This window comes from Balaenoptera borealis, assembly GCF_965194805.1.
Source record: "Balaenoptera borealis genome assembly, chromosome: 6".
Taxonomy (NCBI): domain Eukaryota; kingdom Metazoa; phylum Chordata; class Mammalia; order Artiodactyla; family Balaenopteridae; genus Balaenoptera; species Balaenoptera borealis.
In genome coordinates, this window is record NC_138863.1 from 94,084,457 (window position 1) to 94,228,635 (window position 144,179).

The window sequence follows — 144,179 nt, forward strand, 5'->3', positions numbered from 1 at the left end:
TTCCACCTTTCATTTTGGTTAACCTTTAGTTTGTTTTATAAGTCTGTGAGTGTCTTTTTCTGTGGAAGTATGTTCATTGGTAGCAATCTTAGGATAACTTGTGTAAATGATATCATAGGATATTTGTCATTCTCTTTTGACTTACTTTACTTAATATGATTATTTCTAGGCTCATTTGTAGTCCTGAAAACGGCACTCTTCATTTTTTTACCGAGGCTACTATTCCATTCTGTACATATACCACTTCTTCTTTGTCAATTCATCTGTTTATGGACCTTTTTTTTGCTTCCATGTCTTGGCTATTTCAATATTGCTGCAGTGCACATTTGCCTGCCTCTGTCTTTCTGATTCCGGTGGTCTTAGATTATAGGCCCAAAAGGTGCCCTGCTACATCATCTGGTAGCTCAATTTTTACCTTTTAAAGCAGCTCCATTCAGTTTTTGTTAGTGCTGTTACCACTTTACATCCCACCAGCTGCTAGAAGGTACAAAGTTCTCTAAAACCCCTTCAGCATTTATAGTTTGTAGACGTTTTGCTGATGGTCCTTTGACTGGTGTGAGCTGAAACCTTTTTGGAGTTTGGATTTGCATGTGGCTAATAATTCCTTATACTAAGCTTTAGGCATGTCCTTTTTTTCTTTTCCTCTTTTTTTTAAAGAGTGAGTACAAATCCTCTCTTCATATTGACTTCTTGAAAAATTTGTCATGTGTTGAATTTTCTTGCCTATTCCCTACCCCAGGGCATTTTTTGAGGGGAGGTGTCATTCACAGCCCTACAGTCCTTGCGACTGTTAAGCAACCATTAGCACTGGGTTGAAAGCTGCTGTTGTGAGAAACAGCCACAAGGCGGCAGCATTATTACGTTCTCAACCCTTGTTACTAGGGCAACAGAGTCTTCCTGGAGGTAGTGTTCCGAGGTTGTATATTAGAGAGGAATGTGCGGAGACAAGCCCCCAGATTTCAGGGGGTAGATACGAATCGCCTTTAGAGCACATGAAAAGTGGCAAAACGTCGACAATGATGCACTTGGCCAAAAAGGGCGTATGCGTTTTTTCCTGAATATATTCAGGAAAAACCGCATACGCCCTTTTTGGCCAACCAAGCAAGACGGAAAGGCAAATCAGCACTACAAATAAGTCTCACTTCCCATCCGTCCAAAGACCATGCAAAAAAGTGTAAAAACCAGAAGTGCAGGACAGGTCAGGTAGAAAAGGGAGCCTTGTTAGGCTGATGGGCGGGATGTAAATTGCCAATGGCCACTCTGGAGAAGTGCATGGTGTTTCCTAAAACATCTAAAAAACACAGCTAGAGAGCATAGGGCACTTCCACTCATGGGCATATAAATTGGGAAAACTAAAAATCAGCAAGACACAGGCACCCCAAAGTTTAGGCCTGCTCTGTTTACAAGAACCTCCACTTCATTACAACTTAAATATGCCAGGATAGAGAAAAATGGATAAAGAAGTGTGGTACTTATGTACAATGGAATATCACTCAGCCATGAAATCAACGTCATACGGCTACTAGCAGCATGATGAGTGGATTTAGGTACGATGTTTCTAAGTGAAATAAGTCACACAGAAAAAGACACTTATCATAAGATATCACTTATAGAGGGAAAGTAAAAATCGCTACACATGACCTGATTACAAAACAGAACAGAGTCACACATTTAGAAAACACTGGATGGCTGCTTAACTGGAAAGGTGAGGTGCGGTGAGGCATAAAACAAGGGTTTGAAATTAGCACACATACCGTTCCATAAACCAAATATGTAACAGACAACACCTACCCCTTGCTCAGTGAACTGGACTCAACGCCCCCTATTCACCGCACAAGAGTATATCTGACTACTAAGAATCTTAAAACCTATGTATTGATATCTCTCTGTAAATGAATCAAGTGGGTGTAAAGCGGCATAAACACAGCAGTGAAAATCAGCTAAACCCCATTATAAAAATAGACTACAAAAAACAACCCCAACAAAGACAGTGAAAGAGAGAGAAATTCGTACAAAGTTCGATCAGGGGCAGTGAAGCAACCTGGATCGACCATATCTAGACCCACAGCTGGATTAGATATAAGGCTGGACACTCTTGGGGCTGAGAGGATTGGTGAGGTTGGGTGAGCAAATGCCTACCCTTTAAAGTAATAGTGCGTGATACCCATTCTATGGGTCCCAAATCTCCAGGTTAAAGGGAATCTTCTTACAGAGAAAAAATGCATGGGAAACCCAGTGGATGGTATACAGTGTGATCGGGAAAGGTTTCTGAAACGCACCTCATTCCTCATCTCCTGGTGCTCGGGTTCGCCACTCCAGCCGCATTACTAACAATCTCCCCACTTGGAGAATCAGCACCTTTAACCTCCTGTTTCGTACAGGTTGCAATTTGTCCTGAGGATGAATGGGAAGAGGGGGAACCAATGAGAGGGTAGTTCTAGGTGTTGGGATAGGCACAGGTCACTCTATTTTCCCATCAGGAAGAAGAATTAACCACAGACTCAGCCTGCCCCCGGGAACCAGAATAGGGCCTGAAGCAATCCTGCGCTTTGGCGGCCAGCTCCCAAAACAGCGAGTTGAAAAATGGAGCTCAGGGGCACTGCAATTCACAGATTTGCAGAGTTATAAATGATAACTCTCGTCCACAAATATATTGAGGGAAGGCAACGAAGAGGATTTGAAAGCAAGGCAGAATTGCAGGGAACAGATTTCAGGAGGTAGATTCGAATCGCCTTTAAAGCACAGGAAAAGCGGCAAAACCTCGACAATGATGCCCTTGGCCAAAATGGGCGTATGCGTTTTTTCCGGAATATATTGAGGAAAAAACGCATACGCCCTTTTTGGCCAACCAAGCAACCTGGAAAGGCAAATCAGCGCTACAAAGAAGTCTCGCTTCCCATCGGTCAAAAGGGCCATGCTGAATAAAGTGTCAAAACCAGAAATGCAGGACAGGCCATGGAGAAACGGGAGCCTTGCTACGCTGATGGGCGGGATGTACATTGCCAACAGCCACTCTGGAGAAGTGTACACTGTGTCCTGAAACATCTAAAAAACTCAGCTTAGAGAGCATAGGGCACTTCCACTCATGGGCGTATAAACTGGGAAAATGAAAAATCAGCAAGACACAGGCACCCCAAAGTTTAGGGCTACTCTGTTGGCAAGAACCTCCACTTCGTTGCACCTTAAATATCCCAGGAAAGAGAAAAATGGATAAAGAAGTTGTGGTCCTTCTGTACAACGGATTATCACTCAGCCATGAAATCAACGTCATAAGGCTAGTAGCAGCATGATGAGTGGATTTAGATACGACGATTCTAAGTGAAATAAGTCACACAGAAGAAGACACTTATCATAAGATATCACTTATAGAGGGAATGTAAAAACCGCTACACTTGAACTGAATTACAAAACAGAACAGAGTCACACGTTTAGAAAACACACTATGGCTGCTTAACGGGAAAGGTGATGTGGGGTGATGCATAAAACAAGGGTTTCAAATTATCTCAGATCCCGTTCCATAAACCCAATATGTAATAGACAAGACCTACTCCTTGCTCAGTGAACTGGACTAAACACCCCCTATTCACCGCCCAAGAATATATCTGACTAGTAAGAATCTTAAAACCTATGTATTGATATCTCTCTGTAAGTGAGTCAAGTGGGTGTAAAGCGGCATAAACACAGCAGTGAAAAGCAGCTAAACCCCATTATAAAAATCAATTACTTTTAAAAACCCGTGAAACAAAGACAGTGAAAGAGAGAGCAATTCTTACAAAATTCGTTCAGGGGCTGTGATGCCACCTGGATTGACCATATCTAGACCCAGAGCTATTTGAGACATGAGGGTGGACACTCTAGGGGCTGAGAGGTTTGGTGAGGTTGGGTGAGCAAACGCAGACCCTTTAAAGTAATACTGCGTGGTACCCATCCCATGGGTCCCAAATCTCCAGGTTCAAGGGCATCTTCCTACATCGAAAACATGCATGAGAAACCCAGAAGATGGTACACCGTGTGATCGGGAAAGGTTTCTAAAACGCACCTCATTTCTCATCTCCTTGTGCTCGGGTTCGCCATTCCAGCCGCTTTACCAGCAATCTCCCTCCTTGGAGAATCAGCACCTTTAACCTCCGGTTCCGTACAGGTTGCAATTTGTCCTGAGGATGAACGGGAAGAGGGGGAACCAGTGAGAGACTAGCTGTAGGTGTTGGGACAAGCACAGGTCACTCTATTTTCCCATCAGGAAGAAGAATTAACCACAGGCTCAGCCTGCCGCCCGAAAGCAGAACAGGGCCTGAAGCAATCCTGCGCTTTTGCGGCCAGCTCCCAAAAAAGCGAGTTGAAAAATGGAGGTCAGGGGCACTGCAATTCACAAACCTGCAGAGTTATAAATGATAACTCTCGTCCACAAACATATTGAGGGAAGGCAACGAAGAGGATTTGAAAGCAAGGCAGAATTGCAGGAAACAGATTTCAGGAGGTAGATTCGAATCGCCTTTAAAGCACAGGAAAAGCGGCAAAACCTCGACAATGATGCCCTTGGCCAAAAAGGGCGTATGCGTTTTTTCCTGAATATATTCAGGAAAAAACGCATACGCCCTTTTTGGCCAACCAAGCAACCTGGAAAGGCAAATCAGCGCTACAAAGAAGTCTCGCTTCCCATCGGTCAAAACGGCCGTGCTGAATAAAGTGTCAAAACCAGAAATGCAGGACAGGCCATGGAGAAACGGGAGCCTTGCTACGCTGATGGGCGGGATGTAAATTGCCAACAGCCACTCTGGAGAAGTGTACGGTGTGAACTGAAACATCTAAAAAACTCAGCTTCGAGAGCATAGGGCACTTCCACTCATGGGCGCATGAATTGGAAAAATTAAAAATCAGAAAGACACAAACACCCCAAAGTTTAGGGCTGCCCTGTTGACAAGAACCTCCACTTCGTTACACCTTAAATATCCAAGGAAAGAGAAAAATGGATAAAGAAGTTGTGGTCCTTATGTACAATGGAATATCACGCAGCCATGAAATCAACGTCATAAGGCTAGTAGCAGCATGATGAGTGGAGTTAGGTATGACGATTCTAAGTGAAATAAGTCTCACAGAAAAAGACACTTATTATAAGATATCACTTATAGAGGGAATGTAAAAACCGCTACAGTTGAACTGAATTACAAAACAGAACAGAGTCACACGTTTAGAAAACACACTATGGCTGCTTAACAGGAAAGGTGAGGTGGGGTGATGCATAAAACAAGGGTTTCAAATTAGCTCAGATACCGTTCCATAAACCCAATATGTAATAGACAAGACCTACTCCTTGCTCAGTGAACTGGACTCAACACCCCCTATTCACCGCCCAAGAATATATCTGACTAGTAAGAATGTTAAAACCTATGTATTGATATCTCTCTGTAAGTGAGTCAAGTGGGTGTAAAGCGGCATAAACACAGCAGTGAAAAGCAGCTAAACCCCATTATAAAAATCAATTACTTTTAAAAACCCGTGAAACAAAAACAGTGAAAGAGAGAGCAATTCTTACAAAATTCGTTCAGGGGCTGTGATGCCACCTGGATTGACCATATCTAGACCTACAGCTGATTGAGACATAAGGGTGGACACTCTTGGGGCTGAGAGGATTGGTGTGTTTGGGTGAGCAAACGCAGACCCTTTAAAGTAATACTGCATGGTACCCATTCTATGGATCCCAAATCTCCAGGTTCAATGGAATCTTCCTACAGAGAAAAAAATGCTTGGGAAACCCGGTAGATAGTATACAGTGTGATCGAGAAAGGTTTCTGAAACGCACCTCATTCCTCATCTCCTGGTGCTCGGGTTCGCCATTCCAGCCGCTTTACTAACAATCTCCCCACTTGGAGAATCAGCACCTTTAACCTCCTGTTTCGTACAGGTTGCAAATTGTCCTGAGGATGAATGGGAAGAGGGGGAACCCATGAGAGGCTAGCTCTAGGTGTTGGGACGGGTATAGGTCACTCTAATTTCCCATCAGGAAGAAGAATTAACCACAGGCTCAGCCTGCCCCACGGAACCAGAATAGGGCCTTAAGCAATTCTGCGGTTTTGTGGCCAGCTTCCAAAAAAGCGAGTTGAAAAATGTAGCTCAGGAGCACTGCAATTCACAATCCTGTAGAGTTATAAATGCTAACTCAAGTCCAAAAATATATTGAAGGAAGGCAACGAATAGGATTTGAAATCAAGGCAGAATTGCAGGAAATTTATATAGTTTATATGTTAAGTGTTTATATACATTTAACATACATTAGCCTATTTAGGTTAGCCCCATAATCCTAATTTTTCCATCCTTCCACCTTTCATTTTGGTTAACCTTTAGTTTGTTTTATAAGTCTGTGAGTGTCTTTTTCTGTGGAAGTATGTTCATTGGTAGCAATCTTAGGATAACTTGTGTAAATGATATCATAGGATATTTGTCATTCTCTTTTGACTTACTTTACTTAATATGATTATTTCTAGGCTCATTTGTAGTCCTGAAAACGGCACTCTTCATTTTTTTACCGAGGCTACTATTCCATTCTGTACATATACCACTTCTTCTTTGTCAATTCATCTGTTTATGGACCTTTTTTTTGCTTCCATGTCTTGGCTATTTCAATATTGCTGCAGTGCACATTTGCCTGCCTCTGTCTTTCTGATTCCGGTGGTCTTAGATTATAGGCCCAAAAGGTGCCCTGCTACATCATCTGGTAGCTCAATTTTTACCTTTTAAAGCAGCTCCATTCAGTTTTTGTTAGTGCTGTTACCACTTTACATCCCACCAGCTGCTAGAAGGTACAAAGTTCTCTAAAACCCCTTCAGCATTTATAGTTTGTAGACGTTTTGCTGATGGTCCTTTGACTGGTGTGAGCTGAAACCTTTTTGGAGTTTGGATTTGCATGTGGCTAATAATTCCTTATACTAAGCTTTAGGCATGTCCTTTTTTTCTTTTCCTCTTTTTTTTAAAGAGTGAGTACAAATCCTCTCTTCATATTGACTTCTTGAAAAATTTGTCATGTGTTGAATTTTCTTGCCTATTCCCTACCCCAGGGCATTTTTTGAGGGGAGGTGTCATTCACAGCCCTACAGTCCTTGCGACTGTTAAGCAACCATTAGCACTGGGTTGAAAGCTGCTGTTGTGAGAAACAGCCACAAGGCGGCAGCATTATTACGTTCTCAACCCTTGTTACTAGGGCAACAGAGTCTTCCTGGAGGTAGTGTTCCGAGGTTGTATATTAGAGAGGAATGTGCGGAGACAAGCCCCCAGATTTCAGGGGGTAGATACGAATCGCCTTTAGAGCACATGAAAAGTGGCAAAACGTCGACAATGATGCACTTGGCCAAAAAGGGCGTATGCGTTTTTTCCTGAATATATTCAGGAAAAACCGCATACGCCCTTTTTGGCCAACCAAGCAAGACGGAAAGGCAAATCAGCACTACAAATAAGTCTCACTTCCCATCCGTCCAAAGACCATGCAAAAAAGTGTAAAAACCAGAAGTGCAGGACAGGTCAGGTAGAAAAGGGAGCCTTGTTAGGCTGATGGGCGGGATGTAAATTGCCAATGGCCACTCTGGAGAAGTGCATGGTGTTTCCTAAAACATCTAAAAAACACAGCTAGAGAGCATAGGGCACTTCCACTCATGGGCATATAAATTGGGAAAACTAAAAATCAGCAAGACACAGGCACCCCAAAGTTTAGGCCTGCTCTGTTTACAAGAACCTCCACTTCATTACAACTTAAATATGCCAGGATAGAGAAAAATGGATAAAGAAGTGTGGTACTTATGTACAATGGAATATCACTCAGCCATGAAATCAACGTCATACGGCTACTAGCAGCATGATGAGTGGATTTAGGTACGATGTTTCTAAGTGAAATAAGTCACACAGAAAAAGACACTTATCATAAGATATCACTTATAGAGGGAAAGTAAAAATCGCTACACATGACCTGATTACAAAACAGAACAGAGTCACACATTTAGAAAACACTGGATGGCTGCTTAACTGGAAAGGTGAGGTGCGGTGAGGCATAAAACAAGGGTTTGAAATTAGCACACATACCGTTCCATAAACCAAATATGTAACAGACAACACCTACCCCTTGCTCAGTGAACTGGACTCAACGCCCCCTATTCACCGCACAAGAGTATATCTGACTACTAAGAATCTTAAAACCTATGTATTGATATCTCTCTGTAAATGAATCAAGTGGGTGTAAAGCGGCATAAACACAGCAGTGAAAATCAGCTAAACCCCATTATAAAAATAGACTACAAAAAACAACCCCAACAAAGACAGTGAAAGAGAGAGAAATTCGTACAAAGTTCGATCAGGGGCAGTGAAGCAACCTGGATCGACCATATCTAGACCCACAGCTGGATTAGATATAAGGCTGGACACTCTTGGGGCTGAGAGGATTGGTGAGGTTGGGTGAGCAAATGCCTACCCTTTAAAGTAATAGTGCGTGATACCCATTCTATGGGTCCCAAATCTCCAGGTTAAAGGGAATCTTCTTGCAGAGAAAAAATGCATGGGAAACCCAGTGGATGGTATACAGTGTGATCGGGAAAGGTTTCTGAAACGCACCTCATTCCTCATCTCCTGGTGCTCGGGTTCACCATTCCAGCCGCATTACTAACAATCTCCCCACTTGGAGAATCAGCAACTTTAACCTCCTGTTTCGTACAGGTTGCAATTTGTCCTGAGGATGAATGGGAAGAGGGGGAACCAATGAGAGGGTAGCTCTAGGTGTTGGGATAGGCACAGGTCACTCTATTTTCCCATCAGGAAGAAGAATTAACCACAGACTCAGCCTGCCCCCGGGAACCAGAATAGGGCCTGAAGCAATCCTGCGCTTTGGCGGCCAGCTCCCAAAACAGCGAGTTGAAAAATGGAGCTCAGGGGCACTGCAATTCACAGATTTGCAGAGCTATAAATGATAACTCTCGTCCACAAATATATTGAGGGAAGGCAACGAAGAGGATTTGAAAGCAAGGCAGAATTGCAGGAAACAGATTTCAGGAGGTAGATTCGAATCGCCTTTAAAGCACAGGAAAAGCGGCAAAACCTCGACAATGATGCCCTTGGCCAAAATGGGCGTATGCGTTTTTTCCTGAATATATTCAGGAAAAAACGCATACGCCCTTTTTGGCCAACCAAGCAACCTGGAAAGGCAAATCAGCGCTACAAAGAAGTCTCGCTTCCCATCGGTCAAAACGGCCATGCTGAATAAAGTGTCAAAACCAGAAATGCAGGACAGGCCATGGAGAAACGGGAGCCTTGCTACGCTGATGGGCGGGATGTAAATTGCCAACAGCCACTCTGGAGAAGTGTACACTGTGTCCTGAAACATCTAAAAAACTCAGCTTAGAGAGCATAGGGCACTTCCACTCATGGGCGTATAAACTGGGAAAATGAAAAATCAGCAAGACACAGGCACCCCAAAGTTTAGGGCTGCTCTGTTGGCAAGAACCTCCACTTCGTTGCACCTTAAATATCCCAGGAAAGAGAAAAATGGATAAAGAAGTTGTGGTCCTTCTGTACAATGGATTAACACACAGCCATGAAATCAACGTCATAAGGCTAGTAGCAGCATGATGAGTGGATTTAGATACGACGATTCTAAGTGAAATAAGTCACACAGAAGAAGACACTTATCATAAGATATCACTTATAGAGGGAATGTAAAAACCGCTACACTTGAACTGAATTACAAAACAGAACAGAGTCACACGTTTAGAAAACACACTATGGCTGCTTAACGGGAAAGGTGATGTGGGGTGATGCATAAAACAAGGGTTTCAAATTAGCTCAGATACCGTTCCATAAACCCAATATGTAATAGACAAGACCTACTCCTTGCTCAGTGAACTGGACTCAACACCCCCTGTTCACCGCCCAAGAATATATCTGACTAGTAAGAATCTTAAAACCAATGTATTGATATCCCTCTGTAAGTGAGTCAAGTGGGTGTAAAGCGGCATAAACACAGCAGTGAAAAGCAGCTAAACCCCATTATAAAAATCAATTACTTTTAAAAACCCGTGAAACAAAGACAGTGAAAGAGAGAGAAATTCTTACAAAATTCGTTCAGGGGCTGTGATGCCACCTGGATTGACCATATCTAGACCCACAGCTATTTGAGACATGGGGGTGGACACTCTTGGGGCTGAGAGGTTTGGTGAGGTTGGGTGAGCAAACGCAGACCCTTTAAAGTAATACTGCGTGGTATCCATCCCATGGGTCCAAAATCTCCAGGTTAAAGGGCATCTTCCTACATCGAAAACATGCATGAGAAACCCAGAAGATGGTACACCGTGTGATCGGGAAAGGTTTCTAAAACGCACCTCATTTCTCATCTCCTTGTGCTCGGGTTGGCCATTACAGCCGCTTTACTAGCAATCTTCCTCCTTCGAGAATCAGCACCTTCAACCTCCTGTTCCGTACAGGTTGCAATTTGTCCTGAGGATGAACGGGAAGAGGGGGAACCAGTGAGAGACTAGCTCTAGGTGTTGGGACAGGCACAGGTCACTCTATTTTCCCATCAGGAAGAAGAATTAACCACAGGCTCAGCCTGCCGCCCGGAAGCAGATCAGGGCCTGAAGCAATCCTGCGCTTTTACGGCCAGCTCCCAAAAAAGCGAGTTGAAAAATCGAGCTCAGGGGCACTGCAATTCACAAACCTGCAGAGTTATAAATGATAAATCTCGTCCACAAATATATTGAGGGAAGGCAACGAGGAGGATTTGAAAGCAAGGCAGAATTGCAGGAAAGAGATTTCAGGAGGTAGAGTCGAATCGCCTTTAAAGCACAGGAAAAGCGGCAAAACCTCGACCATGATGCCCTTGACCAAAAAGGGCGTATGCGTTTTTTCCTGAATATATTCAGGAAAAAACGCATACGCCCTTTTTGGCCAACCAAGCAACCTGGAAAGGCAAATCAGCGCTACAAAGAAGTCTCGCTTCCCATCGGTCAAAAGGGCCATGCTGAATAAAGCGTCAAAACCAGAAATGCAGGACAGGCCATGGAGAAACGGGAGCCTTACTACGCTGATGGGCGGGATGTAAATTGCCAACAGCCACTCTGGAGAAGTGTACGGTGTTTCCTGAAACCTCTAAAAAACTCAGCATAGAGAGCATAAGGCACTTCCACTCATGGGCGTATAAATTGGGAAAACTAAAAATCAGCAAGACACAGGCACCCCAAAGTTTAGGGCTGCTCTGTTGACAAGAACCTCCACTTCGTTACACCTTAAATATCCCAGGAAAGAGAAAAATGGATAAGGAAGTTGTGGTCCTTATGTACAATGGCATATCACTCAGCCATGAAATTAACGTCCTAAGGCTAGTAGCAGCATGATGAGAGGATTTAGGTACGACGATTCTAAGTGAAATAAGTCACACAGAAAAAGACACTTATCATAAGATATCACTTAGAGAGGGAATGCAAAAACCGCTACACTTGAACTGAATTACAAAACAGAACAGCGTCACACGTTTAGAAGACACACTATGGCTGCTTAACGGGAAAGGTGAGGTGGGTGATGCATAAAACAAGGGTTTCAAATTAGTTCAGATAGCTTTCCATAAACCCAATATGTAATAGACAAGACCTACTCCTTGCTCAGTGAACTGGACTCAACACCCCCTGTTCACCGCCCAAGAATATATCTGACTAGTAAGAATCTTAAAACCAATGTATTGATATCCCTCTGTAAGTGAGTCAAGTGGGTGTAAAGCGGCATAAACACAGCAGTGAAAAGCAGCTAAACCCCATTATAAAAATCAATTACTTTTAAAAACCCGTGAAACAAAGACAGTGAAAGAGAGAGAAATTCTTACAAAATTCGTTCAGGGGCTGTGATGCCACCTGGATTGACCATCTCTAGACCCACAGCTGATTGAGACATAAGGGTGGACACTCTTGGGGCTGAGAGGTTTGGTGAGGTTGGGTGAGCAAACGCAGACCCTTTAAAGTAATACTGCGTGGTATCCATCCCATGGGTCCAAAATCTCCAGGTTCAAGGGCATCTTCCTACATCGAAAACATGCATGAGAAACCCAGAAGATGGTACACCGTGTGATCGGGAAAGGTTTCTAAAACGCACCTCATTTCTCATCTCCTTGTGCTCGGGTTGGCCATTACAGCCGCTTTACTAGCAATCTCCCTCCTTCGAGAATCAGCACCTTTAACCTCCTGTTCTGTACAGGTTGCAATTTGTCCTGAGGATGAACGGGAAGAGTGGGAACCAATGAGAGACTAGGTCTAGGTGTGGAGACAGGCACAGGTCACTCTATTTTCCCATCAGAAAGAAGAATTAACCACAGGCTCAGCCTGCCGCCCGGAAGCAGAACAGGGCCTGAAGCAATCCTGTGCTTTTGCGGCCAGCTCCCAAAAAAGCAAGTTGAAAAATCGAGCTCAGGGGCACTGCAATTCACAAACCTGCAGAGTTATAAATGATAACTCTCGTCCACAAATATATTGAGGGAAGGCAACGAGGAGGATTTGAAAGCAAGGCAGAATTGCAGGAAACAGATTTCAGGAGGTAGAGTCGAATCACCTTTAAAGCACAGGAAAAGCGGCAAAACCTCGACCATGATGCCCTTGGCCAAAAAGGGCGTATGCGTTTTTTCCTGAATATATTCAGGAAAAAACGCATACGCCCTTTTTGGCCAACCAAGCAACCTGGAAAGGCAAATCAGCGCTACAAAGAAGTCTCGCTTCCCATCGGTCAAAAGGGCCATGCTGAATAAAGTGTCAAAACCAGAAATGCAGGACAGGCCAAGGAGAAACGGGAGCCTTGCTACGGTGACGGGCGGGATGTAAATTGCGAACAGCCACTATGGAGAAGTGTACGGTGTGTCCTGAAACATCTAAAAAACTCAGCTTAGAGAGCATAGGGCACTTCCACTCATGGGCGTATAAATTGGGAGAACTAAAAATCAGCAAGACACAGGCACCCCAAAGTTTAGGGCTGCTCTGTTGACAAGAACCTCCACTTCGTTACACCTTAAATATCCCAGGAAAGAGAAAAATGGATAAAGAAGCTGTGGTCCTTATGTACAATGGAATATCACTCAGCCATGAAATCAACGTACTAAGGCTAGTAGCAGCATGATGAGTGGATTTAGGTACGACGATTCTAAGTGAAATAAGTCACACAGAAAAAGACACTTATCATAAGATATCACTTATAGAGGGAATGTAAAAACCGCTACACTTGAACTGAATTACAAAACAGAACAGCGTCACACGTTTAGAAAACACACTATGGCTGCTTAACGGGAAAGGTGAGGTGGGGTGATGCATAAAACAAGGGTTTCAAATTAGCTCAGATACCGTTCCATAAACCCAATATGTAATAGACAAGACCTACTCCTTGCTCAGTGAACTGGACTCAACACCCCCTATTCACCGCCCAAGAAAATATCTGACTAGTAAGAATCTTCAACGCTATGTATTGATATCTCTCTGTAAGTGAGTCAAGTGGGTGTAAAGCGGCATAAACACAGCAGTGAAAAGCAGCTAAACCCCATTATAAAAATCAATTACTTTTAAAAACCCATGAAACAAAGACAGTGAAAGAGAGAGAAATTCTTACAAAATTCGTTCAGCGGCTGTGATGCCACCTGGACTGACCATCTCTAGACCCACAGCTGATTGAGACATAAGGGTGGACACTCTTGGGGCTGAGAGGTTTGGTGAGGTTGGGTGAGCAAACGCAGACCCTTTAAAGTAATACTGCGTGGTATCCATCCCATGGGTCCAAAATCTCCAGGTTCAAGGGCATCTTCCTACATCGAAAACATGCATGAGAAACCCAGAAGATGGTACACCGTGTGATCGGGAAAGGTTTCTAAAACGCACCTCATTTCTCATCTCCTTGTGCTCGGGTTGGCCATTACAGCCGCTTTACTAGCAATCTCCCTCCTTCGAGAATCAGCACCTTTAACCTCCTGTTCTGTACAGGTTGCAATTTGTCCTGAGGATGAACGGGAAGAGTGGGAACCAATGAGAGACTAGGTCTAGGTGTGGAGACAGGCACAGGTCACTCTATTTTCCCATCAGAAAGAAGAATTAACCACAGGCTCAGCCTGCCGCCCGGAAGCAGAACAGGGCCTGAAGCAATCCTGTGCTTTTGCGGCCAGCTCCCAAAAAAGCAAGTTGAAAAATCGAGCTCAGGGGCCCTGCAATTCACAAACCTGCAGAGTTATAAATGATAACTCTCGTCCACAAATATATTGAGGGAAGGCAACGAGGAGGATTTGAAAGCAAGGCAGAATTGCAGGAAACAGATTTCAGGAGGTAGAGTCGAATCACCTTTAAAGCACAGGAAAAGCGGCAAAACCTCGACCATGATGCCCTTGGCCAAAAAGGGCGTATGCGTTTTTTCCTGAATATATTCAGGAAAAAACGCATACGCCCTTTTTGGCCAACCAAGCAACCTGGAAAGGCAAATCAGCGCTACAAAGAAGTCTCGCTTCCCATCGGTCAAAAGGGCCATGCTGAATAAAGTGTCAAAACCAGAAATGCAGGACAGGCCAAGGAGAAACGGGAGCCTTGCTACGGTGACGGGCGGGATGTAAATTGCGAACAGCCACTATGGAGAAGTGTACGGTGTGTCCTGAAACATCTAAAAAACTCAGGTTAGAGAGCATAGGGCACTTCCACTCATGGGCGTATAAATTGGGAGAACTAAAAATCAGCAAGACACAGGCACCCCAAAGTTTAGGGCTGCTCTGTTGACAAGAACCTCCACTTCGTTACACCTTAAATATCCCAGGAAAGAGAAAAATGGATAAAGAAGCTGTGGTCCTTATGTACAATGGAATATCACTCAGCCATGAAATCAACGTACTAAGGCTAGTAGCAGCATGATGAGTGGATTTAGGTACGACGATTCTAAGTGAAATAAGTCACACAGAAAAAGACACTTATCATAAGATATCACTTATAGAGGGAATGTAAAAACCGCTACACTTGAACTGAATTACAAAACAGAACAGCGTCACACGTTTAGAAAACACACTATGGCTGCTTAACGGGAAAGGTGAGGTGGGGTGATGCATAAAACAAGGGTTTCAAATTAGCTCAGATACCGTTCCATAAACCCAATATGTAATAGACAAGACCTACTCCTTGCTCAGTGAACTGGACTCAACACCCCCTATTCACCGCCGAAGAAAATATCTGACTAGTAAGAATCTTCAACGCTATGTATTGATATCTCTCTGTAAGTGAGTCAAGTGGGTGTAAAGCGGCATAAACACAGCAGTGAAAAGCAGCTAAACCCCATTATAAAAATCAATTACTTTTAAAAACCCATGAAACAAAGACAGTGAAAGAGAGAGAAATTCTTACAAAATTCGTTCAGCGGCTGTGATGCCACCTGGACTGACCATCTCTAGACCCACAGCTGATTGAGACATAAGGGTGGACACTCTTGGGGCTGAGAGGTTTGGTGAGGTTGGGTGAGCAAACGCAGACCCTTTAAAGTAATACTGCGTTGTACCCATCCCATGTGTCTCAAATCTCTAGGTTCAAGGGCATCTTCCTACATCAAAAACATGCATGAGAAAGCCAGAAGTTGGTACACCGTGTGATCGGGAAAGGTTTCTAAAACGCACCTCATTTCTCATCTCCTTGTGCTCGGGTTGGCCATTACAGCCGCTTTACTAGCAATCTTCCTCCTTCGAGAATCAGCACCTTCAACCTCCTGTTCCGTACAGGTTGCAATTTGTCCTGAGGATGAACGGGAAGAGGGGGAACCAGTGAGAGACTAGCTCTAGGTGTTGGGACAGGCACAGGTCACTCTATTTTCCCATCAGGAAGAAGAATTAACCACAGGCTCAGCCTGCCGCCCGGAAGCAGAACAGGGCCTGAAGCAATCCTGCGCTTTTGCGGCCAGCTCCCAAAAAAGCGAGTTGAAAAATCGAGCTCAGGGGCCCTGCAATTCACAAACCTGCAGAGTTATAAATGATAACTCTCGTCCACAAATATATTGAGGGAAGGCAACGAGGAGGATTTGAAAGCAAGGCAGAATTGCAGGAAAGAGATTTCAGGAGGTAGAGTCGAATCGCCTTTAAAGCACAGGAAAAGCGGCAAAACCTCGACCATGATGCCCTTGACCAAAAAGGGCGTATGCGTTTTTCCCTGAATATATTCAGGAAAAAACGCATACGCCCTTTTTGGCCAACCAAGCAACCTGGAAAGGCAAATCAGCGCTACAAAGAAGTCTCGCTTCCCATCGGTCAAAAGGACCATGCTGAATAAAGCGTCAAAACCAGAAATGCAGGACAGGCCATGGAGAAACGGGAGCCTTACTACGCTGATGGGCGGGATGTAAATTGCCAACAGCCACTCTGGAGAAGTGTACGGTGTTTCCTGAAACATCTAAAAAACTCAGCATAGAGAGCATAAGGCACTTCCACTCATGGGCGTATAAATTGGGAAAACTAAAAATCAGCAAGACACAGGCACCCCAAAGTTTAGGGCTGCTCTGTTGACAAGAACCTCCACTTCGTTACACCTTAAATATCCCAGGAAAGAGAAAAATGGATAAGGAAGTTGTGGTCCTTATGTACAATGGCATATCACTCAGCCATGAAATTAACGTCCTAAGGCTAGTAGCAGCATGATGAGAGGATTTAGGTACGACGATTCTAAGTGAAATAAGTCACACAGAAAAAGACACTTATCATAAGATATCACTTAGAGAGGGAATGCAAAAACCGCTACACTTGAACGGAATTACAAAACAGAACAGCGTCACACGTTTACAAGACACACTATGGCTGCTTAACGGGAAAGGTGAGGTGGGTGATGCATAAAACAAGGGTTTCAAATTAGCTCAGATACCGTTCCATAAACCCAATATGTAATAGACAAGACCTACTCCTTGCTCAGTGAACTGGACTCAACACCCCCTGTTCACCGCCCAAGAATATATCTGACTAGTAAGAATCTTAAAACCAATGTATTGATATCCCTCTGTAAGTGAGTCAAGTGGGTGTAAAGCGGCATAAACACAGCAGTGAAAAGCAGCTAAACCCCATTATAAAAATCAATTACTTTTAAAAACCCGTGAAACAAAGACAGTGAAAGAGAGAGCAATTCTTACAAAATTCGTTCAGGGGCTGTGATGCCACCTGGATTGACCATCTCTAGACCCACAGCTGATTGAGACATAAGGGTGGACACTCTTGGGGCTGAGAGGTTTGGTGAGGTTGGGTGAGCAAACGCAGACCCTTTAAAGTAATACTGCGTGGTATCCATCCCATGGGTCCAAAATCTCCAGGTTCAAGGGCATCTTCCTACATCGAAAACATGCATGAGAAACCCAGAAGATGGTACACCGTGTGATCGGGAAAGGTTTCTAAAACGCACCTCATTTCTCATCTCCTTGTGCTCGGGTTGGCCATTACAGCCGCTTTACTAGCAATCTCCCTCCTTCGAGAATCAGCACCTTTAACCTCCTGTTCTGTACAGGTTGCAATTTGTCCTGAGGATGAACGGGAAGAGTGGGAACCAATGAGAGACTAGGTCTAGGTGTGGAGACAGGCACAGGTCACTCTATTTTCCCATCAGAAAGAAGAATTAACCACAGGCTCAGCCTGCCGCCCGGAAGCAGAACAGGGCCTGAAGCAATCCTGTGCTTTTGCGGCCAGCTCCCAAAAAAGCAAGTTGAAAAATCGAGCTCAGGGGCACTGCAATTCACAAACCTGCAGAGTTATAAATGATAACTCTCGTCCACAAATATATTGAGGGAAGGCAACGAGGAGGATTTGAAAGCAAGGCAGAATTGCAGGAAACAGATTTCAGGAGGTAGAGTCGAATCGCCTTTAAAGCACAGGAAAAGCGGCAAAACCTCGACCATGATGCCCTTGGCCAAAAAGGGCGTATGCGTTTTTTCCTGAATATATTCAGGAAAAAACGCATACGCCCTTTTTGGCCAACCAAGCAACCTGGAAAGGCAAATCAGCGCTACAAAGAAGTCTCGCTTCCCATCGGTCAAAAGGGCCATGCTGAATAAAGTGTCAAAACCAGAAATGCAGGACAGGCCAAGGAGAAACGGGAGCCTTGCTACGGTGACGGGCGGGATGTAAATTGCGAACAGCCACTATGGAGAAGTGTACGGTGTGTCCTGAAACATCTAAAAAACTCAGGTTAGAGAGCATAGGGCACTTCCACTCATGGGCGTATAAATTGGGAGAACTAAAAATCAGCAAGACACAGGCACCCCAAAGTTTAGGGCTGCTCTGTTGACAAGAACCTCCACTTCGTTACACCTTAAATATCCCAGGAAAGAGAAAAATGGATAAAGAAGCTGTGGTCCTTATGTACAATGGAATATCACTCAGCCATGAAATCAACGTACTAAGGCTAGTAGCAGCATGATGAGTGGATTTAGGTACGACGATTCTAAGTGAAATAAGTCACACAGAAAAAGACACTTATCATAAGATATCACTTATAGAGGGAATGTAAAAACCGCTACACTTGAACTGAATTACAAAACAGAACAGCGTCACACGTTTACAAGACACACTATGGCTGTTTAACGGGAAAGGTGAGGTGGGGTGATGCATAAAACAAGGGTTTCAAATTAGCTCAGATACCGTTCCATAAACCCAATATGTAATAGACAAGACCTACTCCTTGCTCAGTGAACTGGACTCAACACCCCCTATTCACCGCCCAAGAAAATATCTGACTAGTAAGAATCTTCAACGCTATGTATTGATATCTCTCTGTAAGTGAGTCAAGTGGGTGTAAAGCGGCATAAACACAGCAGTGAAAAGCAGCTAAACCCCATTATAAAAATCAATTACTTTTAAAAACCCATGAAACAAAGACAGTGAAAGAGAGAGACATTCTTACAAAATTCGTTCAGCGGCTGTGATGCCACCTGGATTGACCATCTCTAGACCCAAAGCTGATTGAGACATAAGGTTGGACACTCTTGGGGCTGAGAGGTTTGGTGAGGTTGGGTGAGCAAACGCAGACCCTTTAAAGTAATACTGCGTGGTATCCATCCCATGGGTCCAAAATCTCCAGGTTCAAGGGCATCTTCCTACATCGAAAATATGCATGAGAAACCCAGAAGATGGTACACCGTGTGATCGGGAAAGGTTTCTAAAACGCACCTCATTTCTCATCTCCTTGTGCTCGGGTTTGCCATTACAGCCGTTTTACTAGCAATCTCCCTCCTTGGAGAATCAACACCTTTAACCTCCTGTTCCGTACAGGTTGCAATTTGTCCTGAGGATGAACGGGAAGAGGGGGAACCAGTGAGAGACTAGCTCTAGGTGTTGGGACAGGCACAGGTCACTCTATTTTCCCATCAGGAAGAAGAATTAACCACAGGCTCAGGCTGCCGCCCGGAAGCAGAACAGGGCCTGAAACAATCCTGCGCTTTTGCGGCCAGCTCCCAAAAAAGCGAGTTGAAAAATCGAGCTCAGGGGCAGTGCAATTCACAAACCTGCAGAGTTATAAATGATAATTCTCGTCCACAAATATATTGAGGTAAGGCAACGAGGAGGATTTGAAAGCAAGGCAGAATTGCAGGAAACAGATTTCAGGAGGTAGATTCGAATCGCCTTTAAAGCACAGGAAAAGCGGCAAAACCTCGAAAATGATGCCCTTGGCCAAAAAGGGCGTATGCGTTTTTTCCTGAATATATTCAGGAAAAAACGCATACGCCCTTTTTGGCCAAGCAAGCAACCTGGAAAGGCAAATCAGCGCTACAAAGAAGTCTCGCTTCCCATCGGTCAAAAGGGCCATGCTGAATAAAGTGTCAAAACCAGAAATGCAGGACAGGCCATGGAGAAACGGGAGCCTTGCTACGCTGATGGGCGGGATGTAAATTGCCAACAGCCACTCTGGAGAAGTGTACGGTGTGTCCTGAAACATCTAAAAAACTCAGCTTAGAGAGCATAGGGCACTTCCACTCATGGGCGTATAAATTGGGAAAACTAAAAATCAGCAAGACACAGGCACCCCAAAGTTTAGGGCTGCTCTGTTGACAAGAACCTCCACTTCGTTACACCTTAAATATCCCAGGAAAGAGAAAAATGGATAAGGAAGTTGTGGTCCTTATGTACAATGGCATATCATTCAGCCATGAAATTAACGTCATAAGGCTAGTAGCAGCATGATGAGAGGATTTAGGTACGACGATTCTAAGTGAAATAAGTCACACAGAAAAAGACACTTATCATAAGATATCACTTAGAGAGGGAATGTAAAAACCGCTACACTTGAACTGAATTACAAAACAGAACAGCGTCACACGTTTAGAAGACGCACTATGGCTGCTTAAAGGGAAAGGTGAGGTGGGGTGATGCATAAAACAAGGGTTTCAAATTAGCTCAGATACCATTCCATAAACCCAATACGTAATAGACAAGACCTACTCCTTCTTCAGTGAACTGGACTCAACACCCCCTGTTCACCGCCCAAGAATATATCTGACTAGTAAGAATCTTTAAACCAATGTATTGATGTCCCTCTGTAAGTGAGTCAAGTGGGTGTAAAGCGGCATAAACACAGCAGTTAAAAGCAGCTAAACCCCATTATAAAAATCAATTACTTTTAAAAACCCGTGAACAAAGACAGTGAAAGAGAGAGAAATACTTACAAAATTCGTTCAGGGGCTGGGATGCCACCTGGATTGACCATCTCTAGACCCAAAGCTGATTGAGACATAAGGTTGGACACTCTTGGGGCTGAGAGGTTTGATGAGGTTGGGTGAGCAAACGCAGACCCTTTAAAGTAATACTGCGTGGTATCCATCCCATGGGTCGAAAATCTCCAGGTTCAAGGGCATCTTCCTACATTGAAAATATGCATGAGAAACCCAGAAGATGGTACACCGTGTGATCGGGAAAGGTTTCTAAAACGCACCTCATTTCTCATCTCCTTGTGCTCGGGTTTGCCATTACAGCCGTTTTACTAGCAATCTCCCTCCTTGGAGAATCATCACCTTTAACCTCTTGTTCCGTACAGGTTGCAATTTGTCCTGAGGATGAACGGGAAGAGGGGGAACCAGTGAGAGACTAGCTCTAGGTGTTGGGACAGGCACAGGTCACTCTATTTTCCCATCAGGAAGAAGAATTAACCACAGGCTCAGCCTGCCGCACGGAAGCAGAACAGGGCCTGAAGCAATCCTGCGCTTTTGCGGCCAGCTCCCAAAAAAGCGAGTTGAAAAATCGAGCTCAGGGGCAGTGCAATTCACAAACCTGCAGAGTTATAAATGATAATTCTCGTCTACAAATATATTGAGGTAAGGCAACGAGGAGGATTTGAAAGCAAGGCAGAATTGCAGGAAACAGATTTCAGGAGGTAGATTCGAATCGCCTTTAAAGCACAGGAAAAGCGGCAAAACCTCGACAATGATGCCCTTGGCCAAAACGGGCGTATGCGTTTTTTCCTGAATATATTCAGGAAAAAACGCATACGCCCTTTTTGGCCAAGCAAGCAACCTGGAAAAGCAAATCAGCGCTACAAAGAAGTCTCGCTTCCCATCGGTCAAAAGGGCCATGCTGAATAAAGTGTCAAAACCAGAAATGCAGGACAGGCCATGGAGAAACGGGAGCCTTGCTACGCTGATGGGCGGGATGTAAATTGCCAACAGCCACTCTGGAGAAGTGTGCGGTGTGTCCTGAAACATCTAAAAAACTCAGCTTAGAGAGCATAGGGCACTTCCACTCATGGGCGTATAAATTGGGAAAACTAAAAATCAGCAAGACACAGGCACCCCAAAGTTTAGGGCTGCTCTGTTGACAAGAACCTCCACTTCGTTACACCTTAAATATCCCAGGAAAGAGAAAAATGGATAAGGAAGTTGTGGTCCTTATGTACAATGGCATATTATTCAGCCATGAAATTAACGTCATAAGGCTAGTAGCAGCATGATGAGAGGATTTAGGTACGACGATTCTAAGTGAAATAAGTCACACAGAAAAAGACACTTATCATACGATATCACTTATAGAGGGAATGTAAAAACCGCTACACTTGAACTGAATTACAAAACAGAACAGCGTCACACGTTTACAAGACACACTATGGCTGCTTAACGGGAAAGGTGAGGTGGGATGATGCATAAAACAAGGGTTTCAAATTAGCTCAGATACCGTTCCATAAACCCAATATGTAATAGACAAGACCTACTCCTTGCTCAGTGAAGTGGACTCAACACCCCCTGTTCACCGCCCAAGAATATATCAGACTAGTAAGAATCTTTAAACCAATGAATTGATGTCCCTCTGCAAGTGAGTCAAGTGGGTGTAAAGCGGCATAAACACAGCAGTTAAAAGCAGGTAAACCCCATTATAAAAATCAATTACTTTTTAAAACCCGTGAACAAAGACAGTGAAAGAGAGAGACATTCTTACAAAATTCGTTCAGGGGCTGTGATGCCACCTGGATTGACCATCTCTAGACCCAAAGCTGATTGAGACATAAGGTTGGACACTCTTGGGGCTGAGAGGTTTGGTGAGGTTGGGTGAGCAAACGCAGACCCTTTAAAGTAATACTGCGTGGTATCCATCCCATGGGTCCAAAATCTCCAGGTTCAAGGGCATCTTCCTACATCGAAAATATGCATGACAAACCCAGAAGATGGTACACCGTGTGATCGGGAAAGGTTTCTAAAACGCACCTCATTTCTCATCTCCTTGTGCTCGGGTTTGCCATTACAGCCGTTTTACTAGCAATCTCCCTCCTTGGAGAATCAACACCTTTAACCTCCTGTTCCGTACAGGTTGCAATTTGTCCTGAGGATGAACGGGAAGAGGGGGAACCAGTGAGAGACTAGCTCTAGGTGTTGGGACAGGCACAGGTCACTCTATTTTCCCATCAGGAAGAAGAATTAACCACAGGCTCAGCCTGCCGCCCGGAAGCAGAACAGGGCCTGAAGCAATCCTGCGCTTTTGCGGCCAGCTCCCAAAAAAGCGAGTTGAAAAATCGAGCTCAGGGGCAGTGCAATTCACAAACCTGCAGACTTATAAATGATAATTCTCGTCTACAAATATATTGAGGTAAGGCAACGAGGAGGATTTGAAAGCAAGGCAGAATTGCAGGAAACAGATTTCAGGAGGTAGATTCGAATCGCCTTTAAAGCACAGGAAAAGCGGCAAAACCTCGACAATGATGCCCTTGGCCAAAAAGGGCGTATGCGTTTTTTCCTGAATATATTCAGGAAAAAACGCATACGCCCTTTTTGGCCAAGCAAGCAACCTGGAAAGGCAAATCAGCGCTACAAAGAAGTCTCGCTTCCCATCGGTCAAAAGGGCCATGCTGAATAAAGTGTCAAAACCAGAAATGCAGGACAGGCCATGGAGAAACGGGAGCCTTGCTACGCTGATGGGCGGGATGTAAATTGCCAACAGCCACTCTGGAGAAGTGTGCGGTGTGTCCTGAAACATCTAAAAAACTCAGCTTAGAGAGCATAGGGCACTTCCACTCATGGGCGTATAAATTGGGAAAACTAAAAATCAGCAAGACACAGGCACCCCAAAGTTTAGGGCTGCTCTGTTGACAAGAACCTCCACTTCGTTACACCTTAAATATCCCAGGAAAGAGAAAAATGGATAAGGAAGTTGTGGTCCTTATGTACAATGGCATATCATTCAGCCATGAAATTAACGTCATAAGGCTAGTAGCAGCATGATGAGAGGATTTAGGTACGACGATTCTAAGTGAAATAAGTCACACAGAAAAAGACACTTATCATAAGATATCACTTAGAGAGGGAATGTAAAAACCGCTACACTTGAACTGAATTACAAAACAGAACAGCGTCACACGTTTACAAGACACACTATGGCTGCTTAAAGGGAAAGGTGAGGTGGGGTGATGCATAAAACAAGGGTTTCAAATTAGCTCAGATACCGTTCCATAAACCCAATACGTAATAGACAAGACCTACTCCTTCTTCAGTGAACTGGACTCAACACCCCCTGTTCACCGCCCAAGAATATATCTGACTAGTAAGAATCTTTAAACCAATGTATTGATGTCCCTCTGTAAGTGAGTCAAGTGGGTGTAAAGCGGCATAAACACAGCAGTTAAAAGCAGCTAAACCCCATTATAAAAATCAATTACTTTTTAAAACCCGTGAACAAAGACAGTGAAAGAGAGAGAAATTCTTACAAAATTCGTTCAGGGGCTGTGATGCCACCTGGATTGACCATCTCTAGACCCAAAGCTGATTGAGACATAAGGTTGGACACTCTTGGGGCTGAGAGGTTTGATGAGGTTGGGTGAGCAAACGCAGACCCTTTAAAGTAATACTGCGTGGTATCCATCCCATGGGTCGAAAATCTCCAGGTTCAAGGGCATCTTCCTACATTGAAAATATGCATGAGAAACCCAGAAGATGGTACACCGTGTGATCGGGAAAGGTTTCTAAAACGCACCTCATTTCTCATCTCCTTGTGCTCGGGTTTGCCATTACAGCCGTTTTACTAGCAATCTCCCTCCTTGGAGAATCAACACCTTTAACCTCCTGTTCCGTACAGGTTGCAATTTGTCCTGAGGATGAACGGGAAGAGGGGGAACCAGTGAGAGACTAGCTCTAGGTGTTGGGACAGGCACAGGTCACTCTACTTTCCCATCAGGAAGAAGAATTAACCACAGGCTCAGGCTGCCGCCCGGAAGCAGAACAGGGCCTGAAGCAATCCTGCGCTTTTGCGGCCAGCTCCCAAAAAAGCGAGTTGAAAAATCGAGCTCAGGGGCAGTGCAATTCACAAACCTGCAGAGTTATAAATGATAATTCTCGTCTACAAATATATTGAGGTAAGGCAACGAGGAGGATTTGAAAGCAAGGCAGAATTGCAGGAAACAGATTTCAGGAGGTAGATTCGAATCGCCTTTAAAGCACAGGAAAAGCGGCAAAACCTCGACAATGATGCCCTTGGCCAAAAAGGGCGTATGCGTTTTTTCCTGAATATATTCAGGAAAAAACGCATACGCCCTTTTTGGCCAAGCAAGCAACCTGGAAAGGCAAATCAGCGCTACAAAGAAGTCTCGCTTCCCATCGGTCAAAAGGGCCATGCTGAATAAAGTGTCAAAACCAGAAATGCAGGACAGGCCATGGAGAAACGGGAGCCTTGCTACGCTGATGGGCGGGATGTAAATTGCCAACAGCCACTCTGGAGAAGTGTACGGTGTGTCCTGAAACATCTAAAAAACTCAGCTTAGAGAGCATAGGGCACTTCCACTCATGGGCGTATAAATTGGGAAAACTAAAAATCAGCAAGACACAGGCACCCCAAAGTTTAGGGCTGCTCTGTTGACAAGAACCTCCACTTCGTTACACCTTAAATATCCCAGGAAAGAGAAAAATGGATAAGGAAGTTGTGGTCCTTATGTACAATGGCATATCATTCAGCCATGAAATTAACGTCATAAGGCTAGTAGCAGCATGATGAGAGGATTTAGGTACGACGATTCTAAGTGAAATAAGTCACACAGAAAAAGACACTTATCATAAGATATCACTTAGAGAGGGAATGTAAAAACCGCTACACTTGAACTGAATTACAAAACAGAACAGCGTCACACGTTTACAAGACACACTATGGCTGCTTAAAGGGAAAGGTGAGGTGGGGTGATGCATAAAACAAGGGTTTCAAATTAGCTCAGATACCGTTCCATAAACCCAATACGTAATAGACAAGACCTACTCCTTCTTCAGTGAACTGGACTCAACACCCCCTGTTCACCGCCCAAGAATATATCTGACTAGTAAGAATCTTTAAACCAATGTATTGATGTCCCTCTGTAAGTGAGTCAAGTGGGTGTAAAGCGGCATAAACACAGCAGTTAAAAGCAGCTAAACCCCATTATAAAAATCAATTACTTTTTAAAACCCGTGAACAAAGACAGTGAAAGAGAGAGAAATTCTTACAAAATTCGTTCAGGGGCTGTGATGCCACCTGGATTGACCATCTCTAGACCCAAAGCTGATTGAGACATAAGGTTGGACACTCTTGGGGCTGAGAGGTTTGGTGAGGTTGGGTGAGCAAACGCAGACCCTTTAAAGTAATACTGCGTGGTATCCATCCCATGGGTCGAAAATCTCCAGGTTCAAGGGCATCTTCCTACATTGAAAATATGCATGAGAAACCCAGAAGATGGTACACCGTGTGATCGGGAAAGGTTTCTAAAACGCACCTCATTTCTCATCTCCTTGTGCTCGGGTTTGCCATTACAGCCGTTTTACTAGCAATCTCCCTCCTTGGAGAATCAACACCTTTAACCTCCTGTTCCGTACAGGTTGCAATTTGTCCTGAGGATGAACGGGAAGAGGGGGAACCAGTGAGAGACTAGCTCTAGGTGTTGGGACAGGCACAGGTCACTCTACTTTCCCATCAGGAAGAAGAATTAACCACAGGCTCAGGCTGCCGCCCGGAAGCAGAACAGGGCCTGAAGCAATCCTGCGCTTTTGCGGCCAGCTCCCAAAAAAGCGAGTTGAAAAATCGAGCTCAGGGGCAGTGCAATTCACAAACCTGCAGAGTTATAAATGATAATTCTCGTCTACAAATATATTGAGGTAAGGCAACGAGGAGGATTTGAAAGCAAGGCAGAATTGCAGGAAACAGATTTCAGGAGGTAGATTCGAATCGCCTTTAAAGCACAGGAAAAGCGGCAAAACCTCGACAATGATGCCCTTGGCCAAAAAGGGCGTATGCGTTTTTTCCTGAATATATTCAGGAAAAAACGCATACGCCCTTTTTGGCCAAGCAAGCAACCTGGAAAGGCAAATCAGCGCTACAAAGAAGTCTCGCTTCCCATCGGTCAAAAGGGCCATGCTGAATAAAGTGTCAAAACCAGAAATGCAGGACAGGCCATGGAGAAACGGGAGCCTTGCTACGCTGATGGGCGGGATGTAAATTGCCAACAGCCACTCTGGAGAAGTGTGCGGTGTGTCCTGAAACATCTAAAAAACTCAGCTTAGAGAGCATAGGGCACTTCCACTCATGGGCGTATAAATTGGGAAAACTAAAAATCAGCAAGACACAGGCACCCCAAAGTTTAGGGCTGCTCTGTTGACAAGAACCTCCACTTCGTTACACCTTAAATATCCCAGGAAAGAGAAAAATGGATAAGGAAGTTGTGGTCCTTATGTACAATGGCATATTATTCAGCCATGAAATTCACGTCATAAGGCTAGTAGCAGCATGATGAGAGGATTTAGGTACGACGATTCTAAGTGAAATAAGTCACACAGAAAAAGACACTTATCATAAGATATCACTTAGAGAGGGAATGTAAAAACCGCTACACTTGAACTGAATTACAAAACAGAACAGCGTCACACGTTTAGAAGACACACTATGGCTGCTTAACGGGAAAGGTGAGGTGGGGTGATGCATAAAACAAGGGTTTCAAATTAGCTCAGATACCGTTCCATAAACCCAATACGTAATAGACAAGACCTACTCCTTCTTCAGTGAACTGGACTCAACACCCCCTGTTCACCGCCCAAGAATATATCTGACTAGTAAGAATCTTTAAACCAATGTATTGATGTCCCTCTGTAAGTGAGTCAAGTGGGTGTAAAGCGGCATAACCACAGCAGTTAAAAGCAGCTAAACCCCATTATAAAAATCAATTACTTTTTAAAACCCGTGAACAAAGACAGTGAAAGAGAGAGACATTCTTACAAAATTCGTTCAGGGGCTGTGATGCCACATGGATTAACCATCTCTAGACCCAAAGCTGATTGAGACATAAGGTTGGACACTCTTGGGGCTGAGAGGTTTGGTGAGGTTGGGTGAGCAAACGCAGACCCTTTAAAGTAATACTGCGTGGTATCCATCCCATGGGTCCAAAATCTCCAGGTTCAAGGGCATCTTCCTACATCGAAAATATGCATGAGAAACCCAGAAGATGGTACACCGTGTGATCGGGAAAGGTTTCTAAAACGCACCTCATTTCTCATCTCCTTGTGCTCGGGTTTGCCATTACAGCCGTTTTACTAGCAATCTCCCTCCTTGGAGAATCAACACCTTTAACCTCCTGTTCCGTACAGGTTGCAATTTGTCCTGAGGATGAACGGGAAGAGGGGGAACCAGTGAGAGACTAGCTCTAGGTGTTGGGACAGGCACAGGTCACTCTATTTTCCCATCAGGAAGAAGAATTAACCACAGGCTCAGGCTGCCGCCCGGAAGCAGAACAGGGCCTGAAGCAATCCTGCGCTTTTGCGGCCAGCTCCCAAAAAAGCGAGTTGAAAAATCGAGCTCAGGGGCAGTGCAATTCACAAACCTGCAGACTTATAAATGATAATTCTCGTCTACAAATATATTGAGGTAAGGCAACGAGGAGGATTTGAAAGCAAGGCAGAATTGCAGGAAACAGATTTCAGGAGGTAGATTCGAATCGCCTTTAAAGCACAGGAAAAGCGGCAAAACCTCGACAATGATGCCCTTGGCCAAAAAGGGCGTATGCGTTTTTTCCTGAATATATTCAGGAAAAAACGCATACGCCCTTTTTGGCCAAGCAAGCAACCTGGAAAGGCAAATCAGCGCTACAAAGAAGTCTCGCTTCCCATCGGTCAAAAGGGCCATGCTGAATAAAGTGTCAAAACCAGAAATGCAGGACAGGCCATGGAGAAACGGGAGCCTTGCTACGCTGATGGGCGGGATGTAAATTGCCAACAGCCACTCTGGAGAAGTGTGCGGTGTGTCCTGAAACATCTAAAAAACTCAGCTTAGAGAGCATAGGGCACTTCCACTCATGGGCGTATAAATTGGGAAAACTAAAAATCAGCAAGACACAGGCACCCCAAAGTTTAGGGCTGCTCTGTTGACAAGAACCTCCACTTCGTTACACCTTAAATATCCCAGGAAAGAGAAAAATGGATAAGGAAGTTGTGGTCCTTATGTACAATGGCATATCATTCAGCCATGAAATTAACGTCATAAGGCTAGTAGCAGCATGATGAGAGGATTTAGGTACGACGATTCTAAGTGAAATAAGTCACACAGAAAAAGACACTTATCATAAGATATCACTTAGAGAGGGAATGTAAAAACCGCTACACTTGAACTGAATTACAAAACAGAACAGCGTCACACGTTTACAAGACACACTATGGCTGCTTAACGGGAAAAGTGAGGTGGGATGATGCATAAAACAAGGGTTTCAAATTAGCTCAGATACCGTTCCATAAACCCAATATGTAATAGACAAGACCTACTCCTTGCTCAGTGAAGTGGACTCAACACCCCCTGTTCACCGCCCAAGAATATATCAGACTAGTAAGAATCTTTAAACCAATGTATTGATGTCCCTCTGCAAGTGAGTCAAGTGGGTGTAAAGCGGCATAAACACAGCAGTTAAAAGCAGGTAAACCCCATTATAAAAATCAATTACTTTTTAAAACCCGTGAACAAAGACAGTGAAAGAGAGAGACATTCTTACAAAATTCGTTCAGGGGCTGTGATGCCACCTGGATTGACCATCTCTAGACCCAAAGCTGATTGAGACATAAGGTTGGACACTCTTGGGGCTGAGAGGTTTGGTGAGGTTGGGTGAGCAAACGCAGACCCTTTAAAGTAATACTGCGTGGTATCCATCCCATGGGTCCAAAATCTCCAGGTTCAAGGGCATCTTCCTACATCGAAAATATGCATGAGAAACCCAGAAGATGGTACACCGTGTGATCGGGAAAGGTTTCTAAAACGCACCTCATTTCTCATCTCCTTGTGCTCGGGTTTGCCATTACAGCCGTTTTACTAGCAATCTCCCTCCTTGGAGAATCAACACCTTTAACCTCCTGTTCCGTACAGGTTGCAATTTGTCCTGAGGATGAACGGGAAGAGGGGGAACCAGTGAGAGACTAGCTCTAGGTGTTGGGACAGGCACAGGTCACTCTATTTTCCCATCAGGAAGAAGAATTAACCACAGGCTCAGCCTGCCGCCCGGAAGCAGAACAGGGCCTGAAACAATCCTGCGCTTTTGCGGCCAGCTCCCAAAAAAGCGAGTTGAAAAATCGAGCTCAGGGGCAGTGCAATTCACAAACCTGCAGAGTTATAAATGATAATTCTCGTCCACAAATATATTGAGGTAAGGCAACGAGGAGGATTTGAAAGCAAGGCAGAATTGCAGGAAACAGATTTCAGGAGGTAGATTCGAATCGCCTTTAAAGCACAGGAAAAGCGGCAAAACCTCGACAATGATGCCCTTGGCCAAAAAGGGCGTATGCGTTTTTTCCTGAATATATTCAGGAAAAAATGCATACGCCCTTTTTGGCCAAGCAAGCAACCTGGAAAGGCAAATCAGCGCTACAAAGAAGTCTCGCTTCCCATCGGTCAAAAGGGCCATGCTGAATAAAGTGTCAAAACCAGAAATGCAGGACAGGCCATGGAGAAACGGGAGCCTTGCTACGCTGATGGGCGGGATGTAAATTGCCAACAGCCACTCGGGAGAAGTGTACGGTGTGTCCTGAAACATCTAAAAAACTCAGCTTAGAGAGCATAGGGCACTTCCACTCATGGGCGTATAAATTGGGAAAACTAAAAATCAGCAAGACACAGGCACCCCAAAGTTTAGGGCTGCTCTGTTGACAAGAACCTCCACTTCGTTACACCTTAAATATCCCAGGAAAGAGAAAAATGGATAAGGAAGTTGTGGTCCTTATGTACAATGGCATATCATTCAGCCATGAAATTAACGTCATAAGGCTAGTAGCAGCATGATGAGAGGATTTAGGTACGACGATTCTAAGTGAAATAAGTCACACAGAAAAAGACACTTATCATAAGATATCACTTAGAGAGGGAATGTAAAAACCGCTACACTTGAACTGAATTACAAAACAGAACAGCGTCACACGTTTACAAGACACACTATGGCTGCTTAAAGGGAAAGGTGAGGTGGGGTGATGCATAAAACAAGGGTTTCAAATTAGCTCAGATACCGTTCCATAAACCCAATACGTAATAGACAAGACCTACTCCTTCTTCAGTGAACTGGACTCAACACCCCCTGTTCACCGCCCAAGAATATATCTGACTAGTAAGAATCTTTAAACCAATGTATTGATGTCCCTCTGTAAGTGAGTCAAGTGGGTGTAAAGCGGCATAAACACAGCAGTTAAAAGCAGCTAAACCCCATTATAAAAATCAATTACTTTTTAAAACCCGTGAACAAAGACAGTGAAAGAGAGAGAAATTCTTACAAAATTCGTTCAGGGGCTGTGATGCCACCTGGATTGACCATCTCTAGACCCAAAGCTGATTGAGACATAAGGTTGGACACTCTTGGGGCTGAGAGGTTTGATGAGGTTGGGTGAGCAAACGCAGACCCTTTAAAGTAATACTGCGTGGTATCCATCCCATGGGTCGAAAATCTCCAGGTTCAAGGGCATCTTCCTACATTGAAAATATGCATGAGAAACCCAGAAGATGGTACACCGTGTGATCGGGAAAGGTTTCTAAAACGCACCTCATTTCTCATCTCCTTGTGCTCGGGTTTGCCATTACAGCCGTTTTACTAGCAATCTCCCTCCTTGGAGAATCAACACCTTTAACCTCCTGTTCCGTACAGGTTGCAATTTGTCCTGAGGATGAACGGGAAGAGGGGGAACCAGTGAGAGACTAGCTCTAGGTGTTGGGACAGGCACAGGTCACTCTACTTTCCCATCAGGAAGAAGAATTAACCACAGGCTCAGGCTGCCGCCCGGAAGCAGAACAGGGCCTGAAGCAATCCTGCGCTTTTGCGGCCAGCTCCCAAAAAAGCGAGTTGAAAAATCGAGCTCAGGGGCAGTGCAATTCACAAACCTGCAGAGTTATAAATGATAATTCTCGTCTACAAATATATTGAGGTAAGGCAACGAGGAGGATTTGAAAGCAAGGCAGAATTGCAGGAAACAGATTTCAGGAGGTAGATTCGAATCGCCTTTAAAGCACAGGAAAAGCGGCAAAACCTCGACAATGATGCCCTTGGCCAAAAAGGGCGTATGCGTTTTTTCCTGAATATATTCAGGAAAAAACGCATACGCCCTTTTTGGCCAAGCAAGCAACCTGGAAAGGCAAATCAGCGCTACAAAGAAGTCTCGCTTCCCATCGGTCAAAAGGGCCATGCTGAATAAAGTGTCAAAACCAGAAATGCAGGACAGGCCATGGAGAAACGGGAGCCTTGCTACGCTGATGGGCGGGATGTAAATTGCCAACAGCCACTCGGGAGAAGTGTACGGTGTGTCCTGAAACATCTAAAAAACTCAGCTTAGAGAGCATAGGGCACTTCCACTCATGGGCGTATAAATTGGGAAAACTAAAAATCAGCAAGACACAGGCACCCCAAAGTTTAGGGCTGCTCTGTTGACAAGAACCTCCACTTCGTTACACCTTAAATATCCCAGGAAAGAGAAAAATGGATAAGGAAGTTGTGGTCCTTATGTACAATGGCATATCATTCAGCCATGAAATTAACGTCATAAGGCTAGTAGCAGCATGATGAGAGGATTTAGGTACGACGATTCTAAGTGAAATAAGTCACACAGAAAAAGACACTTATCATAAGATATCACTTAGAGAGGGAATGTAAAAACCGCTACACTTGAACTGAATTACAAAACAGAACAGCGTCACACGTTTACAAGACACACTATGGCTGCTTAAAGGGAAAGGTGAGGTGGGGTGATGCATAAAACAAGGGTTTCAAATTAGCTCAGATACCGTTCCATAAACCCAATCCGTAATAGACAAGACCTACTCCTTCTTCAGTGAACTGGACTCAACACCCCCTGTTCACCGCCCAAGAATATATCTGACTAGTAAGAATCTTTAAACCAATGTATTGATGTCCCTCTGTAAGTGAGTCAAGTGGGTGTAAAGCGGCATAAACACAGCAGTTAAAAGCAGCTAAACCCCATTATAAAAATCAATTACTTTTTAAAACCCGTGAACAAAGACAGTGAAAGAGAGAGAAATTCTTACAAAATTCGTTCAGGGGCTGTGATGCCACCTGGATTGACCATCTCTAGACCCAAAGCTGATTGAGACATAAGGTTGGACACTCTTGGGGCTGAGAGGTTTGGTGAGGTTGGGTGAGCAAACGCAGACCCTTTAAAGTAATACTGCGTGGTATCCATCCCATGGGTCGAAAATCTCCAGGTTCAAGGGCATCTTCCTACATTGAAAATATGCATGAGAAACCCAGAAGATGGTACACCGTGTGATCGGGAAAGGTTTCTAAAACGCACCTCATTTCTCATCTCCTTGTGCTTGGGTTTGCCATTACAGCCGTTTTACTAGCAATCTCCCTCCTTGGAGAATCAACACCTTTAACCTCCTGTTCCGTACAGGTTGCAATTTGTCCTGAGGATGAACGGGAAGAGGGGGAACCAGTGAGAGACTAGCTCTAGGTGTTGGGACAGGCACAGGTCACTCTACTTTCCCATCAGGAAGAAGAATTAACCACAGGCTCAGGCTGCCGCCCGGAAGCAGAACAGGGCCTGAAGCAATCCTGCGCTTTTGCGGCCAGCTCCCAAAAAAGCGAGTTGAAAAATCGAGCTCAGGGGCAGTGCAATTCACAAACCTGCAGAGTTATAAATGATAATTCTCGTCTACAAATATATTGAGGTAAGGCAACGAGGAGGATTTGAAAGCAAGGCAGAATTGCAGGAAACAGATTTCAGGAGGTAGATTCGAATCGCCTTTAAAGCACAGGAAAAGCGGCAAAACCTCGACAATGATGCCCTTGGCCAAAAAGGGCGTATGCGTTTTTTCCTGAATATATTCAGGAAAAAACGCATACGCCCTTTTTGGCCAAGCAAGCAACCTGGAAAGGCAAATCAGCGCTACAAAGAAGTCTCGCTTCCCATCGGTCAAAAGGGCCATGCTGAATAAAGTGTCAAACCCAGAAATGCAGGACAGGCCATGGAGAAACGGGAGCCTTGCTACGCTGATGGGCGGGATGTAAATTGCCAACAGCCACTCTGGAGAAGTGTGCGGTGTGTCCTGAAACATCTAAAAAACTCAGCTTAGAGAGCATAGGGCACTTCCACTCATGGGCGTATAAATTGGGAAAACTAAAAATCAGCAAGACACAGGCACCCCAAAGTTTAGGGCTGCTCTGTTGACAAGAACCTCCACTTCGTTACACCTTAAATATCCCAGGAAAGAGAAAAATGGATAAGGAAGTTGTGGTCCTTATGTACAATGGCATATTATTCAGCCATGAAATTCACGTCATAAGGCTAGTAGCAGCATGATGAGAGGATTTAGGTACGACGATTCTAAGTGAAATAAGTCACACAGAAAAAGACACTTATCATAAGATATCACTTAGAGAGGGAATGTAAAAACCGCTACACTTGAACTGAATTACAAAACAGAACAGCGTCACACGTTTAGAAGACACACTATGGCTGCTTAACGGGAAAGGTGAGGTGGGGTGACGCATAAAACAAGGGTTTCAAATTAGCTCAGATAGCGCTCAATAAACCCAATATGTAATACACAAGACCTACTCCTTGCTCAGTGAACTGGACGCAAAAACCCCCTATTCACCGCCCAAGAATATATCTGACTAGGAAGAATCTTCAAAGCTATGTATTGATATCTCTCTGTAAGTGAGTCAAGTGGGTGTAAAGCAGCATAACCACAGCAGTGAAAAGCACCTAAACCCCATTATAAAAATCAATTACTTTTAAAAACCCGTGAAACAAACACAGTGAAAGAGAGAGAAATTCTTACAAAATTCGTTCAGGGGCTGTGATGCCACCTGGATTGACCATATCTAGACCCACAGCTGATTGAGACATAAGGGTGGACACTCTTGGGGCTGAGAGGTTTGGTGAGGTTGGCTGAGCAAACACAGACCCTTTAAAGTAATACTGCGTGGTACCCATCCCATAGGTCCCAAATCTCCAGCTTCAAGGGCATCTTCCTACATCGAAAACATGCATGAGAAACCCAGAAGATGGTACACCATGTGATCGGGAAAGGTTTCTAAAACGCAACTCATTTCTCATCTCCTTGTGCTCGAGTTCGCCATTCCAGCCGCTTTACTAGCAATCTCCCTCCTTGGAGAATGAGCACCTTTAACCTCCTGTTCCGTACACGTTGCAATTTGTCCTGAGGATGAATGGGAAGAGGGGGAACCAATGAGAGACTAGGTCTAGGTGTGGGGACAGGCACAGGTCACTCTATTTTCCCATCAGGAAGAAGAATTAACCACAGGCTCAGCCTGCCGCCCGGAACCAGAATAGGGCCTGAAGCAATCCTGAGCTTTTGGGGCCAGCTCCCAAGAAAGCGAGCTGAAAAATGGAGCTCAGGAGCACTGCAATACACAAAGCTGCAGAGTTATAAATGATAACTCTCGTCCACAAATATATTGAGGGAAGGCAACGAAGAGGATTTGAAAGCAAGGCAGAATTGCAGGAAACAGATTTCAGGAGGTAGATTCGAATCGCCTTTAAAGCACAGGAAAAGCGGCAAAACCTCGACCATGATGCCCTTGGCCAAAAAGGGCGTATGGGTTTTTTCCTGAATATATTCAGGAAAAAACGCATACGCCCTTTTTGGCCAAGCAAGCAACCTGGAAAGGCAAATCAGCGCTACAAAGAAGTCTCGCTTCCCATCGGTCAAAAGGGCCATGCTGAATAAAGTGTCAAAACCAGAAATGCAGGACAGGCCATGGAGAAACGGGAGCCTTGCTACGCTGATGGGCGGGATGTAAATTGCCAACAGCCACTCTGGAGAAGTGTACGGTGTGTCCTGAAACATCTAAAAAACTCAGCTTAGAGAGCATAGGGCACTTCCACTCATGGGCGTATAAATTGGGAAAACTAAAAATCAGCAAGACACAGGCACCCCAAAGTTTAGGGCTGCTCTGTTGACAAGAACCTCCACTTCGTTACACCTTAAATATCCCAGGAAATAGAAAAATGGATAAAGAAGATGTGGTCCATATGTATAATGGCATATCACTCAGCAATGAAATCAACATCATAAGGCTAGTAGCAGCATGATGAGAAGACTTAGGTACGACGATTCTAAGTGAAATAAGTCACACAGAAAAAGGCACTTATCATAAGATATCACTTATAGAGGGAATGTAAAAACCGCTACACTTGAACTGAATTACAAAACAGAACAGCGTCACACGTTTAGAAGACACACTATGGCTGCTTAACGGGAAAGGTGAGGTGGGGTGATGCATAAAACAAGGGTTTCAAATTAGCTCAGATACCGTTCCATAAACCCAATATGTAATAGACAAGACCTACTCCTTGCTCAGTGAAGTGGACTCAACACCCCCTGTTCACCGCCCAAGAATATATCTGACTAGTAAGAATCTTAAAACCAATATATTGATATCCCTCTGTAAGTGAGTCAAGTGGGTGTAAAGCGGCATAAACACAGCAGTGAAAAGCAGCTAAACCCCATTATAAAAGTCAATTACTTTTAAAAACCCGTGAAACAAAGACAGTGAAAGAGAGAGAAATTCTTACAAAATTCGTTCAGGGGCTGTGATGCCACCTGGATTGACCATCTCTAGACCCACAGCTGATTGAGTCATAAGGTTGGACACTCTTGGGGCTGAGAGGTTTGCTGAGGTTGGGTGAGCAAACGCAGACCCTTTAAAGTAATACTGCGTGGTACCCATCCCATGGGTCCAAAATCTCCAGGTTCAAGGGCATCTTCCTACATCGAAAACATGCATGAGAAACCCAGAAGATGGTACACCGTGTGATCGGGAAAGGTTTCTAAAACGCACCTTATTTCTCATCTTCTTGTGCTCGGGTTGGCCATTACAGTCACTTTACTAGCAATCTCCCTCCTTGGAGAATCAGCAACTTTAACCTTCTGTTCCGTACAGGTTGCAATTTGTCCTGAGGATGAACGGGAAGAGGGGAAACCAATGAGAGACTAGCTCTAGGTGTTGGGACAGCCACAGGTCACTCTATTTTCCCATCAGGAAGAAGAATTAACCAGAGGTTCAGCCTGCCGCCCGGAAGCAGAACAGGGCCTGAAGCAATCCTGTGCTTTTGCGGCCGGCTGCCCAAAAAGCGAGTTGAAAAATGGAGCTCAGGGGCACTGCAATTCACAAACCTGCAGAGTTATAAATGATAACTCTCGTCCACAAATATATTGAGGGAAGGCAACGAAGAGGATTTGAAAGCAAGGCAGAATTGCAGGAAACAGATTTCAAGAGGTAGAGTCGAATCGCCTTTAAAGCACAGGAAAAGCGGCAAAACCTCGACAATGATGCCCTTGGCCAAAAAGGGCGTATGCGTTTTTTCCTGAATATATTCAGGAAAAAACGCATACGCCCTTTTTGGCCAACCAAGCAACCTGGAAAGGCAAATCAGCGCTACAAAGAAGTCTCGCTTCCCATCGGTCAAAAGGGCCATGCTGAATAAAGTGTCAAAACCAGAAATGCAGGACAGGCCATGGAGAAACGGGAGCCTTGCTACGCTGATGGGCGGGATGTAAATTGCCAACAGCCTCTCTGGAGAGGTGTACGGTGTGTCCTGAAACATCTAAAAAACTCAGCTTAGAGAGCATAGGGCACTTCCACTCATGGGCGTATAAATTGGGAAAACTAAAAATCAGCAAGACACAGGCACCCCAAAGTTTAGGGCTGCTCTGTTGACAAGAACCTCCACTTCGTTACACCTTAAATATCCCAGGAAAGAGAAAAATGGATAAGGAAGTTGTGGTCCTTATGTACAATGGCATATCACTCAGGCATGAAATCAACGTCATAAGGCTAGTAGCAGCATGATGAGTGGATTTAGGTCCGACGATTCTAAGTGAAATAAGTCACACAGAAAGACACTTATCGTAAGATATCACGTATAGAGGGAATGTAAAAACCGCTACACTTGAAGTGAATTACAAAACAGAACAGAGTCCCACGTTTAGAAAACACAGTATGGCTGCTTAACGGGAACGGTGAGGTGGGGTGACGCATAAAACAAGGGTTTCAAATTAGCTCAGATAGCGCTCAATAAACCCAATATGTAATAGACAAGACCTACTCCTTGCTCAGTGAACTGGACGCAAAAACCCCCTATTCACCGCCCAAGAATATATCTGACTAGGAAGAATCTTCAAAGCTATGTATTGATATCTCTCTGTAAGTGAGTCAAGTGGGTGTAAAGCGGCATAAACACAGCAGTGAAAAGCAGCTAAACCCCATTATAAAAGTCAATTACTTTTAAAAACCCGTGAAACAAAGACAGTGAAAGAGGTAGAAATTCATACAGAATTCGTTCAGGGGCTGGGATGCCACCTTTATTGACCATCTCTAGACCCACAGCTGATTGAGACATAAGGGTGGACACTCTTGGGGCTGAGAGGTTTGGTGAGGTTGGGTGAGCAAACGCAGACCCTTTAAAGTAATACTGCGTGGTACCCATCCCATGGGTCCAAAATCTCTAGGTTCAAGGGCATCTTCCTACATCGAAAACATGCATGAGAAACCCAGAAGATGGTACACCGTGTGATCGGGAAAGGTTTCTAAAACGCACCTCATTTCTCATCTCCTTGTGCTCGGGTTGGCCATTAAAGCTGCTTTACTAGCAATCTCCCTCCTTCGAGAATCAGCACCTTTAACCTCCTGTTCCGTACAGGTTGCAATTTCTCCTGAGGATGAACGGGAAGAGGGGGAACCAATGAGAGACTAGGTCTAGGTGTGGGGACAGGCACAGGTCACTCTATTTTCCCATCAGGAAGAAGAATTAACCACAGGCTCAGCCTGCCGCCCGGAAGCAGAACAGGGCCTGAAGCAATCCTGTGCTTTTGCGGCCAGCTCCCAAAAAAGCGAGTTGAAAAATCGAGCTCAGGGGCACTGCAATTCACAAACCTGCAGAGTTAGAAATGATAACTCTCGTCCACAAATATATTGAGGGAAGGCAACGAGGAGGATTTGAAAGCAAGGCAGAATTGCAGGAAACAGATTTCAGGAGGTAGAGTCGAATCGCTTTTAAAGCACAGGAAAAGCGGCAAAACCTCGACAACGATGCCCTTGGCCAAAAAGGGCGTATGCGTTTTTTCCTGAATATATTCAGGAAAAAACGCATACGCCGTTTTTGGCCAACCAAGCAACCTGGAAAGGCAAATCAGCGCTACAAAGAAGTCTCGCTTCCCATCGGTCAAAAGGGCCATGCTGAATAAAGTGTCAAAACCAGAAATGCAGGACAGGCCAAGGAGAAACGGGAGCCTTGCTACGGTGACGGGCGTGATATAAATTGCGAACAGCCACTCTGGAGAAGTGTGCGGTGTATCCTGAAACATCTAAAAAACTCAGCTTAGAGAGCATAGGGCACTTCCACTCATGGGCGTATAAATTGGGAGAACTAAAAATCAGCAAGACACAGGCACCCCAAAGTTTAGGGCTGCTCTGTTGACAAGAACCTCCACTTCGTTACACCTTAAATATACCAGGAAAGAGAAAAATGGATAAAGAAGCTGTGGTCCTTATGTACAATGGAATATCACTCAGCCATGAAATCAACGTACTAAGGCTAGTAGCAGCATGGTGAGTGGATCTAGGTACGATGTTTCTAAGTGAAATAAGTCACACAGAAAAAGACACTTATCATAAGATATCACTTATAGAGGGTAAGTAAAAATCGCTACAGATTACCTCATTACAGAACAGAACAGAGTCACACATTTAGAAAACACTGGATGGCTGCTTAACTGGAAAGGTGAGGTGGGGTGTGGCATAAAACAAGGGTTTGAAATTAGCACACATACCGTTCCATAAACCAAATATGTAACAGACAAGACCTACCCCTTGCTCAGTGAACTGGACTCAACACCCCCTATTCACCGCCCAAGAATATATCTGACTAGTAAGAATCTTAAAACCTATGTATTGATATCTCTCTGTAACTGAATCAAGTGGGTGTAAAGCGGCATAAACACAGCAGTGAAAATCAGCTAAACCCCATTATAAAAATAAATTACCAAAAGAACTCCAACAGAGACAGTGAAAGAGAGAGAAATTCGTACAAAGTTCGTTCAGGGGCAGTGAAGCAACCTGAATCGACCATATCTAGACCCACAGCTGGATTAGACATAAGGCTGGACACTCTTGGGGCTGAGAGGATTGGTGAGGTTGGGTGAGCAAACGCAGACCCTTTAAAGTAATACTGCATGGTACCCATTCTATGGGTCCCAAATCTCCAGGTTCAAGGGAATCTTCCTACAGCGGAAACATGCATGGGAAACCCAGTGGATGTTATACAGTGTGATCGAGAAAGGTTTCTGAAACGAACCTCATTTCTCATCTCCTTGTGCTCGGCTTCGCCATTCCAGCCGCTTTACTAACAATCTCCCCACTTGGAGAGTCAGCACGTTTAACCTCCTGTTTCGTACAGGTTGCAGTTTGTCCTGAGGATGAATGGGAAGGGGGGAACCCATGAGAGGCTAGCTCTAGGTGTTGGGACAGGCACAGGTCACTCTAATTTCCATCAGGAAGAAGAATTAACCACAGGCTCAGCCTGCCCCACGGAACCAGAATAGGGCCTTAAGCAATCGTGCGCTTTTGCGGCCAGCTTCCAAAAAAGCGAGTTGAAAAATGGAGCTCAGGGGCACTGCAATTCACAATCCTGTAGAGTTATAAATGGTAACTCTCGTCCAAAAATATACTGAAGGAAGGCAACGAAGAGGATTTGAAAGCAAGGCAGAATTGCAGGAAACTTATATAGTTTATATGTTAAGTGTTTATATACATTTAACATACATTAGCCTATTTAGGTTAGCCCCGTAATCCTAATGTTTCCATCCTTCCACCTTTCATTTTGGTTAACCATTAGTTTGTTTTATAAGTCTGTGAGTGTCTTTTTCTGTGGAAGTATGTTCATTGGTAGCAATCTTAGGATAACTTGTATAAATGATATCATAGGATATTTGTCATTCCCTTTTGACTTACTTTACCTAATATGATTATTTCTAGGCTCATTTTTAATCCTGAAAACGGCACTCTTCGTTTTCTTCCCGAGGCTACTATTCCATTCTGTACATATACCTCTTCTTCTTTGCCAATTCATCTGTTTATGGACCTTTTTTTTGCTTCCATGTCTTGGCTATTTCAATATTGCTGCAGTGCACATTTGCCTGCCTCTGTCTTTCCGATTCTGGTGGTCTTAGATTATAGGCCCAAAACGTGCCCTCCCACGTCATCTGGTAGCTCAATTTTTACCTTTTACAGCAGCTCCATTCAGTTTTTGTGAGTGCTGTTACCACTTTACATCCCACCAGCTGCTAGAAGGTACAAAGTTCTCTAAAACCCCTTCAGCATTTATAGTTTGTAGACGTTTTGCTGATGGTCCTTTGACTGGTGTGAGCTGAAACCTTTTTGGAGGCTGGATTTGAATGTGGCTAACAATTCCTTATACTGAGCTTTAGGCATGTCCTTTTTTTCTTTTCCTCTTTTTTTTTAGAGTGAGTACAACTTCTCTCTTCATATTGACTTCTTGAAAAATTTGTCATGTGTTGAATTTTCTTGCCTATTCCCTACCCCAGGGCATTTTTTGAGGGGAGGTGTCATTTACAGCCCTGCAGTCCTTGTGACTCTTAAGCAACCATTAGCACTGCGTTTAAAGCTGCTGTTGTGAGAAACAGCCACAAGGCGGCAGCATTATTACGTTCTCAACCCTTGTTACTAGGGCAACAGAGTCTTCCTGGAGGTAGTGTTCCGAGGTTGTATATTAGAGAGGAATGTGCGGGGACAAGCCCCCAGATTTCAGGAGGTAGATACGAATCGCCTTTAGAGCACATGAAAAGCGGCAAAACGTCGACAATGATGCACTTGGCCAAAAAGGGCGTATGCGTTTTTTCCTGAATATATTCAGGACAAAACGCATACGCCCTTTTTGGCCAACCAAGCAAGCCGGAAAGGCAAATCAGCACTACAAAAAAGTCTCACTTCCCATCCGTCCAAAGGCCATCCAAAACAGTGTAAAAACCAGAAGTGCAGGACAGGCCAGGGAGAAAAGCGAGCCTTGTTAGGCTGATGGGAGGGATGTAAATTGCCAACGGCCACTCTGGAGAAGTGCATGGTGTTTCCTAAAATATCTAAAAAACACAGCTAGAGAGCATAGGGCCCTTCCACTCGTGGGCGTATAAAATGGGAAAACTAAAAATCAACAAGACACAGGCACCCCAAACTTTAGGCCTACTCTGTTTACAAGAACCTCCAGTTCAGTACACCTTAAATATGCCAGGATAGAGAAAAATGGATAAAGAAGTGTGGTACTTAGGTACAATGGAATATCACTCAGCCATGAAATCAATGTCATATGGCTACCAGCAGCATGATGAGTGGATTTAGGTACGACAATTCTAAGTGAAATAAGTCACACAGAAAAAGACACTTATCATAAGATATCACTTATAGAGGGAAAGTACAAATCGCTACACATGACCTGATTACAAAACAGAACAGAGTCACACATTTAGAAAACACTGGATGGCTGCTTAACTGGAAAGGTGAGTTGGGGTGAGGCATAAAACAAGGGTTTGAAATTAGCACACATACCGTTCCATAAACCAAATATGTAACAGACAACACCTACCCCTTGCTCAGTGAACTGGACTCAACGCCCCCTATTCACCACACAAGAGTATATCGGACTAGTAAGAATCTTCAAACCTATGTATTGATATCTCTCTGTAAGTGAGTCAAGTGGGTGTAAAGCGGCATAAACACAGCAGTGAAAATCAGCTAAACCCCATTATAAAAATAGATTACAAAAAAAACCCCAACAAAGACAGTGAAAGAGAGAGAAATTCGTACAAAGTTCGTTCAGGGGCAGTGAAGCCTCCTGGATCGACCATATCTAGACCCACAGCTGGATTAGACATAAGGCTGGACACTCTTGGGGCTGAGAGGATTGGTGAGGTTGGGTGAGCAAACGCCTACCCTTTAAAGTAACAGTGCGTGGTACCCATTCTATGGGTCCCAAATCTCCAGGTTCAAGGGCATCTTCTTACAGCGAAAAAATGCATGGGAAACCCAGTGGATGGTATACAGTGTGATCGGGAAAGGTTTCTGAAACGCACCTCATTCCTCATCTCCTGGTGCTCGGGTTCGCCATTCCAGCCGCGTTACTAGCAATCTCCCTCCTTGGAGAATCAGCACCTTTAACCTCCTGTGTCGTACACGTTGCAATTTGTCCTGAGTATGAACGGGAAGAGGGGGAACCAATGAGAGACTAGCTCTAGGTGTTGGGACAGGCACAGGTCACTCTATTTTCCCATCAGGAAGAAGAATTAACCACAGGCTCAGCCTGCCCCACGGAACCAGAATAGTGCCTGAAGCCATCCTGCCGGTTTGCGGCCAGCTCCCAAATAAGCGATTTGGAGAATGGAGCTCAGGAGCACGGCAATTCACAATTCTGCAGAGTTATAAATGATCACTCTCGTCTAAAAATGTATTGAGGTAAGGCAACGAAGAGGATCTCAAAGCAAGACAGAATTGAAGGAAACAGTTTTTCACAGATAGATTGGACTCGCCTTTAAAGCACATGAAATTCCGCAGAACTTCGACAATGATGCAGTTGGCCAAAAAGGGCGTCTGCGTTCTTTCCTGAATAAATTTTGGAAAAAACGCAGATGCTCTTTTTGGCCACCTAAACAAGCGGGCAATGCAAATCAGCATCACAAAAATGTCTCACTTGGCATTGGTCAAAAGGCCCATGCTGAAAAAGTGTAAAACCCAGAAATGCAGGACAGGCCATGGAGAAAAGGCAGCCTTGTTTTGCTGATCGGCGGGATGTAAATTGACACCAGCCACTCTTGAGAAGTGTATGCTGTATCTTAAAACTTCTAAAAAACAGAGCTACAGAGCATACAGCACTTCCCCTCATGGGCGTATATCTTGGGAAAACCAAAAAATCGACAAGACACAGGCACCCCAAAGTTTAGGGCTGCTCTGTTTAGAAATGCCTCGATTTGGGTACAACTTACATGTCCTTGGAAGGAAAAAATGGATAAAGAAGATGTGGTACTTATGTACGATGGAATATTACTCAGCAATTAAATCAATGAAATAAGGCCAGTGGCATCAACTCGTGGAGACTGAGGTACGATCATTCTAAGTGACATAAGTCAGACATAAAAAGAGACTTATCATAAGGTATCACTTATAGATAGTATCTTAAAATGCCTTCACATGAACGCAATTACAAAACAGAAACGGAGTCACACATTTAGAAAACACACTTATGGCTGCTAAAGGAGAAAGGTGGGGCGGGGTGATGCATAAACCAGGAGGTTGAAATTAGCACAGATATGGTTCCATAAAGAAAATAGGTATTCGACAGGACCTACTCTATAGCTCAAAGAGCTGGACTCAGCACACTGTTGTCACCAGAAAAGGATATATAAGACTGGTAAGACTCTGTAAAAGAATTTACTGATGTCTCTCTTTAAGTGAATCAAGTGGATAGATGTAGAGCAGGAAGAAACACAGTATTGAAAATCAGCTATACCCCATTATAAAATTAAATAACAAGAACAAAATAAAGACAGTGAGAGAGAGAGAAATTCTTACAAAATTTGTTCAAGGGCTGTGATGCAACCTGGACTGACCATATCTAGACACAGAGCTGGATGGGACCTAAGGTTCTACACTCGTTGGTCTGAGAGGCTTCGTGAGGATGGGACAGCAAATGCAGCACTTTTAGAGTAATACTGCCTGGCCCCCATTCCATGGGTCCCATATCTCCAGGTGCAGGGGACCCTTCCTACAGCTAAAACATGCATGGCACATCCAGAGGATGGTACACCGTCTGATCGGGAAGAGTTTGGAAAAGTCACCTCATCTCCACGTCTCCTGGTATTCGGGTTCCCCAGCTCCTTTCCTTAGAGTCTCCCCACTTTGGGAAGGCAGCACACTCAACAGCCGGTTTTGCACGGCTTGGAATTTTCCGGTGAAGAAGGGGAATGGCGGGATGGAATGAGACACAAGCCTTAGATGTTTGGACAGGCATATGCCACTCTAGTTTCCTACCTGGAAGAAGAATTTCCCTATCCTTCAGGTGCCCCAGTAACTGGAATGGGTCTGTAGAAATCCTGCCCCTTTGTGTCTGCTTCCCTAAACAAGTTGAAAACCGGTGCTCAGGGGCACTGCAATTCACAAACATGCAGGGTTGTAATTGACACCTCTAATGGAGTCATTTCTTGAGCCAAGTATTCGTAAAGGCCTTGTAAGCAAGGCAGAATTGCAAGAAAGGGATTTCAAGGGGTAGTTTGCACTCGTCATTAAAGCACATGCAAAGCTGCTGAACATCGCCAATGATGCAGTTTGCCAAAAAGGCCGTATGCGTTATTCCTTAATCTATTCAGGAAAAACCCTTACTCCATTTTTGGCCAACAAAACAGGCGGGCAATGTAAATTAATACTACAAAGAGATATCACTTCGCACCAGTCAGAATGGCCAACCTCACAAACTGTAAAACCTGAAATGCAGGACAGGGCGTGGAGAAAAGGGAACCCTGACAAGCTGATGGTGGGAATGTAAATTGCTAACAGCCACTCTGGAGAAGTGGGTGGTGATTCCTTAAAAATCTAAAAACCAGAGCTTCAGAGCATATGGCGCTTCCACTCCTGGGCCTGTATCTTGGAAAAAACGTAAATTGACAGGACCCAGGCACTCTAAAATTTATCCAGCCCTGTTTACAAGAGCCTCTACTCGGAAGCTACCTAAAAGTCCTTGGAAGGAAGAACGGATAAAGAAATTATGGTAGATATGTACAATGGAATATTACTCAGCCATGAAGTGAATGAAATAAGGTCATTTAGGGCCACTCAGAAGGACCTACATACATTCATACTAAGTGTCATAAATCAGGCAATGAAAAATATCATATGATATTACTTATCGGTGGAATCTAAAAATTGATAGAAAGGTACTATCTTACAACACAGAAACAGAGTCCCAGACTTAGAACACAAACTTATGGTTACCAAACTGGAAAGGTGTGTTGGAGGCATAAATCATGAGGTTGGAGTTAGTATATACATATTTACAGAGAGAAAACTTGTAATCAACATGGACCTGCTGTAGAGCACTTGGAACTCTTCTCAACACCCTTTAGTAACCTCAATGGGAAAATAATTCTAAAAAGAATATATAGTTATCTCTGTATAAATGAATCATGTTGGTGTATGTCAAAAATGAACACAACATGATAAATCAACTATATACTCCATTATAAATTTAAAATTAAATTAAAGAAAAATGATCACTAAATTTGTTTAGTCACAGTGAACGTACTAGTGTCACATCCCTGGACACAGACACAATTTGGTCCCAAGGCTGGACTGTTGTGGGCCTGAGGACCTCGGGAGGATATGCCAGCTAATTCGCCCCCCTTGAACATGTAGTACCTGGTCCCCTCTGCATGGGATCACTATCTCCAGATCTAAGTGTGCCCTCATACTACTAAACCAACCCTCTGACACCCAAAGGATGGTGGACTCTCTGGGCTGGATGACACTTGGAAAATCACCTGCTCTCAACATATCCTGGTGTTTGGGTTCCGACCTCCCGACTCCTTCGTAAGGGTCATCCCACTCTACAAGACAGCACCCTCAACAGGTGATTTTGCAGGGGTTTATACTTGTTCGGGGGATGAAGGGTAAGGGGGAATAAGGAATGGGACAGAAGCCCTTACATGTTTGGTCAGGCACATTCCACTCTAATTTAATACCCAAGAACAGGACTTGCCCTACATCTAAGGTTGTGTCAGTAACCAGAGAGGGACAGTAGAAATCCTGCCGCCTTCTGTTTCCCATAACAACAATTCTAAAACTGGACCTTATATGCACTTCATATTCACAATGCCTGGGGAGCTGTAAATGACAACAGCCCTCAAAAAATGTCTTGGGGTAGGTAATCGAAGTAGACTTCAAAACAAGGCAACCTTTCAATAACCCTTTTTCAAGGGATAAATCTTACTGACACTGTTCAAAAAAAAGCACATATGAAGATACTCACCATTGCTTTATGTTAGACAAATGCAAATCAGATGTACAAAGAAGTATCACCTGGAACCACTCAGAATAGCCATCGTCACAATGTCTACAAACAAGAAATGCTTCAGAGGGTGTGGAAAAAAGAGAAACCTACTACTTATTTTTTTTTTTAATCTGCGTTGGGTCTTCGTTGCTGCGCGCGGCTTTTCTATAGTTGCAGCAAGCGGGGGCTACTCATCGTTGTGGTACTAAGCCTTCTCTTTGTGGTGGCTTCTCTTGTTGTGGAGCACAAGCTGTAGGCACACAGGCTTCAGTAGTTGTGGCTCGTGGGCTCTAGAGCGCAGACTGAGTAGTTGTGGTGCACGGGCTTACTTGTTCTGTGGCATGTGAGATCTTCCCGGGCCAGGGCTCGAACCTGTGTCCCCTGAACTGGCAGGCAGATTCTTAACCACTGCGCCACCAATTCTATGCTATCGGTGGCAATGCCAATTGGTAACAGCCACTATGGAGCACAGAATGGAGGTTACCAGAGTAAGGGGAGGTGGGAGGGATAAATTGGAAATTGGGATTGACATATACACACCACTATATATAAAAGAGATAACAAATAAGGGCTTACTGTATAGCACAGGGAACTCTACTCAATACTCTGTAATGACCTGTATGGGAAAGGAATCCAAAAAGGTTTGGATATATGTATAACTGCTTCACTGTGCTGTGCAGCAGAAAGTAACACAACATTGTAAATCAACTCTATTCCAAAAAAATTGAAATTGAAATGAAATGAAGTAAAATAAAATAAAATACAGCTACCAGATGATCCAGCAAGTTCACTCCTGTGTGCATATCTGGAGGAAAGCATAAATCGAAAAGACACATCTTCCCCAATGTTCACTGCAACACTCTTTACAATAGCGAAGACATGGAAGCAACCAAAATGTCCATCAACATATGAATATAGGTAAAGAATATGTGATACATATATATAATGGAATATGACTCAGCCATAAAATAGAAGAAAATAATGCCAGTTGCAGTAACATGGATGGACCTAGAGATGATTGTACTAAGTGAAGTAAGTCAGACAGAGTAAGACAAATATTGGATGATATCACTTCTAGGTGGAAGCTAAAAATTGATACAAATGAACTAACTTACAAAACAGAGGCAGACTCACAGACTTGGAAAACAAACTTATGGTTACCAAAGGGGAGAGGTGGGGGGTAGGGATAAATCAGGAGCTTGGGGTAAACATACGAATACTATTATATATAACAGATAAGCAACAAGGACCTACTGTATAGCACAGGGAGCTCTACTCAGTATTCTGGGAATACCGTTAACAGAAAAGAATCTGAAAAAGAATGAATATATGCATATGTGTAACTGAATCACTTGCTGTGCAGCTGAAATGAACACAACATTGAAAATCAACTATACTCCAATAAAATTTAAATTTCAAAATAAAGAAAATCACCTATATTTCAAAAGAAAAAAAAAAAAAGAATTCCCATCTCTTTATATGGCTTGATAGCTTACTTTTTTAGTGCTCAATATTATCCCATTCCCAGAATATATTAATACTATATCATTTCATTCACCTATTGGAGGACACCTTAGTTTCATTCACATTTTGGCAATATTGAATTAGGTGCTATAAATATCCATATGCAGGTTTTCCTCTGGAAGTATGTTTTAAACTACTTTCATTAAATATCCATGAGAACACTTGACGGATTGTACAGTAATGGAATGCTCAATATTCTAGCAAGGGTCAATCAGACTACCAAAGTAGCTGTATTATTTTTCATTTCCACCAATGACAAATGGCATTTCCTATTTTTCCACATCTCCTACAGAATTTGTTCTTGTCATTGTTCACATTTTAGCCATTCTAAGTGTTACATAGTGGTATGTAATTGTATTTTTAATTTGCTTTTTCATGGCAGCATGTAATCTGGATTATTCTTCTGTATACTTATATGCATAGTGTCTATTTTCTTTGGTGAGGTGTCCATAAAGTATATTGGTCCACATTTTATTTAGGTTGCTTTCTTTTTTTTCTACCCAATCTGTATTTGTTTTATTTATTTTCGTGCCTTATTGCATTAGCAAAGACTTGGAGTAAAATATGGAAAAGGAGTCATGAAAGGGGACATCTTTGCTTTTACCTAAACTTAGTGGAAAAGCTTCATGGTTTTGACCATTGATCATGACGTAAGATAAAAGTTTCCTGTAAATCTTTGTTATCAACTTGAGAAAGCTCCAGTCTATTTCTTTAACTGAGAGTTTTTATGAAGAATGGGTGTTAGATTTTTTCAAAGGTCTTCTGAATCTATTGATATGCTAATGATTGTCTTTAAGGTGTTGATATGATGGATATAATTATTTGATTCTAGAATGTTGAACCAGCCTTTCATACCTGGGATTATTTCCTCTCATTCATGATATAAAATTCTCTCAAAATATTGTTGGATTCGATTTGGTAATATTTTGTTGAGGATTTTTGCATTGATGTTCCTGAGAGATATTGGTCAGTTTTCTTTACTATTCATATGTTCTTCTAAGTTTGGATGTTGTGGATTTAGTGTCAGACATTCATTTGGGGAGATTCTCAGTCATTTTTAAAAAATATTTTCTGTTCTTTATTATCTTTATTCTCCTCCTGCTATACCCATTATGTATAGGTCACAGCATTTTTCATTGTTCCACAATTATTGATTACTCTGTTCTGTTGATTTCTTTCCTGCCCATTTTCTCTTTTCTTTTGAGATTTAAAGGTTTCTCCTGATATGTCTTCAAGCTCACAGACATTTCTCCTCAGCCAGCTCTTTGACTGCTAAAACAAAATACGAGAGACTTGGTATTTTACAAACAACAGAATATTTTTGTTTTCTCATAATTGCTGAGGCTGAAAAGTTCAAGAACAAGTAACCAGGGGCTTCCCTGGAGGTGCAGTGGTTAAGAATCTGCCTACCAATAAAGGGGACAAGGGTTCGAGCCCTGGTCCAGGGAGATCCCACATGCCATGGAACAACTAAGCCCGTGCACCACAAATACTGAGCCTGTGCTCTAGAGTCCACAGGCCACAACTACTGAGCCCGTGAGCCACAACTACTGAAACCCACACTCCTAGAGCCCGTGCTCCGCAACAAGAGAAGCCACTCAATCAGAAGCCCGCGCACCGCACCAAAGACCCAACACAGCCAAAAAATTAATTAATTAATTATCTAATTAATTATTTTTTAAAAAAAGAACAAGTTGCCAGCTGACTTAGTGTCTGGCGAGGGACCAATTTCTGGTTCATAATGTGGGTCTTCTCGCTCGGCAATGAAATCATAGAATGGGCATAAGGTCTTCTGTGTGCTACATTTATTAGGTCACTAATCCCATGTTTGAGGTCTCTGGCCTCATAACCTAATCACCTCCCAAAACCCCCACCTCCTAATACCATCAACATGGGAGCTGGGTTTCAAAATTTTAAAATTAGAGGTACAAAATATTTACACCATAACAGGGACCACAGAGTTAACTGATTTTTCCTTTCATGTTAAAGGTTTGCACATTTATATTTATTATATAATCCCAAAACCCTTGTTTTTTTTTTATAAGATTCTTTTTCCGTATACGCCAGTACAGACCACTGAGTAGAGTTCCCTGTGCTATAAAGCAGGTCTTTATCAATACTTATCTATTTTATATATAGTAGTGTGTATAAGTCAGTCCCAATCTCCCAATTTATCCCTTCCCCACTTATCCCTTGGTAACCATAAGTTTGTTTTCTATATCCATGATTCTATTTCTGTTGTGTAAGTAAGTTCATTTGTACCTTTTTTTTTCTTTTTTAGATTCCTCATATAAGCAGTATCATATGATATCTGTCTTTCTGTGTCTGACTTGCTTCACTCAGTATAACAATCTCTAGGTCCATCCATGTTGCTACAAAACCCTTAATTGTTAAGGATAACCCTCAATTTTTCCCAGTATCATCAGCAATTCTTTCTGGCAGACACGTGATAACACTTTTTAAACAGGGATATTGAGACCAAGGCTCCTGACCTGCAAACAAACAAAACATCATTCATATAGTGAAAACTTTGCAAATCAAAGGATGAAAGCACTTGGTCTAAATCCCTTTGCACCCACTGCTGACAGAGGGCAGAGGAGTTTGACTCACTAATCTTCCTTACGTGCACTTCTTCCTAATGGGGTATTCCATCTAAAACTTATAAGAAGCGGGGATGTATCATGGAACACACCAATCGCTACTACAGATTCTGAAGCAGCAAAAAACAAACAAACAAACAAAAAAACCATGATGAATCCATCCAAAGGGTTCTGTCCACATTGTTACAATAGTTTCCCTCACACTGTGAACCCTTTTCAAACCCTATCACTTGAACCTATTTTTATTTTTTTCAACAAAAATAATGTTAATCTGCAGTCAGACACTCCAGTAATATTACACTATCCCTTGTGCAAGTATGTAGGGATTTGAGGAGCTATGGGAGGCCACCATGAGAGGTTGCCTAGAGTAATTAGGACATTTCATTTAATGTTGGTTCTTCTCCCTAAGATGTCTGCTATCCTCTTCTTTTTGTAGCTACTAGCATTGAGAAAGTGACCAAGATAAGGCCCTTCTCTTTTACTGCCCATGAATGCAACTGTGATTAACCCCACAGAACTTGGTGCTTCCAGAATCCCCTGAACCTACTGACCCTCCATGCATGGCATGACATAGATAAGGATGGTGACGTGTATCCTTGTATAGAGCATGTTATAAAATGTTTGACTCTTCCCTTCCTCATAATTCCAAAGAATAGTTTTCTTTGGATTTCTGCTTAATGCTGCTGGAGTTGGTACATAAGTTGAGGGAGGTATCAGGGCACACCAAAAGAGAGGGTAACTGCACAGAAAATACAAGCAGGTACATTTCTGTGTAGTTTCAAGCAGCTTATTTGCTATATCAACCATGGTGTCATGTCGACCCTTCCTCTTTCTACTAGTAGTACAACAAACATAGAGGATATTTAGGCTGCTTGTTTTATCCCCACCTCTCACAATTGATCTGCATTAACATATAGGACAATGAAGGGCCCTTTCTACCATCTTAACCAATATTTGAGAACTAGAAAATGTCCAGATTTTGGGGGGTTTATTTTCATATTCCCCAATCAGGCCTATGAAGGAATCTTACCTATTGTGTTTAATGAAGTCATATCTCTGACGGCATCCCATCATCAACAAAACTGGAAAGAAATTTGAAGGGTCTTCGATTTTACCATATTTGAAATAACAATATTTTAGCCTGACACGTTTTTGGATTTTAGAAAAAAATATTTTAAATGAGACAAAAAATCATTTTTATGACACAAAAAGACAGCAATAGTTTTATATTTTTATCTGTTCCACTTGCACACAAGTGTCTCATGGGGTTATGTAAAGCTCTCCTGTTGGGTGCTGTGCATGGTGCAAGTATGGATTAAAGCTTAGGAATCTTAAGCTTCAGTCACCTGAAACATTTAAATTAGGATGCAAGCAATCCTGTCCAACATTTGAAAAGAGCAAGACACTCTCTTTATTTTATTTGTTAGGTAATTAATCTGTCTTTTCCCCAAGGAGAGAAACAAGTGGCATCTTCCATCAATGTGTTGCACAAATATCTTTGAACAGAGAGTGCAAGCAGAGGCTGATACAGGATGTGAAAAAAAAAAAAAAAGAGAGAGACCCTTGTGGCATTTTCTCCTAACTTATTGCAATCTCCCATTTAAAATGTGGGAATAATCAATCTTCTGAGGAAAAAGGCCCAAGGAAGGTTTTTGCTTCTGTGGAATAATGGGATTGCTAAAGATTTCAGGAGGCAAGACGAATTAGTGAGAATGACCATGAGAAATCAGAGAAAAGTCAGATCCATGGATGAAGTGATGTTTACCACTGTGAATCAATGAGAAGTAGGAGCAAATGAAAAGAAAGCTGATACAACATTTTCTGAATAAATGTAACCTTTCAGCTGTCATAGAAAAATTAATACTCACTATGATACAACATATTTAGTTTAGAAAGTTAACTTAAATTTAAAGCTTAATAATTACATTTATTGAAGAAATGAAAACATATTTGTGGTTTAGAATAAATAATGTGTTCTGCTACAGGTAAGAAGACTACATAAATAAATAGAAATAAGACTAAATAAATAAAGAGGAAAATAACAAATTAGATGTTATTAACATTAAAAACTGGCACTCATCTAAAGAAAGAGAAGGAGAGACAGAAAGAGAGAAGAACTCATCTCAAGCATGTATTAAAAACTCCTAAATAAGAAGTCTTCAGATGTTAAAAAAAGGAAGTCTTCAATAAGAAGATAATAGAATAGCAAAATGGGGGAAATATACCAAAAGATATTTCAAAAAAGAGAGTACAGAATGTTAAGTAAACATATCAAAAGATGCTTGGCTTCTTAGTAGTCAATTAAACGCAAAAGCGTGATACCTGGAATTATCACTCACCAACCAGAAAGTTCAAATGAAAATGACAGGTATTATCAAGTTTGACAAGAATGTGTATAATCCTTGAATCTCATTCACTGCTGCTGAAGATGAAAAATCATACAAATGTTTTGAAAATATTTAGAAATATCTAAAAAGATAAACACAAGAAAGCTATGACTCGAAAATGTTACTACTACATGTATACTGAACAATAATTTATACACACACCACCAAAGCTCAAGTTCTAGAATTTATATACCAGTGCTGTTCTCAATAGACACAAACTGAAAATCACTCATATTGTAATACACATTGGAATAAATTAATTAATAGTTAAATATTTACATTATGGAATCCTATGCAACAGTGGCAATGCATGATCACAACAACAGGCAACCATATAGGCATATTCACAAACAACATAAAATAAAAAAAGCCCAATCCAAAAGTGATTTTACTGTGCCATAGCATTTATATAAAATACAAAATACAGGTAAAGTTATCTTTTTGTTAGATACCAGAACAATATTAAACCTTAAGGGGAGTCACTAGAATGGGACCAGGGGGCCTCTGAGTATCTGGCAATTTTCTGTGTCTTTATCTAGAAGCTATGTTTAGAGTGTATTCAGATGCTGAATTTTCTGAAATTTGTCATTTCCTTACAAACCATGCATGTTTTTCGTTGTTTTTTATACATAACAAAAACTAAAAAAGATAGACCAGGGAAGGTAATTGTATTAGCACTTTAATATCCATGCTTTTCAAGGTGGAAGTGAAAAGTATGAAATACTTGACATTGTGATTACTTCTTAAAACTAAGGTGAAAATTTGAGGTTAATAAATAAGACACACTTCTTCATATATAATCCTCAAAGAGGAGGGGTAGAAAGGAGTATTATTTTTTTTCTTTAATACAGAATCGTTAAGATAGAAAATAATGAAAACAGACTAGGTTTAAAAAAGAGCACACTGGACTTCCCTGGTGGCACAGTGGGTAAGAATTTGCCTGCCAATGCAGGGAACAGGGGTTCCATCCCTGGTCTGGGAAGATCCCACATGCCACAGAGCAACTAAGCCCGTGTGCCACAAGTACTGAGCCTGTGCTCTAGAGCCTGCAAGCGACAACTATTGAGCCTGCATGACACAACTACTGAAGCCCATGCACCTAGAGCCCATACTCCACAACAAGAGAAACCACCGCAAGGAGAAGCCCGTGCACCACAACGATGAGTAACCCCTGCTTCTCTAGTAACAACTGGAGAAACCCTGTGCAGCAACGAAGACCCAACACAACCAAAAATTTAAAAAAATAAATCTTTTGACTTCTGAGATGACTCACTCACGTGGCTGTAGGTAAGAGGCCTCAGTTCCTTGCCACATGGATCTCTCCTTAGGGCTGCTTGAGTGTCCTCATGACATGGCAGCTGGCTTACCCCAGGATGAGTGATCTAGCAGAAACCAAAGCAGAAGCTGCAATGTCTTTTATAACTTTGGAAGCTGCACTTTGTCACTTCTGCAATTTCTTATTAGTTAAACAGTCAACCCTTTTCAAGTGCGAGGAGCCACACTGGTACATGGAGACTGGGAGATAATTAGGGGATAATTAGGTCCATCTTGGAGGCTGGCTACCAAAGTGGCTGACTAGCCAAAGTCTGAATTTTGTTTCCTTCACTTCTGGAGAGAAAATGGTCAGTGAACCTCATTGGTGGTCTTTGAGATGTACCAAAGCTACCTCTTGCTCTCACCCCCAGCTGTGTGGCTGACAGGGTCTTGGTGCTCCAGCCGGGTGTCAAGCCTGTGCCTCTGAGGTGGGAGAGCCGAGTTCAGGACATTGGTCTACCAGAGACCTCTGGCACCTTGTAATATCAAATGGCGAAAGCTCTCCCAGAGATACCCGTCTCAGCGCTAAGACCCAGCTCCACTCAGAGACCAGCAAGATCCAGTGCTGGACATCCCATGCCAAACAACTAGCAAGACAGGAATGCAGGCCCACCCATTAGCAGAGAGGCTGCCGAAAATCACAATAAGGTCACAGACACCCCAAAACACACCACCAGATGCGGATCTGTCCACCAGAAAGACAAGATCCAGACACACCCACCAGAACACAGGCACCAGTCCCCTCCATCAGAAAGCCTACACAGCCCACTGAACCAACCTTAGCCACTGGGGGCAGACACCAAATACAACGGGAACTACGAATCTGCAGCCTCTGAAAAGGAGAGCCCAAACACAGTCCCCAAAGCCAAATGAGAAGACACAGAAACACACAGCAGATGAAGGAGCAAGGTTAAAACCCACCAGACCAAACAAATGTGGAGGAAATAGGCAGTCTACCTGAAAAAGAATTCAGAGTAATGATAGTAAAGATGATCCCAAATCTTGGAACTGGAATGGAGAATAGACAAGAAACGTTTAACAAGGACCTAGAAGAACTAAAGAGCAAACAAACAATGATGAACAACACAATAAATGGAATTAAAAATTCTCTAGAAGGAAACAATAGCAGAATAACTGAGGCAGAAGAATGGATAAATGACCTGGAAGATAAAATAGTGGAAATAACTACTGCAAAGCAAAATAAAGAAAAAAGAATGAAAAGAATTGAGGACAATCTGAGACATCTCTGGGAAAACATTAAACGCACCAACATTCGAATATAGGGGTCCCAGAAGTAGAAGAGAAAAAGAAAGACACTGAGAAAATATTTGAAGAGATTATAGTTGAAAACTTCCCTAATATGGGAAAGGAAATCGTTAATCAAGTCCAGGAAGCGCAGGGAGTCCCATACAAGATAAACCCAAGGAGAAACATGCCAAAACATATATTAATCAAACTATCAAAAATTAAATACAAAGAAAAAATATTAAAAGCAGCAAGGGAAAAACAACAAATAACATACAAGGGAATCCCCATAAGGTTAACAGCTGAACTTTCAGCAGAAACTCTGCAGGCCAGAAGGGACTGGCAGGACATATTTAAAGTAATGAAAGGGGAAAAGCTACAACCAAGATTACTCGACCCACCAAGGATCTCGTTCAGATTCGACAGAGAAATTAAAACCTTTACAGAGAAGCAAAAGCTAAGAGAATTCAGGACCACCAAACCCGCTTTACAACAAATGCTAAAGGAACTTCTCTAGGCAGGAAACACAAGAGAAGGAAAAGACCTACAATAAGAAACCCAAAACAATTAAGAAAATGGTAATAAGAACATACATATCAATAATTACCTTAAATGTAAATGGATTAAATGCTCCAACCAAAAGACATAGACTGGCTGAATGGATCCGAAAACACGACCGGTATGTATGTGGTCTACAAGAGACCCACTTCAGACATAGGGACACATACAGATGGAAAGTGAGGGGATGGAATAAGATATTCCATGCCAATGGAAATCAAAAGAAAGCTAGAGTAGCAATTCTCATATCAGACAAAAAAGATTTTAAAATAAAGACTATTACAGGGGACAAAGATGGACACTACATAATGATCAAGGGATCGATCCAAGAAGAAGATATAACAATTGTATATATTTAGGCACCCAACATAGGAGCACCTCAATACATAAGGCAAATGCTAACAGCCATAAAAGGGGAAATCGACAGTAACACAATCATAGTAGGGGACTTTAGCACCCCTCTTTCACCAACGAACAGATCATCCACAATGAAAATAAATAAGGAAACACAAGCTTTAAATGATACATTAAACAAGATGGACTTAATTGATATTTATAGGACATTCCATCCAGAAACAACAGAATACACTTTTTCTCAAGTGCTCCTGGAACATTCTCCAGGATAGATCATATCTTGGGTCACAAATCAAACCTTGGTAAATATAAGAAAATTGAAATCGTATCAAGTATCTTTTCCGACCACAATGCTATCAGACTAGATATCAATTACAGGAAAAAAATCTGTAAAAAATAGAAACACATGGGCGCTCAACAATACACTACTTAATAACCAAGACATCACTGAAGAAATCAAAGAGGAAATAAAAAAATACCTAGAAACAAATGACAATGAAAACATGAAGACCCAAAACCTATGGGATGCAGCAAGAGCAGTTCTAAGAGAGAAGTTTATAGCAATACAATCCTACCTCAAGAAACAAGAAATATCTCAAATAAACAAGTTAACCTTACACCTAAAGCAATTAGAGAAAGAAAGAAAAAAAAAAAAAAAAAAAAAAAAACAAAGTCAGCAGAGGAAAGACATCATAAAGATCAGACCAGAAATAAATGAAAAAGAAATGAAGGAAACAACAGCAAAGATCAAAAAAAACTAAAAGCTGGTTCTTTGAGAAGATAAACAAAATTGATAAAGCATTAGCCAGACTCATCAAGAAAAAAAGGGAGACGACTCAAATCAATAGAATTACAAATGAAAAAGGAGAAGTGACAACTGACACTGCAGACATACAAAGGATCATGAGAGATTACTGCAAGCAACTATATGCCAATAAAATGGACAACCTGGAAGAAATGGACAAATGCTTAGAAAAGCACAACCTTCCAAGACTGAACCAGGAAGAAATAGAAACTACAAACAAACCAATCCCAAGCACTGAACTTGAGACTGTGATTAAAAATCTTCCAACAAACAAAAGCCCAGGACCAGATGGCTTCACAGGCAAATTCTATCAAACATTTAGAGAAGAGTTAACACCTATCCTTCTCAAACTCTTCCAAAATATAGCAGAGGGAGGAACTCTCCCAAACTTATTCTATGAGACCACCATCTCCCTGACACCAAAACCAGACAAAGATGTCACAAAGAAAGAAAACTACAGGTCAATATCACTGATGAACATAGCTGCAAAAATCCACTGCACAATACTAGCAAACAGAATCCAACAGCGCCTTAAAAGGATCATACACCATGATCAAGTGGGGTTTATCCCAGGGATGCAAGGATTCTTTAATACATGCAAATCAATGAGATACACCATATTAAAAAACTGAAGGATAAAAACCATATGGTCATCTCAATAGATGCAGAAAATGCTTTCGACAATATTAAACACCCATTTATCATAAAAACCCTCCAGAAAGTAGGCATAGAGGGAACTTTCCTCAACATAATAAAGGCCATATATGACAAACCCACAGCCAGCATCGTTCTCAATGGTGAAAAAGTGAAACCATTTCCACCAAGATCAGGAACAAGACAAGGTTGCCCACTCTCACCACTATTATTCCACACACTTTTGGAATTTTTAGCTACAGCAATCAGAGAAGAAAAAGAAATAAAAGGAATCCAAATCGGAAAAGAAGAAGTTAAGCTCTCACTGTTTGCAGATGACATGATACTATACATAGAGAATCCTAAAGATGCTACCAGAAACCTACTAGAGCTAATCAATGAACTGGTAAGGTTGCAGGATACGAAATTAATGTACAGATATCTCTTTCATTCCTATACACTAAAGATGAAAATTCTGAAAGAGAAATTAGGGAAACACTCCCATTTACCACTGCAACACAAAGAATAAAATACCTAGGAATAAACCTACCTAAGGAGACAAAAGACGTTTACTCAACAAACTATAAGACACTGATGAAAGAAATCAAAGATGACACAAACAGATACAGAGATATACCATGTTCTTGGATTGGAAGAATCAACATTGTGAAAATGACTCTACTACCCAACGCAATCTACAGATTCAATGCAATCCCTATGAAACCACCAATGGAATTTTTCAGAGAACTAGAACAAAAAAATTTCACAATTTGTATGGAAACACAAAAGACCCCGAACAGCCAAAGCAATCTTGAGAAGAAAAACAGAGCTGGAGGAATCAGGCTCCCTGACTTCAGACAATACTACAAAGCTACAGTAGTCAAGACAGTATGGTACTGGCACAAAAACAGAAATATAGAGCAATGGAACAGGAGAGAAAGCCCAGACATAAACCCATACACATATGGTCACCTTATTTTTGATAAAGGAGGCAAGAATATACAATGGAGAAATCACAGCCTCTTCAATAAGTGGTGTTGGGAAAACTGGACAGCTACATGTAAAAGAATGAAATTAGAATACTCCCTAACACCATACACAAAAATAAACTCAAAATGGATTAGAGACCTAAATATAAGACTGGACACTATAAAACTCTTAGAGGAAAACATAGGAAGAACACTCTTTGACATAAATCACAGCAAGATCTTTTTTGATCCACCTCCTAGAGTAATGGAAATAAAAAACAAAAATAAACAAGTGGGACCTAATGAAACTTCAAAGCTTTTGCACAGCAAAGGAAACCATAAACAAGACGAAAAGACAACCCTCAGAATGGGCGAAAATATTTGCAAATGAACCAACGGACAAAGGATTAATCTCCAAAATATATAAACAGCTCATTCAGCTCAATATTAAAGAAACAAACACCCCAATCCAAAAATGGGCAGAAGACCTAAATAGACATTTCTCCAAAGAAGACATACAGACGGCCACGAAGCACATGAAAAGATGCTCAACATCACTAATTATTAGAGAAATGCAAATCAAAACTACAATGAGGTATCACCTCACTCCTGTTAGAATGGGCATCATCAGAAAATCTACAAACAACAAATGCTGGAGAGGGTGTGGAGAAAAGGGAAACCTCTTGCACTGTTGGTGGGAATGTAAATGGACACAGCCACTATGGAGAACAATATGGAGGTTCCTTAAAAAACTAAAAATAGAATTACCATATGACCCAGCAATCCCACTACTGGGCATATACCCAGAGAAAACTGTAATTCAAAAAGACACATGCACCCGAATGTTCATTGCAGCACTATTTACAATAGCCAGGTCATGGAAGCAACCTAAATGCCCATCAACAGACGAATGGATAAAGAAGTTGTGGTACATATATACAATGGAATATTACTCAGCCATAAAAAGGAACGAAATTGAGTCATTTGTTGAGACGTGGATGGATCTAGAGACTGTCATACAGAGTGAAGTAAGTCAGAAAGAGAAAAACAAATATCGTATATTAATGCATGTATGTGGAACCTAGAAAAATGGTACAGATGAGCCAGTTTGCAGGGCAGAAGTTGAGACACAGATGTAGAGAATGAACATATGGACACCAAGGGGGGAAAAGTGCGGTGGGGTGGGGATGGTGGTGTGCTGAATTGGGCGATTGGGATGGACATGTATACACTGATGTGTATAAAATTGATGCCTAATAAGAACCTGCAGTATAAAAAAACAAACAAAACAACTAATACTAAACTTTCATTGGGTTATTTGTATGGAAATATGTTAATATAAATGTTTCAGACATTACATGAAATTTCTAAAAATCTTATATTTGTATTTGTATGGGAATATGTATGGATATATGTTAATATAAATGTTTCAGACATTACATGAAATTTCTAAAAATCTTATATGTTCTGGTATGATGTTATAAGTAATAATCCTAGTTATTACTTTAAAATGTATATCTCAGAAATAACTAATTTTCTTGTCAACTGCATTATTATGAACTTTCATCAAATCTTTAATCGTGGTCATTTTTAAGTCTTTTGTCATTTACAGACAGTTCTGGGTGTACTCTGATGATTTTGCAAATATGTTCCTATAAAAGGGTTACATCTTCAAGAAATTCATGGAAAAGACTCTGACAAGTACAGGTTTCTGGTAACTGACTGTACTGCTGAACTGAATGAATAAGCATTTTCAGAACTCTAATGAAAAACTGATGAACTCATAAAAGTGCTAACAAAAGATCAAGATGAAAAAAAAATTAATTACATGGGACTGAGTGAACTGATGAGGATGAGTATAATTTTTGTGACTTTCTGTCTGAATTAAAAAAAAAAAATCCCACAAGGACTCAGAGGCAAAGAATATACAAATCAATTTTCACTGCAAAGTAAAGGAGCTGTTACAGTGGAGGATTACTGGATTGAATGTCAATATTATGACATAGTATGAGTGTGTTTCATGTTTGGTAATTGCAATCACAATTTCACAATTTGTATGGAAACACAAAAGACCCCGAACAGCCAAAGCAATCTTGAGAAGAAAAACAGAGCTGGAGGAATCAGGCTCCCTGACTTCAGACAATACTACAAAGCTACAGTAGTCAAGACAGTATGGTACTGGCACAAAGACAGAAATATAGAGCAGTGGAACAGGAGAGAAAGCCCAGACATAAACCCATACACATATGGTCACCTTATTTTTGATAAGGGAGGCAAGAATATACAATGGAGAAATCACAGCCTCTTCAATAAGTGGTGCTGGGAAAACTGGACAGCTACCGGTACAAGAATGAAATTAGAAGACTCCCTAACACCATACACAAAAATAAACTCAAAATGGATCAAAGACCTAAATGTAAGGCCAGACACTATCAAACTCTTAGAGGAAAACATAGGCAGAACACTCTATGACATCAATCACAGCAAGATCCTTTATGACCCACCTCCTAGAAAACGGAAATTAAAAAGAAACATAAACAAATGAGACCTAAGGAGACTTAAAAGCTTTTGCACAGCAAAGGAAAACGTAAACAAGACGAAAAGGCCACCCTCAGAATGGGAGAAAATATTTGCCAACGAAGCAGCTGACAAAGGATTAATCTCCAAACGTTACAAGCAGCCCATGCAGCTCAATATCAAAAAAAACAAAAACAAACAACCCAATCCATAAATGGGCAGAAGACCTAAATAGACATTTCTCCAAAGAAGATATACAGATTGCCAACAAACACATGAAAGAATGCTCAACATCACTGATCATTAGAGAAATGCAACTCGAAATTACAATGAGGTATCACCACACACAGGTAAGAATGGCCATCATCAAAAAAATCTACAAACAATAAATGCTGCAGAGGTGTGGAAAAAAGGGAACCCTCTTGCACCGTTGGTGGGAGTGTAAATTGATACAGCCACTATCGAGAACGGTATCGAGGTTCTTTAAAAAACTAAAAATAGAACTACCATATGACACAGCAATCCCACTACTGGGCATATACCTGGAGAAAACCATAATTCAAAAAGAGTCATGTTCCACAATGTTCACTGCAGCTCTATTTGCAATAGCCAGGACATGGAAGCAACCTAAGTGTCCATCAACTGATGAATGGGTAAAAAAGATGTTGCACATCTTCAATATAAAATGGAATATTACTCAGCCATAAAAAGAAATGAAATTGAGTTATTTGTAGTGAGATGGATGGACCTAGAGTCTGTCCTACAGAGTGAAGTAAGTCAGAAAGAGAAAAACAAATACTGTATGCTAACACATATATGTGGAATCTAAAAAGAAAAGGAAAAGAAACGGTTGGGAAGAACCTAGGGACAGGACAGGAATGAAGACGCAGACATAGAGAATGGACTTGAGGCCATGGGGAGGGGGAAGGGTAAGCTGGGACGAAGTGAGAGAGTGGCATGGACTTATATATACTACCAAATGTAAAATAGCTAGCTAGTAGGAAACAGCTGCATAGAAGAGGGAGATCAGCTCAGTGCTTTATGACCACTTAGAGGGGTGGGATAGGGAGGGAGGGAGGGAGACGCAACAGGGAGGAGATATGGGGATATATGGATATGTATATCTGATTCACTTTGTTCTAAAGCAGAGACTAACACACCATTGTAAAGCAATTATAGTCCAATAAAGATGTTAAAATTAAATACATAAATAAATGAATAATTTCTGCCCCCCCCCAAATTAAATCTTTTTTAAAAATAAATTAAAAAAAAGAGCACTCAATGACATGGAACGCTAAACCTAAGTATTTTCAGTACTATAGTAAATGTAAATGGATTAATATCTCCTATTAAAGTGTAATTTTTTATATTATGTGCAATTAAATTTTTTTCACAATATACAGGTAAAATAAAAGAATTACATTAGAAAGGAGAAAACATTCCATGTATTTAAAAACAATAAAACAATAAGCATAGAATATGCATCTTAGATTTAAGTAGTCTTTAAGTTCAGAACAATTTGTCATTATTGTAATTAGTATTATTATACCAATTTCTTTAAAACATTTCAATACTTGTTGTATTTGAAAAAAATACTTTAATATTTTTTCTTCTCTCTTTTGTGGTCTAATACATGGTAAGTATTTAGCTGCTAACATAACTTAAAAATATATTTTGTTTTTTTTACAGCCGAACAAAACTGAATCAAGAAGAAATAGATAACTTGAACATACTGATCACTAAAAGCAAAATAGAGGGCTTCCCTGGTGGCGCGGTGGTTGAGAATCTGCCTGCCAATGCAGGGGACACGGGTTCGAGCCCTGGTTTAGGAAGATCCCACATGCTGCAGAGCAACTGGGCCCGTGAGCCACAACTACTGAGCCTGAGCGTCTGGAGCCCGTGCTCCACAACAAGAGAGGTCACGATAGTGAGAGGCCCACGCACCGTGATGAAGAGTGGCCCCCACTCGCTGCAACTAGAGAAAGCCCTCGCACAGAAACGAAGACCCAACACAGCCAAAATAAATAAATAGAATTAAAAAAAACATAGAATCTGTAATTTAAAAAAACTCCCTAGCAACAGAAGTCCAGGATCAGATGGTTTCACAGGCAAATTCTACCAAATATAAAAAGCAGAACTTACACTGATTCTTCTCAAACTCTTCGAAAAGATTGAAGAGTAAGGAATACTTCCAAAGACATTCTATGAAGCCACTATCACGCTGATATCAAAAACAGATGGGGAGGGGGGACTTCCCTGGTGGCACAGTGGTTAAGAATCTGTCTGCCACTGCAGGGGACATAGGTTCGAGACCTGGTCTGGAAAGATCCCACGTGCCATGGAGCAACTAAGCCTGTGTGCCACAACTACTGAGCCTGCGCTCTACAGCCCACGAGCCACAACTACTGAGCCTGATAGCCACAACTGCTGAAGCCCACGCACCTAGAGCCCATGATCTGCAACAAAAGAAGCCACCACAATGAACAGCCTGCACACCACAACGAAGAGTAGCCCCTGCTCACCGCAACTAGAGAGAGCCCGAGCACAGCAACGAATGCCCAATGCATCCAAAAATAAAGAAAGAAAGAAATTTACTTAAAAAAAAAACCAAATAAAACAGATGGGGACTTTTCTGGTGGTCCAGCAGTTAAGATTTCGCCTTCCAGTGCAGGGGGTGCGGGTTCGATCCCTGGTTTTGGAGCTAAGATCCCACGTGCCTCACAAACAAGAAACCAAAACATAAAACAGAAGCAATATTGGAACAAATTCAATAAAGACTTTTAAAAAACACACAGAGAAAGACACTACCAAAAAAGAAAACTGCAGGCCAATATCGTTGATAAATATAGATGCAAAAATTCTCAACTGAATATTAGAAAACCGAATCCAACAACACATAAGAGGATCATACACCATGACCAAATTTGATTCACCCCAGTGTCACAAAGCTGTTTCAACATATGCAAATCAATCAACATAACATGATACACCCCATCGACAAAGGAAAAACAAGAAACAAACGATCATCTCAATAGATGGCGAAAAAGCATTTGAAAAGCTTCAACATCCATTCATGGTAAAAACACTTACCAACGTGGGTACAGAGGAAACATATCTCAACATAATAAAAGCTATTTATGACAAACCCACAGCCAATATAATACTCAACGTTCATAAGCTGAAAGCCTTCCCGCTAAAATCTGGAACAAGACAAGGATGCCCACTCTCACGTCTTCTCTTCAACATAGTACTGGCAGTCCTAGCCACAACAATCAGACAAGAAAAAGAAATATAATCTAACCAAATTGGAAGGGAAGAGGTAAAGTTGTCATTATATGCAGATGACATGATAATATATATAAAGGAAACCCTAAAAATTCCACACAAACACTACTAGAACTGATAAACAAATTCAGCAAAGTAGCAGGATACAAGATTAACATATATAAATTGGTTGCATTTCCTGGTTTTTCTTTCTTTTTTTTTTAAATTTATTTTGGCTGCATTGGGTCTTCATTGCTGTGCACGGGCTTTCTCTAGTTGTGGCCAGTGGGGACTAGACTTTCTTGTGGTGCGCAGGCTTCTCGTTGCAGTGGCTTCTCTTGTTGTGGAGCACGGGCTCTAGGCATGCAGGCTTAAGTAGTTGTGGCACATGGGCTCAGTATTTGTGGCTCACTGGCTCTAGAGTGCAGGCTAAGTAGTTGTGGCACACAGGTTTAGTTGCTCTACGGCATGTGAGATCTTCCTGCATCAGGGCTCAAACCCGTGTCCCCTGTATTGGCAGGCGGATTCTCAACCACCGAGCCACCAGGGAAGTCCCTGGTTGCATTTCTTTACACTAACAATGAAATATCAGAAAGGAAATGTAAACAAGCAATCCTTTTTTTAATGGCATCAAAAAAATAAAATGCTTAGGAATAAACCTCACCAAGGAGGTGAAAGACTTATATACTGAGAACTACAAAACATTAGTAAAGGAAGCTGAAGATGATTCAAAGAAATGGAAAGACATCCCACGCTCTTGGATGGGAGGAATTCATACTGTTAAAATGGCTATACTACCCAAAGCAATCTACAGATTGAATGTGATCCCTATCAAATTACCCATGACATTTTCCCCAGAACTAGAACAAATAATCCTAAAATGTATCTGGAACCATAAAAAGTCAGAAATGTGAACACAATCCCCAGGAAAAAGAACAAAGCAGGAGGCATAACCCTCCTAAACTTCAGAAAATACTACAAAGTTACAGTAATCAAAGCCGCATGGTATTGGCACAGAAAGAGATACATGGATCAATGGAATAGAATAGAGAGCTAAGAAATAAACCCACACACCTATGGTCAATTAACCTTTGACAAAGGAGGCAAGAATATACAATGGGGAGAAGACAGTCTCTTCAGCAAGTGGTGTTTTGAAAGTTGGAGAGCCGTATGCAAATCAGTGAAGTCAGAACATACCCTCACACCATACACAAAAATAAACTCAAAACGGCTTATATGCTTAAATATAAGATAGGACACCTTATAACTCCTAGAAGAGAACATAAGCAAAACATTCTCTGACATAAGTCATACCAAAATTTTCCTAGGTAGTTCTCCCTAGGCAGTACAAATACAGTAAGTCACCTACATATGAACCTTCAAGTTGCAAACTTTCAAAGATGCAAACGTCCATTCGCATGTCCAATCATGTAAGTTAGTTCACGTGTCTGGCATACATTGTCACGTGCGTGCTTCCTCTATATGTGGTTGTGCTTTTGTGTACTTTACAGTACTGTATAGAGTACAGTAGTACAGTACCTTTATTTCAAGCCCCAGATGTCTGGAAGCAAGCGTAAAAGCAGAGGTGATGTAGCTGGTACTGTTAAGAAGCGCCAAGCGATAATGACGGAAACAAAAGTGAAAGTAATTGAGAGAGTGGAGCGAGGCAAAAAGATGTTAGACATCGCTCATTCTTATAACATGAATCATTCAATCATTGGCACGAATCTAAAGAACAAGGACAAGATCATGGAACATGTGAAGTCTGCTGTGCCGACGATGTTGACAAAATATCCAAGAAGCATGGAAAAGTGATGGAGGAGATGGAGAAACTTCTCAGTGTGCGGATGCAGGATCAACATCAGCACTGAGTCCTGCTCAACTTAACGCTGATTCAAGAGAAAGCTAAAAGCCTTTATGAAGACTTGAAGAAGAAACATGGCAAAGAATCAGAGGGCACATCTTTTAATGCCAGCCATGGCTGGTTTCATCGGTTCAAGGCTAGAGCCAGCCTTCACAATGTAAAAGTAAGTGGAGAGACAGCAAGTGCAGATAGGGTAGCTGTCCAGGAACTTCCAGAAACACTTTGAGATATTATTGATGATGGTGTGTATTTACCCAACCAGGTTTTTAATGTGGATGAGACACAACTGTACTGGAAGAGGATGCCAGACCGAAGTTACGTCAGTAAGGAGGAAAAGTTGATGCCGGGCTGTAAAGCAGCAAAGGATAGGCTAACTGTTGTTTGGTGGCAATGCTTCCAGTGAATTGAAGCTGAAACCTCTCTTAGTTTATCATTCACGGAACCCAAGAACCCTTAAAAACATAGCCAAGGGCTCTCTTCCTGTTGTGTGGAAGCGTAACCCCAAATCCCGGATTACACAGGCCATGTTCCAGGACTGGTTTTGCCACCACTTTATCCCAGATGTAGAGAAATATTGCTTGGAGGAGGACGTTCCAGCAAAACATTCTTTTGCTGCTCGACTATGCTCTAGGCCACCCCCCATTCATGGATGACTTTCATCCCAACGTCAAAGTACTGCATCTGTCACCAAATACTACGTTGCTCATCCAACCTATGGACCAGGGCGTTATAGCGACGTTCAAGAAATATTATTTATGTCACACTTTTTGTCAGGCAGTAAAGGTAAGTGACAAATCAGGAACAACCTAGGGACAACTTTGGGAGGACTATAACATCTACAAGACCATAAAAAAAACATTGACTTTGCATGGTGTGAGGGTATGGCGGTCACGATGAATGGGGTTTGGAAGAACCTTTGCCCACAGTTTGTTCATGATTTTTGTGGATTTGAGAAGGTAGATCAGAAGTCCGAAGAGGTCTTCAGCAACGTAGTGACCCTCAGCGAGAAGCTGGAGCTAGATCTGCAAGAGGACGATTTCGCTGAACTCCTTGCTGTGCAACATGAGGAGCTTACTGATGGAACTGGAGGCCCAGAGAAAGGATGAAGAGGGACAGGAGGAAGAAAAAGTAACTGAAGAACTGAAGAGATTCACGACACAGAAAATGGCAAGGGAATCTTCGTTATTTGAGGAAGCACTGTTAGTTTTTGAGGCACAGGACCCGAACCTAGAATGGGACCCAAAGGTGGCAGCAGCCATTCAGATTGCAATCCAGTGCTACCTTGTCATCTATGATGAGAAAAAAAGAGCTACTACCCAGACATCAATGGATCATTCTTTCAAGAGGGTAGATAGAATTAAATCCAGCAAGGAACCAGAACCTTTGCCATCAACGTCAGGTATGAGTGAAATTGCAGCTTGCTCTCTGTCTCCTGCTGCTGATAATCCTTCACCCCTACCATCTCCCACCTCCCCTCCCTCCTCCAATCAGTAACTCTGCTCGCCTGTTCCCTCGATGCCAGCCCGAGTATCCCAGCTGTTCTACTGTATTACTGTACTTTTCAAGTTACTGTACTGTAAGATTAAAAATGCTTTCTTTGTTTTTGTGCTTGTTTTTTTATGTATTGTTTGCGTGAAAAGTATTATAAACCTATTACGGTACAATACCATATAGCCGACTGTGTAAGTTGGGTACCTAGGCGAACTTTGTTGGACTTACAAACAAATTGAACTTACAAACGCACTCTTGGAACAGAACTTGTTCATATGTAGGGGATTTACTGTAAAAGCAAAAAAGAAACAGGAACTAATCAAACTTATAAGCTTTTGCACAGCAAAGGAAACCATAATCACAATGAAAATACAACCTATGGACTGGGAGAAAATATTAGCAAATGATGAGACCGACAAGGGCTTCATTTCCAAACTATACAAACAGCTCATACAACCCAATAACAAAATAACAAATAACTCAATGGAAAAATGGGTAGAAGACCTAAATAAACATTTCTCCAAAGAAGACATACAGAGTGCCAATAGGCACATGAAAAGATGCTCATCATCACTAATTATTAGATAAACGCAAATCCAAATTACAATGAGGTATCACTTCACACTGATCAGAATGGCCATCATTTAAAAAAAAATCTACAATTAACAAATGCTGGAGTGGGTATGGAGAAAAGGGAACCCTTCTACACTGTCGGTGGCCATGTAAGTTGGTGCAGCCACTATGGAAAACAGTATGGAGGTTCCTCAAAAAAACTATAAAGAGAGTTGTCATATGATCTAGCAATCCCACTTGTGGACATATATCTAGACAAAACTATAATTCAAAAAGATACATGAAACCCTATGTTCATAGCAGCACTATTTATAATAGGCAAGACATGGAAACAACCTAAATGCTCATTGAAAAATGAATGTATAAAGAAGGTGTGGTATACGTATACAATAGATATTACTCAGACATAAAAAAGCATGAAATAATGCCATTTGCAGCAACATGGATGGACCTAGAGATAATGATACTAAGTGAAGTAAGTCAGAGAGAGAAAGACAAATACCATATAATATCACTTATATGTGGAATCGAAAACAGGACACAAATGAACATGTCAGTGAAACAGAAACAAACACACAGATATAGAAAAGAGACTTGTGGTTGCCAAGGAGAGAGTGAAGGAAAGATTGGGAGTTTTGGAATAGCAGAAGCAAACTATTCTACATACGATGGACAACCCACCACGACCTACTGTATAGCACAGGAAACTATATTCAATATCCTGTGATAAACCATAATGGAAAAGAATATATATAGATATATAGATACATAGATATAGATATATAGATATAGATAGATAGATAGATATAAAACTGAATCACTTTGCTGCACAGCAGAAATTAATACAACAATGTATAAAGGCTGCAGAGGGTGTGGAGAAAAGGGAACCCTCCTGAACTGTTGGTGGGAATGTAAACTGACACAGCCACTATGGAGAACAGTATGGAGATTCCTTAAAAGCTAAAAATAGAACTACCATATGACCCAGCAATCCCACTACTGGGCATATACCCGGAGAAAACCATAATTCAAAAAGATACATGTACCACAATGTTCACTGTAGCACTATTTACAATAGCCAGGACATAGAAGCAACCTAAATGTCCATCGACAGATGAATATATGAAGAAGATGTGGCACATCTATACAATGGAGTATTACTCAGCCATAAAAAGGAACAAAATTGAGTTATTTGCAGTGAGGTGGTTGGACCTAGAGTCTGTCATACAGAGTGAAGTAAGTCAGAAAGAGAAAAACCAATACCGTACGCTAACACATATATATGGAATCTAGAAAAATGGTACTGACGAACCTAGTGACAGGGCAGGAATAAAGACACAGAGGTAGAGAACGGACTTAAGGACACAGGGGGGGAAGGGGAGACAGGGACGTAGTGAGAGAGTAGCACTGACATATATACACTACCAAATGTAAAATAGCTAGTGGTAAGCTGCCGCATAGCACAGGGAGATCAGCTCGGTGCTTTATGTCCCCCAGAGGGGTGGGATAGGGAGTGTGGGAGGGAGGCTCCAGAGGGGGGGATATGGGGAATATATGTATACATATAGCTGAGTCACTTTGTTGTAAAGCAGAAACTAATACAGTGTTATAAGGTAAGTATACTCCAATAAACATGTATTTTAAAACCCCACAACATTGTAAATCAACTACACTTGAAAATATTTCTTAAGTGCAAACAATTTTCTGAATGTAAGTTTTACTGTGTGTGTGTACCACAGGTTCAATATATATGAATTATGTCAAATTGATTACATTGCTTTTCAAAATAAAGAATTTTTGATATTTTACATCAGCTTCATGTCATAAATGCAGAAAAACTATATTATTTTTTTCTAAAGTTCAGAAATAGCCATTTTGCTCATTCGGTATACTATAAACCATTAACTATTAAAAAGGGATTCGTGACCTCTTCCTTCCAAAGAAATATTTCTCCACTCACACAAGCTTAATAGAATGTTCCGCCATGAACTGACTTCCCACCTTAGAGACACGAGATTTGCATCCTGAAACCTCTTTCTTGCAAAAATGTCCAATTATCATCCTAGCATTACAGAAAAGAAATGCTTTTTTCCAGATCTCAAATTCCATACAACTTTAGTCAAGACATCATGTATGTTTTTTTCACACACACACAGACTGTATTTTATTTTTACAAGAGATAAATCAACTGACACCAAGCACTGTAAATGGATGACCACAAGAAAAGCAACAATGATTGCAATTACCAAACACGAAACACACTCATACTATGTCATAACATTGACATTCAGTCCAGTAATCCTCCACTGTAACAGCTCCTTTACTTTGCAGTGAAAGACATCATGTATTTTTAAATAATCAGCACTCACCTGAGGTCTTTAAAACTCAACATAAACATAATTTTGTGTTCTCTTTCATTTACTCTGGTTCTAAGTGGTCATTTCTAAACGAAAGTATTTAAGTATGTTAACGTCATCTTATAACATCATATTTCAAATGACTACCGTGTCTCCAAAGATGAAATATGAGGAACTCACAATTAGGCTCTCCAAAGTTTTGCTCTCTGAATGTGTATGACCCTTCTGCTGAACTCCACACTGTTCATTATTCTCTGAGAATATTCTTTTTCTTGTATGGCCATCTCACATGCTCTTTCATTTCATGAAGTTTTTTCCTACAATGTTATGCCTAGTTTATTTCTGAGAATATGCATTATTTCAGAATGATATTTATAGACACAAAGACTTCTCTATAATTCCGGGAGAGTTTCAAGAACTCCTTCTTCTTTTTTTTTTTTTTTTAATACCTAGATTCTGAAGCTCTCCACAAAGCATTACTAAACTTGCATTTACATAAGTATCTACATATTAATCACACTTTAATGCATTCACAATTGTATTATGATTTATTGCTAATTTTGGAGCTGTCTTATTTACCACCCTCTTGGAAATCACTTTAATATTTGCACTTAGGACTTGAAAGAGAATGGATAAATAAAAACCTGAAGAATATGCAAATACAATTTATATATTTCTCATAAAATTAGGTGATTATCTAACCTTTATCCAGAAAAAAAGAAGAGCCCAGATACTCTGCAGGCATGATCCTCGAGAATGTGTGGTCTTCCAGCAGGAAAACATGCAGTAATCCATGTGGCAGAGTTTACCTGTGACCAGCTGGGGTTAGTGACCTATGCATTCCTTACATGCAACATATCAGGAGTGGAAAAAGGGAATTTGTCCGTTGTGGCAATAAGTATAATGAAGATTTGTAGCAGGTCATGCTCATATGTTCAACACAGGTACAATCAAAAGTTTGCTCAATTCTGGTAGATCTAAGTCTGTATCTGTTACCTTGTCTTTAACGAGGAAATGTCAGAACTGACTTACCAAAAAAAAAGTGTTTTGTTTGTTTGTTTGTTTTAATTAGAGTCACGGTGAGTAAGGCAGAGTTCAGAACAGCTAATGTGACTTAGTGATTCTCTCATCAGGAAATACAGTTTCTACTTCCCTGTTTATTCTCCACATCCTGTAGTAAGTAAAGTTTCAATGAAAGATAAATCTACAGCGTGAAAAGAAAAGAAAACTTACATGTGTTGATAAGGTCATTTTGACAGGTTTTACCACGTATGTCAGTGTTTCTGGGGATGGACACAAGCCAGAGCTCCCTACTCTGACATTTTCACTGCTGTCATTCCCCTTGATCCTCAATTTGAAAGTGGATAAAAATGTTTTCTATGCTTTCTTCTTTAAGAAATTAAATAAAGAATGCTTTCTAGACATGATCCTCTAATGATTTGCAGTCAGTGGTCATCAACAGAGGAAAAGCACAGAATCTCATCCCCACAGAAGGGTGACATTCAGTCAGGTAAGAAAATTCTCCCCGAAATCAGAGCTTCATCTTGAACATGCAATCAAAGGCTTTCACAGGTTCTTCATCACTCTGCACTCAGCCCTACCATAGGGGATTGGCTCTGAGAATCTCACATCAGATGACTGACAAACATGTCATAGTACACTGATCTGGTACCAGATCCTGCCTCTCTTAATGATCTCCCACAGGGACATTGGGATATTCTAGGATATTTCCTGGAGCCCTCTATTCTACACAGGTACACTTCCAAGTAGAAACAGAAGCTTGGATTCTCACTGGGACCCCTGCTCTGTCCAACCAACCTCCCTAGAAATATGATGTTCTAATCTCTCCTGATTAGAACATTTCAAGGTCTCTCCCTGTGCTAATTTAATAAAGGTAAAAGAGAAACAAGAAAGAGCAAACTATGCAGGGAGCAATATATAAGATTCCTTTACTTAACGTATTTATCTGATATACCCAAATACTGAGAAATATAGATTCGTTTCATAATGTTCAAGAAAAGAGGAGGAGGAACCTCCATGCCAACAGTATATATAAAATGGAATCAATATTGCATAAGCTCCAGCTTAAGCTTAGCTACGAGGTACTAACCCTTCTCATAAAGAAGCAATAGTTCTCCATCATTTGAAGCACACTGAGGACTCAGACAGCTCGACACTGAAGGTGTAGCCTCCTCACTCGAATTCTGTACCTGCATCACAGAGCAGTGAAATATTCCCAAAGAATTATTAAGGATGAGGGGGGGAGGCGAAATAAAAAAGATGAATCCATCGTCTGTCCTACCGTCTGTTCTGTTGGATATTACCACCATCTTGGCCCAATATGACCTTCCCACTTTTCTCTGGGTCTCCCTACTTTCCACCTCCATCCTCTCATTATATCTTACCTACACTTGGGAACGACTCTAGTTTTTCCACTTATCTTTATCAACAAGTAATCCAAATAGCAACTGTGTATATAACTCCTTAGAAACCTCAGGTCTGACTCAGTAATAATACATGACCTTCAAAGTCCAAAGTTTTCCTAATCCCCTTTATTATTATTATTATTTTTTTCTAATTTCCATGTACTTACACTCTTAAGACCTCCACTGTTCTCAGGTTCGTCTTCCCTGCAAAATCTGTCAACCTAGACATAGACTTAAGTACCACCCTCTAATTATCTCCTAGGGAATCCAGTTTTTAAAAAAGCCTCAGCAAGCCTTATGGACTTTATTAAAGACTCTTTAAGATAACCCATGGGAGATAGCAGCACACCCACAGATATCTATCTAATACACCCTCAGAGTAATTTCTTTTCTCTTTTATAAAGTCTCTTCTGGCCAATGAAGACTCTCAGCTCTTCTTCTTCAACATATGCAGTGTCTCACCCTTCTGATTACTCTCTGCTCTATCCCAGGTCCACTCCCTTTCCTGATATTACATTCTTTCCCAATTTTGTATGTTGGTAAAATCAAATAACATAAAATATAACATGTTAGTTATTATAAAGTGCACCGTTCAGTGATATTAAATGCATTCATATTATTGGGCGATCAACATCACCATTTATCTTTCTAATTCTTTTCTACGTTTTAAAACTGTAACTCCATATCCTTTAAATATAACTTTCCTTTTTGTTCCATAACCACCTGAAAAGCGTCATTACCCTCCCAATTTCTATGGTTTTGACTACACTAAGTACCCCCATATAATTGAAATAAGTAGTTGTATTGTTATGACTCACTAAAAGTCACAAAAATGGCATTTTTGGTAGCTAAATTTCCTCAAGATTCATCCATGTTGTAGCATATTCCTAGATCTTTTCCTTTTTAACACTGAATAATATTGTATTATATGGGTATACCACACTTTGCTTGTCCAGGAACTAGTGGATGAACACTTAGGTTGCTTTCATATTTTAGCTACTGTGATTATCACTGCTCTAAACACTGGAGTACAAATATTTCTTTAAGACCCTGATTTCAATACCTTTGGGTATACCTCATAGTAAAATTCCTGGATCATGTAGTAATTCTATTTTTCAATATCTGAAAAATTGCCATACTCTTTTGCAAAGCAGCTGTATCATTCTGCATTCCCTCTGACATAGCACAATGGTTCCAACTCCCTCACATCCTCACCAATAGTTGTTTTCTGCTTGTGTATGTGTGTGTGTGCTTGTGTGTATATGCATGCACACAAATATATAAACATGCATTTAGTGATATGGAGCATCTATTCAAGTGCTTAGTCATTTGTACATCTTTTTGAAGAACCATCTATTCAAGTCTTTTATCCATTTTTGAATCAGGGTGTTTGCCCTTTGTTTAGCTGTAGGAGTTCTCTGTATATGCTGAATAGAAATCTCTTGTCAGATAGATGGCTCTGAAATATTTTCTCCCATCTTGTGGGTTGCCATTTTATTCTGTTTACATTTCTTTGATACACATTTTTTTTTAACTTATGTACTGCAAATTGTTTATTTTTTTGTTAGCTGTACCTTTGTTGTTCCTTCGTTTCATATGGAGGAAAACACTGCCAAATCCAATATCATGAAGCTCTTGTCCTGTATCTTCTCCTAAGACTTTTTATATTATTAGGTCTTCTATTTAGTTTCTTGATACGTTTTCATTAATTTTTGCATATGATGTTAGGTAAGGGTCCATCTTCCTTCTTTTGCATGTTGCCCACAAGACTTCTCAGCACCATGTGTTGAAAATACTATCCTTTCTACTTTGAAAAGTCTTGGCAAATTGTCAAAAATCATTTGGCCATATATCAGGGTTTATTTCTGGGTGTTGTATTCTATTCTATTCTATTGGTCTTGAATAAGGGAGAAAAGAGTATAACCTATCCAGGTTGATGAAGAACATAAAGAAAGACCAGGACTGAGAATTAGGAGGGCAATATAAAACAGCAGGGAGTAAAAGACAGTGTGAGAGAAGATCTTGTATTTGCGAGTTCATGGAAATAGGATCATGCTAAAACCACTAAACGCCTGACTTTGAACAATACGGTAAATGTGCCAGCAAGAAACATAACACTTACCCATCTCTGGGAAATATAGTATGGGCATAAAGATACACTACACATAAATATATTAAAAAGGGAAGGGTTTTCATGGTGTGAGAATATTGTGGCATTTGAAATACAATTCACTTCTGTTCTACCATTGTCTCTAAAATTTATCAAAGTGTATATACAAGCAATTCCAATTCTGGTAATGTGCTTGACAGGTTTATATATGAACTTCAGTGGAGCAGTAAATGTACATTCATAGTAGGACTGTTCCCTAAACCAAAAAACAAAACACAAAAACTGCAAAGACTAGAGTTCACTTTGTCAACACACATACAGATGCAATGATGGTCAACGGTCCGAAAACAGAAGGTGAGCATGGGTGAAAGAGGTTAATCCCCAGGCTGGGGTGGGGTGCAGAGTTTGAGGGTAACACAAGTAGAAAAGGCTTTTGTCCTATCCTTGATTTTTGAGGTATGGAAATTCACAGGTCACTACCTTCATTTCAAACTGAATGAATGCACTATTCAATTTTTTTAAACAGGTGAAGTAAACATGAGTGATAATAAATTTCAAACTGTCGCTAATCAAATAAGATACTAAGAAAACTTAAATAATATGATTTAAGAATGAAGTAGAGAGATTGTCCAACATGGTAGCATTCAAAGACCCAGAGCTTGATGCCTCTCATGGGCACACCAAAGTCACAACTGTTTACAGAACAGCAATTGATGAAAAAGGCCGGGACCTACCATAAAAGATGTTTTACAGCTAAAGATATAAGGAAGGCACCTCGACAAGACAGAAAGGAAAGGCAAAATCTCAATAGAGTCAAGACCCATACCACCAAGTGGGTGGCCCACAAATGGGAGAATAATTACAATTTCAGAGGTGCTCCCAGGTAGCAAGGGGTATGAAGCCAACATCAGGCTCCCAAGCCCAGGGATCCTGTTGTGGAAAGAAGAGTTCCTAGAAAGTTGGGCTTTGAAGACCAGTAGTGCTTATTTTCCAGAGAGCCAGAGGGTTGTGGGAAATAGAGATTCCACTCTTAAAAGATGCTCACAAAATCCCACGTGATCTGAGAATCAGAACAGAAGCAGTCATTTGAAAGGATCCCGGGTCACACCTACCTCCTGATCTTGGAGAGTCTCCCAGAGAGGCATGAGGCAACTACAGCACAGCCTCAGGGACAGAGACACTGGCAGCAGCCATTCGGGGGAGCTCCTTCTACCTCGTGGATGCTGGTACCAGCAAGCATAATTTCAGAATCCTCCCTGCAGCTTATCAGCCTCAGGACCGAGCCCCACCCATTTCCACCAGACTACAGACACAAGTACTAGGATGCTGCAGGCCAAGCAACTAACTGAGCAGGGGCATAGCCCCATCCACCAGCAAACAGGCTGCCTTCAGATCCTCTCAGTGCACAGCTGCCCCTGGACATGGGTCCAGCCACCAAAAGCCCCAGGACCAGCCTCCACACCTCAGTGGACAGGCACCAGCCCCAGAGTCCCTGGCCCCTCTGACAAGTGAGCCTGCTCTGGCCTTGGAGTCAGCCTCACCATGGGCAGGTGGTAACTGCACAGGGACTGGATGGAGCTTGGACCTACCCAACAGCAAACCTGCTTTAGCAGTGGGATCAGCCTCATACACCAACAGGCACACACCAGCTCCAGGAATACCACAGCCCAGCAGCCTGTGTAACCAGGCCACTTAATTGCAGGCCAGAAGCAGCCATGGACTCAGCTGGGTCCTGACCCCGCCCATCAGAATGCCAACACAAGATTAGGGATACCCCCGGCCCTGCAGAGAGCTGTGTCAGGAACAGTGATCCAACACCAACTCTGTGGCTCCTGGGCCCTGCAGCCAGAACGCAGAACCTGTCTCTTCCTCCCAGTAGCCAGCATAGCCCCAGAACCAGTGACTGGGCACTAGGCCTGATATCACCTGGACTGCAATTCTACCCATAAGTGAACCAGCACCAGATTTGGTGTCCCCCAGAGTTGTGCAGCCAGCTGCCTTATGATTTAGTCTCACCAAGCAGCACAGACAGCCTCCATACAAGGCAGAGCCTGGCAAACAAGCAGTCTGGGGGCAGCCAAGCCTACCAGACTACCCACAGTAGTCAGCCCGCCACAGCAGAAGAGCCCAAGCAGCCCACATAGGGGGTACACCTAGAATATACAGCTCTAGTGACCAGGGGAGAGGGGGCTGCTGGGACCCATAGGACAGCTCCTACAAAAGGCCACTTCCCCAAGGTCAGGAAATGTAACGAACCTACTACACACATAGCAATAAAAACAGGAAGTTAAGAAAAATGAGGTGACACAGAAACACGATCCAAATGAAGGACCAAGATAAGAATTCAGAAGAAGATCTAAGTGAAGTGGAGATAGCCAATCTCCTCAACAAAGGGTTCAAGGTAATGACTGTAAAGATGATCAAAGAACTCAGGAGAAGAATGGACGACCAGAGCAAGAAGTTAGAATTTTTTTAAAAAGAGTTAGACCATTAAAGAACAACAAAACAGAGATGAGGAATACAATAACTGAAATGAAAAATACATTAAAGGAAACTACTGTAGACTAAATGTTACAGAGGAATGAATCAGAAAACTGAAGGACAGAGTACTGGCAATCACTGAAGATGAACGGTAAAACAATAGATTAAAATGAAATGAGGAAAGTTGAACAGACTTGTGAAACAACATCAAGTATACTAATATTTGCATTATACTGGTCCCAGAAGCAAAAAGGAAAGACAAAGCAGTGTAGAACATACCTGAAGACATAAGAGTTGAAAACTTCCCTAACCTGGGAAAGAAAACAGACATCCAAGTCCAGTAAACACAGTAAGGCCAAAACAAGATCAACCCAAAGAGGACCACACCAAGACTCATTGTAATTAAAATGGAAAAAAAAAAATAAAGATAAAAAGACACTATTAAAAGGAGCAAAGGAAAAGCAACAAGTTACAAACATGGGAAATTGCATAAAGTTATCTGCTGACTTTTCAGGATAACCTCTGCATGCCAGAAGGGAGTGGCATGGTATATTTAAAGTCATGAAAGGGAAAAGCCTATAAGCAAAAATACTCTACCCAGCAAGGCTCTCCTTCAGATTTGATGGTGAGATCTAAAGTTTTACAGAGAAGCAAAACTAAAAGAGCTCAGCATCGCCAAACCAGCTTTATGAGAAACCTCAAAGGGGTTTTTCTAAGTGAAAAAGAAAAGGTCACGATTGAAACATAAAAATTAGGAAAGGAAACTTACTAAAGGAAAAACCTCATTGGTTAAGGCAAATATTCAACAAAGGTAGTAAATCAACCATGGACACAGCTAATAGGAAGGATGAAAAAAAAACAGTAATAAAATCATCTATATTCACAATAAGAAGTTAAGGGACACACAAAACAGGTAGATGTAAAATATAAGGTCAAATTCAGTAACTGTGGGGGAGCAGAGTAACAATGCAGGGTTGTTAGTGTCCATGTGAAATTAAGAGCTCAGCAACTTAAATAATCACACACACACACACACACACACAAACAAAACTGAAAGAAATCCAAACATAATATTAAAGATAGTCCTCACATCACAGATGAAGGGAATAAAAGGGGAAGAAAGGAACACTGAAGAAATTAAAGAGGGATTCTAAAAATACCCAAGACAAATGAAAATGAACATACAATGATCCAAAATCTATGGGACACAGCCAACACAGTTCACAGGGGGAAGTTATAGTGATACAAGCTTATTCTTAGGAATCAAGAAAAATATCAAATAAACAACCTAACATTACACCTGAAGGAATTAGAAAAAGAAGAAAAAACAAAACTCAAAGTTGTCAGAGAGAAAAATTAAGAAAACTATACCATATGCAATGACATCAAAAAGAATAAGATACCTAGGAATAAACACACCTAAGCAGGTAAAAGACATGTGCTCAGAAATCTATCAGCCATTGGTGAAAGAAGTTGAAGACAACACAAAAAGATGGAAAAATATAGCATGTGCATCGACTGGAAGAATTAATACTGTTAAAATAACCATACTACCAAAGACAATCTACAGATTTAATGCAATCCCTATCAGAATACCAAAGCATTTTCACAGAACTTGAAAAAGTCATTTTAAAATTTGTATAGAAACACAAAGACCCCAAATAGCCAAACAATCTTGAGAAAGAACACAGCTGGAGGCATCACGCACCTTGACTTCAGACTATACTGCAAAGCAACAGTAATCAAAGAGAAAGGTACCAGAGCAAAAACAGACCCAAAGATCACTGGAATAGAATAGAGATCCCAGAAATAAGCCCACACACTTATATTTAATTGATTTATGACAAAGCAGGCAATATGGAGAAAAAACTGTCTCTTCAATAAGTGGTACTGGGAAAACTGGTCAGCTACATGGGAAAGAATAAAATTAGATTATTTTAGCACACCATATATAAAATAAATGCAAAACTGAATAAAGATCTAAACGTAGGACCAGAAACCATAAAACCCCTAGAGGAAAATATAGAACATTCTTCAACATAAATGATAGCAACAGTTTTAGGTTCAGTCTACTAAGGCAAATGAAACAAAAGCAAAAATAAACAAATGGGACTTCACTAAACTTAAAAGATTTTGCACAGCAAAGGAAACCAAAGGCAAAATGAAAAGACAACCTGCTGAGGGAGAGACAATATTTGCACATGATTAAGAGGTTAACATCAAAAAAGATGACCAAGCAAGGGTTCATACCTAAACTACAGAAACAGCACATACAACTCAATATCAAAAAAAAAAACACCCAAAATCTTTTTTAAAAAAATGAGAAGACCTAAATAGACATTTTTTCCAAGGAAAAACTACATATAGACAGTCAGAACTCACAAAGATGCTAAACATAGCTAATCGGCAGTAAAATGCAAATCAAAACTATGAGATATATCACCTCAGTCTTGTCAGAATGGCTGTCATCCAAAAGATCACAAATAACAAAGGTTAGTGAGGATGTGGAGAAAGGGAAACTCTTGTACACTCTTGATGTGAATGTGAAGTAGTGCAGCTACTGTGGAAAGCAGAATGGAGGTTCCACAAAAACCTAAAAATAGAACTACCATAATATCCAGCAATTCCACTGTTGGGTATATCAGAAGGAAACAAAAACACTATTTCAAAAAAAATAACTGCACACCAATGTTCATAACAGTGTTATTTGCCATAGCCAAGATATAGAGTCAAACTAAATGTTCATCAATAGCTTAGCGGATAAAAAAGATTTTTTATGATGACTTCAGCAAAAAATGACATTTTGCCATTTGCAAGAACATGGATGGATTTGGAGGGTATTATGCTTAGTAAAATAAGCCACAGAGAAAACAAGCATGGCATGTTATGAGAAAAAAAGCATGGTATGTTATGAGAAAACAAGCATGGTGTGTTATCACTTACACGTGGCATCTAAAAAAATTGAATACAACAACAACAAAAAAAACAGACTCACAGATTAAAGAACAGACTAGTGGTTACCAGCAGGGAGAGATAGGGTGGAGGGGCAAAATAGTGGTAGGAGATTTTGAGGTACAATCCACTATGTATAAAATCAATAATCTACAGTGATGTACTGTATAGCATGGGGAATATAGCCACTCTTTTATAATAACTACAAATGGAGAAGAACCTAAACATTTATGAATCACTATGCTGTACCTCTGAAACTAATATAATAATGTAAATTAACTATAGATCAATAAAATATAAAGTAAGAAACAATAAAGGGGAGACACAGATTATTAGATAGAAATCAATTAAATAAACACAAGTTTTGGAAATCAAGGAATTAAAAAACAACACGTAAGACACAACATTGGCATTTAAAGTGTACAATCTATTCATTTAAAAGAAATCATTTAAGTGGTAAAAAATGGTACCCATTCTCACAATTTTGTATATCTAGGATAAATTATTATCTACAAAAATATGTTACAAATATTCACTCAAAAAGAAAGAGAAAATTGGGATAAACCCATTTTAGTATCCAAATTTAATATCAAAGTCTCTATGCAAAATTGATTTGAATAAGCTCTGTTAGCCACTTCTAGTTTCTTTGTGATGTAAAATCTTTTAAAGCATAAAAATCAGCCTTTCTACATTATTCCATTAGACATACATAGAAGTTAAAAGAAATGAGAAGACAGAACAATCCACCAGGAAGGCGAATTTACTGAGAAACAGTCATTCGTTCTCCCTCCTCCTTTTCTTTTCCTCCTTTTCCAGGTCTCTTTCGGTTCCGATCAAGAGAAATCTTGAGAGTTCTGAGAATATTTCTTTGAGGGCTTCAAATCACCATACCTACATCCTCTGCCACAACTACACACACGGGAACAAAAATAAACCTCTGCTATCTACTCACGTAGGAGGGATTCATTCAAAATAAACTCCTACATGGAGACCAACAGGTGAGTTTTCTACCTGTTCTTTCTAATGTCCTTCCATTATAGTAAATCCCACACATTATGAGGAAGAAACGGTTATGTGAGCTTTTCCTTGACGTCAAAAAACTTGCATTCATTTCAAGTACCTGGTGATCATAGGGTACAGCCAGGGAAGGTGCCATCCCCCTTGGGGGGAGGGGCGGTGGATGGGCTCCCGCACCCATGCACCTCCTGATGCACAGATTCTGGAGAAACAAAGGGCGGTCACACCGCAGTCAGCCTGTCAGGCTGTCGGGCCACTGGGCAACCCGACCAGCCTGGAAGTGCCCCATCAGTTTGCTGAAAGCAAAACCCTGTCCCCCCTGTGAAGCCAGGCAATTTGGGTCAGAGAGTCAGAGGAGACCGGTAATCAACTCCTCCTCTCTGCTCACCTCCTTGGGGTTACAGCAAGCCCATCTCCAAACCCAAATCTGACCCTGGAGTGCCAAACTGGGAGTGGCAGGTGGGCTCTGCCGGTGCTTCAGCGCCCCCTGGAGGTTGTCTGCTCTAATGGCAACTCTCAGCCCTTCCTCCTCCTCCTTCCCTAGTCCTGGGGGCTGCCCTGGCCTCCTGCAGCTGCTGGCCTGAATTCATTCTTCTTTTTTCTCCAATTACAATGAAGTGTCTTACAGAGGTTTGGAATCTCTTGAAGAAGGAAGATCTTTTAGCCAATACACCTTAACCGTGAGAAGTTGGTTTCAAGAATGAACCTGAAATACTGTATTTTTCTCCTGATGATTCCAAGGAGAGACAGCTCAAGTTTTCTAAATCATAAGAAAAACCAAGGTAAATATGATATTCTGAGCCAGAGATGAAAAAGCAGTTTTTAGCACCCCCTCCTCATGTCATATGACCAGGATTTAAATCAATCAACTGCCACTGGTTTTTAAATCAAGTGACCCAACTTTAAATCCATCAGCTGCTTCCCTGTAACTCACGTGACTTGGCTTTGAATAGTAAGAAATGCAGAGGTATAAAAATGATGTTCTGAACAATAAATGGAAAGACAACATTTTAGAAAGTTTTTTCCTTTTCGAATGGACCATTCATTGCCTACAGAATAAAGGATTCCCTTGTGGATTTCTTGAACTGTAAACACATACATTGTCTCCGTTGGCTTGATTGACGTAGATTTGGGGGTTTTTTGTTGTTGTTGTTGTTAACATCTTTATTGGAGTATAACTGCTTTACCTTGTTGTGTTATCTTCTGCTGTATAACAAAGTGAATCAACTATTCGTATACATATATCCCCATATCCTCTCCCTCTTGTGTCTCCCTCCCACCTTCCCTATCCCACCCCTCTAGGTGGTCACAAAGCACTGAGCTGATCTCCCTGTGCTATATGCAGCTGCTTCCCAATAGCTATCCATTTCACCTTTGGTAGTGTATATATGTCCATGCCACTCTCTCACTTCATCCCAGCTTACCCTTCCCCCTCCCTGTGTCCTCAGGTCCGTTCTCTACATCTACGTCTTTATTCCTCTGCAGCGACTCCTGCTAGGGACGGATACTTCCTTTTATGCTCAGGGAAATCCCCTAGTTTGAATATGATTTGAGTCTGATCCTGTGAAACCATCAGAACTTCCCACCAGAGATAAATGAGGAGATTCTGGCCTTTATTAGTATGCATGATGAACACGGGTGTCCTGGCTGTACTTGCCAACCCTCCTATTTTACCCACCTATTTTTATCCACCTTCCTCCCTGTGAGTACCTTTGACCAACCCTGAGTTCAGACTCCTGACCTATTCCAGTGACTTTGTCAGCCTTTCTTTAAAAATGGACAGGTAATAAAACGAATTTAACCTAGAAGCAGCAGCTCAGTAAGGGAAATAAAATCATCAGAAGTTATCTAATCACAGCCACAGCCATCCAGGGCTCTGTCTTACCTGCTGGGTCATAAGAATGGGACCTTCCTAAACTTGAAGGGCATCCAATCAAATAAGTAAAGGTCTGCTCACCTCTGGCTCTTGGAGGGATTGCTAGGCACTCTACACAGTGTATACTAACTGCAAAACACTGTCATGGTTGTGAAACACCTATGTTCCAGGAAAGCTTTTTGGGGTGCATGGGGAAGGTTTCTTTTTGACATCAAGCAAAAAATAAATCACCAAGCTCTTTGAGCACAGGGGTTCTTAAGAGAGCAGTAGAAGGAAGGAATGGGCAGAAAAGACGATCTCCAGTGAAGTGAAGGCCGTTTTTCCAAAAGAGTAGGATTTAGTCTCAGTTTAAGGAGAACACTTTTAAATAGCTGGGACAGCTCCAAACTGCAGTTTAGGGAACGAGTGCTTCAAAAGAACAGTGCTTTAAAAGCCCTGGCAAGGCAGCAAGAGGATGAAGAGTTGGTTTTGCATAGTTTTGAACACAGGAGTAAAGAAGCAGAGGCATCTCTGACTAAAAGGCCCTGAGATCCTATGGCATCAATGGGTCAGTTGCAGGGGCAGGGGGTGTGGGGGGCGATATTTCTCTCTCAACGTCTCCCAGGGCAGCCACCCCTCCCGACCCCACCCCCCCACACCCTTCACCCTTCCTCCCTCCACTGTTGGGTCCCCAGGGACAGCACTTTTCAAGCTGGAGCCCTCAGGCACCATCTCTGCTGTCTGGATTCTTCCTGGAGCCTGGCAAGTTCTGGGACAGGAAAGCGGGTCTGCAAGGCCGCTGCGGTGCAGTCGGACCTGGAGGCCTGGAGGGGAACTGGAGCCCTGAAGCCCACCCACGTCCTTGAAGCCGAGGGAGGAACACATCCTCCTAACAGTACTTCTCAGGGGTCAGCGTGCTCCCCACCCGACGGTGATCCATACTCACTTGAGGCAGCAAGGACTGCCTCTAACTGGCCCCCTCGATTCCTCCTTAAGGGTCCTCGCACATGTGTGATAGCGCAGGCCCCGGATCTCTTTAGTCAGCTGAGGCCAGTGCTGCCGGCATCCCACCAGTCCCATCCCCCAGCCCCTCTCTCTGGGACTGTATCTAATAGAAGAAAGAGCACAGAGGAATTGGCTGAATCAAGGGACCTGGGAGCCTGGGGATGAGTTTGAAGACCGAGAACCTAAGGCGCAATTACATATTATTGGAAACTCTTGCGGAGTGTGTGTGGGGGAGGTTAGGAGGCTGAGAGGCTGAGTCGACCTGGTGAGTCCAGCCCCAGGACACCACACAGCCCTGTCCCCCTTTCCCTGCCATCAGACAAGCGGTGCCGCAACTCCAGACGGGACTCTGCACTTCCCCCTCCCTGATTCTCCAGAAGAGCAGGTGGCCCCCCTCTGAGGGCAGGGGCAAGACAACGGACCAAGTCCCCCTGCACAAAGGCGCTAATGGAATCTCTTCCTGAGCAGCAGTGCTGGCTTGGAGCGAACCCGTGCACCGCCAAAGTTGGTCTCATCCTGCAGCTGAGGGACGCAGGCTTTAAGTCAGCTGCCTTGGCTTTAAATCAATCAGTCCCCCCTTTAAGTCAGGTGACCCGACTTTAAATCACTGTGTGCCCCTCAAGCCTGCCACTTCAAAAGTTGGGAACTTCACTTTGATCCCAGCACCTCACACAGCTGAATGCACACTGTAGTCACCCCAAGCCTGGCTTAGAGGCAGGATATAAGGTAAGGGGATGGGCTGCACACATGGTGAGAAGGGTACACTTCATGTACCAGAAGGGTCCAGGTACTCTGGGTACAGCAAGCAGTGCACGATACAGCAGCTCCCTGGCAAAGCTGCTGATGCACAGGGGGAGCAGGCACACCCAGGCACGCAGAGGTTCCAGGCAGGGAGCTGGGGCACAGCCAGCCGGGAGGGTGTGAAAGCCGAGGATCTGAGCCTTCTTGAGAAAGGCAGACACAGAGGATGGATGAGAAACAAAGACCAGATGAAACATGGATTTGAAAAGCACACCCTGCTCTTGAAATTGGGGTGGGGTCACCCCAGATTTGAGTCTTCTTACGCCCCTGTAACTAGTGCTTTGGCATTTGCCCAATTACTTGTGAAATGTGACTGATAATATCTAAACCATAGAATACTGCATTTGGAGTGGTTTTGCGTGTTTATGTTTCTATAGTGGAATAATCTTTCCTACAAGAAAAATGTACACAATCTGAAATAAATTCAAACCCCTCTTTAAAAAGTACTATATCGGACTTCCCTGGTGGGGCAGTGGTTAAGAATCTGCCTGCCAAGGCAGGGGACATGGGTTCGAGCCCTGGTCAGGGAAGATCCCACATGCCGCGGAGCAGCTAAGCCCATGGGCCACAACTACTGAGCCTGCAGACCACAACTACTGAAGCCCGCGCGCCTAGAACCGGTGCTCCACAACAAGCGCAGCAAGAGAAGCCACCGCAATGAGAAGCCCGCGCACCGCAACAAAGAGTAGCCCCCGCTTGCCGCAACTAGAGAAAGCCTGCGCATAGCAACGAAGACCCAACGCAGCCAAAAACAAATTAATTAATTAATTAGTTAACTATTTAAAAAAAAAAAGTACTATATCCTTCTGTACAGCTTCTCTGGGAAGAACAGAGAGATGGCGTAGGAGAGTGAGAAAGACCAATATTTAGTGCACATCTCTCATGCAGGTGCTCTGCTGGCTCAGATAGATTTATCCCCACTTTACAAAGGAGGAAATAATCTCAGAGAGGTTTAGTAATTTTCCCAAAGCCAAACAGCTATGGAGTGGCAGAACCAAGATCTGAACCAAGTCTGTTACCTTCAAAGCCTAAGTCCTCATCACAACAAAACTCAATTAATATTTACATTTATCGAATTACATTGCAACCTGGGGAGTTCTTGGCACAATCCTGAATAAGAGTGAGAAAGAAAGAAATAGCATTGTTCCTACAGTCAACCCAAATTTTTGGAGCAGCTCCTAGATGCCTGGCCCTTTTTGGGGTTCAGCAGTGATCAAGACAGGAAGAGTCCTGCTTTCATGAACCACGTAGTGGGGAGGAGAGACGGGTGCAACTTGGGTGAGGGATTTCACCTTGCTGGACCTCTGTTTTGTCATCTGGAAAATGGGATGGGTGTTCCTCATTTTCTGGGATTGTCCAGCCCTCACATTCTCTGATTCCATAAGAAGCATTTGTTTTCCTGTTTCTTTAAAATTCATTCAGGCCGTGAGCTGTGATGAATGTTGTTAGCTGCTCCCCAAAGCACTCTATTCCCACCCTTTTCCTGTGATCAGGTCTTTCCCGAAACATGACTCACAGTCAGTCAGTCAAGTCACAGAACCTAAGGGGCACCCAGCAGAAAAATTCCAACCCTTGCTTCCCAGGAGCTCTGCGGTCTACCTGCCAGGTAAACTTAACTCACCTGGCACAAGGTGGCCATCCCTGGTTTCACATCAACATGATCTCAGGCACAAACCTCCTTGTTTTTCCATTTTGTCTTTAAGTTACTTGTTGAAACAACTGCACAAATATGACAAAGGTATAAAATCAGGCATCTTCTGCCCCCAGTGCCTACTAATAAATGATTTTCTGCCACTTTAATGATAAAGATAGAACATTTCAACATTCTGCTACCCTTATTATTTGCCATTTTTGTTGATATTTCTATTGAATACATCTTTCAATATTTTAACAATGGAACATTTATTTAGGTTGTTCCAGACCCAGCCTTTAGTGGTAAAGGTTTTGTTGTTATATTTCTATTATGTTTCCTTTAAAAATCATTATCCTATTTAAATGGATTAAGTCAATTCTATAGGCATTTATCTTATGATATTGATGGAATTGATACATAGAGGGCAGTAGTACAAGTTGATTGGACTTGAGAACCTCTATTAGCACAGTTAAGTATAAATATTGTCTATATGTAAACCAAAGTACATGCCGAGTGAGATTCTCCGACTTTTTTCACTGTCTGCCCCTCAAGCCTGTGGGAAATGGAATATTTCTTGCCCTATCAGTAAACAAAGGATGCCACAGTCTTCAGCACTTGCAGCCCTCCAATGTGAGCCGGCGGGCCCTGAGGCACTCAGGATATGCAAATACAGAATGCAGGCCCCAGAGAGCTGAGGTGCATATCAAAGGAAGGAATTCAGTGAGCCCATACAAAGAAAAGCGCCGCATTCCTCACCTTGGGAGAGCTGGTTTTCCTTAGTTAACAATCACCTTTTGATGTTCCCCATTACCTGCGCCAGTCCCCTGCCCTGTCCCCTCCCCCCGGTACTTTAGCTCAGGGAGGAAGGAGCGCAGAGGGACTCGGCTGAATAAGGGGCCTGCGCGCCTCGGGAGGAGTTTTCAGCCGCTTTCCCCGCAGTCGGGAGGAGGGGCGCTGACGCTGCAGCCGGACCCTGTGCCTCCCTTGCCCCGTTTCCCCTCAGGACGCTCAGGCCGACCCGCTCCCCACGCCCACCAGGCCTCGCGAGCCAGGCCGAGGGCAGGGGCGAGAGGAGGGACCGAAGTTCCCGGGGACCAGACGCTGGAGGCCGCTCTTTCTGCACAGCAGCGGCGGGTGGCAGCGAAACCCTGCCCCTCAGAAGCTGGTCTTGTGCTGCCGCCCGGGCACCGGACCAGGCGGAGGGTCGGCGCCCACTTACCCGGCCCGCCGTCCCCGCGACTGTCACGGCTTCGGCCGCCGGGGCACCTCCAGAGCCGGCAGCCTCAGTGAGGTGGCCCTCCCCTCGGGCTCCGGGGCAGTTCCGTGACGGCGGAGGGAAGAGACCCCGCCCGAGCCGGGAGTTCCAGCTCTGAGGAAACGCGGGCTCTGTTCAGCGCGCAGTGGGTGGGACCGCTCTGCCCCGAGGCCTTCCGGGAGGGAGCGGGGCGGCGGGGGAGGGAGCCGCCAGGAGCGCAGGGCCCCGTCGGGGGGGTCCTGGAGGGGCGGCCCGGCCTGGGGGCCACGCCCACTGTGGCCGCAGCCCAGGTCTTTTTCCAGGAATCCTACACGAAAAAGTTAGAAAAAGACACAGTCTACAGTAAATATTCACAAATGATTGTTGCTGCTGTGCTCACTATTCTATTAAAGGTGTAAAATCCATAAAACACTTTAAGTTCAAAATTAAATATGAATTTTTACCTTTCTAATTATGTCTCTGATATTCACAGTTGTGGTTAATGAATCAGAGACTGTGGCATCACTAGTTAAAAATGAGCTTGTTAAAAAAATAGAACTCAGGCCCACCGGACCTACTGAATCACAATCTGCACTTTTACAATCTCCCCAGTGTACTTGTGTACCCATGAATAGTTGAAAGGTACATTTCTACCTCGACATGTCTTTTCTGTATGAGAAATACACACACTTTATCCAATTTGATATAAATAAAACACTCAAAAATGCATATGCCTGTGTTGAAACCATCATTTTATCATTTCTTTTCCAGACAAGTATAGTCTCTATACTGGTTTTGTGGATCACATGCCATACTCTTTTCTTGTAGTTAGAAATAAGGTAGAGAAAGTTACTTTGTAAAAAAAAAATATCTATCTATCTATCTATATATATATATATTAGTGGATAATTGAAGACACTCTTCTAAATTAAAAGCAGTTCTCTTAACTTGCTGTTTTCTTCTTGGGTCGCATTATGAACTCTTCCCGTGGCCACATGGCATGTGTACTTTGAATTTCAGGGACTGCTGACATTCCAGGATGTGGCCATAGATTTCTCTCAAGAGGAGTGAGAATGCCTGGACCAAGATCAATGGGAATTGTACAGGGATATGATGTTAGAGAAGTATAGGAACCTGCTCTCCTTGGGTGAGGATACCTTCCTTCCAGAATTCCTTATCCAACCACAGGGTTTGGAGTCCTTCATTTGTAGAATGTCTCCTGAAATCTTCTGCTTCCTACAATAGGGTTTCAGATTGCAACGTTTCAGGAAAGATTGGGAGTTTATGGGTATAATTTTTCTTATTCTTTTAAAATTGCAGCCTCCCTTTTAATATACTTTGTAACTGCTTGGGATGTGTCTCTATGAACTGTGTACTATATGCTTCTGTTATAGTCCTTACAATATTTTATTGTCTTATTTTCTGTAACCATTTTCCATGGATTCTTTGGGCTTAAGGTATAGTAAAAGGGAGACTGCGATTCTCCCTTTAAAAGGGGACTTATTAAAAGGGGACTTCCCTGGTGATGCAGTGATTAAGAATTCGCCTGCCAATGCAGGGGACCCGCTTCGATCCCCGGCCCGGGAAGATCTCACGTGCCACGGAACAACTAAGCCAGTGGGCCACAACTACTGAGTCTGCACGCCACAACTACTGAAGCCGGTGTGTCTTGAGCCCGTGCGCCATTTATTTTTTGGAGAATAAAACCACTTCTGAGTGATTAAAATTTAGGCCAGCTAGTCAAAATGCTTTATCACCTGTTCTTCTAAAACACTGATCAATGGAACAAGTTTTACTAGGGATAACAGTGTAATTGTATTCTGGAGTTCATATGGGCAATATGGTTTATGACCTTGATGCTGGATCACGACATTTCAATGGTATAACTGCTATTAATTGTCTGTTTGTTCAACGATTAAAGTCTCACGTGATCTGAGCTCAGACTGGAGTCATCCTGGTTGGTTTCTGTCTATTGCAGATTTCTTCCAGTATGAAAGGACAAGAGCAATACGGCTTACTTTACAAAATGTCTTCAAACTAAATGATGATATAATCTACCTTCAATTAATTTATACATACCCTGCTGTAGAACAGGGTTCGTTACGGTGGCAGAGCCCGGTAATTATGTAAAACTGAAACTTTTTCTGCACTGGTTCAAGTCCTCTTCCTAAGAATATGTTTATAATCAACATTCTTTCACAAATTACCCAACTTAATTCACCAGAGCATTCCTCATATTAACTAAATGGAAAATCCTAGGCTATATACAAATCCAGAAAGGGCCAAAAATCATCAGCCCCCATGGATGATCACAACCCATTGCTGAGGCATTCAAATTACTTATTAAAGAACCACTATGTCCATCAACATCATCAATTTATATATTATTGCCCCAGTGCTAGCCTTAACCCTGGCTCTCACAACATGAATTCCTCTTCCCATATCTTATCCACTAATTAATATAAATGTAGGCATATTATTTCTATTAGCCATATCACACCTAGCCATTTATTCCATCCTCAGATCTGGATGAACTTCACATTCAAAATACTCACTCACTGGAGCTCTAGGAACAAGAGCACAGACAATCATCTCATATGAAGTAATGTAGCAGTTATTCCATTCTCAGTCTTACAGATAAATGGATCATTTACACTTTCAACAGTAATTATTACACAAGAACACCTATGACTAATTTTCTCCTGACCCCTACCCAGAATTTGATTATCTCCGCAGTAGCAGAAATCCAATGAAGCCCCACTTGATTTAACAGAAGTAGAATCAAAACCCGTATATGTCTTCAATGTAGAAAATGTAGCAGGCCCATTCACCCTGTCCCTCCTAGACAATGTGTCAATTTCCCTATAATAAACATTTCCACAGCAATCTATTTTTAGGAGCATTCGACAATCCCTAGGTGCCAGAATTATAGATTCTTTCATCGTGTAAATATAGTTTTTTTAAAAAGTAATTTTTATAGTTTTACTGCCTTTAAACAAAATGTACTCCATTGCTGTGGAATATTCCTTCATAGGAGCGTGCTTGGTTCATTTCTGCATCCGCCTGTGATGGCCTTCAGGTTCTTTCAGGTTTGGCTCCTGTGGCTGCGAGTCCATGTCCGTGTGTCCTGGTGCAGGGCTGGTGGGTTTGTGTTCAACTGGGAGGAGCACTGTGGGTCTCTGTGCAGGGACTTCGCTATCTGAGGCCCGATTGTTTCAGAAGTGGTTGCATCCCCCCGTTGCGTACCAGGCTTTCCATTGCTCCACATCCGGCTGATATTTGATACTATGTCTTTCATGTCTGCCATTCTGGTAGGTGTACGCACAGTATTTTTCTTATGGCTTTAATCCCTCTGTTGTTAGTGAAGTTGTGCATCTTGTGGTATTCATGGACTATTTCCTGTTGTTTTTTAAAAAGTTTAAAAAATTGTGGTCAGATATACATAACATAAAATTTACTATCTTAACCATTTTTAAGTGCACATTTCAGGGTCAAGAAGTAATTCACACTGTTGTGCAAACCTGACCACCATCATCCTCCAGAACTTTTTCATCTTGCAAAATTGAAACAGTCCCCATTAAACACTCACTCCCCATTGTCCCTCCCTCAGCCCCTGGCACTCAACATCCTACTTTATGTCTCTAGGTTTCCGACTGCTCTAGGGGCCTTGTATGAGTGGATCAAGCACTCTTTGTTTTTTTGTGTCTAGCTTACATCACTGAGCATAATGCCCTCAAGGTTCATCCCTGCTGCAGCCTGTGTCAGAATTGCCTTCCTTTTTAGGCTGAATAGCATTCCCTTGTATTGATGGACCGTGTTTCTCTTCTCCATTCATCCATTAGTGGACACATGTAATAGCTACATTCATTTCTCCTGTCATAATATTTGTGGAATAACATCAGAAAGTCCTATGAATCAAAAGTCATTTGCCATTAACTTTTTTCTTAAACTTTTTGTTGTGAAAAACATCAAGGCTAAGAAAAGGGAAAAATACATGTCAGCTTCACTTGTGTTCAGGAATTAATGCTTTACGGATTCACTTTATTCCCTGTGTGTGTGCTATGCGTGTGCATGTGCCTGTTTGCATACATATGCTGTGCATGTGCATAGGTATGTGCACTTGCACACATTAGTGTGTGCATGGGCATATGCATGCATGTGTGTTCACATGCTAGTGTGTGAATATAGTTGTGCTGTGCACATGCATATGTTTGTGTGTGTGCTGTGCCTGCCTGTGCGCACACCTGTGTGTTTGCTGGAACCACTTGCAAGTTGGTTGCAGACTGAATTGTGCCCCAGATATATCCGCACGCAGCTGCTCTAACAATCCTGCGTAGCCACGTAAAGGTCACAGATCTCAGGGATTTAAATGGATGGAGCAGGATATCCTGACACAGAGTGTGTCTTCCAATGACTGTCACTGTCTCAGTAACATCCTTCACACCTTCTTTAAGCCCCATTCAGGGTCCAGTTTAGACTCCCTTTACATTCAGTCACCTGCCCCAGGTCCCCTAAAGCAACAATGTCACCGTTGGAGAGCCCGGCCAAGGCTGGGGGTGCCCCTCCTGTTGGCCTGGCCTCCAGGCCCTGCACTTGGCTCCTGTGTTCCCATCTCTCAGCCAGGCCCCGATTTGGATGGGGCCGCCACCTCTTTCCACACAGGGTCCCATCGCCCAGTCAAGGGGGTTCATTCTCCCCAAACACAGCATCAGGAGTGGGGGGGTGTGTGACAGTCCCCACTGGGTCTCCTTCATGTGAGACCCTGTGCTGTTGAAAGAGCAGGCACCCTGCCCTCGGGGGTGGGGGGCTTGGGGGTGACATGCGGCCCACGATGGGCAGGCGGGTTTCCTGATGGGGCGAGCCAGTGTGCAAGGAGTTCCGCGGTGGGTTCTCCTCTCCAACGGCTTCTGTGCCCCTACCTCTCCCCGTGCCTCCCCTTGAAGACAGCGCGGTGCCCGGGACGGGAGCCATGGGAGCCGTCAGCCACCGCCCCCTCTACACACACACACACACACACACGCGCACGCACACGCACACGCACACGCACACGCACACGCACACGCTGCAGGGAAGCAGGACCTGAGTGCAGGGCTCTCAGCGGCCCTGAGCGCCCCGCCCGGAATCGGCCAGCCGAATGGACAGACCGGATCTCCCGGCCCGGACCATGCAGGACTCTCCTGCCTGGGCTTCCAGTGTGGCCGCCTCCTTCTGGAAGCCTGGGAGGCTGGAATCAGGCCACTTCTTGTCTGTCCTGGCAGCAGACTGGGCTGCACTCTAAGAAGTTCGTGGCTCGCCCGTGGATCCTGACCATCAGGTGGCCAGAGAAATTGGGAACATTTCTGTTTTGCCTGTTGAAATGTTTAATGACAAAGATTTTGTTCAGTTTCCTGATGTGGGTGTCCAAAGATGAGAGACCCATGTGTGTGATCTGTACCTCCTATGAGATCAGCCCTAAGCTACTTTAAACATGATCAAGTTCTGTCTACATGGTAGATTTAGACCTCTGCATGTCCTGTCTACTGATTATGTTTAGAGCTGACCATGTGTTGTCTATAATAAGAAGATTTAGACCTGACCATGCTCTGTGTACGCTAGGACTATGGGGACCTGGGTAGAGACCCGGCCTGGCCTCAGTACTGGGAAGCTCCGTGCCTGCATCTGAATGTCAGTGCTTAGATGTCTGGGGTCTGGAGCTGAGGTGGGCTTGTCTACGTAACAGCCTCTCTTCTGAGTGTGGTGACCTGGTCCTCCCAAGGGTCAGTGCTATGGTCGGGGCCTTAGTCTTAATCCCTGCAAGGTTCACCTTCCCTGGGGCTCATGGAGAATCCTCAGGAGGACTACCTGGCAATAATTCCAATTTACCAGCACGTGCATGGTGCATAGGGAAGCAGGTTTAGCTGGTGAATTGATTGCAGGGCACGCAGATCGGGCAAAAGGCCGATGGGTGACAGCTGAGGCTGCTGCTGAGCTCTCCCTCCAGTCTACCGTCCCTACTCAGCAGAGTCCAGAGCTGCCCCTCGGCTTTCAGCCCTGCTGTCCTGTGAGTTTTCTCAACATGTAAGTGAGACGAGAAAGGACTGAGCATGCCAGCACCAAGGTCGTGTGTTCAACTCTAGTATGAAAGCTTTAAAAACAGTTAAAATCACACAGAACCAAAGTGAGAAGAGGAGGACTCCTCTGGGACAAGTGTGGGGAAAGGAGACCCGCCTGACACTTTTTCCCATCCCAGGAGGTCCCAGGGACCCAGCTTGTTTCCACATTGGGGGAGCCCCCTGCAGAGCCATGGTGTCCTGACCAAGGGGACGTGTGACCCCAGGTGCAGGGTCTGGGGAGGTGAGGTCACCCTGGGACTGTGGACATGTGACCCAGGTGGAGGGGTCTGGGGAGGTGGGTCACCCTGGTGAGTGTGGATGTGTGGCCCCAGGTATAGGGTGCGGGGACTGTGTGGGTCTCACCATACCTGCATGGGTCAGGCTCACATGTATGGGGAGACCGCATATGTGCTCTTTGCCTGCAGTGTGTCCTGTCCCCTTTGAGATTTCCAACCTCTGCATTAAGGGCGTTGTCCTGATTAACCTGTGGTTCCTTTTCTTCTCTTAATCTTGTCACAATCATATGAGGCCAGGCATGTTTGAGTGGGTTGCTGCTCTGTGTTCCGGTGAGTGACAACACTTGGTGGTATCATATTAATACTATAGCATATCATATGTCTAATCTATGGGGGTCACCACTGCCTGGGTCCCCCTGGACAGAGGTCAGGTGAGCACAGACTAGCCCCCCCTAAGAATGGTCTCCCCCGTGCTCTGTGAGGGTACCGTGATGGCCCCTAAGGTAGGGGACTGTGTCCGGGCCTCCGACATTTGTGATGAAGGGGAGTCGAAATGGAATCTCAATTAACAAGACATTATTTTAAGAATGTATTTTAAGTGAAATAAAACACACGTCACATACCCTTTACCATCATCACCATTTTAAGTGCACGTTTCTGAGGCATCAGATATATTCACTTTCTCGTGGAGCCATCACCACCATCCCTAGAACTTTTCATCTTGCAAAACCAAAATTCCACAACCATGAAAGTCTCATTCCCCATTCCCTCCCACTGCCCCTGGCACCGATATCCACTTCAGTCCCTGAGTTGTCGACTCCAGGGCACCCACTGGAGTGGAATCCTGCAGTGTTTGCTGACGGGTCATTTTGGAAGAGCTGACTTTCAGTCTGAAGCTCTGCCTGTTTGCATCTGAAGACTATGCATTTAAGGAGAGGGTGTATGAGGAAGGGGGTGTATGCGGGACAAAGGTGTCCGGGGTACAGGTGAGCCAGGACCTGACCAGCTGCCTTTTGGGTCCTCTGGTCCCATCTCTTGGTCTGTGCCTCATCTGCATCCTCACTGTCCCCGCTGGCACCGCTGGGGTGTTGTTGTCTGAGTGAGATTCCCCTGGTGCCCCTGCTCTCCTCCCCTCCTCCTGCTGGTCGGGGAGGGAACTGCTTGCTGTGTGGTCTCTACTCCTGAGGCATGAAGGACCCTGTAGCATGGACCTGCAGAGTGTGGGGTGTGGTCCCAAGAGCATGGGGCCCACATAGGACACGACATCGGGGCGTGACAAGTGCTAGGGCTGCCTCATCACTGACAGGGAATGTTGCCCAGATCCTGCTCGAGACGGCGTGGTGGGTGGCCTGGGACCCTAGAGGCCCCATTTCTATACTGAAGCTTGGAGAGTGCCTCCCCATGGGCTCCAGATTCACACCATATCTCAGCCATATCCCTCTGTCCTGTCTTTGAACTCAGGAAAACGAGCTCTCTTGTCCACAACATAGGCCTGGTCCTGTTGATATTAGGATTCTTTAAGTTAGGCGTCCTGGGATAGCAGCTCCTTTTAGGCCTGAGAAGGAACAACTCCGGAGTGTACAACAATTTCAGATGAAACTAATATTCAATGACTATCCCTAACTACTCGGTTGTTGACTTCTATTAGTCATTATTCTCCTGGTTTTAGCTCTGATGTGGGGATTACAGAGGAGTCAACATTTAAATCTTCATAATCTGTGTATTTGTAGCTTCAGTATCATTACTGACCCATAGTTTTTTTATGGTTTGGGAAGAGTTATTGATTTCATGTATCATGTAAAGCATTCACAATGATGATAGGGCAATTAAGATTACAATAATAGCTAGTAAATTGTTCACATTTTCTCTACCTGTGCATCTATTGTATGCATATGAGTTTAGATGTCAATATTAGTGAAATGATATAGAGGACTAGAGAACTTATTTTAAAAATCACTATTAATGTGTGATGATGAAAATGTAAAAGTTCTTCCATAATCGGTGATGTTGTATCTTGAGAGCCTAGATGAAATTGATATGCCTTAGTGATATACAGGATTTTAGCCTATCATTTAACTTTGACAAAGCTACATCACTTTTTACTTTTATCTCATTTATTGAGGAAGACATAATTGTTATGGTGTTGGCTTGAAACTGGTTGAAAAGGACTTGAGTCCTTCCTTATTTTACATTTACGTAGGTAGGATCTTGAAACATAGGATATGGTGGCGGACATCCGTGTAACCATTCTAGGTTAGGAGTAGCAATTTCCACTGCTAAGACTTCTTGTTTAGACACAAATGCTTTTCAAAGTATGAAGATTATTAGCATTACTGCTGCTACTGAGATGAATGAGCCTAAAGACAAAATATTTCATGTTGTGTGTGCCTCAGGGTACTCAGACTAACATAGTGACATCCCTGAGAGGCCACGAAAATGCTGCAGGAAGACATATTTACTACTACAAATATACTTGTGAAGTGAATTTTTGCTCATGCTGAGCTAACAGTATAACCTGAGAATAGTGGGAATCAGTGTAGGAAGCCTCCTATAATAGTGAAGACTGCTCCCATGGACATTAGGTCATGGAAGTGTGCTACTACATAGTATGTATCCTGGAGGACAATGTCTGGGGATGAGTTGGCTAAGATGATTCTTGTCTAACCACCTACTGTAAGAAGAAAAACTAAAGCCTAAAACTCATAATATAGTGGAAGGTCATATAGTATTACCTCCGTGAACAGTTGCTAACCAGGGACTTCCCTGGTGACGCAGTGGTTAAGAATTTGCCTGCCAATGCAGGGGACACGGGTTCGAGCCCTTGTCTGGGAAGATTCCACATGCCGCGGAGCAAAAAGCCCGTGTGCCACAACTACTGAGCCTGCCCTCTAGAGCCCGCAAGCCACAACTACTGAAGCCCACGCACCTAGAGGCCGTGCTCTGCAACAAGGGAAGCCACTGCAATGAAAGGACCGCACACCGCAACGAAGAGTAGCTGCCGCTCACCGCAACCAGAGAAAGCCCATGCGCAGCAACCAAGACCCAACTCAGCCAAAAAAAAAAAAAAAATGAAAAGAAAAAGAAACATTAAATAAAGAGTTGCTAATCAGCTAGATACTTTTACTCCTGTAGGGATAGAAGTAATTACGGTAGCTGATGCAAAGTATCCTCCTGAGTCCACAGCTATCCCTATGGTAAACATATGATGGGCCCACAAGAGAACTCCTAAAAAACCAGTGGGCATGACTCATACTATTCCCAGATAGCTGAAAGGCAATTTTTGTCCTAAATAGTATGTAATGATATGTGAGTTTATAACAAACCCTGTTAGGCCATGAATACAGACTTCAGGGTGAGCGAAGTATCAAAATAGGTGTTGGTATAGGATTCGGTCTCCTCCTGCAGGGTCAAAGAAAGTAGTGTTTAGATTTCTATCTCTTAACAGCATGGCAATTCTGGCTGCTTGGACTGAGATTGGTAATTATAGTAATATGGCTATAGTTGGGGAAGATTAAACAAATAATGGTGTTTGGTATTGGGATATGACTGCTGGTTTTGTATTAAAGACTATAGTAATAAAAGTAATAATACCAGGAATTGAGGAGACACCTGCTGAATGTAAGGAGAAAACAGTTAGGTCGACAGAGGCTCCTGCATGGGCCAGATTGCAGGCTAGAGCTGAATACACGGTTCCACTGGTACCAGAACCAGCTTCTACTATTGGTGATATGAGTAGGAGTAAGAATGATGGGGGAAGTAGTCAAAAGTTTATATGATTTATTGGGGGAAATGCTACTTCAGGTGTCTGAGTTATTAGTGGCCCAAGTCAGTTTTCAAAGCCTGCAATCATAACGGGTACAGCTATAAAGAAAATTATTACAAGTGCAGGGACTGTTATGACTACCTTACAGATTTGGGCATCTCCAAGTAGCGGTCCAGGTCAGCATAGCTCAGCCTGGATTAATATAATTAAGGTGCTGCCTGCTACTCCAGCTCAAGCACCAAATAGGAAATATAAAATGCCAATATCTTTGTGATTGGTTGAAAAGAATCAGCAGTGTATGAACAGAGGTAAAATGACTGAGTTAGCATCAGACTGTAAATCTAAAGACAGAGATTGAGCCCTCTTTCTGGCAAACCCTGTGGTGAATCAACAAATTGAATTGTAACTTCAGAGAAGCAGCTTCAATTCTGCCAGTGATTTTCCTGCCTTTTTTTTCTTTTTTTCTTTCTCAAATGAAGAAGAAGTAGACTGAAGCCAGTTGACTAGAGGATTTGCCTGTTAACTAAAGTTTCCTGGGGTTAAAACTCATCAATCTCGTAAAGATTTGGCTTAAATACTGTGTTTGCTTTACATTCAATTGATGTAGAATAAAGTCTTGCAATCCTTATTTTTAGGAATTAAGTAAATTTCACTTGTTTAGGGTTTTGAAAGCTCTTGGTCTGAACTAACCTAAATTCCTAGTCCAGCACCGATAGAATGGGTGTTGTGTGTAGTAATCGTGTGGGTATTGTGATTGGTAATGATAGGAAGGTTATTTCTTTGTATGTTCAAATTGTTTTGTGTTTGTGTTGTTTAATGAAGGGAATAGAGTTAGTGATGTGGAGTATGTTAGCTGCAAGTAGAAATGTATGCTGAGGACTGCTATGATGGCTATTAGTGTTGGTAGAATGATGTTGTCATTTTTGTTATCTCTTGGATAATTATTCATTTGGGTAGAAACCCTGATAGTGATGGGCGATGTCCTAATGATACTATAATGGTGAGGGAAATGATTGTGATGGGAGGTGTTTTATCTCATGTGTGTGATAATGATACTCTTGTAGTACATGATCTGGGCATAAATAAGAAGAAGATAGTCTTGTTATGATATAAATTAGTATGTTTAGGATTGTTATAATCTGAATATACATTATAATAGCTGTTATTCATCCTATATGGGCAATTGATGAGGAGGGTGAAATATTTTCCAGGTGAGTATGGCGAAGTCTGCCTCAGCCTCCAGCTATGATTTATAATATCACTATGATTAATAGTATATTTAGGTTGATGGATGGTGACATGTGGTATAAAACTGATAGGGGTGCAATTTTTTCATGTTGATAGCATCAGGTCTGCTGTTCATGGGATGCCTTGTGTGACTTCAGGCACTCAGAAGTGAAATGGGGAAAGTCCTACTTTTGTGACAAGGGCGATTGTCATGAGGGTGGATGCTGCTGGATTAAAGATTTTTGTTATTCATTGTGCTCTTTGACCAGAGTATATTAGATTAATGATAATAGCCATTATAAGTAGTATTGATGCGGTGGACTGTTTTAGGAAATATTTGTTGGATGCTTCTGTAGCTTATGGGTTCATGTTTTTTATTAGAATGGGGATACCATTAACCAGTGTGAGCTTGTTATACAATTATATTTCCTGAGAAAATGGTCAGTGGAATGTTGGTAAAAACAATGAGAGTTTATTAGCACAGGGAGGATATACAAAAATATTTTGGGGGTATGGGCCTGAAGCTTACTTAGAGAACTTTACTATATAGCATGTGGTGTAATGTGGTACGTAGCATGGAGAATGTAAAATTATTAGGAAGAATTCAATTCCAGGAATAAGAGCATTGAAACCTCTGTGATTTACTCTATCAAAGTAACTCTTTTGTCAGACATATTTCTTAAATTTGTGGTGGGTTGCCTGGTATGATGACACGTAGTGAAAACTCTCATATACATAGGGTTAATGTTAGTCGTAAAAAAACTTTTTATAAGAGACGTATGCGTTGATCATATCAAAATTGTAAGTGGGAGGCTCAAATTCATAGAAAGGAGATTGTTAGATGTGTTTTCATGATGACTTGGGCTGTATATAATTCTGGCACCTAGGGATTGTCGAATGCTCCTAAAAATAGATTGCTGTGGAAATGTTTATTATAGGGAAATTGACACATTCTCTAGGAGGGACGGGGTGAATGGGCCTGCTACATTTTCTACATTGAAGACATATACGGGTTTTGATTCTACTTCTGTTAAATCAAGTGGGGCTTCATTGGATTTCTGCTACTGCGGAGATAATCAAATTCTGGGTAGGGGTCAGGAGAAAATTAGTCATAGGTGTTCTTGTGTAATAATTACTGTTGAAAGTGTAAATGATCCATTTATCTGTAAGACTGAGAATGGAATAACTGCTACATTACTTCATATGAGATGATTGTCTGTGCTCTTGTTCCTAGAGCTCCAGTGAGTGAGTATTTTGAATGTGAAGTTCATCCAGATCTGAGGATGGAATAAATGGCTAGGTGTGATATGGCTAATAGAAATAATATGCCTACATTTATATTAATTAGTGGATAAGATATGGGAAGAGGAATTCATGTTGTGAGAGCCAGGGTTAAGGCTAGCACTGGGGCAATAATATATAAATTGATGATGTTGATGGACATAGTGGTTCTTTAATAAGTAATTTGAATGCCTCAGCAATGGGTTGTGATCATCCATGGGGGCTGATGATTTTTGGCCCTTTCTGGATTTGTATATAGCCTAGGATTTTCCATTTAGTTAATATGAGGAATGCTCTGGTGAATTAAGTTGGGTAATTTGTGAAAGAATGTTGATTATAAACATATTCTTAGGAAGAGGACTTGAACCAGTGCAGAAAAAGTTTCAGTTTTACATAATTACCGGGCTCTGCCACCGTAACGAACCCTGTTCTACAGCAGGGTATGTATAAATTAATTGAAGGTAGATTATATCATCATTTAGTTTGAAGACATTTTGTAAAGTAAGCCGTATTGCTCTTGTCCTTTCATACTGGAAGAAATCTGCAATAGACAGAAACCAACCAGGATGACTCCAGTCTGAGCTCAGATCACGTGAGACTTTAATCGTTGAACAAACAGACAATTAATAGCAGTTATACCATTGAAATGTCGTGATCCAGCATCAAGGTCATAAACCATATTGCCCATATGAACTCCAGAATACAATTACACTGTTATCCCTAGTAAAACTTGTTCCATTGATCAGTGTTTTAGAAGAACAGGTGATAAAGCATTTTGACTAGCTGGCCTAAATTTTAATCACTCAGAAGTGGTTTTATTCTCCAAAAAATAAATGGCGCACGGGCTCAAGACACACCGGCTTCAGTAGTTGTGGCGTGCAGACTCAGTAGTTGTGGCCCACTGGCTTAGTTGTTCCGTGGCACGTGAGATCTTCCCGGGCCGGGGATCGAAGCGGGTCCCCTGCATTGGCAGGCGAATTCTTAATCACTGCATCACCAGGGAAGTCCCCTTTTAATAAGTCCCCTTTTAAAGGGAGAATCGCAGTCTCCCTTTTACTATACCTTAAGCCCAAAGAATCCATGGAAAATGGTTACAGAAAATAAGACAATAAAATATTGTAAGGACTATAACAGAAGCATATAGTACACAGTTCATAGAGACACATCCCAAGCAGTTACAAAGTATATTAAAAGGGAGGCTGCAATTTTAAAAGAATAAGAAAAATTATACCCACAAACTCCCAATCTTTCCTGAAACGTTGCAATCTGAAACCCTATTGTAGGAAGCAGAAGATTTCAGGAGACATTCTACAAATGAAGGACTCCAAACCCTGTGGTTGGATAAGGAATTCTGGAAGGAAGGTATCCTCACCCAAGGAGAGCAGGTTCCTATACTTCTCTAACATCATATCCCTGTACAATTCCCATTGATCTTGGTCCAGGCATTCTCACTCCTCTTGAGAGAAATCTATGGCCACATCCTGGAATGTCAGCAGTCCCTGAAATTCAAAGTACACATGCCATGTGGCCACGGGAAGAGTTCATAATGCGACCCAAGAAGAAAACAGCAAGTTAAGAGAACTGCTTTTAATTTAGAAGAGTGTCTTCAATTATCCACTAATATATATATATATAGATAGATAGATAGATATTTTTTTTTTACAAAGTAACTTTCTCTACCTTATTTCTAACTACAAGAAAAGAGTATGGCATGTGATCCACAAAACCAGTATAGAGACTATACTTGTCTGGAAAAGAAATGATAAAATGATGGTTTCAACACAGGCATATGCATTTTTGAGTGTTTTATTTATAGCAAATTGGATAACGTGTGTGTATTTCTCATACAGAAAAGACATGTCGAGGTAGAAATGTACCTTTCAACTATTCATGGGTACACAAGTACACTGGGGAGATTGTAAAAGTGCAGATTGTGATTCAGTAGGTCCGGTGGGCCTGAGTTCTATTTTTTTAACAAGCTCATTTTTAACTAGTGATGCCACAGTCTCTGATTCATTAACCACAACTGTGAATATCAGAGACATAATTAGAAAGGTAAAAATTCATATTTAATTTTGAACTTAAAGTGTTTTATGGATTTTACACCTTTAATAGAATAGTGAGCACAGCAGCAACAATCATTTGTGAATATTTACTGTAGACTGTGTCTTTTTCTAACTTTTTCGTGTAGGATTCCTGGAAAAAGACCTGGGCTGCGGCCACAGTGGGCGTGGCCCCCAGGCCGGGCCGCCCCTCCAGGACCCCCCCGACGGGGCCCTGCGCTCCTGGCGGCTCCCTCCCCCGCCGCCCCACTCCCTCCCGGAAGGCCTCGGGGCAGAGCGGTCCCACCCACTGCGCGCTGAACAGAGCCCGCGTTTCCTCAGAGCTGGAACTCCCGGCTCGGGCGGGGTCTCTTCCCTCCGCCGTCACGGAACTGCCCCGGAGCCCGAGGGGAGGGCCACCTCACTGAGGCTGCCGGCTCTGGAGGTGCCCCGGCGGCCGAAGCCGTGACAGTCGCGGGGACGGCGGGCCGGGTAAGTGGGCGCCGACCCTCCGCCTGGTCCGGTGCCCGGGCGGCAGCACAAGACCAGCTTCTGAGGGGCAGGGTTTCGCTGCCACCCGCCGCTGCTGTGCAGAAAGAGCGGCCTCCAGCGTCTGGTCCCCGGGAACTTCGGTCCCTCCTCTCGCCCCTGCCCTCGGCCTGGCTCGCGAGGCCTGGTGGGCGTGGGGAGCGGGTCGGCCTGAGCGTCCTGAGGGGAAACGGGGCAAGGGAGGCGCAGGGTCCGGCTGCAGCGTCAGCGCCCCTCCTCCCGACTGCGGGGAAAGCGGCTGAAAACTCCTCCCGAGGCGCGCAGGCCCCTTATTCAGCCGAGTCCCTCTGCGCTCCTTCCTCCCTGAGCTAAAGTACCGGGGGGAGGGGACAGGGCAGGGGACTGGCGCAGGTAATGGGGAACATCAAAAGGTGATTGTTAACTAAGGAAAACCAGCTCTCCCAAGGTGAGGAATGCGGCGCTTTTCTTTGTATGGGCTCACTGAATTCCTTCCTTTGATATGCACCTCAGCTCTCTGGGGCCTGCATTCTGTATTTGCATATCCTGAGTGCCTCAGGGCCCGCCGGCTCACATTGGAGGGCTGCAAGTGCTGAAGACTGTGGCATCCTTTGTTTACTGATAGGGCAAGAAATATTCCATTTCCCACAGGCTTGAGGGGCAGACAGTGAAAAAAGTCGGAGAATCTCACTCGGCATGTACTTTGGTTTACATATAGACAATATTTATACTTAACTGTGCTAATAGAGGTTCTCAAGTCCAATCAACTTGTACTACTGCCCTCTATGTATCAATTCCATCAATATCATAAGATAAATGCCTATAGAATTGACTTAATCCATTTAAATAGGATAATGATTTTTAAAGGAAACATAATAGAAATATAACAACAAAACCTTTACCACTAAAGGCTGGGTCTGGAACAACCTAAATAAATGTTCCATTGTTAAAATATTGAAAGATGTATTCAATAGAAATATCAACAAAAATGGCAAATAATAAGGGTAGCAGAATGTTGAAATGTTCTATCTTTATCATTAAAGTGGCAGAAAATCATTTATTAGTAGGCACTGGGGGCAGAAGATGCCTGATTTTATACCTTTGTCATATTTGTGCAGTTGTTTCAACAAGTAACTTAAAGACAAAATGGAAAAACAAGGAGGTTTGTGCCTGAGATCATGTTGATGTGAAACCAGGGATGGCCACCTTGTGCCAGGTGAGTTAAGTTTACCTGGCAGGTAGACCGCAGAGCTCCTGGGAAGCAAGGGTTGGAATTTTTCTGCTGGGTGCCCCTTAGGTTCTGTGACTTGACTGACTGACTGTGAGTCATGTTTCGGGAAAGACCTGATCACAGGAAAAGGGTGGGAATAGAGTGCTTTGGGGAGCAGCTAACAACATTCATCACAGCTCACGGCCTGAATGAATTTTAAAGAAACAGGAAAACAAATGCTTCTTATGGAATCAGAGAATGTGAGGGCTGGACAATCCCAGAAAATGAGGAACACCCATCCCATTTTCCAGATGACAAAACAGAGGTCCAGCAAGGTGAAATCCCTCACCCAAGTTGCACCCGTCTCTCCTCCCCACTACGTGGTTCATGAAAGCAGGACTCTTCCTGTCTTGATCACTGCTGAACCCCAAAAAGGGCCAGGCATCTAGGAGCTGCTCCAAAAATTTGGGTTGACTGTAGGAACAATGCTATTTCTTTCTTTCTCACTCTTATTCAGGATTGTGCCAAGAACTCCCCAGGTTGCAATGTAATTCGATAAATGTAAATATTAATTGAGTTTTGTTGTGATGAGGACTTAGGCTTTGAAGGTAACAGACTTGGTTCAGATCTTGGTTCTGCCACTCCATAGCTGTTTGGCTTTGGGAAAATTACTAAACCTCTCTGAGATTATTTCCTCCTTTGTAAAGTGGGGATAAATCTATCTGAGCCAGCAGAGCACCTGCATGAGAGATGTGCACTAAATATTGGTCTTTCTCACTCTCCTACGCCATCTCTCTGTTCTTCCCAGAGAAGCTGTACAGAAGGATATAGTACTTTTTTTTTTTTAAATAGTTAACTAATTAATTAATTAATTTGTTTTTGGCTGCGTTGGGTCTTCGTTGCTATGCGCAGGCTTTCTCTAGTTGCGGCAAGCGGGGGCTACTCTTTGTTGCGGTGCGCGGGCTTCTCATTGCGGTGGCTTCTCTTGCTGCGCTTGTTGTGGAGCACCGGTTCTAGGCGCGCGGGCTTCAGTAGTTGTGGTCTGCAGGCTCAGTAGTTGTGGCCCATGGGCTTAGCTGCTCCGCGGCATGTGGGATCTTCCCTGACCAGGGCTCGAACCCATGTCCCCTGCCTTGGCAGGCAGATTCTTAACCACTGCCCCACCAGGGAAGTCCGATATAGTACTTTTTAAAGAGGGGTTTGAATTTATTTCAGATTGTGTACATTTTTCTTGTAGGAAAGATTATTCCACTATAGAAACATAAACACGCAAAACCACTCCAAATGCAGTATTCTATGGTTTAGATATTATCAGTCACATTTCACAAGTAATTGGGCAAATGCCAAAGCACTAGTTACAGGGGCGTAAGAAGACTCAAATCTGGGGTGACCCCACCCCAATTTCAAGAGCAGGGTGTGCTTTTCAAATCCATGTTTCATCTGGTCTTTGTTTCTCATCCATCCTCTGTGTCTGCCTTTCTCAAGAAGGCTCAGATCCTCGGCTTTCACACCCTCCCGGCTGGCTGTGCCCCAGCTCCCTGCCTGGAACCTCTGCGTGCCTGGGTGTGCCTGCTCCCCCTGTGCATCAGCAGCTTTGCCAGGGAGCTGCTGTATCGTGCACTGCTTGCTGTACCCAGAGTACCTGGACCCTTCTGGTACATGAAGTGTACCCTTCTCACCATGTGTGCAGCCCATCCCCTTACCTTATATCCTGCCTCTAAGCCAGGCTTGGGGTGACTACAGTGTGCATTCAGCTGTGTGAGGTGCTGGGATCAAAGTGAAGTTCCCAACTTTTGAAGTGGCAGGCTTGAGGGGCACACAGTGATTTAAAGTCGGGTCACCTGACTTAAAGGGGGGACTGATTGATTTAAAGCCAAGGCAGCTGACTTAAAGCCTGCGTCCCTCAGCTGCAGGATGAGACCAACTTTGGCGGTGCACGGGTTCGCTCCAAGCCAGCACTGCTGCTCAGGAAGAGATTCCAGTAGCGCCTTTGTGCAGGGGGACTTGGTCCGTTGTCTTGCCCCTGCCCTCAGAGGGGGGCCACCTGCTCTTCTGGAGAATCAGGGAGGGGGAAGTGCAGAGTCCCGTCTGGAGTTGCGGCACCGCTTGTCTGATGGCAGGGAAAGGGGGACAGGGCTGTGTGGTGTCCTGGGGCTGGACTCACCAGGTCGACTCAGCCTCTCAGCCTCCTAACCTCCCCCACACACACTCCGCAAGAGTTTCCAATAATATGTAATTGCGCCTTAGGTTCTCGGTCTTCAAACTCATCCCCAGGCTCCCAGGTCCCTTGATTCAGCCAATTCCTCTGTGCTCTTTCTTCTATTAGATACAGTCCCAGAGAGAGGGGCTGGGGGATGGGACTGGTGGGATGCCGGCAGCACTGGCCTCAGCTGACTAAAGAGATCCGGGGCCTGCGCTATCACACATGTGCGAGGACCCTTAAGGAGGAATCGAGGGGGCCAGTTAGAGGCAGTCCTTGCTGCCTCAAGTGAGTATGGATCACCGTCGGGTGGGGAGCACGCTGACCCCTGAGAAGTACTGTTAGGAGGATGTGTTCCTCCCTCGGCTTCAAGGACGTGGGTGGGCTTCAGGGCTCCAGTTCCCCTCCAGGCCTCCAGGTCCGACTGCACCGCAGCGGCCTTGCAGACCCGCTTTCCTGTCCCAGAACTTGCCAGGCTCCAGGAAGAATCCAGACAGCAGAGATGGTGCCTGAGGGCTCCAGCTTGAAAAGTGCTGTCCCTGGGGACCCAACAGTGGAGGGAGGAAGGGTGAAGGGTGTGGGGGGGTGGGGTCGGGAGGGGTGGCTGCCCTGGGAGACGTTGAGAGAGAAATATCGCCCCCCACACCCCCTGCCCCTGCAACTGACCCATTGATGCCATAGGATCTCAGGGCCTTTTAGTCAGAGATGCCTCTGCTTCTTTACTCCTGTGTTCAAAACTATGCAAAACCAACTCTTCATCCTCTTGCTGCCTTGCCAGGGCTTTTAAAGCACTGTTCTTTTGAAGCACTCGTTCCCTAAACTGCAGTTTGGAGCTGTCCCAGCTATTTAAAAGTGTTCTCCTTAAACTGAGACTAAATCCTACTCTTTTGGAAAAACGGCCTTCACTTCACTGGAGATCGTCTTTTCTGCCCATTCCTTCCTTCTACTGCTCTCTTAAGAACCCCTGTGCTCAAAGAGCTTGGTGATTTATTTTTTGCTTGATGTCAAAAAGAAACCTTCCCCATGCACCCCAAAAAGCTTTCCTGGAACATAGGTGTTTCACAACCATGACAGTGTTTTGCAGTTAGTATACACTGTGTAGAGTGCCTAGCAATCCCTCCAAGAGCCAGAGGTGAGCAGACCTTTACTTATTTGATTGGATGCCCTTCAAGTTTAGGAAGGTCCCATTCTTATGACCCAGCAGGTAAGACAGAGCCCTGGATGGCTGTGGCTGTGATTAGATAACTTCTGATGATTTTATTTCCCTTACTGAGCTGCTGCTTCTAGGTTAAATTCGTTTTATTACCTGTCCATTTTTAAAGAAAGGCTGACAAAGTCACTGGAATAGGTCAGGAGTCTGAACTCAGGGTTGGTCAAAGGTACTCACAGGGAGGAAGGTGGATAAAAATAGGTGGGTAAAATAGGAGGGTTGGCAAGTACAGCCAGGACACCCGTGTTCATCATGCATACTAATAAAGGCCAGAATCTCCTCATTTATCTCTGGTGGGAAGTTCTGATGGTTTCACAGGATCAGACTCAAATCATATTCAAACTAGGGGATTTCCCTGAGCATAAAAGGAAGTATCCGTCCCTAGCAGGAGTCGCTGCAGAGGAATAAAGACGTAGATGTAGAGAACGGACCTGAGGACACAGGGAGGGGGAAGGGTAAGCTGGGATGAAGTGAGAGAGTGGCATGGACATATATACACTACCAAAGGTGAAATGGATAGCTATTGGGAAGCAGCTGCATATAGCACAGGGAGATCAGCTCAGTGCTTTGTGACCACCTAGAGGGGTGGGATAGGGAAGGTGGGAGGGAGACACAAGAGGGAGAGGATATGGGGATATATGTATACGAATAGTTGATTCACTTTGTTATACAGCAGAAGATAACACAACAAGGTAAAGCAGTTATACTCCAATAAAGATGTTAACAACAACAACAACAAAAAACCCCCAAATCTACGTCAATCAAGCCAACGGAGACAATGTATGTGTTTACAGTTCAAGAAATCCACAAGGGAATCCTTTATTCTGTAGGCAATGAATGGTCCATTCGAAAAGGAAAAAACTTTCTAAAATGTTGTCTTTCCATTTATTGTTCAGAACATCATTTTTATACCTCTGCATTTCTTACTATTCAAAGCCAAGTCACGTGAGTTACAGGGAAGCAGCTGATGGATTTAAAGTTGGGTCACTTGATTTAAAAACCAGTGGCAGTTGATTGATTTAAATCCCGGTCATATGACATGAGGAGGGGGTGCTAAAAACTGCTTTTTCATCTCTGGCTCAGAATATCATATTTACCTTGGTTTTTCTTATGATTTAGAAAACTTGAGCTGTCTCTCCTTGGAATCATCAGGAGAAAAATACAGTATTTCAGGTTCATTCTTGAAACCAACTTCTCACGGTTAAGGTGTATTGGCTAAAAGATCTTCCTTCTTCAAGAGATTCCAAACCTCTGTAAGACACTTCATTGTAATTGGAGAAAAAAGAAGAATGAATTCAGGCCAGCAGCTGCAGGAGGCCAGGGCAGCCCCCAGGACTAGGGAAGGAGGAGGAGGAAGGGCTGAGAGTTGCCATTAGAGCAGACAACCTCCAGGGGGCGCTGAAGCACCGGCAGAGCCCACCTGCCACTCCCAGTTTGGCACTCCAGGGTCAGATTTGGGTTTGGAGATGGGCTTGCTGTAACCCCAAGGAGGTGAGCAGAGAGGAGGAGTTGATTACCGGTCTCCTCTGACTCTCTGACCCAAATTGCCTGGCTTCACAGGGGGGACAGGGTTTTGCTTTCAGCAAACTGATGGGGCACTTCCAGGCTGGTCGGGTTGCCCAGTGGCCCGACAGCCTGACAGGCTGACTGCGGTGTGACCGCCCTTTGTTTCTCCAGAATCTGTGCATCAGGAGGTGCATGGGTGCGGGAGCCCATCCACCGCCCCTCCCCCCAAGGGGGATGGCACCTTCCCTGGCTGTACCCTATGATCACCAGGTACTTGAAATGAATGCAAGTTTTTTGACGTCAAGGAAAAGCTCACATAACCGTTTCTTCCTCATAATGTGTGGGATTTACTATAATGGAAGGACATTAGAAAGAACAGGTAGAAAACTCACCTGTTGGTCTCCATGTAGGAGTTTATTTTGAATGAATCCCTCCTACGTGAGTAGATAGCAGAGGTTTATTTTTGTTCCCGTGTGTGTAGTTGTGGCAGAGGATGTAGGTATGGTGATTTGAAGCCCTCAAAGAAATATTCTCAGAACTCTCAAGATTTCTCTTGATCGGAACCGAAAGAGACCTGGAAAAGGAGGAAAAGAAAAGGAGGAGGGAGAACGAATGACTGTTTCTCAGTAAATTCGCCTTCCTGGTGGATTGTTCTGTCTTCTCATTTCTTTTAACTTCTATGTATGTCTAATGGAATAATGTAGAAAGGCTGATTTTTATGCTTTAAAAGATTTTACATCACAAAGAAACTAGAAGTGGCTAACAGAGCTTATTCAAATCAATTTTGCATAGAGACTTTGATATTAAATTTGGATACTAAAATGGGTTTATCCCAATTTTCTCTTTCTTTTTGAGTGAATATTTGTAACATATTTTTGTAGATAATAATTTATCCTAGATATACAAAATTGTGAGAATGGGTACCATTTTTTACCACTTAAATGATTTCTTTTAAATGAATAGATTGTACACTTTAAATGCCAATGTTGTGTCTTACGTGTTGTTTTTTAATTCCTTGATTTCCAAAACTTGTGTTTATTTAATTGATTTCTATCTAATAATCTGTGTCTCCCCTTTATTGTTTCTTACTTTATATTTTATTGATCTATAGTTAATTTACATTATTATATTAGTTTCAGAGGTACAGCATAGTGATTCATAAATGTTTAGGTTCTTCTCCATTTGTAGTTATTATAAAAGAGTGGCTATATTCCCCATGCTATACAGTACATCACTGTAGATTATTGATTTTATACATAGTGGATTGTACCTCAAAATCTCCTACCACTATTTTGCCCCTCCACCCTATCTCTCCCTGCTGGTAACCACTAGTCTGTTCTTTAATCTGTGAGTCTGTTTTTTTTGTTGTTGTTGTATTCAATTTTTTTAGATGCCACGTGTAAGTGATAACACACCATGCTTGTTTTCTCATGACATACCATGCTTTTTTTCTCATAACATGCCATGCTTGTTTTCTCTGTGGCTTATTTTACTAAGCATAATACCCTCCAAATCCATCCATGTTCTTGCAAATGGCAAAATGTCATTTTTTGCTGAAGTCATCATAAAAAATCTTTTTTATCCGCTAAGCTATTGATGAACATTTAGTCTGACTCTATATCTTGGCTATGGCAAATAACACTGTTATGAACATTGGTGTGCAGTTATTTTTTTTTTGAAATAGTGTTTTTGTTTCCTTCTGATATACCCAACAGTGGAATTGCTGGATATTATGGTAGTTCTATTTTTAGGTTTTTGTGGAACCTCCATTCTGCTTTCCACAGTAGCTGCACTACTTCACATTCACATCAAGAGTGTACAAGAGTTTCCCTTTCTCCACATCCTCACTAACCTTTGTTATTTGTGATCTTTTGGATGACAGCCATTCTGACAAGACTGAGGTGATATATCTCATAGTTTTGATTTGCATTTTACTGCCGATTAGCTATGTTTAGCATCTTTGTGAGTTCTGACTGTCTATATGTAGTTTTTCCTTGGAAAAAATGTCTATTTAGGTCTTCTCATTTTTTTAAAAAAGATTTTGGGTGTTTTTTTTTTTGATATTGAGTTGTATGTGCTGTTTCTGTAGTTTAGGTATGAACCCTTGCTTGGTCATCTTTTTTGATGTTAACCTCTTAATCATGTGCAAATATTGTCTCTCCCTCAGCAGGTTGTCTTTTCATTTTGCCTTTGGTTTCCTTTGCTGTGCAAAATCTTTTAAGTTTAGTGAAGTCCCATTTGTTTATTTTTGCTTTTGTTTCATTTGCCTTAGTAGACTGAACCTAAAACTGTTGCTATCATTTATGTTGAAGAATGTTCTATATTTTCCTCTAGGGGTTTTATGGTTTCTGGTCCTACGTTTAGATCTTTATTCAGTTTTGCATTTATTTTATATATGGTGTGCTAAAATAATCTAATTTTATTCTTTCCCATGTAGCTGACCAGTTTTCCCAGTACCACTTATTGAAGAGACAGTTTTTTCTCCATATTGCCTGCTTTGTCATAAATCAATTAAATATAAGTGTGTGGGCTTATTTCTGGGATCTCTATTCTATTCCAGTGATCTTTGGGTCTGTTTTTGCTCTGGTACCTTTCTCTTTGATTACTGTTGCTTTGCAGTATAGTCTGAAGTCAAGGTGCGTGATGCCTCCAGCTGTGTTCTTTCTCAAGATTGTTTGGCTATTTGGGGTCTTTGTGTTTCTATACAAATTTTAAAATGACTTTTTCAAGTTCTGTGAAAATGCTTTGGTATTCTGATAGGGATTGCATTAAATCTGTAGATTGTCTTTGGTAGTATGGTTATTTTAACAGTATTAATTCTTCCAGTCGATGCACATGCTATATTTTTCCATCTTTTTGTGTTGTCTTCAACTTCTTTCACCAATGGCTGATAGATTTCTGAGCACATGTCTTTTACCTGCTTAGGTGTGTTTATTCCTAGGTATCTTATTCTTTTTGATGTCATTGCATATGGTATAGTTTTCTTAATTTTTCTCTCTGACAACTTTGAGTTTTGTTTTTTCTTCTTTTTCTAATTCCTTCAGGTGTAATGTTAGGTTGTTTATTTGATATTTTTCTTGATTCCTAAGAATAAGCTTGTATCACTATAACTTCCCCCTGTGAACTGTGTTGGCTGTGTCCCATAGATTTTGGATCATTGTATGTTCATTTTCATTTGTCTTGGGTATTTTTAGAATCCCTCTTTAATTTCTTCAGTGTTCCTTTCTTCCCCTTTTATTCCCTTCATCTGTGATGTGAGGACTATCTTTAATATTATGTTTGGATTTCTTTCAGTTTTGTTTGTGTGTGTGTGTGTGTGTGTGTGATTATTTAAGTTGCTGAGCTCTTAATTTCACATGGACACTAACAACCCTGCATTGTTACTCTGCTCCCCCACAGTTACTGAATTTGACCTTATATTTTACATCTACCTGTTTTGTGTGTCCCTTAACTTCTTATTGTGAATATAGATGATTTTATTACTGTTTTTTTTTCATCCTTCCTATTAGCTGTGTCCATGGTTGATTTACTACCTTTGTTGAATATTTGCCTTAACCAATGAGGTTTTTCCTTTAGTAAGTTTCCTTTCCTAATTTTTATGTTTCAATCGTGACCTTTTCTTTTTCACTTAGAAAAACCCCTTTGAGGTTTCTCATAAAGCTGGTTTGGCGATGCTGAGCTCTTTTAGTTTTGCTTCTCTGTAAAACTTTAGATCTCACCATCAAATCTGAAGGAGAGCCTTGCTGGGTAGAGTATTTTTGCTTATAGGCTTTTCCCTTTCATGACTTTAAATATACCATGCCACTCCCTTCTGGCATGCAGAGGTTATCCTGAAAAGTCAGCAGATAACTTTATGCAATTTCCCATGTTTGTAACTTGTTGCTTTTCCTTTGCTCCTTTTAATAGTGTCTTTTTATCTTTATTTTTTTTTTTCCATTTTAATTACAATGAGTCTTGGTGTGGTCCTCTTTGGGTTGATCTTGTTTTGGCCTTACTGTGTTTACTGGACTTGGATGTCTGTTTTCTTTCCCAGGTTAGGGAAGTTTTCAACTCTTATGTCTTCAGGTATGTTCTACACTGCTTTGTCTTTCCTTTTTGCTTCTGGGACCAGTATAATGCAAATATTAGTATACTTGATGTTGTTTCACAAGTCTGTTCAACTTTCCTCATTTCATTTTAATCTATTGTTTTACCGTTCATCTTCAGTGATTGCCAGTACTCTGTCCTTCAGTTTTCTGATTCATTCCTCTGTAACATTTAGTCTACAGTAGTTTCCTTTAATGTATTTTTCATTTCAGTTATTGTATTCCTCATCTCTGTTTTGTTGTTCTTTAATGGTCTAACTCTTTTTAAAAAAATTCTAACTTCTTGCTCTGGTCGTCCATTCTTCTCCTGAGTTCTTTGATCATCTTTACAGTCATTACCTTGAACCCTTTGTTGAGGAGATTGGCTATCTCCACTTCACTTAGATCTTCTTCTGAATTCTTATCTTGGTCCTTCATTTGGATCGTGTTTCTGTGTCACCTCATTTTTCTTAACTTCCTGTTTTTATTGCTATGTGTGTAGTAGGTTCGTTACATTTCCTGACCTTGGGGAAGTGGCCTTTTGTAGGAGCTGTCCTATGGGTCCCAGCAGCCCCCTCTCCCCTGGTCACTAGAGCTGTATATTCTAGGTGTACCCCCTATGTGGGCTGCTTGGGCTCTTCTGCTGTGGCGGGCTGACTACTGTGGGTAGTCTGGTAGGCTTGGCTGCCCCCAGACTGCTTGTTTGCCAGGCTCTGCCTTGTATGGAGGCTGTCTGTGCTGCTTGGTGAGACTAAATCATAAGGCAGCTGGCTGCACAACTCTGGGGGACACCAAATCTGGTGCTGGTTCACTTATGGGTAGAATTGCAGTCCAGGTGATATCAGGCCTAGTGCCCAGTCACTGGTTCTGGGGCTATGCTGGCTACTGGGAGGAAGAGACAGGTTCTGCGTTCTGGCTGCAGGGCCCAGGAGCCACAGAGTTGGTGTTGGATCACTGTTCCTGACACAGCTCTCTGCAGGGCCGGGGGTATCCCTAATCTTGTGTTGGCATTCTGATGGGCGGGGTCAGGACCCAGCTGAGTCCATGGCTGCTTCTGGCCTGCAATTAAGTGGCCTGGTTACACAGGCTGCTGGGCTGTGGTATTCCTGGAGCTGGTGTGTGCCTGTTGGTGTATGAGGCTGATCCCACTGCTAAAGCAGGTTTGCTGTTGGGTAGGTCCAAGCTCCATCCAGTCCCTGTGCAGTTACCACCTGCCCATGGTGAGGCTGACTCCAAGGCCAGAGCAGGCTCACTTGTCAGAGGGGCCAGGGACTCTGGGGCTGGTGCCTGTCCACTGAGGTGTGGAGGCTGGTCCTGGGGCTTTTGGTGGCTGGACCCATGTCCAGGGGCAGCTGTGCACTGAGAGGATCTGAAGGCAGCCTGTTTGCTGGTGGATGGGGCTATGCCCCTGCTCAGTTAGTTGCTTGGCCTGCAGCATCCTAGTACTTGTGTCTGTAGTCTGGTGGAAATGGGTGGGGCTCGGTCCTGAGGCTGATAAGCTACAGGGAGGATTCTGAAATTATGCTTGCTGGTACCAGCATCCACGAGGTAGAAGGAGCTCCCCCGAATGGCTGCTGCCAGTGTCTCTGTCCCTGAGGCTGTGCTGTAGTTGCCTCATGCCTCTCTGGGAGACTCTCCAAGATCAGGAGGTAGGTGTGACCCGGGATCCTTTCAAATGACTGCTTCTGTTCTGATTCTCAGATCACGTGGGATTTTGTGAGCATCTTTTAAGAGTGGAATCTCTATTTCCCACAACCCTCTGGCTCTCTGGAAAATAAGCACTACTGGTCTTCAAAGCCCAACTTTCTAGGAACTCTTCTTTCCACAACAGGATCCCTGGGCTTGGGAGCCTGATGTTGGCTTCATACCCCTTGCTACCTGGGAGCACCTCTGAAATTGTAATTATTCTCCCATTTGTGGGCCACCCACTTGGTGGTATGGGTCTTGACTCTATTGAGATTTTGCCTTTCCTTTCTGTCTTGTCGAGGTGCCTTCCTTATATCTTTAGCTGTAAAACATCTTTTATGGTAGGTCCCGGCCTTTTTCATCAATTGCTGTTCTGTAAACAGTTGTGACTTTGGTGTGCCCATGAGAGGCATCAAGCTCTGGGTCTTTGAATGCTACCATGTTGGACAATCTCTCTACTTCATTCTTAAATCATATTATTTAAGTTTTCTTAGTATCTTATTTGATTAGCGACAGTTTGAAATTTATTATCACTCATGTTTACTTCACCTGTTTAAAAAAATTGAATAGTGCATTCATTCAGTTTGAAATGAAGGTAGTGACCTGTGAATTTCCATACCTCAAAAATCAAGGATAGGACAAAAGCCTTTTCTACTTGTGTTACCCTCAAACTCTGCACCCCACCCCAGCCTGGGGATTAACCTCTTTCACCCATGCTCACCTTCTGTTTTCGGACCGTTGACCATCATTGCATCTGTATGTGTGTTGACAAAGTGAACTCTAGTCTTTGCAGTTTTTGTGTTTTGTTTTTTGGTTTAGGGAACAGTCCTACTATGAATGTACATTTACTGCTCCACTGAAGTTCATATATAAACCTGTCAAGCACATTACCAGAATTGGAATTGCTTGTATATACACTTTGATAAATTTTAGAGACAATGGTAGAACAGAAGTGAATTGTATTTCAAATGCCACAATATTCTCACACCATGAAAACCCTTCCCTTTTTAAATATTTATGTGTAGTGTATCTTTATGCCCATACTATATTTCCCAGAGATGGGTAAGTGTTATGTTTCTTGCTGGCACATTTACCGTATTGTTCAAAGTCAGGCGTTTAGTGGTTTTAGCATGATCCTATTTCCATGAACTCGCAAATACAAGATCTTCTCTCACACTGTCTTTTACTCCCTGCTGTTTTATATTGCCCTCCTAATTCTCAGTCCTGGTCTTTCTTTATGTTCTTCATCAACCTGGATAGGTTATACTCTTTTCTCCCTTATTCAAGACCAATAGAATAGAATAGAATACAACACCCAGAAATAAACCCTGATATATGGCCAAATGATTTTTGACAATTTGCCAAGACTTTTCAAAGTAGAAAGGATAGTATTTTCAACACATGGTGCTGAGAAGTCTTGTGGGCAACATGCAAAAGAAGGAAGATGGACCCTTACCTAACATCATATGCAAAAATTAATGAAAACGTATCAAGAAACTAAATAGAAGACCTAATAATATAAAAAGTCTTAGGAGAAGATACAGGACAAGAGCTTCATGATATTGGATTTGGCAGTGTTTTCCTCCATATGAAACGAAGGAACAACAAAGGTACAGCTAACAAAAAAATAAACAATTTGCAGTACATAAGTTAAAAAAAAATGTGTATCAAAGAAATGTAAACAGAATAAAATGGCAACCCACAAGATGGGAGAAAATATTTCAGAGCCATCTATCTGACAAGAGATTTCTATTCAGCATATACAGAGAACTCCTACAGCTAAACAAAGGGCAAACACCCTGATTCAAAAATGGATAAAAGACTTGAATAGATGGTTCTTCAAAAAGATGTACAAATGACTAAGCACTTGAATAGATGCTCCATATCACTAAATGCATGTTTATATATTTGTGTGCATGCATATACACACAAGCACACACACACATACACAAGCAGAAAACAACTATTGGTGAGGATGTGAGGGAGTTGGAACCATTGTGCTATGTCAGAGGGAATGCAGAATGATACAGCTGCTTTGCAAAAGAGTATGGCAATTTTTCAGATATTGAAAAATAGAATTACTACATGATCCAGGAATTTTACTATGAGGTATACCCAAAGGTATTGAAATCAGGGTCTTAAAGAAATATTTGTACTCCAGTGTTTAGAGCAGTGATAATCACAGTAGCTAAAATATGAAAGCAACCTAAGTGTTCATCCACTAGTTCCTGGACAAGCAAAGTGTGGTATACCCATATAATACAATATTATTCAGTGTTAAAAAGGAAAAGATCTAGGAATATGCTACAACATGGATGAATCTTGAGGAAATTTAGCTACCAAAAATGCCATTTTTGTGACTTTTAGTGAGTCATAACAATACAACTACTTATTTCAATTATATGGGGGTACTTAGTGTAGTCAAAACCATAGAAATTGGGAGGGTAATGACGCTTTTCAGGTGGTTATGGAACAAAAAGGAAAGTTATATTTAAAGGATATGGAGTTACAGTTTTAAAACGTAGAAAAGAATTAGAAAGATAAATGGTGATGTTGATCGCCCAATAATATGAATGCATTTAATATCACTGAACGGTGCACTTTATAATAACTAACATGTTATATTTTATGTTATTTGATTTTACCAACATACAAAATTGGGAAAGAATGTAATATCAGGAAAGGGAGTGGACCTGGGATAGAGCAGAGAGTAATCAGAAGGGTGAGACACTGCATATGTTGAAGAAGAAGAGCTGAGAGTCTTCATTGGCCAGAAGAGACTTTATAAAAGAGAAAAGAAATTACTCTGAGGGTGTATTAGATAGATATCTGTGGGTGTGCTGCTATCTCCCATGGGTTATCTTAAAGAGTCTTTAATAAAGTCCATAAGGCTTGCTGAGGCTTTTTTAAAAACTGGATTCCCTAGGAGATAATTAGAGGGTGGTACTTAAGTCTATGTCTAGGTTGACAGATTTTGCAGGGAAGACGAACCTGAGAACAGTGGAGGTCTTAAGAGTGTAAGTACATGGAAATTAGAAAAAAATAATAATAATAATAAAGGGGATTAGGAAAACTTTGGACTTTGAAGGTCATGTATTATTACTGAGTCAGACCTGAGGTTTCTAAGGAGTTATATACACAGTTGCTATTTGGATTACTTGTTGATAAAGATAAGTGGAAAAACTAGAGTCGTTCCCAAGTGTAGGTAAGATATAATGAGAGGATGGAGGTGGAAAGTAGGGAGACCCAGAGAAAAGTGGGAAGGTCATATTGGGCCAAGATGGTGGTAATATCCAACAGAACAGACGGTAGGACAGACGATGGATTCATCTTTTTTATTTCGCCTCCCCCCCTCATCCTTAATAATTCTTTGGGAATATTTCACTGCTCTGTGATGCAGGTACAGAATTCGAGTGAGGAGGCTACACCTTCAGTGTCGAGCTGTCTGAGTCCTCAGTGTGCTTCAAATGATGGAGAACTATTGCTTCTTTATGAGAAGGGTTAGTACCTCGTAGCTAAGCTTAAGCTGGAGCTTATGCAATATTGATTCCATTTTATATATACTGTTGGCATGGAGGTTCCTCCTCCTCTTTTCTTGAACATTATGAAACGAATCTATATTTCTCAGTATTTGGGTATATCAGATAAATACGTTAAGTAAAGGAATCTTATATATTGCTCCCTGCATAGTTTGCTCTTTCTTGTTTCTCTTTTACCTTTATTAAATTAGCACAGGGAGAGACCTTGAAATGTTCTAATCAGGAGAGATTAGAACATCATATTTCTAGGGAGGTTGGTTGGACAGAGCAGGGGTCCCAGTGAGAATCCAAGCTTCTGTTTCTACTTGGAAGTGTACCTGTGTAGAATAGAGGGCTCCAGGAAATATCCTAGAATATCCCAATGTCCCTGTGGGAGATCATTAAGAGAGGCAGGATCTGGTACCAGATCAGTGTACTATGACATGTTTGTCAGTCATCTGATGTGAGATTCTCAGAGCCAATCCCCTATGGTAGGGCTGAGTGCAGAGTGATGAAGAACCTGTGAAAGCCTTTGATTGCATGTTCAAGATGAAGCTCTGATTTCGGGGAGAATTTTCTTACCTGACTGAATGTCACCCTTCTGTGGGGATGAGATTCTGTGCTTTTCCTCTGTTGATGACCACTGACTGCAAATCATTAGAGGATCATGTCTAGAAAGCATTCTTTATTTAATTTCTTAAAGAAGAAAGCATAGAAAACATTTTTATCCACTTTCAAATTGAGGATCAAGGGGAATGACAGCAGTGAAAATGTCAGAGTAGGGAGCTCTGGCTTGTGTCCATCCCCAGAAACACTGACATACGTGGTAAAACCTGTCAAAATGACCTTATCAACACATGTAAGTTTTCTTTTCTTTTCACGCTGTAGATTTATCTTTCATTGAAACTTTACTTACTACAGGATGTGGAGAATAAACAGGGAAGTAGAAACTGTATTTCCTGATGAGAGAATCACTAAGTCACATTAGCTGTTCTGAACTCTGCCTTACTCACCGTGACTCTAATTAAAACAAACAAACAAACAAAACACTTTTTTTTTGGTAAGTCAGTTCTGACATTTCCTCGTTAAAGACAAGGTAACAGATACAGACTTAGATCTACCAGAATTGAGCAAACTTTTGATTGTACCTGTGTTGAACATATGAGCATGACCTGCTACAAATCTTCATTATACTTATTGCCACAACGGACAAATTCCCTTTTTCCACTCCTGATATGTTGCATGTAAGGAATGCATAGGTCACTAACCCCAGCTGGTCACAGGTAAACTCTGCCACATGGATTACTGCATGTTTTCCTGCTGGAAGACCACACATTCTCGAGGATCATGCCTGCAGAGTATCTGGGCTCTTCTTTTTTTCTGGATAAAGGTTAGATAATCACCTAATTTTATGAGAAATATATAAATTGTATTTGCATATTCTTCAGGTTTTTATTTATCCATTCTCTTTCAAGTCCTAAGTGCAAATATTAAAGTGATTTCCAAGAGGGTGGTAAATAAGACAGCTCCAAAATTAGCAATAAATCATAATACAATTGTGAATGCATTAAAGTGTGATTAATATGTAGATACTTATGTAAATGCAAGTTTAGTAATGCTTTGTGGAGAGCTTCAGAATCTAGGTATTAAAAAAAAAAAAAGAAGAAGAAGGAGTTCTTGAAACTCTCCCGGAATTATAGAGAAGTCTTTGTGTCTATAAATATCATTCTGAAATAATGCATATTCTCAGAAATAAACTAGGCATAACATTGTAGGAAAAAACTTCATGAAATGAAAGAGCATGTGAGATGGCCATACAAGAAAAAGAATATTCTCAGAGAATAATGAACAGTGTGGAGTTCAGCAGAAGGGTCATACACATTCAGAGAGCAAAACTTTGGAGAGCCTAATTGTGAGTTCCTCATATTTCATCTTTGGAGACACGGTAGTCATTTGAAATATGATGTTATAAGATGACGTTAACATACTTAAATACTTTCGTTTAGAAATGACCACTTAGAACCAGAGTAAATGAAAGAGAACACAAAATTATGTTTATGTTGAGTTTTAAAGACCTCAGGTGAGTGCTGATTATTTAAAAATACATGATGTCTTTCACTGCAAAGTAAAGGAGCTGTTACAGTGGAGGATTACTGGACTGAATGTCAATGTTATGACATAGTATGAGTGTGTTTCGTGTTTGGTAATTGCAATCATTGTTGCTTTTCTTGTGGTCATCCATTTACAGTGCTTGGTGTCAGTTGATTTATCTCTTGTAAAAATAAAATACAGTCTGTGTGTGTGTGAAAAAAACATACATGATGTCTTGACTAAAGTTGTATGGAATTTGAGATCTGGAAAAAAGCATTTCTTTTCTGTAATGCTAGGATGATAATTGGACATTTTTGCAAGAAAGAGGTTTCAGGATGCAAATCTCGTGTCTCTAAGGTGGGAAGTCAGTTCATGGCGGAACATTCTATTAAGCTTGTGTGAGTGGAGAAATATTTCTTTGGAAGGAAGAGGTCACGAATCCCTTTTTAATAGTTAATGGTTTATAGTATACCGAATGAGCAAAATGGCTATTTCTGAACTTTAGAAAAAAATAATATAGTTTTTCTGCATTTATGACATGAAGCTGATGTAAAATATCAAAAATTCTTTATTTTGAAAAGCAATGTAATCAATTTGACATAATTCATATATATTGAACCTGTGGTACACACACACAGTAAAACTTACATTCAGAAAATTGTTTGCACTTAAGAAATATTTTCAAGTGTAGTTGATTTACAATGTTGTGGGGTTTTAAAATACATGTTTATTGGAGTATACTTACCTTATAACACTGTATTAGTTTCTGCTTTACAACAAAGTGACTCAGCTATATGTATACATATATTCCCCATATCCCCCCCTCTGGAGCCTCCCTCCCACACTCCCTATCCCACCCCTCTGGGGGACATAAAGCACCGAGCTGATCTCCCTGTGCTATGCGGCAGCTTACCACTAGCTATTTTACATTTGGTAGTGTATATATGTCAGTGCTACTCTCTCACTACGTCCCTGTCTCCCCTTCCCCCCCTGTGTCCTTAAGTCCGTTCTCTACCTCTGTGTCTTTATTCCTGCCCTGTCACTAGGTTCGTCAGTACCATTTTTCTAGATTCCATATATATGTGTTAGCGTACGGTATTGGTTTTTCTCTTTCTGACTTACTTCACTCTGTATGACAGACTCTAGGTCCAACCACCTCACTGCAAATAACTCAATTTTGTTCCTTTTTATGGCTGAGTAATACTCCATTGTATAGATGTGCCACATCTTCTTCATATATTCATCTGTCGATGGACATTTAGGTTGCTTCTATGTCCTGGCTATTGTAAATAGTGCTACAGTGAACATTGTGGTACATGTATCTTTTTGAATTATGGTTTTCTCCGGGTATATGCCCAGTAGTGGGATTGCTGGGTCATATGGTAGTTCTATTTTTAGCTTTTAAGGAATCTCCATACTGTTCTCCATAGTGGCTGTGTCAGTTTACATTCCCACCAACAGTTCAGGAGGGTTCCCTTTTCTCCACACCCTCTGCAGCCTTTATACATTGTTGTATTAATTTCTGCTGTGCAGCAAAGTGATTCAGTTTTATATCTATCTATCTATCTATATCTATATATCTATATCTATGTATCTATATATCTATATATATTCTTTTCCATTATGGTTTATCACAGGATATTGAATATAGTTTCCTGTGCTATACAGTAGGTCGTGGTGGGTTGTCCATCGTATGTAGAATAGTTTGCTTCTGCTATTCCAAAACTCCCAATCTTTCCTTCACTCTCTCCTTGGCAACCACAAGTCTCTTTTCTATATCTGTGTGTTTGTTTCTGTTTCACTGACATGTTCATTTGTGTCCTGTTTTCGATTCCACATATAAGTGATATTATATGGTATTTGTCTTTCTCTCTCTGACTTACTTCACTTAGTATCATTATCTCTAGGTCCATCCATGTTGCTGCAAATGGCATTATTTCATGCTTTTTTATGTCTGAGTAATATCTATTGTATACGTATACCACACCTTCTTTATACATTCATTTTTCAATGAGCATTTAGGTTGTTTCCATGTCTTGCCTATTATAAATAGTGCTGCTATGAACATAGGGTTTCATGTATCTTTTTGAATTATAGTTTTGTCTAGATATATGTCCACAAGTGGGATTGCTAGATCATATGACAACTCTCTTTATAGTTTTTTTGAGGAACCTCCATACTGTTTTCCATAGTGGCTGCACCAACTTACATGGCCACCGACAGTGTAGAAGGGTTCCCTTTTCTCCATACCCACTCCAGCATTTGTTAATTGTAGATTTTTTTTTAAATGATGGCCATTCTGATCAGTGTGAAGTGATACCTCATTGTAATTTGGATTTGCGTTTATCTAATAATTAGTGATGATGAGCATCTTTTCATGTGCCTATTGGCACTCTGTATGTCTTCTTTGGAGAAATGTTTATTTAGGTCTTCTACCCATTTTTCCATTGAGTTATTTGTTATTTTGTTATTGGGTTGTATGAGCTGTTTGTATAGTTTGGAAATGAAGCCCTTGTCGGTCTCATCATTTGCTAATATTTTCTCCCAGTCCATAGGTTGTATTTTCATTGTGATTATGGTTTCCTTTGCTGTGCAAAAGCTTATAAGTTTGATTAGTTCCTGTTTCTTTTTTGCTTTTACAGTAAATCCCCTACATATGAACAAGTTCTGTTCCAAGAGTGCGTTTGTAAGTTCAATTTGTTTGTAAGTCCAACAAAGTTCGCCTAGGTACCCAACTTACACAGTCGGCTATATGGTATTGTACCGTAATAGGTTTATAATACTTTTCACGCAAACAATACATAAAAAAACAAGCACAAAAACAAAGAAAGCATTTTTAATCTTACAGTACAGTAACTTGAAAAGTACAGTAATACAGTAGAACAGCTGGGATACTCGGGCTGGCATCGAGGGAACAGGCGAGCAGAGTTACTGATTGGAGGAGGGAGGGGAGGTGGGAGATGGTAGGGGTGAAGGATTATCAGCAGCAGGAGACAGAGAGCAAGCTGCAATTTCACTCATACCTGACGTTGATGGCAAAGGTTCTGGTTCCTTGCTGGATTTAATTCTATCTACCCTCTTGAAAGAATGATCCATTGATGTCTGGGTAGTAGCTCTTTTTTTCTCATCATAGATGACAAGGTAGCACTGGATTGCAATCTGAATGGCTGCTGCCACCTTTGGGTCCCATTCTAGGTTCGGGTCCTGTGCCTCAAAAACTAACAGTGCTTCCTCAAATAACGAAGATTCCCTTGCCATTTTCTGTGTCGTGAATCTCTTCAGTTCTTCAGTTACTTTTTCTTCCTCCTGTCCCTCTTCATCCTTTCTCTGGGCCTCCAGTTCCATCAGTAAGCTCCTCATGTTGCACAGCAAGGAGTTCAGCGAAATCGTCCTCTTGCAGATCTAGCTCCAGCTTCTCGCTGAGGGTCACTACGTTGCTGAAGACCTCTTCGGACTTCTGATCTACCTTCTCAAATCCACAAAAATCATGAACAAACTGTGGGCAAAGGTTCTTCCAAACCCCATTCATCGTGACCGCCATACCCTCACACCATGCAAAGTCAATGTTTTTTTTATGGTCTTGTAGATGTTATAGTCCTCCCAAAGTTGTCCCTAGGTTGTTCCTGATTTGTCACTTACCTTTACTGCCTGACAAAAAGTGTGACATAAATAATATTTCTTGAACGTCGCTATAACGCCCTGGTCCATAGGTTGGATGAGCAACGTAGTATTTGGTGACAGATGCAGTACTTTGACGTTGGGATGAAAGTCATCCATGAATGGGGGGTGGCCTAGAGCATAGTCGAGCAGCAAAAGAATGTTTTGCTGGAACGTCCTCCTCCAAGCAATATTTCTCTACATCTGGGATAAAGTGGTGGCAAAACCAGTCCTGGAACATGGCCTGTGTAATCCGGGATTTGGGGTTACGCTTCCACACAACAGGAAGAGAGCCCTTGGCTATGTTTTTAAGGGTTCTTGGGTTCCGTGAATGATAAACTAAGAGAGGTTTCAGCTTCAATTCACTGGAAGCATTGCCACCAAACAACAGTTAGCCTATCCTTTGCTGCTTTACAGCCCGGCATCAACTTTTCCTCCTTACTGACGTAACTTCGGTCTGGCATCCTCTTCCAGTACAGTTGTGTCTCATCCACATTAAAAACCTGGTTGGGTAAATACACACCATCATCAATAATATCTCAAAGTGTTTCTGGAAGTTCCTGGACAGCTACCCTATCTGCACTTGCTGTCTCTCCACTTACTTTTACATTGTGAAGGCTGGCTCTAGCCTTGAACCGATGAAACCAGCCATGGCTGGCATTAAAAGATGTGCCCTCTGATTCTTTGCCATGTTTCTTCTTCAAGTCTTCATAAAGGCTTTTAGCTTTCTCTTGAATCAGCGTTAAGTTGAGCAGGACTCAGTGCTGATGTTGATCCTGCATCCGCACACTGAGAAGTTTCTCCATCTCCTCCATCACTTTTCCATGCTTCTTGGATATTTTGTCAACATCGTCGGCACAGCAGACTTCACATGTTCCATGATCTTGTCCTTGTTCTTTAGATTCGTGCCAATGATTGAATGATTCATGTTATAAGAATGAGCGATGTCTAACATCTTTTTGCCTCGCTCCACTCTCTCAATTACTTTCACTTTTGTTTCCGTCATTATCGCTTGGCGCTTCTTAACAGTACCAGCTACATCACCTCTGCTTTTACGCTTGCTTCCAGACATCTGGGGCTTGAAATAAAGGTACTGTACTACTGTACTCTATACAGTACTGTAAAGTACACAAAAGCACAACCACATATAGAGGAAGCACGCACGTGACAATGTATGCCAGACACGTGAACTAACTTACATGATTGGACATGCGAATGGACGTTTGCATCTTTGAAAGTTTGCAACTTGAAGGTTCATATGTAGGTGACTTACTGTATTTGTACTGCCTAGGGAGAACTACCTAGGAAAATTTTGGTATGACTTATGTCAGAGAATGTTTTGCTTATGTTCTCTTCTAGGAGTTATAAGGTGTCCTATCTTATATTTAAGCATATAAGCCGTTTTGAGTTTATTTTTGTGTATGGTGTGAGGGTATGTTCTGACTTCACTGATTTGCATACGGCTCTCCAACTTTCAAAACACCACTTGCTGAAGAGACTGTCTTCTCCCCATTGTATATTCTTGCCTCCTTTGTCAAAGGTTAATTGACCATAGGTGTGTGGGTTTATTTCTTAGCTCTCTATTCTATTCCATTGATCCATGTATCTCTTTCTGTGCCAATACCATGCGGCTTTGATTACTGTAACTTTGTAGTATTTTCTGAAGTTTAGGAGGGTTATGCCTCCTGCTTTGTTCTTTTTCCTGGGGATTGTGTTCACATTTCTGACTTTTTATGGTTCCAGATACATTTTAGGATTATTTGTTCTAGTTCTGGGGAAAATGTCATGGGTAATTTGATAGGGATCACATTCAATCTGTAGATTGCTTTGGGTAGTATAGCCATTTTAACAGTATGAATTCCTCCCATCCAAGAGCGTGGGATGTCTTTCCATTTCTTTGAATCATCTTCAGCTTCCTTTACTAATGTTTTGTAGTTCTCAGTATATAAGTCTTTCACCTCCTTGGTGAGGTTTATTCCTAAGCATTTTATTTTTTTGATGCCATTAAAAAAAGGATTGCTTGTTTACATTTCCTTTCTGATATTTCATTGTTAGTGTAAAGAAATGCAACCAGGGACTTCCCTGGTGGCTCGGTGGTTGAGAATCCGCCTGCCAATACAGGGGACACGGGTTTGAGCCCTGATGCAGGAAGATCTCACATGCCGTAGAGCAACTAAACCTGTGTGCCACAACTACTTAGCCTGCACTCTAGAGCCAGTGAGCCACAAATACTGAGCCCATGTGCCACAACTACTTAAGCCTGCATGCCTAGAGCCCGTGCTCCACAACAAGAGAAGCCACTGCAACGAGAAGCCTGCGCACCACAAGAAAGTCTAGTCCCCACTGGCCACAACTAGAGAAAGCCCGTGCACAGCAATGAAGACCCAATGCAGCCAAAATAAATTTAAAAAAAAAAGAAAGAAAAACCAGGAAATGCAACCAATTTATATATGTTAATCTTGTATCCTGCTACTTTGCTGAATTTGTTTATCAGTTCTAGTAGTGTTTGTGTGGAATTTTTAGGGTTTCCTTTATATATATTATCATGTCATCTGCATATAATGACAACTTTACCTCTTCCCTTCCAATTTGGTTAGATTATATTTCTTTTTCTTGTCTGATTGTTGTGGCTAGGACTGCCAGTACTATGTTGAAGAGAAGACGTGAGAGTGGGCATCCTTGTCTTGTTCCAGATTTTAGCGGGAAGGCTTTCAGCTTATGAACGTTGAGTATTATATTGGCTGTGGGTTTGTCATAAATAGCTTTTATTATGTTGAGATATGTTTCCTCTGTACCCACGTTGGTAAGTGTTTTTACCATGAATGGATGTTGAAGCTTTTCAAATGCTTTTTCGCCATCTATTGAGATGATCGTTTGTTTCTTGTTTTTCCTTTGTCGATGGGGTGTATCATGTTATGTTGATTGATTTGCATATGTTGAAACAGCTTTGTGACACTGGGGTGAATCAAATTTGGTCATGGTGTATGATCCTCTTATGTGTTGTTGGATTCGGTTTTCTAATATTCAGTTGAGAATTTTTGCATCTATATTTATCAACGATATTGGCCTGCAGTTTTCTTTTTTGGTAGTGTCTTTCTCTGTGTGTTTTTTAAAAGTCTTTATTGAATTTGTTCCAATATTGCTTCTGTTTTATGTTTTGGTTTCTTGTTTGTGAGGCACGTGGGATCTTAGCTCCAAAACCAGGGATCGAACCCGCACCCCCTGCACTGGAAGGCGAAATCTTAACTGCTGGACCACCAGAAAAGTCCCCATCTGTTTTATTTGGTTTTTTTTTTTAAGTAAATTTCTTTCTTTCTTTATTTTTGGATGCATTGGGCATTCGTTGCTGTGCTCGGGCTCTCTCTAGTTGCGGTGAGCAGGGGCTACTCTTCGTTGTGGTGTGCAGGCTGTTCATTGTGGTGGCTTCTTTTGTTGCAGATCATGGGCTCTAGGTGCGTGGGCTTCAGCAGTTGTGGCTATCAGGCTCAGTAGTTGTGGCTCGTGGGCTGTAGAGCGCAGGCTCAGTAGTTGTGGCACACAGGCTTAGTTGCTCCATGGCACGTGGGATCTTTCCAGACCAGGTCTCGAACCTATGTCCCCTGCAGTGGCAGACAGATTCTTAACCACTGTGCCACCAGGGAAGTCCCCCCTCCCCATCTGTTTTTGATATCAGCGTGATAGTGGCTTCATAGAATGTCTTTGGAAGTATTCCTTACTCTTCAATCTTTTCGAAGAGTTTGAGAAGAATCAGTGTAAGTTCTGCTTTTTATATTTGGTAGAATTTGCCTGTGAAACCATCTGATCCTGGACTTCTGTTGCTAGGGAGTTTTTTTAAATTACAGATTCTATGTTTTTTTTAATTCTATTTATTTATTTTGGCTGTGTTGGGTCTTCGTTTCTGTGCGAGGGCTTTCTCTAGTTGCAGCGAGTGGGGGCCACTCTTCATCACGGTGCGTGGGCCTCTCACTATCGTGACCTCTCTTGTTGTGGAGCACGGGCTCCAGACGCTCAGGCTCAGTAGTTGTGGCTCACGGGCCCAGTTGCTCTGCAGCATGTGGGATCTTCCTAAACCAGGGCTCGAACCCGTGTCCCCTGCATTGGCAGGCAGATTCTCAACCACCGCGCCACCAGGGAAGCCCTCTATTTTGCTTTTAGTGATCAGTATGTTCAAGTTATCTATTTCTTCTTGATTCAGTTTTGTTCGGCTGTAAAAAAAACAAAATATATTTTTAAGTTATGTTAGCAGCTAAATACTTACCATGTATTAGACCACAAAAGAGAGAAGAAAAAATATTAAAGTATTTTTTTCAAATACAACAAGTATTGAAATGTTTTAAAGAAATTGGTATAATAATACTAATTACAATAATGACAAATTGTTCTGAACTTAAAGACTACTTAAATCTAAGATGCATATTCTATGCTTATTGTTTTATTGTTTTTAAATACATGGAATGTTTTCTCCTTTCTAATGTAATTCTTTTATTTTACCTGTATATTGTGAAAAAAATTTAATTGCACATAATATAAAAAATTACACTTTAATAGGAGATATTAATCCATTTACATTTACTATAGTACTGAAAATACTTAGGTTTAGCGTTCCATGTCATTGAGTGCTCTTTTTTTTAATTTATTTTTAAAAAAGATTTAATTTGGGGGGGGGCAGAAATTATTCATTTATTTATGTATTTAATTTTAACATCTTTATTGGACTATAATTGCTTTACAATGGTGTGTTAGTCTCTGCTTTAGAACAAAGTGAATCAGATATACATATCCATATATCCCCATATCTCCTCCCTGTTGCGTCTCCCTCCCTCCCTCCCTATCCCACCCCTCTAAGTGGTCATAAAGCACTGAGCTGATCTCCCTCTTCTATGCAGCTGTTTCCTACTAGCTAGCTATTTTACATTTGGTAGTATATATAAGTCCATGCCACTCTCTCACTTCGTCCCAGCTTACCCTTCCCCCTCCCCATGGCCTCAAGTCCATTCTCTATGTCTGCGTCTTCATTCCTGTCCTGTCCCTAGGTTCTTCCCAACCGTTTCTTTTCCTTTTCTTTTTAGATTCCACATATATGTGTTAGCATACAGTATTTGTTTTTCTCTTTCTGACTTACTTCACTCTGTAGGACAGACTCTAGGTCCATCCATCTCACTACAAATAACTCAATTTCATTTCTTTTTATGGCTGAGTAATATTCCATTTTATATTGAAGATGTGCAACATCTTTTTTACCCATTCATCAGTTGATGGACACTTAGGTTGCTTCCATGTCCTGGCTATTGCAAATAGAGCTGCAGTGAACATTGTGGAACATGACTCTTTTTGAATTATGGTTTTCTCCAGGTATATGCCCAGTAGTGGGATTGCTGTGTCATATGGTAGTTCTATTTTTAGTTTTTTAAAGAACCTCGATACCGTTCTCGATAGTGGCTGTATCAATTTACACTCCCACCAACGGTGCAAGAGGGTTCCCTTTTTTCCACACCTCTGCAGCATTTATTGTTTGTAGATTTTTTTGATGATGGCCATTCTTACCTGTGTGTGGTGATACCTCATTGTAATTTCGAGTTGCATTTCTCTAATGATCAGTGATGTTGAGCATTCTTTCATGTGTTTGTTGGCAATCTGTATATCTTCTTTGGAGAAATGTCTATTTAGGTCTTCTGCCCATTTATGGATTGGGTTGTTTGTTTTTGTTTTTTTTGATATTGAGCTGCATGGGCTGCTTGTAACGTTTGGAGATTAATCCTTTGTCAGCTGCTTCGTTGGCAAATATTTTCTCCCATTCTGAGGGTGGCCTTTTCGTCTTGTTTACGTTTTCCTTTGCTGTGCAAAAGCTTTTAAGTCTCCTTAGGTCTCATTTGTCTATGTTTCTTTTTAATTTCCGTTTTCTAGGAGGTGGGTCATAAAGGATCTTGCTGTGATTGATGTCATAGAGTGTTCTGCCTATGTTTTCCTCTAAGAGTTTGATAGTGTCTGGCCTTACATTTAGGTCTTTGATCCATTTTGAGTTTATTTTTGTGTATGGTGTTAGGGAGTCTTCTAATTTCATTCTTGTACCGGTAGCTGTCCAGTTTTCCCAGCACCACTTATTGAAGAGGCTGTGATTTCTCCATTGTATATTCTTGCCTCCCTTATCAAAAATAAGGTGACCATATGTGTATGGGTTTATGTCTGGGCTTTCTCTCCTGTTCCACTGCTCTATATTTCTGTCTTTGTGCCAGTACCATACTGTCTTGACTACTGTAGCTTTGTAGTATTGTCTGAAGTCAGGGAGCCTGATTCCTCCAGCTCTGTTTTTCTTCTCAAGATTGCTTTGGCTGTTCGGGGTCTTTTGTGTTTCCATACAAATTGTGAAATTGTGATTGCAATTACCAAACATGAAACACACTCATACTATGTCATAATATTGACATTCAATCCAGTAATCCTCCACTGTAACAGCTCCTTTACTTTGCAGTGAAAATTGATTTGTATATTCTTTGCCTCTGAGTCCTTGTGGGATTTTTTTTTTTTTAATTCAGACAGAAAGTCACAAAAATTATACTCATCCTCATCAGTTCACTCAGTCCCATGTAATTAATTTTTTTTTCATCTTGATCTTTTGTTAGCACTTTTATGAGTTCATCAGTTTTTCATTAGAGTTCTGAAAATGCTTATTCATTCAGTTCAGCAGTACAGTCAGTTACCAGAAACCTGTACTTGTCAGAGTCTTTTCCATGAATTTCTTGAAGATGTAACCCTTTTATAGGAACATATTTGCAAAATCATCAGAGTACACCCAGAACTGTCTGTAAATGACAAAAGACTTAAAAATGACCACGATTAAAGATTTGATGAAAGTTCATAATAATGCAGTTGACAAGAAAATTAGTTATTTCTGAGATATACATTTTAAAGTAATAACTAGGATTATTACTTATAACATCATACCAGAACATATAAGATTTTTAGAAATTTCATGTAATGTCTGAAACATTTATATTAACATATATCCATACATATTCCCATACAAATACAAATATAAGATTTTTAGAAATTTCATGTAATGTCTGAAACATTTATATTAACATATTTCCATACAAATAACCCAATGAAAGTTTAGTATTAGTTGTTTTGTTTGTTTTTTTATACTGCAGGTTCTTATTAGGCATCAATTTTATACACATCAGTGTATACATGTCCATCCCAATCGCCCAATTCAGCACACCACCATCCCCACCCCACCGCACTTTTCCCCCCTTGGTGTCCATATGTTCATTCTCTACATCTGTGTCTCAACTTCTGCCCTGCAAACTGGCTCATCTGTACCATTTTTCTAGGTTCCACATACATGCATTAATATACGATATTTGTTTTTCTCTTTCTGACTTACTTCACTCTGTATGACAGTCTCTAGATCCATCCACGTCTCAACAAATGACTCAATTTCGTTCCTTTTTATGGCTGAGTAATATTCCATTGTATATATGTACCACAACTTCTTTATCCATTCGTCTGTTGATGGGCATTTAGGTTGCTTCCATGACCTGGCTATTGTAAATAGTGCTGCAATGAACATTCGGGTGCATGTGTCTTTTTGAATTACAGTTTTCTCTGGGTATATGCCCAGTAGTGGGATTGCTGGGTCATATGGTAATTCTATTTTTAGTTTTTTAAGGAACCTCCATATTGTTCTCCATAGTGGCTGTGTCCATTTACATTCCCACCAACAGTGCAAGAGGTTTCCCTTTTCTCCACACCCTCTCCAGCATTTGTTGTTTGTAGATTTTCTGATGATGCCCATTCTAACAGGAGTGAGGTGATACCTCATTGTAGTTTTGATTTGCATTTCTCTAATAATTAGTGATGTTGAGCATCTTTTCATGTGCTTCGTGGCCGTCTGTATGTCTTCTTTGGAGAAATGTCTATTTAGGTCTTCTGCCCATTTTTGGATTGGGGTGTTTGTTTCTTTAATATTGAGCTGAATGAGCTGTTTATATATTTTGGAGATTAATCCTTTGTCCGTTGGTTCATTTGCAAATATTTTCGCCCATTCTGAGGGTTGTCTTTTCGTCTTGTTTATGGTTTCCTTTGCTGTGCAAAAGCTTTGAAGTTTCATTAGGTCCCACTTGTTTATTTTTGTTTTTTATTTCCATTACTCTAGGAGGTGGATCAAAAAAGATCTTGCTGTGATTTATGTCAAAGAGTGTTCTTCCTATGTTTTCCTCTAAGAGTTTTATAGTGTCCAGTCTTATATTTAGGTCTCTAATCCATTTTGAGTTTATTTTTGTGTATGGTGTTAGGGAGTATTCTAATTTCATTCTTTTACATGTAGCTGTCCAGTTTTCCCAACACCACTTATTGAAGAGGCTGTGATTTCTCCATTGTATATTCTTGCCTCCTTTATCAAAAATAAGGTGACCATATGTGTATGGGTTTATGTCTGGGCTTTCTCTCCTGTTCCATTGCTCTATATTTCTGTTTTTGTGCCAGTACCATACTGTCTTGACTACTGTAGCTTTGTAGTATTGTCTGAAGTCAGGGAGCCTGATTCCTCCAGCTCTGTTTTTCTTCTCAAGATTGCTTTGGCTGTTCGGGGTCTTTTGTGTTTCCATACAAATTGTGAAATTTTTTTGTTCTAGTTCTCTGAAAAATTCCATTGGTGGTTTCATAGGGATTGCATTGAATCTGTAGATTGCGTTGGGTAGTAGAGTCATTTTCACAATGTTGATTCTTCCAATCCAAGAACATGGTATATCTCTGTATCTGTTTGTGTCATCTTTGATTTCTTTCATCAGTGTCTTATAGTTTGTTGAGTAAACGTCTTTTGTCTCCTTAGGTAGGTTTATTCCTAGGTATTTTATTCTTTGTGTTGCAGTGGTAAATGGGAGTGTTTCCCTAATTTCTCTTTCAGAATTTTCATCTTTAGTGTATAGGAATGAAAGAGATATCTGTACATTAATTTCGTATCCTGCAACCTTACCAGTTCATTGATTAGCTCTAGTAGGTTTCTGGTAGCATCTTTAGGATTCTCTATGTATAGTATCATGTCATCTGCAAACAGTGAGAGCTTAACTTCTTCTTTTCCGATTTGGATTCCTTTTATTTCTTTTTCTTCTCTGATTGCTGTAGCTAAAAATTCCAAAAGTGTGTGGAATAATAGTGGTGAGAGTGGGCAACCTTGTCTTGTTCCTGATCTTGGTGGAAATGGTTTCACTTTTTCACCATTGAGAACGATGCTGGCTGTGGGTTTGTCATATATGGCCTTTATTATGTTGAGGAAAGTTCCCTCTATGCCTACTTTCTGGAGGGTTTTTATGATAAATGGGTGTTTAATATTGTCGAAAGCATTTTCTGCATCTATTGAGATGACCATATGGTTTTTATCCTTCAGTTTTTTAATATGGTGTATCTCATTGATTTGCATGTATTAAAGAATCCTTGCATCCCTGGGATAAACCCCACTTGATCATGGTGTATGATCCTTTTAAGGCGCTGTTGGATTCTGTTTGCTAGTATTGTGCAGTGGATTTTTGCAGCTATGTTCATCAGTGATATTGACCTGTAGTTTTCTTTCTTTGTGACATCTTTGTCTGGTTTTGGTGTCAGGGAGATGGTGGTCTCATAGAATAAGTTTGGGAGAGTTCCTCCCTCTGCTATATTTTGGAAGAGTTTGAGAAGGATAGGTGTTAACTCTTCTCTAAATGTTTGATAGAATTTGCCTGTGAAGCCATCTGGTCCTGGGCTTTTGTTTGTTGGAAGATTTTTAATCACAGTCTCAAGTTCAGTGCTTGGGATTGGTTTGTTTGTAGTTTCTATTTCTTCCTGGTTCAGTCTTGGAAGGTTGTGCTTTTCTAAGCATTTGTCCATTTCTTCCAGGTTGTCCATTTTATTGGCATATAGTTGCTTGCAGTAATCTCTCATGATCCTTTGTATGTCTGCAGTGTCAGTTGTCACTTCTCCTTTTTCATTTGTAATTCTATTGATTTGAGTCGTCTCCCTTTTTTTCTTGATGAGTCTGGCTAATGCTTTATCAATTTTGTTTATCTTCTCAAAGAACCAGCTTTTAGTTTTTTTTGATCTTTGCTGTTGTTTCCTTCATTTCTTTTTCATTTATTTCTGGTCTGATCTTTATGATGTCTTTCCTCTGCTGACTTTGTTTTTTTTTTTTTTTTTTTTTTTTTCTTTCTTTCTCTAATTGCTTTAGGTGTAAGGTTAACTTGTTTATTTGAGATATTTCTTGTTTCTTGAGGTAGGATTGTATTGCTATAAACTTCTCTCTTAGAACTGCTCTTGCTGCATCCCATAGGTTTTGGGTCTTCATGTTTTCATTGTCATTTGTTTCTAGGTATTTTTTTATTTCCTCTTTGATTTCTTCAGTGATGTCTTGGTTATTAAGTAGTGTATTGTTGAGCGCCCATGTGTTTCTATTTTTTACAGATTTTTTTCCTGTAATTGATATCTAGTCTGATAGCATTGTGGTCGGAAAAGATACTTGATACGATTTCAATTTTCTTATATTTACCAAGGTTTGATTTGTGACCCAAGATATGATCTATCCTGGAGAATGTTCCAGGAGCACTTGAGAAAAAGTGTATTCTGTTGTTTCTGGATGGAATGTCCTATAAATATCAATTAAGTCCATCTTGTTTAATGTATCATTTAAAGCTTGTGTTTCCTTATTTATTTTCATTGTGGATGATCTGTTCGTTGGTGAAAGAGGGGTGCTAAAGTCCCCTACTATGATTGTGTTACTGTCGATTTCCCCTTTTATGGCTGTTAGCATTTGCCTTATGTATTGAGGTGCTCCTATGTTGGGTGCCTAAATATATACAATTGTTATATCTTCTTCTTGGATCGATCCCTTGATCATTATGTAGTGTCCATCTTTGTCCCCTGTAATAGTCTTTATTTTAAAATCTTTTTTGTCTGATATGAGAATTGCTACTCTAGCTTTCTTTTGATTTCCATTGGCATGGAATATCTTATTCCATCCCCTCACTTTCCATCTGTATGTGTCCCTATGTCTGAAGTGGGTCTCTTGTAGACCACATACATACCGGTCGTGTTTTCGGATCCATTCAGCCAGTCTATGTCTTTTGGTTGGAGCATTTAATCCATTTACATTTAAGGTAATTATTGATATGTATGTTCTTATTACCATTTTCTTAATTGTTTTGGGTTTCTTATTGTAGGTCTTTTCCTTCTCTTGTGTTTCCTGCCTAGAGAAGTTCCTTTAGCATTTGTTGTAAAGCGGGTTTGGTGGTCCTGAATTCTCTTAGCTTTTGCTTCTCTGTAAAGGTTTTAATTTCTCTGTCGAATCTGAACGAGATCCTTGGTGGGTCGAGTAATCTTGGTTGTAGCTTTTCCCCTTTCATTACTTTAAATATGTCCTGCCAGTCCCTTCTGGCCTGCAGAGTTTCTGCTGAAAGTTCAGCTGTTAACCTTATGGGGATTCCCTTGTATGTTATTTGTTGTTTTTCCCTTGCTGCTTTTAATATTTTTTCTTTGTATTTAATTTTTGATAGTTTGATTAATATATGTTTTGGCATGTTTCTCCTTGGGTTTATCTTGTATGGGACTCCCTGCGCTTCCTGGACTTGATTAACGATTTCCTTTCCCATATTAGGGAAGTTTTCAACTATAATCTCTTCAAATATTTTCTCAGTGTCTTTCTTTTTCTCTTCTACTTCTGGGACCCCTATATTCGAATGTTGGTGCGTTTAATGTTTTCCCAGAGATGTCTCAGATTGTCCTCAATTCTTTTCATTCTTTTTTCTTTATTTTGCTTTGCAGTAGTTATTTCCACTATTTTATCTTCCAGGTCATTTATCCATTCTTCTGCCTCAGTTATTCTGCTATTGTTTCCTTCTAGAGAATTTTTAATTCCATTTATTGTGTTGTTCATCATTGTTTGTTTGCTCTTTAGTTCTTCTAGGTCCTTGTTAAACGTTTCTTGTCTATTCTCCATTCCAGTTCCAAGATTTGGGATCATCTTTACTATCATTACTCTGAATTCTTTTTCAGGTAGACTGCCTATTTCCTCCACATTTGTTTGGTCTGGTGGGTTTTAACCTTGCTCCTTCATCTGCTGTGTGTTTCTGTGTCTTCTCATTTGGCTTTGGGGACTGTGTTTGGGCTCTCCTTTTCAGAGGCTGCAGATTCGTAGTTCCCGTTGTATTTGGTGTCTGCCCCCAGTGGCTAAGGTTGGTTCAGTGGGCTGTGTAGGCTTTCTGATGGAGGGGACTGGTGCCTGTGTTCTGGTGGGTGTGTCTGGATCTTGTCTTTCTGGTGGACAGATCCGCATCTGGTGGTGTGTTTTGGGGTGTCTGTGACCTTATTGTGATTTTCGGCAGCCTCTCTGCTAATGGGTGGGCCTGCATTCCTGTCTTGCTAGTTGTTTGGCATGGGATGTCCAGCACTGGATCTTGCTGGTCTCTGAGTGGAGCTGGGTCTTAGCGCTGAGACGGGTATCTCTGGGAGAGCTTTCGCCATTTGATATTACAAGGTGCCAGAGGTCTCTGGTAGACCAATGTCCTGAACTCGGCTCTCCCACCTCAGAGGCACAGGCTTGACACCCGGCTGGAGCACCAAGACCCTGTCAGCCACACAGCTGGGGGTGAGAGCAAGAGGTAGCTTTGGTACATCTCAAAGACCACCAATGAGGTTCACTGACCATTTTCTCTCCAGAAGTGAAGGAAACAAAATTCAGACTTTGGCTAGTCAGCCACTTTGGTAGCCAGCCTCCAAGATGGACCTAATTATCCCCTAATTATCTCCCAGTCTCCATGTACCAGTGTGGCTCCTCGCACTTGAAAAGGGTTGACTGTTTAACTAATAAGAAATTGCAGAAGTGACAAAGTGCAGCTTCCAAAGTTATAAAAGACATTGCAGCTTCTGCTTTGGTTTCTGCTAGATCACTCATCCTGGGGTAAGCCAGCTGCCATGTCATGAGGACACTCAAGCAGCCCTAAGGAGAGATCCATGTGGCAAGGAACTGAGGCCTCTTACCTACAGCCACGTGAGTGAGTCATCTCAGAAGTCAAAAGATTTATTTTTTTAAATTTTTGGTTGTGTTGGGTCTTCGTTGCTGCACAGGGTTTCTCCAGTTGTTACTAGAGAAGCAGGGGTTACTCATCGTTGTGGTGCACGGGCTTCTCCTTGCGGTGGTTTCTCTTGTTGTGGAGTATGGGCTCTAGGTGCATGGGCTTCAGTAGTTGTGTCATGCAGGCTCAATAGTTGTCGCTTGCAGGCTCTAGAGCACAGGCTCAGTACTTGTGGCACACGGGCTTAGTTGCTCTGTGGCATGTGGGATCTTCCCAGACCAGGGATGGAACCCCTGTTCCCTGCATTGGCAGGCAAATTCTTACCCACTGTGCCACCAGGGAAGTCCAGTGTGCTCTTTTTTAAACCTAGTCTGTTTTCATTATTTTCTATCTTAACGATTCTGTATTAAAGAAAAAAAATAATACTCCTTTCTACCCCTCCTCTTTGAGGATTATATATGAAGAAGTGTGTCTTATTTATTAACCTCAAATTTTCACCTTAGTTTTAAGAAGTAATCACAATGTCAAGTATTTCATACTTTTCACTTCCACCTTGAAAAGCATGGATATTAAAGTGCTAATACAATTACCTTCCCTGGTCTATCTTTTTTAGTTTTTGTTATGTATAAAAAACAACGAAAAACATGCATGGTTTGTAAGGAAATGACAAATTTCAGAAAATTCAGCATCTGAATACACTCTAAACATAGCTTCTAGATAAAGACACAGAAAATTGCCAGATACTCAGAGGCCCCCTGGTCCCATTCTAGTGACTCCCCTTAAGGTTTAATATTGTTCTGGTATCTAACAAAAAGATAACTTTACCTGTATTTTGTATTTTATATAAATGCTATGGCACAGTAAAATCACTTTTGGATTGGGCTTTTTTTATTTTATGTTGTTTGTGAATATGCCTATATGGTTGCCTGTTGTTGTGATCATGCATTGCCACTGTTGCATAGGATTCCATAATGTAAATATTTAACTATTAATTAATTTATTCCAATGTGTATTACAATATGAGTGATTTTCAGTTTGTGTCTATTGAGAACAGCACTGGTATATAAATTCTAGAACTTGAGCTTTGGTGGTGTGTGTATAAATTATTGTTCAGTATACATGTAGTAGTAACATTTTCGAGTCATAGCTTTCTTGTGTTTATCTTTTTAGATATTTCTAAATATTTTCAAAACATTTGTATGATTTTTCATCTTCAGCAGCAGTGAATGAGATTCAAGGATTATACACATTCTTGTCAAACTTGATAATACCTGTCATTTTCATTTGAACTTTCTGGTTGGTGAGTGATAATTCCAGGTATCACGCTTTTGCGTTTAATTGACTACTAAGAAGCCAAGCATCTTTTGATATGTTTACTTAACATTCTGTACTCTCTTTTTTGAAATATCTTTTGGTATATTTCCCCCATTTTGCTATTCTATTATCTTCTTATTGAAGACTTCCTTTTTTTAACATCTGAAGACTTCTTATTTAGGAGTTTTTAATACATGCTTGAGATGAGTTCTTCTCTCTTTCTGTCTCTCCTTCTCTTTCTTTAGATGAGTGCCAGTTTTTAATGTTAATAACATCTAATTTGTTATTTTCCTCTTTATTTATTTAGTCTTATTTCTATTTATTTATGTAGTCTTCTTACCTGTAGCAGAACACATTATTTATTCTAAACCACAAATATGTTTTCATTTCTTCAATAAATGTAATTATTAAGCTTTAAATTTAAGTTAACTTTCTAAACTAAATATGTTGTATCATAGTGAGTATTAATTTTTCTATGACAGCTGAAAGGTTACATTTATTCAGAAAATGTTGTATCAGCTTTCTTTTCATTTGCTCCTACTTCTCATTGATTCACAGTGGTAAACATCACTTCATCCATGGATCTGACTTTTCTCTGATTTCTCATGGTCATTCTCACTAATTCGTCTTGCCTCCTGAAATCTTTAGCAATCCCATTATTCCACAGAAGCAAAAACCTTCCTTGGGCCTTTTTCCTCAGAAGATTGATTATTCCCACATTTTAAATGGGAGATTGCAATAAGTTAGGAGAAAATGCCACAAGGGTCTCTCTCTTTTTTTTTTTTTTTCACATCCTGTATCAGCCTCTGCTTGCACTCTCTGTTCAAAGATATTTGTGCAACACATTGATGGAAGATGCCACTTGTTTCTCTCCTTGGGGAAAAGACAGATTAATTACCTAACAAATAAAATAAAGAGAGTGTCTTGCTCTTTTCAAATGTTGGACAGGATTGCTTGCATCCTAATTTAAATGTTTCAGGTGACTGAAGCTTAAGATTCCTAAGCTTTAATCCATACTTGCACCATGCACAGCACCCAACAGGAGAGCTTTACATAACCCCATGAGACACTTGTGTGCAAGTGGAACAGATAAAAATATAAAACTATTGCTGTCTTTTTGTGTCATAAAAATGATTTTTTGTCTCATTTAAAATATTTTTTTCTAAAATCCAAAAACGTGTCAGGCTAAAATATTGTTATTTCAAATATGGTAAAATCGAAGACCCTTCAAATTTCTTTCCAGTTTTGTTGATGATGGGATGCCGTCAGAGATATGACTTCATTAAACACAATAGGTAAGATTCCTTCATAGGCCTGATTGGGGAATATGAAAATAAACCCCCCAAAATCTGGACATTTTCTAGTTCTCAAATATTGGTTAAGATGGTAGAAAGGGCCCTTCATTGTCCTATATGTTAATGCAGATCAATTGTGAGAGGTGGGGATAAAACAAGCAGCCTAAATATCCTCTATGTTTGTTGTACTACTAGTAGAAAGAGGAAGGGTCGACATGACACCATGGTTGATATAGCAAATAAGCTGCTTGAAACTACACAGAAATGTACCTGCTTGTATTTTCTGTGCAGTTACCCTCTCTTTTGGTGTGCCCTGATACCTCCCTCAACTTATGTACCAACTCCAGCAGCATTAAGCAGAAATCCAAAGAAAACTATTCTTTGGAATTATGAGGAAGGGAAGAGTCAAACATTTTATAACATGCTCTATACAAGGATACACGTCACCATCCTTATCTATGTCATGCCATGCATGGAGGGTCAGTAGGTTCAGGGGATTCTGGAAGCACCAAGTTCTGTGGGGTTAATCACAGTTGCATTCATGGGCAGTAAAAGAGAAGGGCCTTATCTTGGTCACTTTCTCAATGCTAGTAGCTACAAAAAGAAGAGGATAGCAGACATCTTAGGGAGAAGAACCAACATTAAATGAAATGTCCTAATTACTCTAGGCAACCTCTCATGGTGGCCTCCCATAGCTCCTCAAATCCCTACATACTTGCACAAGGGATAGTGTAATATTACTGGAGTGTCTGACTGCAGATTAACATTATTTTTGTTGAAAAAAATAAAAATAGGTTCAAGTGATAGGGTTTGAAAAGGGTTCACAGTGTGAGGGAAACTATTGTAACAATGTGGACAGAACCCTTTGGATGGATTCATCATGGTTTTTTTGTTTGTTTGTTTGTTTTTTGCTGCTTCAGAATCTGTAGTAGCGATTGGTGTGTTCCATGATACATCCCCGCTTCTTATAAGTTTTAGATGGAATACCCCATTAGGAAGAAGTGCACGTAAGGAAGATTAGTGAGTCAAACTCCTCTGCCCTCTGTCAGCAGTGGGTGCAAAGGGATTTAGACCAAGTGCTTTCATCCTTTGATTTGCAAAGTTTTCACTATATGAATGATGTTTTGTTTGTTTGCAGGTCAGGAGCCTTGGTCTCAATATCCCTGTTTAAAAAGTGTTATCACGTGTCTGCCAGAAAGAATTGCTGATGATACTGGGAAAAATTGAGGGTTATCCTTAACAATTAAGGGTTTTGTAGCAACATGGATGGACCTAGAGATTGTTATACTGAGTGAAGCAAGTCAGACACAGAAAGACAGATATCATATGATACTGCTTATATGAGGAATCTAAAAAAGAAAAAAAAAGGTACAAATGAACTTACTTACACAACAGAAATAGAATCATGGATATAGAAAACAAACTTATGGTTACCAAGGGATAAGTGGGGAAGGGATAAATTGGGAGATTGGGACTGACTTATACACACTACTATATATAAAATAGATAAGTATTGATAAAGACCTGCTTTATAGCACAGGGAACTCTACTCAGTGGTCTGTACTGGCGTATACGGAAAAAGAATCTTATAAAAAAAAAACAAGGGTTTTGGGATTATATAATAAATATAAATGTGCAAACCTTTAACATGAAAGGAAAAATCAGTTAACTCTGTGGTCCCTGTTATGGTGTAAATATTTTGTACCTCTAATTTTAAAATTTTGAAACCCAGCTCCCATGTTGATGGTATTAGGAGGTGGGGGTTTTGGGAGGTGATTAGGTTATGAGGCCAGAGACCTCAAACATGGGATTAGTGACCTAATAAATGTAGCACACAGAAGACCTTATGCCCATTCTATGATTTCATTGCCGAGCGAGAAGACCCACATTATGAACCAGAAATTGGTCCCTCGCCAGACACTAAGTCAGCTGGCAACTTGTTCTTTTTTTAAAAAATAATTAATTAGATAATTAATTAATTAATTTTTTGGCTGTGTTGGGTCTTTGGTGCGGTGCGCGGGCTTCTGATTGAGTGGCTTCTCTTGTTGCGGAGCACGGGCTCTAGGAGTGTGGGTTTCAGTAGTTGTGGCTCACGGGCTCAGTAGTTGTGGCCTGTGGACTCTAGAGCACAGGCTCAGTATTTGTGGTGCACGGGCTTAGTTGTTCCATGGCATGTGGGATCTCCCTGGACCAGGGCTCGAACCCTTGTCCCCTTTATTGGTAGGCAGATTCTTAACCACTGCACCTCCAGGGAAGCCCCTGGTTACTTGTTCTTGAACTTTTCAGCCTCAGCAATTATGAGAAAACAAAAATATTCTGTTGTTTGTAAAATACCAAGTCTCTCGTATTTTGTTTTAGCAGTCAAAGAGCTGGCTGAGGAGAAATGTCTGTGAGCTTGAAGACATATCAGGAGAAACCTTTAAATCTCAAAAGAAAAGAGAAAATGGGCAGGAAAGAAATCAACAGAACAGAGTAATCAATAATTGTGGAACAATGAAAAATGCTGTGACCTATACATAATGGGTATAGCAGGAGGAGAATAAAGATAATAAAGAACAGAAAATATTTTTTAAAAATGACTGAGAATCTCCCCAAATGAATGTCTGACACTAAATCCACAACATCCAAACTTAGAAGAACATATGAATAGTAAAGAAAACTGACCAATATCTCTCAGGAACATCAATGCAAAAATCCTCAACAAAATATTACCAAATCGAATCCAACAATATTTTGAGAGAATTTTATATCATGAATGAGAGGAAATAATCCCAGGTATGAAAGGCTGGTTCAACATTCTAGAATCAAATAATTATATCCATCATATCAACACCTTAAAGACAATCATTAGCATATCAATAGATTCAGAAGACCTTTGAAAAAATCTAACACCCATTCTTCATAAAAACTCTCAGTTAAAGAAATAGACTGGAGCTTTCTCAAGTTGATAACAAAGATTTACAGGAAACTTTTATCTTACGTCATGATCAATGGTCAAAACCATGAAGCTTTTCCACTAAGTTTAGGTAAAAGCAAAGATGTCCCCTTTCATGACTCCTTTTCCATATTTTACTCCAAGTCTTTGCTAATGCAATAAGGCACGAAAATAAATAAAACAAATACAGATTGGGTAGAAAAAAAAGAAAGCAACCTAAATAAAATGTGGACCAATATACTTTATGGACACCTCACCAAAGAAAATAGACACTATGCATATAAGTATACAGAAGAATAATCCAGATTACATGCTGCCATGAAAAAGCAAATT